This window comes from Ctenopharyngodon idella, chromosome 18 (genome assembly GCF_019924925.1).
Source record: "Ctenopharyngodon idella isolate HZGC_01 chromosome 18, HZGC01, whole genome shotgun sequence".
NCBI classification, from domain to species: Eukaryota; Metazoa; Chordata; class Actinopteri; order Cypriniformes; family Xenocyprididae; genus Ctenopharyngodon; species Ctenopharyngodon idella.
The window spans coordinates 16,932,092-17,052,276 of record NC_067237.1 but is presented as its reverse complement, the minus strand read 5'-3'; the positions used below and the strand labels follow the sequence as shown (position 1 = coordinate 17,052,276).

Here is a 120,185-nt window from a genome sequence, read left to right as displayed (position 1 = left end):
GTAACATATCAACAAAGTGTAAAGTGTGTTACACACTGGACGAGGAGCGCCACATCTTTAAAAATCTCACACACTGTTAAAACAATGGATTTCCCATGGCTGTTCAAAACACCCAACTGCCCACAGAATGTAAGTCACCCTTATGCTCAAAATACTTCATTGATTTGAGTAGGACAAACTAAAATTAAACAAATTAGTTACTGTTAAGAGTATTTAGAACTTTTTTTCTTTTTGAGTTCACAGCACTGACATATTTCAAGTAAGCTGAACTGTTTCATTGTTTTGAGTTGTATGAACTCATTTCTTTTAATTTAGACGAACTTAAGTTTAACTGAAACTGGGCTGGGATTTCTATTTCCCAGCATGCTTTGCCCATGGCACTCGAAAGGGAGAATAAATGCTAATATTAAGTGTTATATAATGTTTTTTGTGTGCAAGATTAATGGTAAGGGAGATTCAGTAGTGATTAATGTTTTGTTATGCTAATTTAGAAGAGTTCCAGTTGATGTAGATGTTTGGAGAGTTACCATCATGGTGACGAGCGGTGCATGAGAGCAGGTAAGTTACATGTTTTAAGTTGCTGTACTCATTCAGTAAGTGTTATACCATGATATTAACATGTTAGTACATTAGCAAGTTGGCATTTTCTGAATTAATTTGTGACATTTAAAAACATTTATGCTGAGATAACCTGATCATTTTAAGTTAAACGTATGAATTAGTGTACTCAAATATTTCAAGTTAAGAACAAAAGAAAAATGTGAGCACAAAATAAAAATCTTACTTAAACTTTGAGTTTCTTAACCTAAAAAAAAAAAAAAAAAAAAAAAACTCATTCACATTTTTTGAGTTGACAACTTATTAGGGTTTACAGTGAAGTAAATAATGATTTGCAAGAACTCAAAACAAAAATCTTTTTTTTGTTAATTGCTATCAAAATGTATGAGTTAGCTAACTCAGTACTTCAAATTGGGAGCAATTAACATGCATGAGTACTTTGTTTTCCCATTTATCGACTGACAGCTCTCCTGTCCCCATGTTGAGAGAAATCGTGAGTAAGTTCAGAGGCGTTGCGTGTGAACATGATGGTTATTGTAGTTCTCGACTAAATGCACAAAAACAGATTCAGTATTCCTCAAAATGAATAAAAACAGTGAAATGCAAACTCAGAATATTACACAAACATTCAATAATTAAATGTAAATAATACAAATATACTTTATGTATTTAATCTCACTTTATTAACCAATGTCTTTCCTGCTGATCTTCAATGATCCAATTCAACCATACTAAGCAAAAATGACTTTAAAAATGCAATAGCTAAAAGCGTGCAGCTGTAGTTACGGTCAGTGAGGCATCTGTATTTCACAGATCTACAGTGACATTTGGTGGTTGTCTGAGGTATTTCAACCTCCAAAGGCTTTAACATCACAGTTCCCCTCACATTCCCACAAGATAACCAACCACATGTCTGTCAGGGCATGAAACTTCAATAGTTTAAAATGTTCTGAAGTCTCATATTTACCACATAATGACATAATGGGTATAATGTCCAAAGATTTCTTTATGGAAAAGCAGAGAACCGTTATCAAGGTAGTCTTCTCATCAAAACACATGGAATGACGCACATAATGAAAGATGAAAGCCTGAAGGGTTTTGCTTATTGTGTTGTGTGGTTTCTAAAGGAGCTGTTGAGCTCTACAAAACTGGAAAAACAAGTTGATATTTTAAACTATAAAGGCATGTTCACACCGTGGATGATAACTGTAACAAAGATATAGTCTTAAAAATCATCATAACTAATGATAATTGCACAGAGGACCGGTATCGTTGGAATCACTTTCAAAGTATTTTTTCCAAAAGTTGAACGATAAAAACTTTGACAGCCAATCAGAATCCATCCAGCTCAAGCACTTAAAGCAGCAGACAACAAAACTGCACGTTTATAATAACCAGAATGATATCATGCTTTGGTGTTGACGCTAATATATGTTATAGTTATTCTTGGTGTGAACAGTCTTTAAGGTTTGATTTAATCTGTTTTATCTTAAATATTTCACAGTAAAGACTATGATCGTCACACTTCCGTAACACGCATTAAGAGTGCAAATAATAACAACAGACATGACAAGGACTTTTTTTATCATGTAAAAAATAGTCTGAAACAGTAACTGAATACTGTGACATGCAGAGATGCATCCATCATTATTTTTTCATAATGCAGATTTGAGTGCCACATGACGAATAATATGAAAGGCGTATCCATAATTTAGTACTTCAGTAAACAGGACCCATCTGGATATGAAGTTATCATCAATTTGAAACCGAACCTCAGGTGTTTGAATAAGCTCAAGTGTTGGAGAGAGACGTCACAGTGGTCTGCAGCGCTGCCGAGCTCAGAAGATGAGATGAGATGTTAGGCTGTAGGGGTCGCACTGTCAAACAAAACACACTTCATTTATTTCCTTCATAAAAATCAATCATTTTAATTATTATGGCTACAACCTGGGGTTTAAAAGAGGAGTAATATTACTGATTTAAAGGTGCACTATTTTATCAATATTTTTTTCCTGCAAAATCCATGCAGTTTTGTTCTGTGAACGCTAGAGGGCCACAGTTACATAGAGTACCTTTAACTGCACTGACACTGATGGATGAGAACATTTGAACTGACTTGAGCAGGATAATGACTGAATGAACTTTGCAACATTAAGTTATTGAACTGAATTATTGAAGCTGAATAACACTAATGTCTTCTGTAGAGATGCTTTACAAGCTTAAATTGATGAATTTTACAAGTTTTTCAGTTCCTTTTTATTAATGTGAAGCTGCTTTAAAATGATCTGTATTGTATAATGAGCTATATAAATAAATGTGTCTTGACTTGACAACCAGCAATAACATAATTATGCATAAATTATTCGTTGTGGTAGTTGTCTGACCTGTGCTGCTGTGTTCTGCCGTAAGGTTCTGATTGGTCAGGCTCTCCTCACAGCTTTGCACTCGCTGAAATGACTCAAAGTTCACGGATGCATCATCTTCTGAAAGGCCATGTGCCACCTGTCCATCACCGGGCCGACATACCTCAAAACGAATCCACTGATAACTGAGGAAGGGAGGCAAAAAGATAATTAATATTTTGCACAGTGGCCACTATTATGTCATTAATAAATTCATATTTTTAGTTACCTAAAATGTTTTATTGTGGCTTCTTAGACATTTCAAAGCTTGCAGTAAAACTAATCTGATCACATTATTTTGGTGTGTAGAATAAAAATGCATGTTACGCACTTGCTGCACTTGCGAGCACCAGGACAGCTCTGGATCAGGTTCTGAATGGTGGGGTGAGAGAAACCAAAAAAGTCTGCTCCAGACGGGACAATGTTGATCAAGGGTTTGACACTAGATAAAAGAAAAAAAAAAAAAAAAAGAGCCAGTTATAGGGTGAATCAAACACATGTCTGGGTCACAAGGGTGGAAAAACCTTTTTAAATTTTTTTAATGTTTTTATTAATTTTACTACATTTTCTACATGTATTACCATTCAAATTTGGGATCAGTACGAATTTTTTTTTTTAAATGTTTTTGAAAGAAGTCTCTTCTGCTCACCTGCTTTTTTATTTTTTATTTAATCAAAAATACAGTAAAAACAGTAATATTGTAAATTATTATTAAAATTTAAAATAACTGTTTTCTATTGTAATATATTTTAAAATGTAATTTATTCCTGTGATCAGAGCTGAATTTTCAGCATCATTACTCCAGCCTTCAGTGTCACATGATCCTTCAGAAATCATTCTAATATGATGATTTACTGCTCAGAAAAAAAATCTCATCACTAATGTTAAAAACAGTTGTGCTGCTTAATATTTTCATGGAAACCTTGATACATTGTTTTCGGGATTCGTTGATGAACAAAGTTTAAAAGAACAGCATTTATCAGAAATAGAAATGTCTTTCCTGTCACTTTTGATCAATTTAATGCACCCTTGCTGAATAATTGTTGGTACCCTTGATAAATATGATCAAAGATGACTGTAAAATGCAGATTTATTTTATCCTTTTGATCTTTAATTCATAAAATTAGCAAAAATCTAATCTTTCATTGAAGGAAAAGAATTGAAAGTGGGGGAAAAAAAAAAAAAACAAAACAAAAAAAACCACATTATGAAAAATGTTTTTCTCCAAAACACGTTGGCCACAATTATTGGCACCCCTAGAATTTTTTATGAGTAAAATATCTCTGAAGTATATTCCCATTCATATTTACATTTTTTTTTTTTTGGCACACCAGGGTGATCATGAACATGAAATTGTCCAGCCATGACTTTCTACTCCACAGGAGTATAAACATGAGGAAACACAAAAGCCAAATTCCCTTAATCATTCATCATAATGAGAAAAACCAAAGAATATAGTTCTGATGTGCAGCAAAAGATGGTTGAGATTCACAAAATAGAAAGTGACTGTAAGAAAATAGCTGAAGCATTGAAAATCTCCATTTCCACCATCAGGGCAATAAATAATAAGTTCCAATCAACTAAAGATGTTACAAATCTGTGTGGAAGAGGACGTGTGTCTAAATCATCATAATGTGCGGGGAAAGTTTGAGTGGCCAAACACTCTCCAAGGATCACAGCTGGAGAATTGGAAAATAAATCTAAAAGTTCTAAAAGCACCTACATCCCCAAATTTGTTCGGGAGGGTTTCAAGAAAAATCCTCTGCTCTCATCCAGAAACAATCTCCAGCATATTCAGTTGTCAGACGAGACTGGAACTTCAAATGGGACCGGCTTCTATGGTCAGATGAAACTAAAGAGCTTTTTGGCAGCAAACCCACCAGATGGATTTGGTGCACACATGGGTTAGAAATTTCCCATGTCCGCTGTTAATGGTGTGGGCCTATTTTTCTGCTGGAGGTCCTGGACATATTGTTCAGATACATGACATCATGGATTCTATCAAATACCAACAGATAAAAAAAAATAAAAAAAATAAAAACCTGACCGCTTCTGCTAGAAATCCAATAAAGGGCCATGGTTGGATCTTCCATCAGGACAATGATCCAAAACAAACATCAAAACCAACACAAAAATGTGTCACTGAGCACAAAAATGAAGCTTCTGCCATGGCCATCCCAGTCCCCTGACCTGATCCCTAAAGAAAATGAGTGGAGTGAACTGAAGAGAAGAAGCACCGACATGAGGCTGGAACCTGAAGGATCTGGAGAGATATTGCATGAAGGAATGGGTCTCTGATCTCTTGTCAGGTGTTCTCCAAACTCATCAGGCATTATAGGTGAAGACTCAGAGCTGTGATCTTGACAAAAATTATTGAATAAAAGGGTGCCAATAATTGTGGCCAACATGTTTTGGAGAAATTTCATAATGTGATTTTCCCCCCACTTTCAATTCTTTTTATGAACTAAAGATCAAAAGGATAAACAATGCAGATTTATTTTTACAGTCTTCTTCAGGGTACCAACAATTTTGTCCACGTCTGTATTTTACAATTTAATTATTTTTTTTGCATTACAGTAAAGAGGATGTTGGGAGACAAAGTGCTTTAACGTGATGAAAACATGGAAGATTTATACTAATAAATGCTGGTTTGCAATATGCAGACTAATTTAACTCCATTCAGTAATGAGCTATACATAAAATTGAAAACCACATCCTGAGAAATCCTTCAAGACCTCACCTGCGGGCAGCAATGGCTTTGAGCAGGTTTGCATGACAGGCGAGGGCAGATGTGGCCACTATCGCATTCTGTGGGTCATCCTCCGGTGCGATCTCAAACTAAATATTACAAGAATGTTCAGTTCATATGGTCAACTTCTGCAGTAAACGTTTACAGACAACTTCATAACCAGGGTTATTTCACCACCTTTACAGAAGTACAAGCACTGAAGCATTTAAAAGGAATATAGCATTTAAAAGCATATATTCCATTTAAAATCATCAGTGCTTGTATATACATCAACATCAGGTGCGCTTAAGTGAGCACCTGTGGTCCTTGGCCACCATCTTTGATTTGGCAGGTGTAGAGACACTTCTGATCAGGATTCTTCATGCTGGCGAAAACTCTGGTGCTGCAGAACCCCACAGGATAGATAGCAGTGTCGTCATGAAACAGAGCCCTGTCTGTGATGATCTACGATAAAAACACAAACATATGAGCTTCAGGAAGAAAATATTTCACTCCTACTTCTCACTGTCAAGAAAACAACTTTATGACCTTTTTAAATCACACATGTCAAACCGTCCTGCAGAATGTAGCTCCAAAACACCTGAAGAGAAGTTTTTAATAATCCTGAAGACCTTGATTAACTGTTAGTTCGTTCACGGAACGCCACGCCATTATTACCATAATTACAAGATTTCAACTTGTAAAGAGCGTTCATGTTCTTGTAGAGCTCGTAATTACAACTTGTAAGCTGGGAATTTTCTGAGAGCTCCTACTTGTACCACTTGACCACTGAAAATTCATTTAGGTGTTGAGAGTGTTGCCATAGAAAAGCATAATTCAGAGCCCAAGGACGTGAACAGCTTCGATTAGAACGTCACGTGTCGAAATTAAAACACTGCATGAATGTAGCTAGCATAATGATAAGGGAATGATACGAGGTTGATAAGGGAAGGAGTAGGCGGGAAACAGCAAACGTTCAACGTAACTTTAATAATAAAATAAACAAGCAACAAACCGCTCAGAGCGATCGGTGTATGACATCAAAGTACTGCAAGAGTGATTCGAAAGCATACAGAGCTTTATTTCTGGTAATTACGCCATGGCGTTGAACGCCGCACCAGGCCTGGTTCTCTCTCTTTTATCCTTCCAGAGCTCCTCCGTGGGACTCGAGACTGGTGTTAAAAAAAAAAAGATGTTGCTGCTTAAGCATAAAACATCTGCAAAGTTACGACTCTCAAAGTTCAATGCAAAGGGAGATATTTTCTTTTACAGAATTCTCTGTTTAAGGACTACAACAAACGGCTGGTAGCTGGAGCTTCTTCCTGGATTAGTGACATCGGCAACCCTAAAATTTAAATAAACCCTGCCCCCAAGAACACGTAACAAAGGGGGTGAGGCCATGTTGGGCTGCTTTAGAGAAGAGGAAGAGTTGTTGTAGTAGAGTGTTGTTGGCATGCCGTCATTTTACACCGGACTGCTTCACAAACGAGGGTCAATTCAACGCTGGATTTGCACAAAAGATTAACATGACTACATGACTCCACAGCAACTACATAAATTTATCAGCCATTCAGAAACATCCAGTTTCATTCTAAAAGTTGTAACTTCTTCCTGAGTCTCTCCATCAGTGTCGACTCCGGTTTGAACAATGTAAGCTGGAACACCGTTACTGACAATCCTCATTTTGGCTGCGTGAGATTCTCCAGCTTTGTTGTTGTTGAGCAACCGAAGCGTGAGCTGTTAAAGCTCCGCCCTCTTCTGGAAAGTGGGCCGGGAGCAGCAGCTCATTTGCATTTGTAACACGGCAACAATTGTCAGTATAACACTATGTTATATTACTCTGAATAGGTATAGGGCTAGGTTCGACTCTTGGGAGGATAAAAATGAAATTTGGGCCAAATGGTATGAAGCAGGTAACAGCCAGCACATTTATTGCACATATAAACAGAAAAAAAATAATAATAATAGAAGAAACAAGTTAATACTTTGCTGTATCGTCCCAACACAACACTGCTGGAATCGGAAAAATTCGATATTTAGTCCAGGTTGTGCATAACAGGTCCGAGAAAGAAGAAAATAAAGAAGTAAAGAAAAGAAAATGTCCAAAAGTCCTCCTGGTTCCTTTGCAAGTTGGTGAGTGGTATAAAACGAATGTATGTATAAGGCCTTCTTTTCCCTACTACCCGGGTAGTGTGTGTAAAGTGACAGCTTAGCTGTAATTGGAAAGAATCCCTCGATGAAGACAGGTTCGAGTTGAACGTCAACAGTAAGGCCTTCACAGAATCACAGGGTCTGGCTCGCCATAGCTCACATAAGCTCACAGTTGATCAGGTCACAGGATGGAATCAGGCAACAAAAAAAACAGTCAGAGTTCGCAGAAATAACTTCTCAATCAACATCAATGTGAATTCGATTTCCTTTTGAAACCCATGAACATACTCGTGCGTACCAGCTACGATCAGTCTCCTTCTCCTAATCTTTACATCTCTATTAACCAGATCATACAGTGGCCCCTACAGGAAAACTACAGTACTGCACTGAACTTGTATAACACTGCGTAAAACTCTAGGGGGTTATACATTTAAAGGGACACACACAAACAACAGTGTGTTTCTGCTCACACCCAAATAGGGACAAATTTGACGTAATAAATGATCTGTGGGGTATTTTGAGCTGAAACTTCACAGACATATTCTGGGGACACCAGAGACTTACATTACATCTTGTAAAAGGGGCGTTATAGGTCCCCTTTTATTAGAGTTGGAGCTAAATTCTGCAGAAATTGCCCTTCAAGAACTGAGTTTGACGCCTCTGTTATATCACATTAGAACTGGATGATCGTCTAACCTCTCCTAGGCTGTAAACGGTCAGTCCACCGAGCACGATGGGAAAGAGCGGCCTCCCGGAAGAGTCCAGCGAGATGGGCTGCACGAGCTTGCGCACTCCTCCCTCTGCTACCTTCCTCTTCTTACAAATCTTCTTCATGACTGAAAGTTAAGCAAACAAATGCTAACTATTAAATTTGCTCAAAATACAGACACCTATATAGTAGAAAACACTGTGGTGAGAAACACTCACGTTCTTCCCTGCCGTTCTCTCTTCCTCTCTCTTTTCGTTCTTTTTTGGGTTTCTTCAAAAGGCTGTCTTCAGATGCTGAGAGTCCAGCGGTCTGGCTGTGGCTGCCAGGTAGAGCAACGCCACCTGGTGTGCTGGAGCTCAAAGTGACGGGCGTGTGTGTGCTGCAGCTAGGAGTCGGGACGGCCTCTCCTTCAGCCAGAGACTGATATTGCAACAGAGACTTCAGCAGGAATCTGGAGAAACAGGATGAGATTACGTGGACTACATATACACACAGTCATGTGAAAAAGTTAGGACACCCTATTGAATTCCATGATTTTCCGTATCAGGACATAAAAAAAAATCATCTGGTCTTTAGCAGGTCTTAAAATTTGGAAAATAAAAACCTCAGATGAACAACAACACATGACATATTACACCGTATCATTATTTATTTAACTAAAATAAAGCCAATGGGTGACAATCTAAGACCACCTTATGATTCAACTGCTTACTTTTGACAGCAACAACATGAAGTAATCATTTTCTGTATGATTTCATCAGTCTCTTACATCATTCTGGACGAATTTTGGCCCATTGTTCGTCACAACGTTGCTCCAGTTTATTGAGGTTTGTAGGCATTTGTTTATGCACAGCTCTCGCCACAGCATTTCAGTTGGGATGTGGTCTGGACTTCAATTCCGGCCAAGCTTTAGCTTTCAGACAAATGGCCTCACATTTGACTCTAAAACACTTTGAGACTGCTCTGTATAACTATGACTGTGAGATGCCCAGCATCTGTGGTTACAAAAAATAAGCACAAAACCATCATATGAGGTTCTGATATGCTGTGTTTCGTTTTCACCAAACTTGGCACCGTGCATTATGGCCACATATCACTTTGGTCACATCTGTTTAAAGGACTTTGTTCCAGAAGTCTTGTGGTTAGTTCAGAAGCAACTTTGCAAACCTAAGCCGTGCTGTCACTTTCTTTTTAGAGACAAGAGGCTTTCTTCTGGCAAACCTTCAAAAAAAAGCCATACGTGACCTGTCTTTTTCTTATTGTACTGTCATGAACTTTATCATTTGACATGTTAACTGAGGCCTGTAGAGTCTGAGGTGTAGTTCTGCGGTTGTCTGCAATTTCTCTGAGCATTACATGGTAAGATCTTGTGGTGAATTTGCTGGGACGTCCACTCCCGGGAAGATTGGCAACTGTCTTAAATGTCTTCCACTCGTGAATAACCTTCCTCACTGTAGAATAATCGACTTCAAATTGTTTGGAAATGGCCGTATAACCCTTCCAAGACTGATGACAGCAAGATCATTGCTGATGTCTTTCCTCCTTGGCATTGTGTTAACACACACCTGAAGGCTCCAGACCAGCAAACTGCCAAAACTTCTGCTTTTATAGAGGTGCTCACACTTGCTGATGATCAATTAATCAAAGACATTTAATTAGCAGTGCCTGACTGCTACTTACCATCTTAATTCCTATGTTAACAATAAGGGTATCCTTAGTTTGTCACACATGGCTTTTGCATTTTAGCCTATTTTTTGTTAAAGAGTTTGGAAAAAAATATGTATCAGACAAAACTGGACTGTTATTATCAGTACACCTAATTTTTAAAATAATGAATAAGTAATCTGAATTTTCATTTTCAATCAAGAATATTGTAGGGATTGTGGACGAACCAGACAAATGAATCCTTCAGATGATTCTTTCAAACATAATTCCAGAGACCCAAATCTACATTGCAGGCCCCAAGCGACTCCAGTGAGTCCATCATCAGCCCCCTGCGAAGTACTTTTATGGCACCCATGCTTCTTGACTGAGGGAAAAGGGGCAAACTTTAAGCCATTTGTAGAAACCAAATGGTCAAAAAGACAACACAATTTAAGCCACCAGAAGATAAAGAGTCTTTGATCACCAGATCAAAAGAGACAGAGAGACAATGCAGGCCTATGAGTGACACGGTTTAAACTTCACAGAAAAACACACAAAGACACAAATAAACTGTATCAAATTGTTCCAAACAATTTGAAACAGACTTATCAAACATCTTTCAACTGCAATCTTTCACTTGGCTTGCTTAGTTGGGGACACTTGACATTTGATATTCAACAGTGCTTTGATGTGCCTGCATTGACACTATTCTTTAAGAGCTGCTGTGCAGCCAAATAATGTACCAGTTATCAATGTAAAGCTGCTTTGACACAATCTACATTGTAAAAAGCGCTATATAAATAAAGGTGACTTGACTTGAATACATTTTATATCATGTCTGCACATGCTAGAGGTCGACCGATATATCGGTTGGCCGATATTTGTCTTTTTTTAATATATCGGCAGATATCCGTGTTTAGTAGCGCCGATTTAAAGCCAGGCACGTCCACGGGCAGCCCTGTTATATTGGTGTGGTGGAATGTGCTGCTGCCGCATGTGAATTGAAACTTTTGGAAGATTCAACAACAGTACTGGGAGATAAAGGTAGCCTAAGGCTTAAATTCTGATATTTCAAAGTCCTATGGCCATATATTTACTATATATTACGAGTAAACTATGAAGTGTTGCTTCACTTAGTGAAAGAAACAACGGATAGCATAGAACCGTCGGGAACTGGCATAATGCTACAGCTGGTTGAAGGTTCGCTTACTTGTAGTTAACTTTAAGGACCGTAGTCCAAAACTACCAGCAGCTTGCTTGCTAACATATAAGCCCCAATGTTATAAGTTCTGTTTTATTTTTCCTGTATCGGAGTCGGAGAATTTCACTCTGTGCTTGGGGTGAAGAAGGCGGCAGCTCTCACAAACACTGCAGCGTGATTGAGGGCTACGTTACTCCAACAAATATTGTCAATATTAAGAGGATTTGGCATTTCCAATTAACGTAAGCCTGTTACATTCTTCTAGTCTATTATTATTACTATTAGGTAAGCTACTTTTATTATTAAATTAATATTATAATAAATTTGCCCCGCAATAATTTCACAGCGCATCACCGCAACTGACTTGCTGCGAGGATAATAAAAGATTAGGCTATCAGCTCCTCTTTGAAAATGTTTTAAACATTTTTTAGGTCTATTATACAATGAATTAGACCTATAATTAAAATTATTAACAGTCTATAATATTTCCTAACACTGCAGTCATAAATAAAAATTAAGAGCAGCTTTAGGCTACTTCAAGCACCAACTTAAAAAAAAAAACAAAAAAAAAAAAAACAAGCTGTTTAACACGAAATACTATTCTTCTCATTTGTTTCACTATATGTACGGGCAACAAGAGAAATAATGGAATAAATTAAGACAGTTATATACCGTTATCAGCATATTATGTTGAAATTCGTCTCTGAGAGAAAATGCTCCGTTAATGCAGCGTCAGACAGCTCCGTCACTTTTACTTTCACTTTGAATACCGACCGAGGTTAAGCTTTTACCGGCATAACTTTTCCGCAAAGTTTGCATGTTGCTTCTTGTGTGATATCCATTGGCTCCCCTTCTTGGTTGAACCCCCGCGGATTTGTGCTACGCCACTGCGCAGAAGTGTATGACATTTGTTTGGAAGCATGGTTTATCGCACAGTTATTATCCTCATTAAACCTGTCTAACGTTAACCGTCAAGAATGTCAGAAATCACTAAGAGTTTAGCACTGTCCTTGCATACAAGGCTGTGCAACATGACAAAGTTTTTAATTGATTTTTATTTATAAAGTTGTATTTATTTTATTTAAATGTATATTTAAGTTTACATTTATGTTCCAACTTGAAAAATTCAGCGTGATAAATGCTCTAAAACTTTTATGTAAATCAAGTCAGTGTTCAATAAATGATGTTAAGTTTAGAAATGTTGTGCATCCACTAATTATTAGTGTGACTTTTTAGCATGCAAATGAAGGGGAAAACTTCAAGATATCGGCCCTAAAAATCGGCAGCACATATCGGCCATCGGCTGACCCTGACCTCTAAACATCGGCATCGGTTATAAAAAAACCCCAATATCGGTCGATCTCTAGCACATGCTACATGTGAGCAGTTATGTTTTAGAACACCCACAACTCATGTAACTGTATAACTATTGAATGGTTGGATGAAAGTATTTCTTGTTTGATATGTATTTAAATCTCTATTTTCCATTCAAATCATTGCTTGAATGAAATCTGTAAAATATATTCCATTTAATAGAAATCGTGTGTAAACGGTACTCTCTGCCGAAGCCGGCAATTCAAGAGACCCGGGGTAACACTCAGTTTAGGATTGGTGAGGAGAAAAAGCCACCTTTGAAGCAAGATGATACCTGATTGGTCAGAACTCCTCAAAGAGGTGGGACAAACACCTAAGTTTAAATCACATCACTAAGACAATAGAAGACTAAGACCATAGTAACTAATCCTTGAACAAAGAAGAATATGGCTTAAGACAAAGGACAGACAAGCAGCTCATTCAAGCCATCCAACTTTTACTCACATTCCTTTTCTTTTACTTTAACTTCCCTTTCTTTTTATGTCGAGAGTCTCATGTTCGAAGTTAAGTTTCGCCACAAAGTTCAGCCAGCCAACGACTCTTTTGCTGACTCAACTTCAAACTTCAGCTGCGAGAGACTCCATTGGATGACCAACACAAAGGACCTGCAACAAACCAACTAATCCCGTATCTCAAGCCAAGGACGCCAAAAAGGGGATCCCCATTCAAAGACGACAAGCAAGTACCTCCAGATTCTAAAGCTGAACTGGTGCATTAAATTACTGTGATTCATGGTTCGTTCAGGTCAGGTCTTATGAAATGCTTATTTTGCTAGAAATGCTCATTTCATTATCTCTCTTAAAACTCTTTCTCTTTCCTTTCTTTCTGCAACGTGTATGAATGTTTGTGTGTGTGTGCATGTTTGTGTTAGATTAGTTTGTGCTAGAATAATCAATAAAGTCTCCTGTAGATTTTTAAAAGAAAGTGTCTTGTGTTATGTGCTCGTAAATTTAATTTCTTAAACTGCCGATCTTAAAGTTACCGTGCTACTAAATAGTGTTTTCACAATAGTTGGATATTCATATCCACTACAAGAGCTTATTACAGCCCGAGCAAATGAATGCTGGATGATTCAGGTGCTCGGTCGTAAACTAAGTGACTCTTTATAATTCCCTATAAACTAATTCATAATTTCATTTGAGCTGATTTGTTCCTACAATATTTTGTAATGACAAGAATTAAGTGTGGACGTACCTCCTTTCTTCTTTTGCCCGGACAAACTTCTCTTCCAGGTGTGCAATCTCATCATATAGCGCTGCGTTTTCCTGGGAGTCAAAGAGCACAGACTCAAGCATGGTTACCATAATAATGTGCAAACTATGCAATTACATATTAAAGCTGTGTTCCCACTGTCGCTATTGGGTGTTCCCACTACTGGTTGTCTGGTAAAGTTTATGAATGACATTCACGAATGTTACTCCATGTTGTAGACACCAAATCAGTTTTCTTGTTGCTAAAACTGTTTTTTAAGGAAAAAGACTAAATATAAATGGAATCAGTACATAAAAGATGATGGAAAAACAATGAGTGATCTTTGCCATTGGGGCCATTTATTCCGATTTATTTAAAGGGGGGGTCTAATGCTATTTCATGCATTCTGACTTATTTACACTGTTAAAGGAACACTCCACTTTTTTTGAAAATAGGCTCATTTTCCAACTCCCCTAGAGTTAAACAGTTGAGTTTTACCGTTTTCAAATCCATTCAGCCGATCTCCGGGTCTGGCGGTACCACTTTTAGCATAGCTTAGCATAGTTCATTGAATATGATTAGACCGTTAGCATCTCGCTCAAAAATGACCAAAGAGTTTCAATATTTTTCCTATTGAAAACTTGACTCTTCTGTAGTTACATCGTGTACTAAGACCGACGGAAAATGAAAAGTTGCGATTTTCTAGGCCGATATGGCTAGGAACTATACTCTCATTCCGGCGTAATAATCAAGGAACTTTGCTGCCGTACCATGGGTGTAGCAGGCTCAATGATATTACCACCGCAGGTGGTGAGTAAAACTGCTTCAAATGTATTATATATATATATATATATATATATATATATATATATATAGGGGGGGAAAAAAAAGATAGACAAGATAGAAAAACAAATGTAATTTATTAAATAAAGTAATAATAATAATAATAATAATAATCATCTTTTAAATAATCCAAAATAAACATTTAAGTAACTAGATAGAAGAGTGAGGAGAGTATCAAGATGTGTATAGATTGCAATATGTGATAATAATAATAATGGTAATAATAATGGTTAAAAATTAACAATGTATATTATGATCATATATTTATAAACTAATGTATTGACAATATCATTATATACATATATAGACATAATATATCACATATAATATATATATATATATATATATATATATATATATATATATATATATATATATATATATATATATATATATAGATTCATATTTCCGTTTCTTTCTTTCCATTCGTTCCAATATTTTATAATTCTGCCAGAAAAAAAAAAAAAAAAAAAAAACTAATTTTTTCTAATGTGATGTATTCTATAAGGGTATTGATCCAATGGTTAATATGTAAACAATTTTTAGATTTCCAATTTATTAGAATTATTTTCTTGGCGATAGAGAAATAAGAAGAGTATTTTTATATTTGGTTGGGAGGTTATCGATTTCTGTACTATTGCCAAGTAAACAGAGTGATGGAGATAGAGGGATTCTACAGCCCAAAATAGTAGAGAGTTTCTTAGTGACAGATATCCAAAATGAATGAACAGGTTGACAGGACCATGTGGCATGAAAGTAGTCATCTGTGCTTCCCGTTGTGCACTGTGAGCAAATATCATTGTCCCTCAGACCCATGTTAAACAGTTTTCTTTCAGTGATATGTGTCCTGTTAAGAATCTTGTATTGTATGAGTTGGAGTTCAAATGTCTGTTTTGTTGGCAATAGGCGCTTAAGTGCATATAATGTAAACAACACAATCGTACAGTTAATCAAAAGTTTTCCGGGGATAACGCGATGGTGTATTGTGAGTATTTAAATTCATGTTTAGCTGACCATCGATAGCTTCACTACACAAAAGCTGCGAGTGCTTGTCACTCTTTAGCTTTGCCCACGGCATGCCTCCAGGAGCTCGGCTGTTTTTAGAAAGACCAGGTACAGTGTATCTGTCTTTTATAAATCTGATAAAACAAAAGACTTTTCGGAGATATGATGGATGCTATACTACTCTATAGGTACTCAAGATTAACATGAGATTGGCCGAAACTGTGTTATGTACCCTTTAATGATTTATTCATTCCGATTGTTTGTCACTCCCATAAGTCGTTCTTCATTTGCATAACATTAAATATATCTAAACTTTGTTGTGTCACTGGACACGCCTATATCCTGTCGCTCATTTCGCCGGAAATCACTGCGTTTCCACTGAAATTACCAAGAACAATTTGTCCTAGGAACTTTTTTCCCAGGAAATTTTTTTCCCCCGGAACATTTTTCCCCCCATACCTATAGCTAGCTGTGTTTCCATAGCGGTCTAAAGCACCGTGATATTAGTCAGGTGACGTAGGACTGCGTGCGACTTTTCAGTTCTTGCTGGATTTTGTCGACCGCATACAAGCTTTGAAAAGCCTGAACCTCATCATCAGTCCATCGGTCGTGTTTTTTAAACTCCACTGTTGATTCAAACAGCAAACAACTCTTACTAAACACACCACAACAAACAGACTTTAAAAAAACGATGGTTGAAATAAAATGCTGCGTGGAGTCAACCAATCAAAATGCTGCATGAACTCAACCAATCAGCATGTTCAGCGCCCAAGTCCCACCCCCGAAAGTTCCGGAACTTTGAAAAAGTAGTACCTCTTGAGCAGGGACTTTCTGAGGGGGAATTTTTTACCCGGAACTTCATTTAGACTCTGGTTCCTGTGGTCCAAACACACAGAGTACCACTCTAAAGTCCCTAGTTCCTGGGGAAAGTTCTGTGGTGGAAACGCGGCCTGTGTTAATGGTATAAAAACTAAAAAACTTGTACTCACAAATATCATGGCACGGGCAGCCTTGCGCAGACGGATGTACTTCAGACGGTACTTCTCATTCTGGTTCTTGCGGGGACCTTTCCTGACCTTCGGCCTGGACTCACTATGGCTTGTGGGGGAAGGCAGATGCCCCAGAGACGAGCCAGATCCTGAACTTGAGAAGGTTGACTGAGCAGAAAATGCCTGCAATGCATGCTGTCTCTCTTCATCAGTCTGCATATGTGAGTTACAAAAAAAAACAAAAAAAAAAAAAAAAAAAAACACCACAATCAGAGTTTAACAGATAAAAATACAGCAGAAAAAAGTTTATTACAGCTTCACATGGATTATGCCATGAAATTAATGGTAACTATTTAAAGGTGAAGTGTGTCATCTCAGTATAATGAACATACAAGTAAGACGATTAGAGGTGGACTTCATAAAGAGCATAAACACAGTGACTCTGTTTGTTTTAGAGGTCCAATATGTCGGGCCAATAGACCTATTTTGTGCTTGCAAACAGCAATGATGTTTTTATGGGCGAAGCCTACAGGGCGGCAGAAAATGACAGTTCTGCAAATGCGAGTTTATATTTCACAGTTCTTAGAAAGAAAAACAGAATTGTGAGATATACTCGTTATTTTGTCTTTTTTAATCAGAATTGAATATGCAAATGATAAAGTCCGAACTGGGAGATATAAACATGCAAATGCAAGAAAAAAAAAAGTCAGAATTGTGAGATAAAAATGTTATAGGCTATGCTTAAAAGTTATCTATGTAAAATGTTACAGGTTTAAATATTCATGCTGTAACTGCTATGAACTGCATATGTGAATATAAGGTAGACTTAATGTTTACATCAAATTCCTGCTTTAATAGTAGACTAATCATTGCAGGTTTCATCAGTCCAGTCTGTGATTTGCAACATTAACTTCTCTGTTTAGCCTCAAAGGGCATCTTCAATGACGGTATTCTATAAAAATGAAGAATATAGCTGTGTCCGAAATCGTGTACTGTTGAGTTGGTACTACATTTGAATTTAAATTTGCTTCACGACCATTAGAAAAGTATGTTCTATATAGTACAAATGCATGTAGTATGAATGAATTCGGACGAACTACATCAGCCATGTTGTTACTGTCACATGACCTAGCAGCGTCAGTTACGTCCCTTTAACTCCATTCACAAATCGTCTCCCATGGCCTCATGGGATATTAAAGTGTCCATCGTATGCGCACTTCAGAATCTCGTCGGAAGTAGTAAGTCATCCGGGTACTTTTCACTTACTGTTTTTCGAATACGATGAATTCGGACACACTACTCTGTTCACATGCTGTTTTTTGCGTACTATATAGTAGAGAAGTATTCAATTTCAGGCGCAGCTTATATTTTTTACATTCCGATTCTGACATCTGATTTCTCTCTTATTCTGTGGATTTTGCCCATTTTCCTCCACTTGTTACCGCTATTTTTCTGCCACCACTATGCGCACGCAGCTGCAAGTGACGTAACTGTGATGTCTGCTCCAAATTGGCAAACCGGTAGGATTTCAAAAAACACACTTCACCTTTAAAGTTGACCACACAAAATATAATTTGAGATCATCAAATATGTGGTTGTTCGATGCGGACTCCAAACAACATATAAAAATAAGAAAACAATGACTGGACAGTTGCCTAAAAAGCAGCACAAAAAAATAACTAACAACAACAAAACAATGCGTCCTAAGCACAGGCATTTGTGTCCTAATGAAAACTATTTCTAATTTAAAATTAGTGTAAAACACTGACAGCTAACTGACATGTGCTCATCGACTTACCAACAGGGCAAAAACTCCATTTCTGCTCTCAATCCTCTTGAAGCGTCTGCTCCCTTTCTGTGTCTGTAACACAGCGTGAAACTAAAGCAAACGCTGCAGGCTGACTTTTCATGTAGACGCTCTGTGACAGACTGCTCTGACTTTACCCTTTTTTCCTAAATCAGTCATTCTAAAACTTAAATCAATGTAAAAACAAAACACACATACAAATGAAATCATGCACTAAATTAAACACATTGCTGGTACTGAATGGAAAACAAAGTAAATATGGTACACGACTGACAGTGTCATAAATAATGCTGTGCCACTCACCTCTCGATACATGACCGCCTCGAGGCTCGACTTTGCACTGTGAACAGGGTAAAAGAAACAGCGTTTATCATGACATTTGTGCATGACGTTACAAATATATAAACCTAAGGAGCATTTCTGTACTTTGACTGCACCAGTCCACGATCAATGATCCGCTGCTTGATCTCCTTGATGTGCATGGGCCGCCCAGCCTCTTCCAGAACAATCTTAAAAATCACAAAAGTCATTGATTTGATCACGACACTTATGTGAAATAGCACGGTTTAAGAGAGATCTTCACCTGAGCAGCATCAAGCCATGTGAGGTTCGGTTTGTCTGCAACCTCACTGGGGGTTTCACTGAAAAAGAGGAAAGGCAAGGCAAGTTTATTTATATAGCACATTTCATACACAATGGTAATTCAAAGTGCTTTACATGAAAAGGAAACAAACACATAAGAATAAAAATGGAATGCATAGGAAATAAAAGTAACAAAGCAGAGAATACCCCTATCTGAAGAGTTTTTAATTCAAATTCATTTTTGAATTTGTCTCTTCCCCATGATTGTTGTTGTCTGCGGTTATTTCGGCGCCTAAATAATCATCTCCATAGTTCTTGCAATGTGGTATTTGTAGGTCATAATAATGCAGTAATCTAATTAAATATTATTTATAGTACTGAACAAAATAATATCGCTTCATACTAGAGATACACCAATATTTATCGGCCATTTTTTGATCACTTTACAAACATTCGGCATATCGACTACTGCATGAAAAACCGATGGTTTATTAATTAACTGTGTGAAGGCACAATCTAATATATGCTGTGCTACTGTCTGTGTTTTAATGTTAATAATAAAATAATTAAAAAAAAGAAAAAAATATTATATGTATAGGGCTCTATGATTTCTGCGACACAGAAGATGTGGATGGAAAGTTTTGATGAATAAATAAAAAAATAAGTCAGTACATTTAAATCAACTCGCGATATAGACTAGTGTCTGTGAATGTTAAGCCACAAAAAGACTATTTAAATATGAATCTTGCATGTTCTGTGTCTCTGTGTGAATGAATGGCGCTGACGCGCGGTTTTATTTACCTCACATACACACACTGAAGTATGCGTGACACTCGTGGTGTTTTTCAGCCTCTGTCGCCTCACTATATGAGGACATGAATGCATGAACTTCATCTCCAGAGTCACTTCGTGAGCATTTTACCATTTCATTTGAGAAAATCTATCGATCATAAACAGAAACTCAAAGGTCCTCACGGCAACCCGTCAAAATAAAAGTTCAGTTTAACTTGAAGTAATTGTGACAGAAATATATTTCTGTTGTAAAGTAGAATTTAGCTACATCTCAATTCCATAATAATAATAATATATGGATTTAATTTATACGGTAAAGAATATGCGGTGTTATTTTACATTTTTTTTTACTTTATTTCTGTACCTGAAAACTGTTAAACCTACCTAAAAGCACTGTTTATTTAATATGTATCTTTGTTCTGTTGTATTTATGTTGGCCTGCTGAATGTTAAATGGATCCAATCCATGTTAGAAATTATTTGATGATGCAGCAGCAATAAACTAGCTAGTATAACTTAATGCATGTTTTTTTTTTTGCTGATTTAAAACATGATCAAAACACTATCTATTTTAATGACAAAAATAAGGGAGCAAGTGACCAGGGTTTCTACAGGTTTCATCAAATCTAATTTAATGCATTTTAATGCCAATTTTTAAAATTTTTAATGCCATATATATACGTCGCTAAATGTCAATAGATGACGTCATACGGCAATTAGAATATTTATTATGTCATTATGTTGCATTCGCATTGTGCCAAGTGTCAGCACTTTACATTTGTTTGCTTCTCTGCTGCTACCTCTTTGTGCTCACATAATGTATTTTAATACAGCCAAATTCCCAATAAAATTGTTTCATCTATATATTTTTCTGTTTTGTTGTCAAACAATATGAAATGGTGACTGAAATGCGGCCCATTAAGACTACATACAGGGCTCGACATTAAGATTTGTCATGTGCTTGAATTTATTTATTTTAAATTCTTAAATTTGTTCAATAAATTCAATTAGAATAAGACACTAAGGGCTGTTACCAATCAAATTAAATCATTTAAAATAAAAAAATTAAAAATTACAACTGCATTAAATAATGGGATAGTTTTAAATATTTTTTTAAAATTCAAATAAGAAATGTGGGGGGAAAACGATACTTTTAAAAATGAAACTAAACCACCAGTAGGTGGCGGCAAGTAACCATCTTAATAAGTGAGTCATTGAGTCATTCATTCAAACGATTCATTCCAATGGCTTCATTCAAGAATGAGGCAGTTGTTTATGAATGAGTCACTGCCTGCGTCTCAGTGTGCATTCTATCCATCCTAAATAGTATGTGACATTAGTAATACTCAATACTATTTAGGGAGGATAGGGTGGATAGTATGCATATTGGGATGCAGGGATTGAATCTTTGACTCAACTGATTCGTTCAAAACGCAAGCAACCTTGTAACCGTCAGTCCATTATACAGCCTATTATTATTCACTATCGATCGCCACCTACACTAATCAAATCTGTCATTCTTGCGTTTTGGTGATTCCCAAGTTTTTGGAGTTTTTTTTTTTTAAATTGACGATTTAATCAGGCTCCTTGTCCGACCGGCAAGTAAAATTCTCTTTCACTTGCCCCCTCAAAAAATCCACTTATCCCGGACTAATGAATAAGCGTTAGTGTCGAGCCCTGACATGTTATAATCCTGATTTGTAATCGAGACGTTGTCTGACAAAATCACCATACACATAAGATAAAGACATTTGCTGTGATTGTGGCTATATGTACATGTAAAATGATCACTCAGGTTAGAAGCAATAGTATCTATTTTATTTGTTCTCTGACAGAGCGCACATCCTCAACTGAATGCGCTGCTCCTCTCGCTATTGAACAGCAGACGCAGAGAGAGGTGCGCCTGCGGCAGGAAAGCAAGATCTCGAGCAGCATTACCGGGGGTCTCGGAAGCTAGATAAGGTTTCAACAAGTCGCTATATTTGTCCCAATGCACTTTCTTGGAAAAAAGTCGCTAAGTTGGCAACACTGATGCAGCCTTCCGTCTCCAGGGGCCTGTACCATGAAGCCGGATTAGCTGGCTAGCCAGTTAAGTTTCAGATTAGTTTGTGCCAATCCTGGGTTTTAGGTACCATGAAAGTGACTTGGCTTTTAGCGGTGTTCATCGCCATAGTAATTTACGCTCCACAGCAGGTTATGTTCTGGGTAAGAGATCTCAAACCAAAATTGGACCAATCAGATGTGAGCAAAGTGACACTGACACATCCAATGCAATAAAGTCCCTTCCCCAGTTTCTCTTCCTCCAAATTAAAGGTCACTAAATAGTAAAAACAAATATTTAACGATGAAATTGTCTTGCTTTAATGATTTATAGAATTATTTTATGATTTATATATGATTTAAATAATTATTATATGATCTATATTATTAATCCATTTCACACAAGCAATTTTAGTTTAACAGTTATTATTAAGCATTTATTTTAAATAAATATTAATATATACAGATCATATGTAAGCTGTAGAATCAACAGATAACTCTTTAAAAATGACTACATAACCTTACATGTTTGAGTCTCTATTGTTGTATATAATAAACTATATAAACACTTGACAATTTTCACTTGCTCTGATAGAGCAAGATAATTTCTTTTATTGGTCCTTTTTCATGGACAAGTTTCTTCTTTAGTGTAAATGCGTTTAAATTCTTCATTTTCTTCAGCAAAAGAGTTTTGAATCGCAATGACTCTCTCGCGAGAAGTAAATCAGTTTCTTTCTGTTGCAAGGCATGTGATTGGCTGTTTGCCACTGATTTCATGCATTCATGTGCACTTGAAACTAATCCTATAACCCTGAGTTTGTTCAACTACCATCATGGTACAGGCCCCAGGTCCAAGCCGGTAAACCGCTATCTGGTAGTACTATTTTTCTTCAAAAAAAATCTAAAAAATTTAATGCCTGTAGGAATAAAATGTAATGCTTTTTAATGCCATTTAAGGCCTTAATTTTCACAAAATCCATTTAATGACTTTTAATGCTTTTTAATGCCCCGCGGATATCCTGGTGACAAATATCGGTATCGGCCAATAATTGTTTGTTAAAATTGGTATCGGCCCCAAAAAAATCCTATCAGTGCATCCCTACTTCATACTAAAACCAGTGAAATGAACAGCCCTTATGATAAAAGTGTGCTTAATTGTATTCAGTGTGCACTTGTATGGCCTGTTGCATGAATCTAGCTGAACTCAGAGTAAGATTAGAGTTGACAAAACCATACAAATCAAACCTGGGGCCTGTACCATGATGGTAGTTGAACAAACTCAGGGTTATAGAATTAGTTTTGAGTTGACAAAACCAAACCACTCCAATCCGGCTTTGTTGGTACCATGATGCTGATCATCAGCTTTCTCTGTCAACTCAGGCTTTGATCCTGAGTTTGTGGAGCGCGTGCACATGAATGCGTGACATCAGTGGTGAACAGCCAATCACATGCTTTGCAACAGAGAGAAACTCTGATTCACTTCTCGCGAGAGAGCCAGCGTGATTTAAAACTCTTTTGCTGAAGGTTAAGAGATTGAAGAAAATGAAGAATTTAAATGCATTTACACTAAAGAAAATACTTGTCCATGAAAGAGGAAAAATAAAAGAAATGATCTTGCTCTATCAGTGCAAGTGAAACTTGTGAAGTTAGTTTATATAGTTGCTTGATAATATAGCAATAGAGACTCAAACATGTATTAAAGAGTTATCTATTTATTCTACAGCTTATTTATATTACATATGATCTGTATATATTAATATTCATTTAAACTAAATGCTTAATAATAACTGTTAAACTAAAATTGCTTCTGTGTAATGGATTAATAATAATATAGATCATATAATTATATAAATCATAAAATAATTCTAATTATCATTAAAACAATTTCATCTTTAAATATTTGTTTTTACTATATAGTGACCTTTAATTTGGAGGAAGTGAAACTGGGGGCGTGACTTTATTGCGTTGGATGTGTCAGTATCACTTTGCTCACATCTGATTGGTCCAATTTTGGTTTGAGATCTCTTATCCAGAACATAACCTGCCCCGGAGCAGGTTAGCTGTGGAGCGTAAGTTACTATGGTGATTAACACCGCTAAAAGCCAAGTCACTTTCATGGTACCTAAAACCCAGGATTGGCGCAAACTAATCTGAAACTTACCTGGCTAGCCAGTGAATCCGCCTTCATGGTACAGGCCCCTGGTTTAGATTTAGTTCAGCGGGATCACAACGTTCTCTGTCAACTGAAAATAGTGCCCAAAAATGCTGTCTAGGTGGGCATCTCTTTTTTGGTCATGGTAAATTTTCACCTTAAAAAAAGTACAGTGCTAATAGTATCATATGGTAATACAACTGAATGGTGGCACAAAATGTGCCATGGTATTTAGGTCTACTGATCTAAAAAAAATAAGAACATTTATCCACAGATATCATAGTACTACCATGTTTTTGGACATGTACTTCACTAGTGCCATATATATATATATTTTTTTTACAAAAATACTATGGTATACTACCATCACTGCACCATGGTACAGTACAGTACTCATGTGACTTCAAACCACATCATGGTACCTCGTCCTAAACATGACTGCAGCAAGGGCTTTTTGGTTATTTTTCTGCAATAATATAAAACAGTTGTGTGGCTCGCTTCATTGCGCAAATGGAGGGGAAGTTTGTTTAAATAAATCATTGGACCCTCCACCCAAACTTACGAGTCAAGACTCTCAGCGGCTCCAGTCAGGCTGCTCATGCTGTCCAGCGCTGGGAACAGAGAATAACTGCCCTGCCCATCCGCCTCCATCTCTGACTCAAAGTTCAGTGAATCCATTTCTGCCCGGTCAGAGATTTACAGCGATATCTGGAACAAAATAACACACATCATTACCTGTGCTAATAATGCTAGGCTAACGACAAAACACACAATCCAGCTGTGCAGAAATACAGGTCGATGTAAGTTCATCTGCGATCTCACTCACTCATGAGTGTGTACTCATGCTGTGCAGGGAAGGAAAATGCTTCTGGTCTTCAATTTGCTGAAATACTTGATTTAGCATTTGTTTTCAGAGCTCATGAGAACCACTGATGAATTAATCGTTCATGTTTCCGGGGGGCACATTTAAGGAGCACACATCACATCAGCTTCAGTGCCATCTACTGGATATTTTATGATTTAGCATGTATTGTAAGAAGTATGTGATTGATAAAACATTTGCTAATTTTATTAGGTTAACTCACAACATTTTTTTTACATGGATGGTACAATGACTGGTAGGCCTACAGTGTTTTCATAAGGTCTGGGTATTGACATAAATTTTACGATTCAATTCATTTGGATATATTATACAGTGCACAGCATAAATGACTACACCCCATCTGAAATTTAACAACTTCAGCAATTACTCTTAGAAGACGTGTTAGGTTTCTTTAAAGATATAATGTTCCACCAAGTCTGCTTGATTAATTACCAAGGAAGCATGTCAAAATTATTCAGGAAAATAGCATTTTCTTATTAAAGTAATAAAATGTTGTGTTGCAAAAATGAGTTCACCCTCCTGAAAAGGGATTGCCAAATTACTGTTTTAAGTGTGAAAATATAGCAAAAGTAACACAGGAATTCAAAAACAATGGAGGCACCTGAAATAATAAGGCCTTCATTTTAAGCTTTGATTTAGCGATAAGTGATTTTTATTGCTAGATAAAGAGATGAGAAATACCAAGAGCCAGCAAAAGCTATTAAAAGAGCGACTGTTTATGCAGCCTGCCTGGTTGTTGTCTACACTGGGACTACCTACTGTATCCAAAGCACAATAAAGTCAATTAGCCGTTGCCAAGGCCTGTATTTACAAAATGTAGACTTCTGGGAATCCATACTCTGGTCTCATGAGACCAATGGCCTGTTGCACAAAGCCGGTTTCAGTTTCTACCCAGGTAAGTTCAAGATTAGTTTGAGTAAACTCTGTTTTTTTGGGTTTATGAAGGTGGATTGGTTTTTAGCGAAGTTCATTGCTATGGTAACTTACACTACATGGCTAACCTGCTCCGGAGCAGGTTTTATTCTGGGTTAGAGATCGCAAACCCAAACTCGACCAATCAGCTGTGAGTAAAGTGACATATATCTGACGCAATAAAGCCACTCCCCCTGTATCTCTCGCTCCAAATTAAAGCAGTTTATAGTGAAAACATTTTAGGGACAAAATTGCTTATCTTTTGCTGCTAATTATTTATTATATTTATATTATATGAATTATGTATAATTCATATAATAGTATATTCATATAATTATTATATTACTTGACAATTAATATTTAACTTTGCTTTTAAATTGATATAAATATAATACATGAATCAAAAGTATGATATAAAAATAAAAAAGAAGTGAATCAAAAGGATGCTCAGCATGTTCCGTGTGATTGGCTGTTTGCCGCACGTGTCACACTTTCAGGCGCACGCGCTTCAGGGTTAATCGCAAACTCGGGATTAAACCTGAGTTGACAGAGAAAGTTTATACCGAGCGTTGTGCAACATCTGATCCTGATCTTAACCAGTTTGGATTTATCTGGATTTGTCAACTCTAAACCTACTCTGAAATTTAGAGTTTGTTTGCATCATGCAACAGGCCACAAGTGTCGCCCCTCTAGTTCGCACGCGAACCCGGGCCCGTCCGCATGGGAGTCGGACGCTCTAACAAGGAGGCTAAAGGCTGCAACCTCTCTTAGATGACTGCGGTCAAGCCAGCTGCCACGTCGAAATGCACGGTCAATCTAGGCGCCACTATATTTTGCGGTTCGCGCATACACTGGCTATTATGGTAAGACCGTCAGAGAACTGATCTGAAAAGAAATAATCTTCTGTCAAAGCGATTTCACATTCATTTATTCAGTCAGTCTATCTGAATAAATGAAAATAACTAAATAAATACATATTTTACAGCCCAATTTCACCTGAAAATGATAGTACTCCTCACAGCCTGTCACTGTATGATATGCTGAAATCCAAAATAAATGTCTGCCTGAATAATAATAATAATAGTAATAATAATAATAATAATAAAACAGGCCTAAATAAATAAATATAAATGAAATACACACACACACACACACACATATATGTATATATATATATATATATATATATATATATATATATATATGATAGTATATAAAATGATAGTACACCTCGGACCCTGTCACTGTATGATATGCTGAATTCCAAAACAAAAGTCTCCACGAGTAAATGGAAAAAAAAGGCCTAAATAAATAAATATAAATACAAATTTAACAGGCCAAAGTCACCTGAAAATGATAGTACTCCTCACAGCCTGTCACTGTATGATATGCTGAAATCCAAAATAAATGTCTGCCTGAATAATAATAATAATAGTAATAATAATAATAATAATAAAACAGGCCTAAATAAATAAATATAAATGAAATACACACACACACACACACACATATATATATATATATATATATATATATGATAGTATATAAAATGATAGTACACCTCGGACCCTGTCACTGTATGATATGCTGAATTCCAAAACAAAAGTCTCCACGAGTAAATGGAAAAAAAAGGCCTAAATAAATAAATATAAATACAAATTTAACAGGCCAAAGTCACCTGAAAATGATAGTACACCTCACAGTCTGACACTGTCTGCTGCTAAATTCCAAAATAAAAGCCCTCCAACACTCATATATACGATGTTTTGTCCATACATACCAAAACTAAGAAAAGTCCTAGTTTCGACAGACCACATTCACCTCAGATGGACAGTACACCTTCTCAGGGTGTCAGCTACACTGTTTCAGGACATTCTGATGTTGTATTCCAAAATAAGAGCCCCCCAAAACTCATGTTTCGGCTGTTTGATCTATACATTCAGAAAATCATAAAAAGTCCTAGTTTCCACAGACCAATTTCACCTCAGATGGAGAGTACACCTTCTCACGGTGTCAACTACACTGTTTCAGGACATTCTGATGTTGTATTCCAAAATAAAAGCCCACCAACCTTCATATCTATGCAGTGTTTTGTCTATATATTCAAAAAATCATAAAAATAAAAGTGCTAGTTTCCACAAAACAAATTCACCTCAGATGGAGAGTACACCTTCTCACGGTGTCAACTACACTGTTTCAGAACATTCTGATGTTGTATTCCAAAATAAGAGCCCCCCAAAACTCATGTTTCGGCTGTTTTATCTATACATTCAAAAAATCATAAAAAGAAAAGTTCTAGTTTCCACAGACCAATTTCACCTCAGATGGAGAGTACACCTTCTCATAGTGTCAACTACATCGATTCAGGACATTCTGATGTTGTGTTCCAAAATAAGAGCCCCCCAAAACTCATGTTTCGGCTGTTTTATCTATACATTCAAAAAATCATAAAAAGAAAAGTCCTAGTTTCCACAGACCAATTTCACCTCAGATGGAGAGTACACCTTCTCATAGTGTCAACTACATCGATTCAGGACATTCTGATGTTGTGTTCCAAAATAAGAGCCCCCCAAAACTCATGTTTTGGCTGTTTTGTCTACACATTCAGAAAATAATAAAAAGAAAAGTCCTAGTTTCCACAAAACAAATTCACCTCAGATGGACAGTACACCTTCTCACAGTGTCAACTACACAGTCTCAGGACAGTCTGATGTTGTATTCCAAAATAAAAGCCCACCAACCTTCATATCTATGCAGTGTTTTGTCTATACATTCAAAAAATCATAAAAATAAAAGTTCTAGTTTCCACAAACCAAATTCACCTCAGATGGACAGTACACCTTCTCATGGTTTCAACTACACTGTTTCAGAACATTCTGATGTTGTATTCCAAAATAAGAGCCCCCCAAAACTCATGTTTCGGCTGTTTTATCTATACATTCAAAAAATCATGAAAAGAAAAGTCCTAGTTTCCACAGACCAATTTCATCTCAGATGGAGAGTACACCTTCTCATAGTGTCAACTACACAGTCTCAGGACAGTCTGATGTTGTATTCCAAAATAAAAGCCCCCCAAACTTCATATCTATGCGCTGTTTTGTCTATACATTCAGAAAATCATAAAAATAAAAGTCCTAGTTTCCACAAATCAAATTCACCTCAGATGGACAGTACACCTGCTCATGGTGTCAACTACATCGTTTCAGGACATTCTGATGTAGTATTCCAAAATAAGAGCCCCCAAAACTTCATATATACACTGTTTTGTCTATACATTCAGAAAATCCTAAAAAAGAAAAGTCCTAGTTTCCACAGACCAATTTCACCTCAGATGGAGAGTACACCTTCTCATAGTGTCAACTACATCGTTTCAGTACATTCTGATGTTGTATTCCAAAATAAGAGCCCCCCAAACTTCAAATATATGCTGTTTTGTCTATACAGTCAGAAAATAAACTTCGGACCTGAACCATTTTTGTTTTTTTCTTTTTCTTACTTGTTTAAACTTTTTGAAAACATTCAGAAATAAACATTGAGAAATAATGGAAATCTTGCATATGAAGTGATATAAAAGTATGAATAACTTGTGTAATAAAAAGTATGCTTACACTAGTCTAAATCAATGATCAGATGTGCTGTCCCCCTCCTAAGCATTACATGAGACATGATACATTTCAATAAGTTGTACGTAAGCAATAAGGTACCTAACAACGCCTTCAGCCGTGACTTATTCATGATACAGCACTAGCCTCGAGTACCTTATTGCTTTTATAAAACTGTTACCACACAATACAAATATTAAAGCCAGAAATATGTATCAATGCAACTTTCATGAAGTAAACTTTTTCTAAATGTCTTCCTTCCGCCGGAAAAAAATAGTCCCTGACCGTGAACAGCAACAGAAGTTACATTTTCACGCCATTAGATGGCGACAAAGACTGTCTTTATGAGTGTGTCAGTCAGTAGCGAAGACTTTTATATTGAAAAGACTGAATTGCCGTGAACACGGAACAAGACGCAACTGACAAATGCTTTGACTAGCGCTGTCAGTCATGGGAAAACCCCTTAACTGTTAAAAGGACAAGATAATACATCGGACATTTAAACAGATTTTTTATTATGAACATAGGACTGACCTAAAGGAAATGCTAAATCTGAATGCAGGTAATAAACTTGCTCACTCAATCTTTTTCTCACAACACTCTTCTACATAATACAGTAAGCTTCAATGAGAACATACAGTTTACATTGCTAAGTGGTTGCTCATTCGTGCATATTAAGTCAGAGTTGTCAGCCCTGCTTAAAATAAGTCCCAGAAGTGAATATACTGACAAAACAGCCATCTCTCCAGAATTACACATGCAGTCAAAAGTTCAAACTGGTGGAGAAAGTTCCCAAGTGGAGAGACTAGGGTGAATTAAGGGTGATTGAGACATAGGGTCAAATGGGAGAGTATAACTACACAGACTTTATTTTCTCTTTAATTTTCTCAAAATTTTTGTTTTTTCTTTTCTTTTTCTTTGTTTAAACTCTTTGAAAACATTGAGAAATAAACCTTGAGAAAGTTGAACAGGAATAAACATGGACTCATGAACTGAAAAGGCATACAAGGTGGGAATTCCAAAACTATCCCAATGACCCTTAATTTACCCTATGCATTTTTCCATGAGTGCAGAGCCCTAATGTGTGTGAGTGTGAGTGTGTGGGTGTGTGTATGGGTGGGTGTGGGTGTGCGTGTGTTATACACACATGTTGGATATGCTTCTGGGACAAAACCCTGATGGATGGTGATTCATTCCTGCCTTGTTAGTGTCTTTTCTACTCTTCACAATCGATTTTCCAAACAGTTGGAAAGAGCCTTCTTCTGAGAAAATATTTTTGCACCAGTCGCCTGCTGCAGTCAGTCCAGTCTGTCCTTGATGTTTTTCTTGGAGAGAACTGGCTTATTTGCTGACCTTCTTGACACCGGGCTGATGTCTAATAGCCCAAACATCTTCTGAGTAAAACCCAGCCTGCTCACACCAGACATTTCAACTGGGAAAAACATGCCTTGAACAGCTAAAGCAAAATCTTCCTGTCTAGCCAGAAAAAGTCAGTCTTTTTCAGATAAATCTCATCCACGATCACTTCCATCTATAAACAACCAGCAGTGAATACCAATGAAAGGGTCACATACAATATATAGAATCACCTATTAAAATAACTTCGGTAACACTTTAGTATAGGGAACATGTATTCACTATTAACTACGACTTTTCCCTCAATAATCTCCTAATTTACTGCTTATTAATAGTTAGTAAGTTAGTTGTTAAGGTATTGGGTAGGATTAAGAATGTAGAATATGGTCATGTAGAATAAGGCATTAATATGTGCTTAATAATTACTAATAAACAGCCAAAATTCTAGTAATATGCATGCTAATAAGCAACTAGTTAAAAGACCCTAAAATAAAGTGTTACCATAACTTCCCTCAAATCTCTTGAGAGGATTTTTTTTTTTTTTTTTGTGGAAGGAAAAAACATTCTGGTTCTTAAAAAGCAATCATTCCATGGACATACACTTTCTTTAAGTGTTATGGCTACCAATATAAATAACACTGACTCTACAGACAAGTTTGGCTCAGGCAAACCTGATATATTTGTCATAGCTGCATGCTCTGCCACTGCAAAGAAATATTTATTAATTAATATGTATCTCCAACACAGTGGGTGACCAATACAGTACTTGTACATAATCCTTTTTAATGTCACATCTAATAAAAGTACACTCCAACAACAATATCAGTTATAACAGTGCAAAAATAAATAAAATCCTAGTCACCTCCTGCTGAAAAAAGTACACGTTTGGGATTATTAGTTTTGAATGAATTAATCAGCTTCATCTGCTCTGTCTCTCTCTGAAGACATTTTTTGTGAGGTGAACCACCTTCCCTCACTGGATGAACGCTAAAAGAACAAATGACAAGAGGAAGGTACATTGGTATGTACAGTGCAGAGCAATGTTTAATGTAGGAAGAGAACATACAAAGAGATACATTTGCAGAGCACACCGCCACCTCCTGATCAACTGGAAATGTAGGAAGCAAACATGGTGCGCTCTTATAGGCAACTTCACTCTGTAAATGTATGCAGCTGTTTGCATATTCTCTTCCTACATTAAAGGTGTCAGAATACACAGTGCATCGCTTCATTGTGTGAGGAACTGTGTAATATCTAATTGTTAAAAACATTGCAGCAAAAAATATTTTGCCATTATTCTTTTGTTTTATATTTACTAGGGATTGAAACTTTATAGAAATAAGAAAAGTAAAATCATATAGATCTATGAGACATGCGCCAACTAAAAGTTTAAAGTTTAAATGTGTGGTTTTTAAAACACAAAGAAACATATTTAACAGATATACTAGGTTTTAACAGCAAGGACATTTTCTACCGCAGGGTCTGATGCGGACATGCCTGGTATGGATTTGGCCTAATCTTTGGTTTTTAAGGGAAATTAAACAATCTCAGGGCACCGACTGACCCTGTGGAGTCGCATCTTCTGAAAGACCCTGGCATGTGTGGATCCACTCAGTTACAAAATGTTGTTTGTAGGGTCACTTTAAATCATTGGGGGGTCAAAGGGCATCCTTCCTGTTAGTGTCATCAGTGTGACACACAGACATTTTTAAAAATTGTACATATATTTTTGAGTAGATAAATCGATATTATATATTTTTGTATATTTTCAGTGAAGGGGTATGTTTCCACAGTGACAAATGCCAATTTGTGCCATTCTAGATCACAGATAGTACAGAATGTCAGATGCAGAGTTCAGGCACAGCAAAATAGTATGACAACGTATGATGACTTTTTTATTTGAAGTTTAAAGTAATATCATGCTTTGAAATAAGATGAGTAAAATTAAATATTCACTCAAGATAAATTTTTTTTTTCATGGGAGCAACACAGAGGAACATCTGATCTCTCTCTCTCTCTCTCTCTCTGAAAATGTGTGATTTTCTTAAAGATGCGCCTTAAACTAAACAAGAGCAATGTTGAACCCTCGTTCTGAGTTATGTGCGAGTTGTGAGGCTTCAAACACACAGACACCTTCACTTTTGGATTTAAAAAAAAAAAAAAAAAAAAAATTAAATATTTGCAGTTTATTTTAAAACATACAGATTTCTTAAAACATTGTGTGTCTCATGGGCAAAAATGTTGCTTGAATCTTTTTTGTATTATTGAGATCTAAGATGACTAAGTACAAGTTTTTGCTTTAAACTTTGAAACATGGAATACTTCTATACATGCATATAAATAATACTTTAGGTTAAATTCAGGCAAAATCATTTACACCGTAGGGCATCAGATATTATCCCGATACAGTAGACTTCCAAGAAGAATATTTGAATTTAATTAAAACTTTAAAGAATGGATTTAAACAACCTTGTAATTTTAAAAGATCATATTTAAGAGTGTGCTTTGAAATAAATTTAATACAGAAACATTCACTCTGGAAAGGAGTTAGTGGTCTTAACATATGCTGTGACAGAAGCTCAACTCCACCCTCCCATCTCTCACTCACACTAGAGTTTATTCCTCGGAGGATCTATTTACTTTTTATCAACAACTACTTCTTCAGCTCTCTGAAAATGTAAGGTATTTTCATATTTATAATTATTCATTTATTTAGCTAAAACTAAACTATGTTTAATTTGTTTAAATATTTTTTAGCATCATGTTTGATGTTACACCTTTATTTAGATTAATTTCATTTAAAATAGAGAGAAGTTCCTTTTACAGAACCAGCCTGAGACGTCACAGGTTCTCTTTCTGAAAATGCGTGGTGACTTTTCTTAAGGAATTATTGAAAATGTTACACAATGTGTGAGACCCCAACATTTCACACATACACTGATAAATAAAAATTATACTTTAGGTTTTAAGTCAGATAATCAGTCTTCTAGAAAGGTTTGACTTAAGACTTTTTAAAAGATGTGATTTAAACTTTTAAATGTATGCTTTGAAATAAAAGTTAGCACGGACAAAACAATGTTTCATCCAGCCCTGCTCTCTGGAATTTTTATTTCACGCGACACGCTGATTCATAACGCTCCGAATCTTCCTGAAGCAGTGTTTTGAAATCGGCCATCACTAAATAAGTCGTTATTTTGTTTTTTTTTGGCACACCAAAAATATTCTCGTCGCTTTATAATATTAATATTGAACCACTGTACTCACATGAACTGATTTAAATATGTTTTTAGTACATTAATGGATCTTGAGAGAGGAAATGTCATTGCTCCCTATGCAGGCCTCACGGAGCCATCGGATTTAAACAAAAATATCTTAATTTGTGTTCCGAAGATCAATGAATGTCTTACGGGTGTAAAACGGCATGAGGGTGAGTAATAAATGACAGAATTTTCATTTTTGGGTGAACTAACCCTTTAAGGATCTGCTGCTAACATCTTGGTGCCAGATATCACAGCACACAGTCCATGCCTCAACGGGTCAGGGATGTTTTTGCAGCAAAAGAGGGACCAACACAATATCATGATATCATATATATATATGATTACTATTGCTTCAAAATTCCTTTGGCAATCATAAAGACAAAAAATCGGAACGCATCAAAACAGTTGATCCCACAGACACAATGCATTCCTTTGGGTTCAATACATGTGCTACCTGAATATAAATTACAAAAATAAATAAATAAATAAAATAAGCATAAACTATGGTCAGGTTAGAAAATTTTGGGATGGCCTCTTAAAATAGTTTCCATTTTCTGTTTGATTCGACACGTAAGGTTTGCGGTCACACTTTAACATCTAAGCTCCTCACATGGTGGCTGGGCAGCAGCTATGAAAAATGTAAACAAAAGCAACATGATTTATCACTATATACATCTATATCAAACATGACTGAACTTCCCACCGCAACAGCACCTTCATACCTGCAAGCTGACTGCATACTATCAACAGTTTGTGAAGGTTCATAGTTGCACGTAACACGTTAGTGTGTGAAGAAACTATAGGGTACATGATAAGTCACATATACAGTGGCAAGAAAAAGTATGTGAACCACTTGCAGAATCTGTGAAAATTTTAACAAAATAAGAGAGATCATAAAAAATGCATGTTATTTTTTATTTAGTACTGTCCTGAGTAAGATATTTTACATAAAAGATGCTTACATATAATCCATAAGACAAAAATGTATTAAATTTATTAAAATGACCCAGTTAAAAAGTTTGTGAACCATTGATTCTTAATACTGTGTGTGGTTACCTGGATGATACACGACTGTTTTTTTGTTTTGTGATGGTTGTTCATGAGTCTCTTGTTTGTCCTGAGCAGTTAAACTGAGCTCTGTTCTTCAGAAAAAATCTCCAGGTCCCAAAAATTCTTCAGTTTTCCACCATCTTTTGCATACTTGAACCTTTTACAACAGTGACTGAATGATTTTGAGATCCATCTTTTCACACGGAGGACAACTGAGGGACTCAAACACAACTATTAAAAAAGGTTCAAACATTCACTGATGCTTCAGAAGGAAACACGATGCATTAAGAGCCGGGGGGTGAAAACTTTTGAACAGGATGAAGAGGTCCAAATTTTTCTTATTTCGCTTGAATATCATTTTTTTTCATTTAGTACTGCCCTTCGGAAACAACAGAAGATACTTGCATGTTTCCCGGAAGACAAATTAAACACAGTTTACCTTGATCTTCAAATTCCAAATGTTTTCACCCCCCATCTATTAATGCATCATGTTTTTTTTTCTGGAGCATCAGTGAATGTTTGAACCTTTTTTAATAGCTGTGTTTGAGTCCCTCAGTTGTCCTCAGTGTGAAAAGATGGATCTCAAAATCATACAGTCACTGCTGGAAAGGGTTCAAATATGCAAAAAAAAATGCTGGAAAACGGAAGAATCTGCAGGACCTGGAGGATTTTTCTGAAGAACAGAGCTCAGTTTAACTGCTCAGGACAAACAAGAGACTCATGAACAACCATCACAAAACAAAAAAACAGTCGTGTATCATCCAGGTAACCACACACAGTGTTAAGAATCAATGGTTCACATACTTATGAACGGGGTTATTTTAATAAATTCAGCTATTTTTTTGTCTTGTGGATTATATGTAAACATCTTTTATGTAAAATATCTTACTCAGGACAGTACTAAATAAAAAATAACATGCATTTTGTATGATCTCCCTTGTTTTGTTAAAATTATTAACATTTTCACAGATTCTGCAAGTGGTTCACATACTTTTTCTTGCCACTGTATCACTGTGTGCGTACACATATATAATAAGCTGATTGACCTTGCAGTGCCAAACCATGTGTCCCCCCAAATGTGTTTGAGAAATTGCAAGTTCTTTGGTGGAAGAATAGCATGCACTGTAATACTTAAAGCTGCTGCTGGCCACACCAGATACAGACTGCTATTTTTGATATTGGCCAATATGCTGCAAAATATTTCTAGCCAGGAAAACGTGGGATGAGGAATTCATGTTCAGGAAGTATTTTTTCATAATTTCCGAAAAAGAAGTTATAGCCTTGGCAGCACTTCAACATGTATCCACATGATCTACACCCCCACTTCACATACTCAGCCGCTAGTCAACATCATTGTAAAACAATCAAAACAGAAGAACATGGAAATGAAACAGTTCTTAAGCAGTCCAGCTCATTCATTCCATTTTTATATGCTGCCAGAAATGATCCCATGTTTTTTTAATTTCTCCCTTACTATACAGTCTCCCCTACATGCTTCCATTTGAAGCAATTTCAATCATCCCATCAATCCAATCTTTCAGGTCTGAGGTTTTAGGGCATTTCCAGTTGCATAAAATCATCCTAAATGCATTTTGGGTACCAACCAAAAATAAATAATAATAAAAAAAAAAAGTACAAAAAAACAAGTATTCCCAATCCATACTATTGTTCTAATGGAACACAAATAGCACAGGCATATTCAATTAATGTTCCCAGAGGTCCTGTCGTTATATTTCCTTCCCAGCGGAGGTCCGGACAATAATTGTCTGGAACGGGGCAGCCAGAGTACTTTGTAAAAGAAAACATCCTAAAACAATCAAAATAGTCATTAAAAATGCAGGGGTGTATACAAATCATAAACAATACAACCAAAATTGATGTCCGTTTTTCTTATCTCTGTCATTTGATCTCGCCAACAACACAAAGCGATAGTTGTTTAAATATGAGTCATGTTCATAGGTTCACCAGGAGCAAGTTTTAACAGCCCAGCCACCTAAAGACATTTCATTTAAAATACTCACTATGTCTTCCTTTATATAGCTTTATAACTTTTCATTTCTCCTACATTTGAGCACCCAATGATTATGTAACCAATAACTATCATATCAACAGCTAATTTGAAAAATGTCACCCTAATACATAACTGCTCAGTCTGACTTCCTGTATCAGATGCATCTCACCTCACACACACACAAAAAAAACCTTGTTGTAGGTGACTAAGATCCATAACCGTTGTGGTCTACTCCACATCCTTTACAAAGGGCCATTATTTCTTCAATCTATAAAAAAAAAAAAAAAAAAAGGCAACAGATTACACAACAAGACATCTCAAAATCAAAATAGTTTGATTGTGAAGCTTATTAGCAAGCCTTTCTTCTGTGAGGAGTCTTGTGAAACATGTTAAGCATACACTGTATTGAGAACAATGTAGTCAGGTTTGGGGTTGAAAGAAGAGTCGAGGACTCAAACGCACAGTGAACAATGGGCTTTATTAAAATCAAAAATGAACAAAAAGTACCCCGTATGGAGAAAACACCAAGAATAGGATAGGACAAGACAGGCACATTTGAAACGATCTGGCACAAGAACGGGCTGTGTTCAAAATCACCCACTATACCCTTACTATTTGAAGAAACAGCCATTTGTAGTGGTATCCAAATCCATAGAGAACGTTGAATTAATTCCATAGTGGAATTAAATCAATAACAGCAACTTAGATCTGAAAAATTAATAGAAACCGTGAACATGAGCATTTATCAGCATTTTCCTAAATAAGCACACCTTTGTACATAAAAGCCCTAATGACATTGTTTGATACAGTTCAGTGATCACAAATAAACAGAAGCAGGTGCGACTTAATAAGCATATATGTTTTCCTTTTATGTGAAATAATGATAAATACCAGGTTGATTCAGCATGATTGATGTGAATTCCTGATAGAAATTATTAAATGACTGTAACTGTCATAAATTATTGGTCAAATATTGATGCTGGAGTTTTAAAGGCCCATTCACACCAAGGACGATAACTTTAACGATAAAGATATAGTTCTAAAAATCGTTCTACATATAGAAGGATAGCAGAGTCCACATCATAACTATAATGATAACGGCAGAGAGGAACAATATCATTGGAATCACTTTCAGAATGATTTTTTCCAGGTGATGAATGATAAAATCATTGAATCCATCCTGTTTTAAAGAGCTTGAGCATTTAAAGCGTCAGGCGACATAAACTGCAGTGTGCGATCAAAATAAACAGAATGATATCATCTGCTGGTGTAAGGATAATATAGTTATCGTTCTTGGTGTGAATGGGCCTAAAGTTTTTAAGAAAAAAAAAAAAAAAAAAAGCAAACAAACAGCCACTTCTATCACTTCTTGATTTGTGATCTCGAAAGCTAGTTTCCAATCCAATCTTAAAGATTAAAGTTTCCCTTGCTTGTGAAACTGGTGAAGCTGTGTGATGTTTGTTCCAAGCAGGAGTGTTAAAAGTATATATATATATTTTTTAAAAACCTGTAGGCCTACTTGTAGTTAATATATCAGTGAAATAAAGGCCACTGACTTTCATGACTGTTTCTTAACAGATTTAATTACTAAAAAATGCACTTTGTACTTTCAAATTAAAGGTTGCATTTTAAATAATTTTGTTTTAATAATCATTTGTTTTAATGTTCTAACATAGCCTACTAAAGCACATGTAAAGTACTTGATTATAATTTTTAACTGTAGTGCGTTCTTTGATATTACATTTAAAGTTAATATATTTTAAAAGTACTCATTTGCAAATGTGTAATTACAGATACACTTAAATACATTCGGCTGTACACTTTAACCATATTTCAAAGACAAATATAAACAATTATAAAATTACACATAAAGATGTATTTAAGTGGGAAAAAAGAAGCACTCAATTTCAGCTAACTGTATTTAATATACATTTAAACTAATAGATTTTTTCATTTAATTGGAATTAACATGAAATTAACTGTTCAAAAATATTACAGTTTATACTAAAATATGTTCTTTTAGAGTGTATAAAAATAGGGTGATCATTTGTGCCATTTCCCCAGGACGCGTCCTGTCCAGGATTTCTAAGTTGCATAAAATGTCCCAGTTTTGTTTTTGTTTTCATATTTGCGGAAGGTAATGACTGAAAAATAATTTGACCAATAGCGTGCATTATACATAATCGACCAATCGTGGCTTGTGAGAAGGCTGGATCTACAGAGAACGGTCAAAGCATTGCAAATACGACAACATTTTAATGCATTGCATGAAGACTTTCAATAAGAACAGCGGCTTGCACAGACCTCCATGTAGAAATCCTGTTCCGGGGGCACATCGATATGACCACTTTCACGATTAAAGAGGCAAGGGCTCAAGCCATTTTAGGCAACTTAGAAATCCTGGACAGGACGCGTCCTGGGAAAATGGCACATATTGTCACCTTAATAAAAATGCAGTAAGAACTCAAAGAAAACTAGACTAACACATTTGGCATCAAGAAATTAAGTCCTACTGAGTGAGCAGCAGAAAGAGAAGAAACACACCACTCATTGCACATTTTGTGTATAAACAATTTCCTTCCCACTTGTGATGATGCAATCTTTTTAACAAATCGAAAAACACTGGCAGCAAAAATAAATGCTTTACACATGGTTTAATTCTAGCCTAATTCTAGATTACTTGACTGGCAAACCACAACTAGGTTTTTCTTCTTTCATTCACTCTCATTTCCCGCATTTCCGTTGCTCCTCTGGCTCAGTTTGTAAGAGTTGGAAGAGCTTGAACTTTACGCTCAACTTCTTTGCAGTACTTGTCGGAGAGTCCAGCTGCCCTGTGGTCAAAAGTGGAAACGTGTGATTATTTGGCTAAATCGTTGCAAGATTTATGTGATGATGATGATGATATGACCTCAACATATTTCTTAGAAGTAGGAAAATTTTCCGGGGATTATTCATGTAAAACTTCTGTTTCTCTTTTTCTTTCCCACAACATCTTTCTATCATACTGTGGCCCCTTTTTGCATTTGGACACTTAAAATTTACAGTGTGAACATCATTACATTACATAAAAAAATCCTAAATGACAGAAATATAGTGCAAACACACTTCTCAAGGAAAAACTTTTCACATAATAAGCTTGTTTTCTGTTGTTCCTTTATGCATTGACGTCAATTTTCAGACAAAATAAAGTGAAACCCGAATGTATTTTCTGCTAGATAACAAGATAAACACAATATATTTAGATCTAAATCTGGAAAACCACTTATATCATCATTTTATACTGTATATTATCATATCACCCAGGCCTAAAGCATTTTGACTTTATGTAAAGCTGCTATGTATTGTAAAGCGATAGACAAATAAATTTGACTTGACGCTTGCTCTATCTATCTAAACTTGTTTTGTGGAGTTCCAAACACTATCTAACCACCCTTTGTATAACGCATTGCTCATCTTAATGGGTGTTTTCTGATAAATAAAACATTTACACAGATTATAACACGCCAAATATTTAAAGGTTTAGTTCACCCAAAAATTCTGTCATTTATTACTCACCCTCGTGTCGTTCCACATCCATAAGACCTTCGTTCATCTTCGGAACACAAATTAAGATCTTTTTGATGAAATCTGAGAGATTTCTGTCTCTCCATAGAGATCCAACGCAACTACCTCTCCAAGGTCCAGAGAGGTAGGGAAAAGACATCATTAAAGTACTCCATGTGACTCCAGTGGCTTAAACTCAATTTTGTGAAGCAACGTAAGTGCTTTGTTGGTGCAAAAAAACCCATAATTTACCACTTTATTTATTATCCAAAGCGTGTTCACACAACGTCAGCTCTCGTGTGAACACAAAACGCACCGTTGTGATGTTCTCGCGAACACTCGCGCATGTGCGTTGAGTTGACGCTTAAGTCTGAACACAACACGCATTCATCGTGAAGCTCTCGTGAATGTCTGTTGCAGATAAATATTTTTGTAAGTAAAGTGGTAAATTATGTTTTTTTTTGGCACTCACGTTGCTTCATAAAATTGAGGTTAATCCACTGAAGTCACATGGAGTACTTTAATGATATCTTTTCTTTTTTTTTTACCTTTCTGGACCTTGGAGTGGTAGTTGCGTTGGATCTCTATAGAGAGACAGAAACATCTCAGATTTCATCAAAAAGATCTTAATTTGTGTTCCGAAGATTAACAAAGATCTTATGGATGTGGAATGACACAAGGGTGAGTAATAAATGGCAGAATTTTCATTTTTGGGTGAACTAACGCTTTAATTCATGAGTAGTCAATACAATATATAACTTAGGGTATGATTTTACCCATAAATTCATCATATATGATATAAAATGGCAATGTTTGGGTGCCTGGATTCCAGCTGTTTCTGCGAATTACAGTGATCCAATCTGTAGCTTTCAGCAATCTATATAAAGATAGCTCAGATTTCTTGCTTATTTGTACTGTCATGTCAGATTAGTTTGATTTTTTGAGTTTGTGATATTAATTAAATTACTTAAAGGTGCAGTGTGTAAATTTTGGCGGCATCTAGCTGTGAGGTTGCGAATTGCAATATAGGGAAGCTACGGTGGCCAACACAGGACAAATATGTCATCGTCTGAGACACAGAGAGTAGCCAGTCAAGCAAACGCACTCTGTAGAGCAGTTTGTCCGTTTAGGGTTACTGTAGAAACATGCGGGTACAAAATGGCAACTTAAAATGTAAGGGGACCCGTGGTGTATGTAGATAGAAATGGCTCATTCTAAGGTAATTATAAACATAATGGTTCATTATGTGAGGTCTTTAAACATAGTTATGTATATTATATTGCATTTCTGTCAATAGATCCTCCTAAAATCTACACATTGCACCTTTAAATTACTTTTATTAATTTATTGATAAACTAGTGTTTTCTGAGTCAATGTTGCTGGCAAAGATGAAGTTGGCAACGCTGACTCTCATCTCCACAGTATGCGTCTATAGAGAGAAATGAAAGTTAAGCATGTACTAATTGAACTTCCACACGAACACTTGGATATGTGCATAATGATAGCGCACATTTATCTACGTTAACATTAATGTTAGAGCGAGCGGCCATGTACAGTTACTTACATGTTTCAAATGATAAGCCACATTTGATGTAGATGAATGAAATGGCGAAAGTTTGGATTTGACATAATTACCACATGGGCCAGGCGTGTTAATGATCTGTCTGTTGGACTGCGTGACTTCGCCAATTTCTTTGGAGTTTTTTTTTGTGACTAACCAACAAATTAAAATTTGGTCGGCTTCTCGTCGACTAAAGCTTAGTCAACTATTAGGGTGCAGCCCTAGTAATTTTTATGTAATTTCTCTGTCTACTTTACTCTAAGGACATACTTGAGTTCCCGCAGCTTCTTTTCTTTAATCTCGTCCAGTCGGGCTCTGCGATTGCGCGCCTCCTCTTCCAACCGCTCCCCCTCTCGGAACAGCTCTCTGCGCTGGGTGACAGCCTGCATTTCTCTCTCCCTTACCTGCTGCCTCACAGCCTCAGCATGCCTTTGGATTTGTTGATGACGGTGCTCCTCTTTTTCTCGTTCTTTCTCAATGAGTTCCTGCTGTGCCCTGGAAAAGGAGTATACAGTGAAAGATCTAAAGGTTTTCAATAACAACCTGTTTTACTTTAAAAAAGCAACCATACATTGGTGTTTTATTTTCTTTATTATTATCACACCCTCACACCACATAAACTTTCAGTTTGTTTGTTTTCATCAGTCACATGTGGTCCTTTGTTCTGTTTTCCCGCCAGAATCAGTCACCATGGACACTGCACTAATCATCACAGCTGTCTGTAATTTGAGTTAATCGTCTGTGTATATAAGTTCCTGTCTTTCCTTAGTTCAGTGTCGGGTCTCATATACGTTGGCATCAGTTGGATGTCTCCATGTGTGTTGTGTTACTGCTGCTTTTGGATTACTCTTTGGATTATTAAAGACTGTTAAGCTTCATCTTCTTCGTCGTTTGTTAACTCCACACAACCACGTTACAATTATTTTGTTATTATTTTTTATATTTAATTTCATAATCATTTATAATCATTAGTCATTTATGTAGTTGTCATTTGATTTATCATTTGTTCATGTTATTATTATTATTTGATTTACATAATTTATTCATTTTTATCATTTAATGATTGTTATTATTATTCATTTATGTCATTATGTGTTTTTATATTTTACATTACTTATTATTTCTTTTCTATTGTTGTTTAAATCTTATGATTGTGTGGTGTAAAGAGATGCTTGTCTTCACGGGTAGGAGATGTCTCCATTTCAAGGTTTTTTTCGTCACCGGACGATGTTGCGAAGCAGTAATTTTCCTTTGTTTTTCCCTTGGTATAATAACACTTGTTGGAATTGTACTGGTGTAGAAGAAGTCAGAGCATTGAGCAGTGTAACATCTAGATGAAGTCTGATCTTTGAAACATACTAAGATTATTCAATAAACTCTGCTATTTTATCATCACTTCATCTCCTGCTTCTGCTATTCTCTGGCTTTCAGTTAAACTCTCAGGCTGACAGAAGGCTGTTAATTGAGCCTTGAGGTACCAGACAAGACTTTCTGTTGATAGATTTGCTGGGTTGCACACCAGACAAATGGATATCTTTTCAAAGATCCGGCATCCGGGGACGTGGAGATTTGATCCAATCTAACAACAGCATACAATCTTCAAAGTTATCTTTAGCTGTGTTTCCACTGCAGGAATGTACCACTTTGGAGTGGTACTCAGTGTGTTTCGACTGCAGGAACCAGGATCTAAATGAAGTTCCGGGTAAAAATTCCCCCTTCAGAAAGTCCCTGCTCGCGAGGTAGTACTTTTTCAAAGTTCTGAAACTTTTGGGGGTGGGACTTGGGTGCTGAACATGCTGATTGGTTGAGTTCACACAGCATTTTGATTGGTTGACTCCACGCAGCATTTTATTTCAACCACCATTTTTAAAAGTCTGTTGCGGTGCGTGCAGTAAGAGTTCACAGCAGTGGAATCAACAGTGGAGTTTAAAAAATACGACCGATGGACCGACGACGAGGTTCAGGCTTTATTAAGCTTGTATGCAGAGGACAAAATCCAGCGGGAACTGGACAGTCGCGCGCAGTCCCAGGTCACGGGACTAAGTGCCTAATCTTCACGGTACTTTAGACCGCGATGGAAACGCAGACAGCAACAGGTCTGAGGGAAAAAAGTTCCTGGGTCAAATTGCCATTCTAATAGTACATGACACATGTGATGCTGTTTGTACCTCAGGACCCTCTCAAACTCTGCTCTCTCTCGTCCAGCTTCAATTGACAGCAGGTGCTCCTTATGAGTGACTTGTTCCAAACGAGCAACCCTCAGCTTCTCTTCCACTTCCAGCTTTTTCATAGTCCGCTCTTTCTCCTTTCTTCTCCATTCCCTCGCTGCCGCTTCCTGGTTCCTCCGTGCCCTGATCTCATCCTCACAGTTCACAAAAAAACAAATTTATTTCAAATCCAGAATCTAGAATGCAAAATGTATTACGCTATCATGGGAATACTTCTCATACAAAGGGATTTAGTCATTTTTTGTAGGACATACTGTAACATTTTACCTGCTCAGCTTTATGGTCTCGGTCCCGTTCTTGAAGAGCTCTCAGTCGTGCTACTTCCTTTTCTTTTTCTTTCTTGATTCGTATCTGCTCAGCTTCATACTCTGCTTCTCGTTCCTAAAGTTCACCAGTTACATCTGGGATTAATGTGGCTATTTAACTTTGGTGGGAAAGCCAACTGCAGCTGTTGATGTTGCCAATTTTTTTCTTTGTTTTGCTTTTCTCAGCATTATCCTTGTTCTGTTCCCAGAAAAGGAACTAATAGGTCAAAGTAATAAACATATATTTTTTTCTTTGTGGTCCACTTGTGATTGTGCAAAATCATCAGTGTGGCCACATAATGGCCCACTAATATATGTGAATAAAAGCCTAAATTAAATCTCTTTATCATATAAAGCGATCGTGTCTCTTCTGAACTGTTCAAAATGTTTTCAATTATTTTTTTATAACTTCAAGGGATTCAAGAGTTAATAAAAAAAAGAATGCATGAAGCTAGAATAAAGCCTGTTTTTTTTTAAAAGCAGAGGCTCTGTTCTTTCTTTTGATTCTTTCTATTGCATGTTCAGATATTCATACAACAATATATTCTGGGGGCGATTAAATTTGTGTGAAAATTATCAGTGGCTGACAGCTTTTTTTTTTTTTTTTAAATGCTGGCGGGGAAAGAGTTAAAATATCTTCATTTGTGTTTTGAAGAGGAACAAAAAGTATTTTGAGTTTGGAATGACATGAGGGTGAGTAAATTATGACTAACCCTTTAAAGTAAGTCTGAAGTACTTTAAATTTTTAAAAAGAGATCAGGGAAAATGTTGGGATTTTTTCGGATCAGTGTGTTACCCTTGTCGGCATCTTTTGATGCAGACTCGTTTTTTGCTAATTTAACTTGCTGAATCAGCGTTTGTCAGGTTGTGGAATGTTTGAGAACTGACGTACTGTAATCTGGTGTTTGTCCGCATATTTGAATGCTTAAAGGGTTAGTTCACCCAAAAATTTAATTTCTGTCATTAATTACCCTCATATCATTCCAAACCCGCAAGACCTTTGTTCATCTTCGGAACACAAATTAAGAGGTTTTTTTTAAAAAATTTTTTATCTTTAATAGAAAATTGAAATTACCACATTCAAGGTCCAGAAAGGTAGTAAAGACATGGTTAAAATAGTCAACATGACTACAGTGGTTCAACCTTAATGTTATGAAGCGACGAGAATACTTTTTAGGCTATTTGATTTACAAGGTAAGAACTGCCAGAACAGTCTGCCCCTGATTTTAAAGTTCAAGATTACAGTGGTGGACGACAAGAGAAGCGAGATAGTGAGAAACATATTAAAAAGACTTTTCTTACCAACTTCTTGCATGTATACTCTACAGCACGCAGATCTGCTAATCTCTCTTCTTCCTTTTTCTGCTCTTTAGCAAGCAGATTCTCTTCATTTATCTTCTGAATCTCCTGAAGCAAATTCTTCTGCTCCTCCTTCTTTCTTTCAATGGCCTGTGACACAGAGTGTGTCTACACATGAGTCCAAAAACTACATATGATTCAAATTAAACTAGACATTAATTGCATGTACCTTGAGCTCCTCCATCTGCATTCTTTCCATGTTTTCCAGCAACTGCTGACCCTCCTGCTCCTTTACCTCCTCTTGTAGCATTTTCTCCTCCAGACGCATCTGGATCTGGTCGAGGATGCGCAGCTTCCCACTTTAATAACACCCACCCATCAACCATAGGGAGGAATACATTATATGTAGAGTATATAGAATATAGAGCGTAAACATCCTTACTGAATCATCTGCTGTTTGCGGAGCTGCTCGATTTGTTCCTGAGTTTCTAAAGCCCGACGACGCTCCACCTCCATCAATGCATCCAGTCTTTTCTCCTCCTCCAGCCACTTTGTGCGGTTCTTTTTCTTCTCCTCAAGCTGTGCGTCTCGGATAACATGGCACTGAACTTCCTGAATCAACTGCAATGGCAGTACAATGGCAACATTTGCATGTAGGAAACAACCAGTCGGTGATGGTTTGGCTTGTTAGTGTGGTCCTATCTACCTCATTGAGCTTCTTGACTTCGTCCTCTTGTTCCATTCTCAGGGTGTTGGCCCGCTCCAACAGGTACTGAGCCCGGTCCCTTGCCTCTGCCTCGAGCTCACTGAGAGTCTGGTTCTTCTGCCGAGACAGGTCCGCCTGACGCATCTGTGCTTTTCTCTCCTCTGCAGCATCCTGATTCGACAACAACTAGATTTTAATTTCCTGAAGCATACAGCAGTTCTTCGAAGACAGCTGGGATGGAATTTTTTAGTTAATCATAACTAACATTTCTTTTTCCTTGCAGGAATAACATTTATATGCTTTTCAAACCTAAATGTCCTCAAACCTTGCATGGGCCTAAGTCAGTGTGTGTCTGAAATGACACTTAGGGACAACTAGACAACTATCTAAATATAATAACCCCATGATATTGAGTAACCAACGAACTAATAAACACATAATTTGGGCAGATCTTGCTTTACCTAGTAACATGAGGGTTTGACATATGAAGAACCAATCATATTGTAGAATGCTTTACCATGCTTTACCATCCTATATAAACTGTTGTATTCTTATTGCTGGTGGGATTCTCTTTGATTGATACAAGGTCCTCCGGCTGTGATTAAAGCATATTCTAAGGCATAGTCTGGAGTCTGTTTGGTTTTTAGGCTGTGCAGCAGACTAGACACTAGAGATCTTACTTCTATACTCAAGTGATAGTGTGCAGTGGAGGAGCACTAAAGAGCTTATTACCAGGTGATAGTGCTCAAACAGGCCGTCGGCCGACTCGAACAGGTATTGAAGTACGCTTAGTAGAGTATAAATTCATAGGTGTCTGGGACACCCGGTTTAACTTAAGTCAGTTGCGTAGGGGAAAATCTACCACACAGCCAAAGTTCTGTTTGTACAGCCTGTTAAAGAGTACAAGGTAAGCTTTATTCTGTGTAAGTTAAATGATGCAGCAGAGCCTTTGATGTTATCATAATACTTTTGGAATAAGTGTTTCATCTATCCGCCTTATTCCTACGCCTCATGACACTTAGCGCAAATTATGGGTGTAACTTCCGTTAAGCTGTAAACAGTCAGTGAAAGGGTCGCTCTATGAACGCAATAATGTTTTTTTTTTAAACTGGGTACAATGAGATGACATTATTCTACTCACCCTTCAACCAACGAACATTAAAAGGACATTTGAAAGTGTAAAAGCATCAACAAGGTAGTTTCAACAGTCCATGAAAAAGCGCGATTCTTTCCACAGCAATAAAGGATAGGTTAAATATAACTATAGTGATATATATCTGTATTATGTAATATATGTTGCCTTAATAAAAAATGTTCATGAACTTCAGCATTGCGTGATACTATTTCAAAGTGATTTCCATCATTTTTACAGATAATAAATTGTATTTACCTGTGAAAACAAACCTGGAAAGAGACGTGAGGCTTAGAAGAGAAAAACGAGAGATTCTTTGTTCATTCCAGTGAATTATTAATGGGATATATCGTAAATTATATCGGGAGAACAGACCACAAATGTACAGTATATGTTGTCCTTTGTCTTACTATTACAGCGGTATGCAAAGGGACAAAAGAAAATAATCACGAGAATAGAAAGCAGCGACTGAAAAGAGCTCTTGCCATAGATATTCTTGTTAAAATACCAAGCGTTACGTTATTCTTATGATGTCTGAAAATAAAACATGAAAGAAAAATTGACAGCTCATTCAGTCAAACTGACGGATAAGCTTTATTTGTAGGGCAACCTTATGATTTGAAACGATTCATTTCAATCTTTTTTTAAATGGAAGTTCCCCAAACCGGAAGTGGAACCCATAATTCGAAACGCAGTAGGCTAGTCAGGAATAAGGTGGATAATAAATGTTTTATTCACAGTAACCATGTTCTGTGTTTCTGGCTTCCGGATTGGCAACCGCAGAAGAAATGTTTTTACATTGACAACAATGGCAGTGCCTAACAAGAACAAGTTCGGGAATCAAAGTCTTTTTACAAATTAACTATTATGAAAATGTTTGAGCTGCCAATGCTTACTCGACAATGCACAAACATTTCGCAACTATCATGAAGACCCAGCAATATATTCACTTTTTGAGTCAGTTTCGGGCTGTCATAAATGCTAAAAGTTCATTTATTTCTAAATGATGGCACTTGAATTAAGTTCATTCTGCATGTCTGTTTGGTGCTGGCTGTGCATTTCTCACTTCATGTGAAAACTTCAGCGCATTTCGTGAAATCATAGGCTGCCTGTCAGCTCCCGTCTCAGACCTGCTCCGCTGCTTCATTGAGAAGCAGGACCGTTCACACTCTGGATGCTTATATTTTTGTAAATATGCACTGTAATACTGATGTTATAATTAGGGCACATCATACACATTATTATTATTAAAGTAATGTTGCATTTTTTCTATTTGTTCTCCTTTGCACTCTTAATGTGATGGTGTAAATGTACACTGTATAATGTGCCCTGGGAAATAAAATATAATAAATATAGTTGTTGTCTTTTTACAATGTAGTGATTATTGTTTACATTCTGAGTGGCTTTTTTATGTCATCACATTGAAGCGCCGCTGGTAAAAGGCAATACAGGAAACATTTATATTTTATACTGGGATAATTCTGGGTAGCAGATATTATGGAGGCCCCCCTATGCAACCCCGGTAGATCCGCTCCTCTAATAAGTAATTTAAATTGCAGACTGAAATTATTATATGCTTGGCTCACCATGGCTTCCTCGCGGGCTTTGCGTTGGGCCTCTAGCACAGCTGCCTTCTCCTCTTCACTAGGAACATGAGACTCCACCATGATTCGCCTAAACTCAGCTGATGAAAGGATGACAGACTGCCCAGATGGGTCCTCACTTGGGATTCTGCTTCAACAAAACAAGAGCAAAGAGCAGACTTAATGTGGTCATGCATTTTTTTTAATTATTAGTTTATGTTTCCTGACCACTTATAAATGGCCGATGGTTTCTCTAGATAAGACCCTTATTCCTCGTCTGGGATTGTGTAGAGCCCTTTGAAGCTGCAACCCCAGTGAAGTCCACTATATGGAGAAAAATCCTGGAATGTTTTCCTCAAAAACCTTAATTTCTTTTCGACTGAAGAAAGAACGACATAAACATCTTGGATGACATGGGGATGATTAAATTATCAGGAAATTTTAATTCTGAAGTGTACTAATCCTTTAAAAACTTTCCTAGCATTAGGATCCTTTAGAAGCTGATGTTATTTTTAGTCTAGTGATCCTGTATCTCTCCTCATCTCACCAGTGGGCGGGGCCAAAGATGCGATGATGTAGAAGTAGGCGTTGATCTAATTCTGCAGAGAGAGAGTCTTTCGCCACGTCATAAATGGGACAAAATCCAAAACGAGTCATTTTCAGAGCTTGGTTTATGGACTAACGAGGCAGCTTTGAGTTCTGAAACTTACAGGATGTTTTTATAGTACAATGAATGACCGCTTACATGTCAATTTGATTTTTCAATTCATGACCCCTTTAAAAATAGTGATAACACAAATGGCCAAAATATGCAGTTCAGGGATAAAAACATGCACTTATATGGTAACAAATTTACTGGTTTTGTTCAAATCAGGTTACAGCAACATAAGTAATTCTGAACAGGTAAATATGTCAATAAGGACAACTACGCATCCACAGCGTGAAAACCTTCTGCTTCTACTTGCCTGAGGTCTCTGATGAGGTCTTTAGTGATGATACGGACCGTCTCTGACTTTGGCTCTTTGGTTGCAGGAGCAGAGCTTGACAGTGACCTTGACCTCACGCTTCTGCCCTCAGCATCATCTTTCATATCAGCAGCAGAATGCTGAGAAAGATTAAGTAGACTGTTGGATCTTCCTTTTCTTTTCATTTAATGTCTAAGACCATAGAGTAAGCTTTTGTCTACCTGTTTGGGGGTCCCAAAGAGGGTCTCGTCCACATGAGAGGTGAGGGCTCGTGTGCGATAGCGGCGAGTCAAAGCGCTGCTGCTTGACAGCTTCCCACTCGAAGACGCGGCGCTTTGAGGCTGGAAATCATGTCAAATGACCAGCTAATGAGTAGTTATATAATTTAAATCTCACGAGTCTTTAATACAACAACAAAACAGTTTGTTTTTGGTCCATTGATTCACTAATAAAAAAGAATCGACTCATAACATTCATATTATGGTGTGTCAGTTTAAAAAGTACTTACCATTTCTGTTGAGCTTACGTGAAACACCTCATAGGATAAACGCTATGACAACAGAGCCACAACAAAGTGAAAAGTAATTGCCACTCTTTCTAATTTATGTGTTTAAGAAATAAAAAATAACACCAGTGTCGACCACAGCCAGCCTATTAGCAATAAAACCGACTCTCTACAGCGGTAGTTTGTTGTTACGTTTCCATGGAGACGCGGTTACTGCGGTTACGACCGCTGAATGAAAGAGTTCCTGCAAGACCGGAGCTCCTGCAGTTTCAGGGCCGCATTTCTAGGACCCTCGTTTTTTTTTTTTTTTTTTTTTTTTTTTTTTTTTGTATGTACTAGCAGTTTATACTATTTTAGAGCACTTACTATTTTATTCTGTATTAATTTTCAGGAATTGTTTAATTATTTACATTTAAAGGTGCAGTAGGCGATCTGAGAAATGGTAACTTTAGCCTGCTAGCATTGAAAGCATACGATCTCTCACCCTCCCTGCAAAGCGTCGTCCAAAGCCACGCCTCCTCCAAAACACAGGGAAACGCACAGACCAGAAGAGAGAGACGACCAGAGACAACGTTATTGGTCCGTGTATCTTTTGGTCATTCGTTTTTTGATTTAATATTGAAATCGGAAAATGAAAAAACGGCATCTTTTTCGTTTTTCTTTTTTTTCCCAACAAAACGAAAAACAAGATTTCGGCTTGATTTTTCGTTTTTCGTTCAGGGGTAGAAAATGAATAAACAACTTGAATATTTGATCTCTACATGTGGGCGGGAATGAAACACCCCTTTTTCGCTGATTGGTCAACCAAACATTAAATGGTGCCGTCATCAGTTCTTCCGCAGTTCAGAGCAGCAGAATAATAGTCCTTCGCTCGACTCACGGGACAGACAGAGATATAGTGAAGCCCAGACCAGTATCAATTTAAGTCATCATACATAGACGGCATAACTTTTTTTTAAGGCAATACTCTGAGATTTGGACAATGGAGGAACTTGAAATAATATGACAGATATGAAAAGAAATGCCATCGTACCGTAGTTAATGTTCACAGCACATCTATTATAGTTCTATTATGATTTTTATTCATACAACAGATGGATATCATAATGCCGTTATCACACAGAATGTTTCAGTGATTGACTTTAGTGAAATATGAATTTGTCATAGGCTAATGATTTTAAGGTGAACTTGTTTGAGTTATATGAATAAAACCCTGAAATAAGACTTTGTACAATAAACCAAAGATGAAAGGTTTTCATATTTAATGCCATCTACCAGTGTCAGTAATTAACTTTCCCATATGGGACAAATGATTTTCAGGGTTTTTCTCTTTTTTTTGCCTTAATATATAATTTCTTTCTTAATCTTATTAAATATGTATGCTATCTATAATGTTAAATTCATAAATGTAGTCAAATAAATTAGAATAATATGACACTATAGGCTGTTATCAATTAAATCAGTAGGCCGATCAACCAACTGCATGATGCTTTCAGATGTAGCTATTTACAGTAAATACATTTACACATTAATTACAACTGTATAATATAATGACATTAATATTTTAAACAACATTTTTATTCAGAAATATGAAATGACAAAATGAAATGATACTTGGATTATGAAAGTAATATCGCCACTAGGTGGCGGTAAGTCATTGTGTTAAGGAAGGAGTCAATTATTCATTTGTCGATTCGTTTAAAACGCTGATTCATTCAGGAATAAAATCAAGTGGCTGTCTATATTAATTGGTCATTGAATCATCGTCTATATTAATGGGTTGTTCAAAGACTGTTATTCATTCAAGAATGAAACAACTCTGTGCGCCTACTGCGAGTCAGTCGCTCAACGGTTCTGTGACTTTATTTGCTTTGGAAGTTATTTGACAGAGAAAATAACCGTTCTGTCTGTATGCCATCAGTTAGCCGGCCAATACTTAATATTAATTAAATAATCTCAGCGTATTGCCTAAAACAAAAGTTATGACATCTGTGTATGATGACTTAAATTGATACTGGTCTGGGCTTCACTATCATATCTGCATATGTGCTGTCCCGTGAGTCGAGCAGCATTGCCACACAGATTTTGATAAAACAGGCAGTGTGCCAAAGGTGTTGGATATTAGGTGGTTGTGAGTGCAGGAGCTAAGTAAATTGTTATTTCTCAGATAAACTAGTATAATGATAATATTTCTGAGCTATAGACGCGTAAGTTGCCGAATTTATGGACACACAGAAGAAGTCAAGTCAAGTCACCTTTATTTATATAGCGCTTTTTAGAATGTAGATTGTGTCAAAGCAGCTTTACATTGATAACTGGTACATTATTTGGCTGCACAGCAGCTCTTAAAGAATAGTGTCAATGCAGGCAGATCAAAGCACTGTTGAATATCAAATGTCAAGTCAAATGTCAAGTGTCCCCAATTAAGCAAGCCAGAGGCGACAGCGGCAAGGAACCCAAACTCCAACAGGTGACATCAGGTGGCAGACAAGTGGCAAATTGGTGTTAAAATGGAGAAAAAAACCTTGGGAGAAACCAGGCTTAGTCGGGGGGCCAGTTCTCCTCTGGCCAACAGTGCTTTGTTACAATTCAGGTTGCTATCATAAGTCCGACAGGATCGCAACATTCAAAGTATTTATTCCAGTTCCATCCAACTGAGGATCGTATTGAGGATCACGCCGGTATGGACAGTTTTTGAGGAACTGTGTCGTGGCTGTCGTGTCGATGAGGCCCTCACAGTGGATGATCTAGTTGACTCAATCTCTGCTGATACGTCAGGGCTGCGTTGTGGTCGTGTCAAGGTGCAGGTCCTTGGTCTCACCTGAATACGGCCCGGAGAGAAAGCCAAGAAAGCCCCTAGGCTCTGCCTCGATATGGTAGCCTATGTGTCAAGTCATTCGTTAGTCTGGCTGTTTGATGAGAAAGAGATAAAGATTAAGATTAAATGTAAATTTAAAAGAGATTATATGTAGTTGCAATAAACGTTGCAATCCATCGCAGCGAAGGACTATTATTCTGCTGCGCTGAACTGCGGAAGAACTGATGACGGCACCGTTTAATGATTGGTTGACCAATCAGCAGAAAGGGTGTTTCATTCCCGCCCACATGTACAGATCAAATATTCAAGTTGTTTATTCATTTTCTACCCCTGAACGAAAAACAAAAAATCAAGCCGAATTCTTGTTTTTTGTTTTGTTTGAAAAAAATGAAAAACGAAAAAGGTGCCTCTTTTTCATTTTCAGATTTCAATATTAAATCAAAAAACGAATGACCAAAAGATACATGGACCGTTACTTATTTTGAATAAGTAATTACTTCACGACTGCTAAAAAAGTATGTTAAATATAGTATGAATGTGTGTAGTATGTTGTCTGTATGTTGTCATTATCATGTGACCTACCAGTGTCAGTTGCATCGCTTCACTGCCATTCACAAATCCTCTCCCGTGGTCTAATGGGATAGTTCCGGGCACTTTTTGTCTTTTATGAGTACTGTGAATTTGGACATACTTCTTTTGTCATATAGTAGTTTCTTTAGTTAGTTTTTTTTTTTTTTTTTTTGTCCACTATATAGTAGGGAAGTATGAGATTTTTTTTTGACTTGTGATGTTGTTTGTTGTCTGATGTTTGCTTGGTTTGTATACGTTTTTATAAGTCTTTTACATCATTGTACAGCACATTGGTCAACTGTAGTTGTTTTTAATTGTGCTTTATAAATAAATTGAGACTTCAGACTTCAGACTTGATTTTGGATGCAGCCCAACTGTGTAAAAAACAGTCAGCTTAAGCCTTACCCACCATGCTGGAAATATGTAGATATGTTATCTAAAAACTACTATTTTTAGTCAAAATTCTAGTGAATAGACCTAATCTGAAAACCACGCCCACCTGGGGGGAAAACAATCCAAAAGTCCCCATTGACGTTATATAGCGTGAGGCAGCCTCACGCAATACAAAGTCAATGGAGACGGTTGGATTGTTTCCCCCCCCCCCCCGGTGGGCGTGGTTTTCAGATTATACTAAATGCGCTCTGTCTCTATAACCACTTCCGCTGGAGTCCTCACTTTTTGTGTCTTCTTCAGGAACCTCTCTGCTTGCTTCACAGTATTGGCAATCAGAATCATAATTCCATATCCAATCTTTCTTATTTTATCAATGTAAATACTCACTGTGTCAATCATAACATTGTTGTTATGCTCAGTCTGCATCTCAGTTTTGACAATGTTGGGTTAATGCATGTTTTAGATGCTACTATATTTGCAAAAGTTTAGGATATTGATATTAATCCATCATCCACAAAGCTTCACATTTCCATGCACAAGTTATAAAGACATTATGTAAAGATGAATATTAGATTCATGAGCACTTTATATATATATACTGTATAAAAAAAACACTGCTCACAATGCTCACAAACATTTATTTTGAAATAAATGGTTTGCTTGGTACATTTACAAACGCCAATATACCTGCTGCAAAATTTCATGTCTAACTGTATCACAAATATACTGAAACTGTCAAAACAACAAATATGAAAGCTGCATGATACATTTGTTTTTGAAATTGTATATAGCTTAAATACAGTTTGTATATGGTATATAGTAGCTGCACGATTATAACAGATGAAGTGTATATTTGCATATGTATTCACACAAGATACAATATTAAACATAAATCGGTCAAGTAATGGTATAACAAATGTATAGTTGAGCTAATATGCTAAATAAAATTTAATGTAGTTGTCTTCTAAATGATGAATTAGGACAAAATCACTTTTAGCTTTTAAATGAACAATTATTTTCTTTATAAAAAACAAAAATGGATTAAACATCATCAAAGCATCTTTTCACTTGGACTGTGAAACATGTCTGTAAATTTGAATAGACCTGAGGTTGATTAAACATCAAATACAGTACATGATATTAAATAATATACATTGGGTACAGAAAGTATTCAGACCCCCTTAAATTTTCCACTCTTTGTTATATTGCAGCCATTTGCTAAAATCATTTAAGTTCATTTTTTTCCTCATTAATGTACACACAGCACCCCATATTGACAGAAAAACATAGAATTGTTGACATTTTTGCAGATTTATTAAAAAAGAAAAACTGAAATATCACATTTGCAAGATATATTATGTTGTTATAGTTTAATTCATAAAAACTTTCTTAATAAATCTTAATAAAGGAAATGCAGTGTTATCCGTATAACAGGTAAAAACATAAATGGCACCAAAGGGATGCTATTCAAAAGTTTCCCTGATATGAAAATCCACCCTGAATATGGAGCATGTGTGAACAGGTGTTGACACTTAAGGCTTGCATGAGATTTAGGTTACATGCTGTAAAGAACATGTGAATATCAGTGGTTACATCGACAGGGATGGAGAGAGGCTTGTACTCTCTGTTGTTGTTGTTGTTGTTGTTTGTCTCCCAAAGGTAGGTCATGCCATTCTCTAGCGCTGGAGAGCTGCAGTGATCCAGGGTCACGTAAAGTAAAGGTCTTTCTGATATCCCGCTGACCTTCACAATGACTCTCAACACAATGTGACGCCAATTATTCTGAAGTACCACACTCTCCACTTTGCCAAAGAGCACTAGCATCAAACACATACACAGATCATTCATTTGATTTGACTAAGTAAAAAATTTGTATTTAGCATTTCATGTTGCACAGGATCAAAACCTGAACAGGGCTCATCACCTGTTGTATGGCATATGTCAGGAATCAGATCCGTTAGTGGTTTAAGTCTGTATTCTGCATGAACGCTATTATGGCTTGGTGTTGGTTTGAGATGTTCTGCACAACAGCTCCACAGGGACACGTTGTAGTAGTAATGCCCACAGCAAAAGTGATTTGGTTTGGTGTCGTAAAGCATGGCATGGGTTGAGGAGGAACAGCAAATTTTGTTGCTATTATGTTCCAGCAACAGGTTTCCACAGCATTCTGCTTTACTTTCGTTGTAGAGACGACCCGAGCAGCATCTCTGTTTGTGGTGGTCATATATTTTTGAGCCACAGCTCATCTTGAGCTGTTTTTGAGTATATATTAGACCTCCGACACACTCTGACTGCTCAGGCACATTGAGATGAAGGATTCCATTACAGCACAGCACACTGACATCTGACAGACTGTAGAGATCTTTACCACAGCACTGAAACACATATATACAAAGTGTTTGCAAATGGACTATATTTTTTGGTTAAAGGTACACTATGTAAATTTCGTCCCTCTAGCTAACAAAACTGCATACATTTTTCGGAAGAACATTGTTTTTGTTATGCTTCGGCCCTGCGTGACGAATGAATATGGTTCTTTCTCATAACTGAAAAAAGTGAGAGAGATTATCCGACTGCTCATGAAACATTCACTAATAGGCTTAAAGTATTATTTCACTTCAGAATTAAAATTTCCTGATAATTTACTCACCCCCATGTCATCCAAGATGTTTATGTCTTTCTTTCTACAGTTGAAAAGAAATTAAGATTTTTGAGAAAAACATTCCAGGATTTTTCTCCATATAGTGGACGTCAATGGGGTTCAACGGGTTGAAGGTCCAAATTGTTTCAATGCAGCTTCAAAGAGCTCTACATGATCCCAGACGAGGAATAAGGGTCTTATCTAGCGAAACGATTGGTCATTTTCTAAAAAAAAGAAAATTAATAAATTTTTTTTAACCACAAATGCTCGTCTTGCACTTTTCTGCGATGCGCCACGCATTACGTAATCACGTTGGAAAGGTCACGTGTGACGTAGGTGAAAGTGCCGATCCAGTGTCTACAAAGCGAACATGCAAAGACTAAGTCAAATGCCCTTTACAAAAGTAAAACAACGAATGTAGGATGATTTTGAAGTTGATGGAGAAAATGAGATGTTTTTTTTGGCCTACTGCAGTACTTCTGCCTATGTCACGTGTGACCTTTCCAGATTACGTAATGCGTGGCGCATCACAGAGCAGTGCAAGATGAGCATTTGTGGTTAAAAAGTATAAACATTTTTTTTTTTTTTTTTTAGAAAATGACAGATCATTTCGCTAGATAAGACCCTTATTCCTTGTCTGGGATTGTGTGGAGCCCTTTGAAGCTGCACTGAAACTGACATTTGGACTTTCAACCCGTTGAACCCCAGTAAAGTCCACTATATGGAGAAAAATCCTGGAATGTTTTCCTCAAAAACCTTCTTTTCTTTTTGACTGAAGAAAGAAAGACATAAACATCTTGGATGACATGGGGGTGAGTAAATTATCAGGACATTTGAATTCTGAAGTGAACTAATCCTTTAAGAAATATAACCAGTTTAGATGGAAAGAATCTCAAGCTGAGTAAAGCTAACTCATTAATAGACATGATACTTCCATGAAAATAAATTCCAGCACAGCGCTACAACAATCAGAATGAAATAAGTCTTCACAATAGATAATGCTTTACAATCAACTCTGTTAGAGAGCTACATATGGCAATTTATCTGTTCAATGAATTACTGTATTCACCTGTTGAATAATAAAAACGCCATCAACTCCGCGTCGCTTTTACAACATTTCACAAGTTCGCCTGCCCATTCAGTCTGAATGGTTAATGGTAAAACAAACTTGGCTTGCTGTCCTTGAAGGAGGCTCGAACCCGAGGCTCGGCTTGAGCTCAGAGTTAAACCCCCCTATAACAGTACTGTGTAGAGGGAGAATAAGAGAAATAGAGGAGGAGGAGGGATGCTGGAAGAATCGTCACTGGGATGACGTAGTGACTGCTGCTTATATACGCTCGTAATGATGATTGACAGAACTGAATGTTTAGGCTCCTCCCGAACCCACGTTTGAAACTATATTTCAAATTTGAATCAATTCAAATTCAAATCAATTCAAATTCAAATCAGTTCAAATTCAAATCAATTCAAATCAATTCAAATTCCCCCCATCTCTGAAAAGTCAAGTCAATGTTGATTCTTGTTTTATTACGAGCTCTGTCTCGTTCTCTTTTTTGCCAGCAGACTCTCCTCTGTTCGGTGTGTGCTTAAAACGGGTGATTCTCCGGAGGTTGGAGATTTAGCTGCTCCATGTCAACCTTTCTCGCTCGTTGTGACAACTAACCTCTACCACTCTCACACCAGACACACGTCAAACTAGCCGGAGCAACTTTTCTCTATTTACGGATACGACGAGACACGCACGGGCGAGTGACGTATGTACGCAATTTCCCACAAAAAGTCTTAAATATAAACACTTATAATAGGATTACCATAGTGAATCAGGGCAAAACAAAAACGCAATGATGTATTGACTCCTTATTTAAATTTGGTTAATTTTGAACAAAAAATAACGTTCAAGTAACATTCAAAATATCAGCATTCTTCATTGTTTAATTCTAAATGACATCCAATCAGGTATTAGCCACAGGTAGACTATAATGAAACATGCAAACTGTTTTACAGCCTACTACAATTCACTGAGGTGTAATTAGTAGCCTATTTGTCACTTTGCAGCAAAAAAAATAGCCTAACATCTAACACTATTTACACAATGCAAATCCAGTATACTGCTATTTTCAGTAAATGCTATTGAACTTACTCTCTGCCATAATTAAAACTGTCTATGAGAAGAATTCTGACCTGAGTAAGACCCGATTCCCTCTTGTAATTTATTCCTGAGCAACTGATATACTCTGGGGATTTTTTTTCAGCTTCTAGAGAAAAGAGAAAAGGAGAATGGATGATAGAGATGAGACAAATACATCAAAATAGGAACTTAAAGGGATAGTTCACCTAAAAATGAAAATTCTGTCATCATTTACTCAGCCTAATGTAATTTCCAACCATATAAGACTTTTGTTCATCTTCGGAAAACAAATGTTTACGAGTTCACACTTACATATAATAAATAGAGTAAAGGTTATGCATATTTGGCGTGCTGTCCGAGGGGAGGGCTCCGAGCTCGGAATTTGGCCCGAACCCAGGGTACTTACCAATGCCATGTTGGGATGGAAATAGTTAGAAGTGAGGAGAAGGGGTGGTGGAGGAATGCTAGAAAACTGTAGTAACTGTAGAAAAGGAAGAGAAGTAAGTCTGCTGTGTATATATATATATATATATATATATGTATATATATATATATATATATATATATATATATAGCCTATATATATATATATATATACCCCTTATCTTGTTAATGGAGTTGATTACTGAATGTGCTCCTCTTGTGTTAATTAGGTTAATTATCTGCACATGCTCTTCCCAAACTTTGTTAATAAAACATCATAAGATATTTTAAATGAAACCTGAGAGATTTCTGTCCCACCATTAAAAGTCCATTCCACCAAAATGTTGAAGCTTCAAAAAAGTTCTTGAAGAGATTATAAAAGAGATCCACATGGAGCAAGCAGTCTTCGTCTGAAGAAACACATTTGCTTTATACAGTGGATATAAAAAGTCTACACACCCCGGTTAAAACAGCTGGTTTTTGTGATGTAAAAATGAAATAAAGATTATTCATAATCATTGATGTAAAAATTACAACCCAAGCAATGCCACTGAAAACAAAAGTGACGCATTTCAGAGAAAAAAAGAATAAAAACTTAAAGTTAACTGCATAAGTATGCACACAATTCTATAATTGAATATGTAGCTGTATTCAGAATTAACTAATTCAGGCTCATGTGAAATAATACACACCTGTTTTCATTAACTAAGAATAATTAATACTTTATAAGTATTTTTTATTGTCAGTTTGGTAATAATGAATTAACATGTTAAATGATGAAGCTGTATGTCTCAAATTTTACTGACAAATAATCAGAACATTTCTAATCATTAGGGCATGTTGTAGTCCAGATTAAAATATAAAAAAATTTAAGTTTGAAAATTAATAGCCTATTTAGTCTTTAAGTATTAAGTATTTGGTGCTGTGATGAACAACACTGAGATTACAAAAAAATGAATGGCTGTTTGAAGCATTTTAAAAACTTCACTAGCGCAGTTGCTTTGTTTACTGGGTTTCCGGGGTAACCGCTGCATTCTGCTGTTCCATCAGTGCCCTCTTCTGTCAGAGAGTGAACGTGCACTTTCATTCAGCTCTTTCACTCGTTCCACCATGTGCTTCTCATGCACGTTGGGTTTGTTTACATGCGCGTGTCTCTGACGCCGTATACAGCGGTGTTGTGCATTTTATACGGTTGATGGGGAAAGTATTCTTAAATGCATTATACAAATTTTAATAATTGGTAATAAATTATTATTTACGGTATTTTGAAGTGCCCACGATACCATTCTCAAGTCTCAATTTATTTATAAAGCACAGTTAAAAACAACTACAGTTGACCAATGTGCTGTACAATGATGCAAAAGACTTATAAAAACGTGTATACAAACCAAGCAAACATCAGACAACAAACAACATCACAAGTCATAGGCCTTAGTGAAAAAATACGTTTTTAACTTTGATTTGAAGATATGCAATGTTGGTGCAGTTCTAATATGGATCGGTAGCGTGTTCCAAAGTTTAGGTGCGGCTATGGCAAAAGCTAGATCACCCCTAGATTTTAATCTAGACTTTGGAACAGTTAACAGACTCTGGTTGGCGGACCTAAGAGTTCTTTCCGGACGATATTCACACAACAGATCTGAGAGATGAAGGGGAACGAGGCCATTTAAACATTATCGTGCATATTCATTATCGCGATATATCGCATTACCGAATATCGGCACATGTCTAGTCTTCATATGAAGTGACTCTCATTAACTACTCATAATGCTACAAGAGACACAAAGAGCTTACAAAGCATCAACGGGATTGCATTGTCGAAAGGTATCGATCAGGTGAGGGTTACTAAAATTTCCAAGGTATTAGAGCACAGTGAAGACCGTAAGTGGAGAAAGTATGACACAACAGTAACATTATCAAGAACTTTCTAATGTGTGCTAGAAAGCTGAAAATGAAGAGAACTTTCACTTTCCAGCTGGGCCGCATTAATGCACGGGCTTACCTGGGCTTAAGCCCAGGGCCCCGGGCTGAGCGAGGGCCCCGGTGATGCCGGGAAAAAAATATAAAAGCGTTTTATTATGTGTTGACTGTCCCTTTAACATCGCTTTGCTTTGAATACATGTGTGGGTGTTTCAAGTCTTGCGCGTGAAGTGCGCCAAGACGCGCCGCGTCTAGCAGCAAAAAACTCACTGTAGGCTATCGCACACCAGACGTGTCGCTTTCAGTTCAAAACAGCAGCCCAAAACCGTTAAATTTAAACCAAACATGCAAAAGTTCGCTTCAAAAATGAACAAAAAGAAAAAAAAAAGTGGCGTTGATGAGTTTGAAGATAGGTGTTTAAACAAACGGAAAGGGAAAGCACGATCTATATTACAATAGCTCTCTAAATGAAGCATAGGCTATAAGGTCAAGCCACAGAAAGACAAACTTTTTGCAAAAAAATGGACAATACACAATCTTCCTGTCTAGGGTGAAGTTAAGTACGTTAACAATGATTTGGGACAAATATAATGTAATTTAATGGAAAACTATGCGAGTGGAATTTTTAACTGGACAATGCGGACAGACGCCGAGTGGAACGCGTCTTTGCTTTGAAAAACGCGAGACGCGGGCAGTGCATGGAGGGAAAACATTGTTAATTTTATTCAGAATAAAATTAACAATTCTACTAATTCCCGCACACTTTTCAAAACTTTCTCATCTCTTCTTTGCCCTCCTCCCCTCCCTCCCACATCAGCTCTTACAGCTGATGACTTTGCCACATTCTTCACACATAAAATAACAACCATCAGCGGCCAATTCTCCACACCACATACTGACAATAACATCTTAACGGAAAACACACAAATTTATCTATGCTCTCTGAGGCAAACTCATCCTTTCCAATCACCCTACTACCTGTCCGCTTGACCCTATCCCCACTCATCTTCTTCAGACCATCGCCTCCTCAATTGTACATGATCAATTCTTCTCTTCACACTGGTACATTTCCCACAGCTTTTAAGCAGGCTAGGATTACACCACTGCTTAAAAAACCCACTCTGAATCCAGCACTTTTAGAAAACTATAGACCGGTATCCCTTCTTCCATTCATTGCGAAGACACTTGAGAGAGTTGTGTTCAACCAACTGTCTACTTATCTCACACAGAACAACCTCCTTGACAACCACCAGTCTGGCTTCAAGAGTGGCCACTCAACTGAGACTGCCCTGCTCTCAGTCACTGAAGCCCCGAGACTGGCACGAGCAACTTCAAAATCATCGGTACTCATCTTGCTGGATCTGTCTGCTGCTTTTGACACAGTTAACCACCAGATCCTCCTGTCAACCCTCAGGTCGAAGGGCATCTCAGGAACCGCACTCCAGTGGTTCGAGTCTTACCTCTCCTGTCCAAGTCACATCATCTTGCTACTGGGGTACCTCAGGGCTCTGTGCTTGGACCACTTCTCTTCTCCATCTACATGGTTCTGTCATTCAGGAACATGGTTTTTCCTATCACTGTTATGCTGATGACACACAACTGTACCTCTCATTCAAACCAGATGATCCGACGGTTGCTGGTCGCATCGCAGCCTGCCTAACAGCCATTTCTGCCTGGATGAAGGACCACCACCTTCAACTCAACCTTGCAAAAACGGAACTGCTTGTGGTCGGTGCCAACCCAACACTTCATCATAACCTTTCCATTCAACTTGGGTCGTCAACCATAACTCCTTCCAGGAGTTCCAGGAACCTCGGAGTGGTGATGGATGATTGTTTAAGTTTCACAGATCACATCGCTACAGCCCTGCAGATTTGCTCTGTACAACATTAGGAAGATTAGACCCTTCCTATCGGAGCTTTCCACACAAATTCTTGTCCAAGCTCTTGTTCTATCCAGACTGGACTATTGTAATGCTCTCTTGGCAGGCCTTGGCAGCATGCACTGTCAAGCCTCTACAACTGATCCAGAATGCTGCAGCAAGACTGGTCTTTAACGAACCGAAGAGAGCGCATGTCACACCTCTTTTCATCAGTTTGCATTGGCTGCCAATTGCTGCTCGCATCCAATTCAAGGCTACAATGTTTGCCTACAGATCATCCACTGGCTCTGCACCACTATACCTAAACCCACTACTTCAGACTTATGCTCCCTCCAGAAGCTTGCGTTCTGCAAGTGAACGGCGTCTTGTGGTGCCATCCCAAAGGGGCACAAAATCACTCTCATGGACCTTCTCCTGGTCTGTTCCTGGTTGGTGGAATGACCTACCACGCTCTATCCGAGCAGCCGAGTCTTTAGCCATTTTCAAAAAACTGCTAAAGACATATCTTTTTCGTCAACACTTGACCCAGTAATATAGCACTTTTTTTAATTTATATTTTACTTTTCTCTTCTCAATTTTCTATTCTTTCTACATCTATTTGCATATATATTAAAAAAAAAACAAAAAAAAAAAACAACCTTGCTACGAGCACTTTACTGATGAAACTGTGACATGACACAGCACTTACATACTGTTGTACTCATGTTGATTTGATTGCTTCTTCTATTCTCATTTGTAAGTCGCTTTGGAGAAAAGCGTCTGCTAAATGACTAAATGTCTAAACGTAAATGTAAAACGCAAGGTCTCGAGACGCCTTTTTAAAAAAAAAAAAGAAGTTTGAATTGATTTTACCTTAGTTGAACTGATATGGCTTTAGAAGGCCATGTCATGTGCGAGACGCTGCAAAAGACGGAGTGGAATGGAAAAACGCGTTCTGTGTGAACGGCCTCATAAAAAACAATGTGTTCGAATTTTAAAGACGTGGTGCGGCGCTGCACTTCTTGACCTATGTGCGACCCTTCACTCACTGAACCCTGCAAATCTTCAGTAGCCTAACGTTCTGTATGAAGTCCAAGGCTGCGTCCGAAAACTGGAAAATGCTGCCTTCGGAGGACACATTTCAAGGTAGGAAGGCATCAAGGCACGTCCGAATCCAATGTTAGCTTCGCTTCCTGTCTCCTGAGATCCCTTCTTCTGATCGACTTTTGAAGGCAGCATAGATGTATCCTTTGCTGCCTTTGATATCCCACAATCCGAACGAAATGGCGAAAATGGACGTAAATGGCGTCCGAAAGTTAAGTTTGCTGGTCAGTTTGTGTGTAAATGTACGTTTTTGACCAGCATTTTCCACTTTTGATGTCATTTCTAGCGAGAAATTACTAGTGTAGTTATTAAATATTTGTTTAGTTCTCAACAAAGCTCGCGCTATTTTTTGGTAGATCGTTAAACTGTTACGCTGCCTCAGAAGTCTGTCTGAAATCAGTTTCGTGAGGTGCCTTCATGTACAAACGCTGCCTTATAAGTCATTGCCTGATAGGGCAGCGAGGCAACAAGTCAGCTTCTTAGGTTTTCGGATGCAGCCCAAAAAAAAATACAAATCATTGCTTACAGTTTCTGAAAACGTTCAATGGGCATCTTTACACTGAAAAAGCAGCACAGAAACCAAATCTGAAGCAGCATAAAATAACGAAAATGTGTATTTTATTTTAGACTTTTCCGACCAGTGTCGAAAACAGTGCCATCTTGTGGCGGGTAAAATTTACAGCAGCCATAAACCTGAGTGCGCAGCTCTGTTGTTTTATCCATTATAAAAGCCTGACGACGCTAAATGTGTTTAGTTTTCTGACAAAATAAATAACATATTAAAGTGTAGCAATAAATTAAATGGATCAACAAAAACAATAATTATAGTAATACTAATATCCTCTGAGTTGTTTGAGGCAAGTAAATTGTGTTGTTATTTTGCTGTTTTTATACTGTTTATATGACAGAACATATGATAATGTAGCCTAATATAGCCTACAGGCTTATATATTTAAAATGTTGAACTTCCATATAGTGGTCTGGGTTCAAACATTCCGACACGCAAAGTAAAGCATTCACGTGACTGGAAAGAAAATGAGCTTCGTTTTTCGTTAATCATGTTTCTCTGAAAACAATACGCACATTTCGGGACAAAGCCGCTTAGAGATAACTTCACGAAGATAATCTACACAAAAATATTTTGTAAAACAAAATTCACGAAGCATCTACACAAGCACATCAGAGTGCAGTTATGTGCATCAGATTTTCTAAGTGCGTGAGCAAAAAACAGGCAGTCCATCAGTCAATTTGTACAGCATTAGATCGTTCCCACCAACTTCCCACCGAAGTTCTGTGCTAAAATCCTGCAGGCGCCCCTGGTTCTGGTGGATGAAGGGCCCTCTCAAGTGGTAAAGCACAGGGGCCCCTTATAGTCTTAATGCGGCCCTGCCTTCCAGCAAATCTAAAGCAACAAAAATGGCTTCAGCAAAGAAAGATTAATGTTTTGGAACGGCCCATCCATTCTGAATCCATATGTTTTACCGGATGTGTGGGACAATTATGCAATTGAGCAACCAAATCAGATGCCGAAAAGCTGTTTTCCATCTGAGCAGATTTCATCCGCTTTATATTTGGTGGTACCATTACAGATAAAAAATGTGGGTACATTTATTGTCATATTTTATTTTACTGCAATGTATTGTTTAAGTGGCTAATGAGGATGCCACACTACTTTACCTGTACTTAAACAGATTCATTCATTCATTCATTCAGTTTAGGCAAAATATACAGAAGCATTATTATAAGGCAAATAATCCCTCTAACAGCTAGAAGACAAACCTTTTGGAGGTGTTGGACAGCATTCTTCATCTTTGAGATTCACTTCAAGAGTGTCATTTTTAATACAGCAGCAGTGGGTCGTCCTGTTAAATGATTCACTGCCACAACAAGAGAGATCTTCCTTCAGTTCAAGGGTTTTGTTGCCACCACAACACGCCCGAGCTGTTGTTATGTACAAGTCTGTAAATTAAGAGAGAACAAAGTCATTATAGTCTATTCTTGATCCAACAATATGAAGCTCACCAAAATCTTTCAATCATCTTAAAATATGTAAAAAAAAAAGTCATAAAAAAATTAAACAATGAAACCACTTAAAACAGGCAACATGAAAAGATGAAACACTGACTCATTTTTAAAGCCAGATCGAGTGTATTGTCTACCTTGACCACAGCATGCTGTGTGAGCACTGCTTCGAGTCTGAATGATTTCATTACAGCAAATCTGATTTACAGGATTGTAGGGAAGAGAATTACAGTAGTCAGTCTCTAGTTGACTCAGTCCTTTAGATATACCACCTAGAAGACAAATAAATAATAGGAACAACAAATTAGTTTGAATAACTATAAAAAAAAGACAAAACTGATTCCTGTGAAAGAGTCTGTACACTTTAGCATTCTTTTAAATGAAGTTCATGATGCAAGTTTGAAAGGAGCTTGCTCATCTAAACACGAAGCAGCATCTTAACTTACCTTCTTTTCCAATGACATCACTCAAGCATCCCTCCTCCTCCCCTTCTCCACCTTTGGCCTAGCTACATTCATCGCTCTATGAATTCTCAAGGGCTATGATTGCCCTGTGATTATATGATCAAGCGAACTTGTAAAAAAGAGTACTTATCATGGGAATAATATACTTTAATAGGATATACTTAAGTGCTAACTGAATGCAATGTTTTTGTACATGTGGCCAAGTATGGTGTCCCATATTTGGACTTTGTGCTCTGCATTTCACCTATCCATGTACACACACACACCGTGAACACACATCCGGAGCAGTGCCATTTTTGTCGAAACAGGGATTTTGGGATCATTTCGTGTGTATGTTTCGTTCAGATTGACAGAGAGATCTGAGCAGAGATCTGGGGGTCTCAATGTTTACCTTTTTAAGGAAGATAAACCCATGAATAAACGAATACTAGTCCATGAACGATAATCCAGGTTAAGAGAATTTATTTTAACATAAACAAATCTAACATACTTCACTCTCATATTATTACAACTTAACTGTTAACAGAGGTGGGTAGAGTATCCAAAAACTGTACTCAAGTAAAAGTACAAGTTCTTATAGAAATATTTACTCAAAGTAAAAGTGAAGTAATAATCATAATAGTTACTTGAGTAAGAGTAAAAAAGTATCTAATGAAAAACTACTCAAGTAGTTTTTGATAAAATCCGATGGCTCAAGTTCATTGACAGCAAGATAATTAACACTTTCAATGATCAGAAAGCTACAAAAACATATTTAAAACAGTTCATGTGACTACAGTGGTTCAACCTTAATGTTATGAAGCGACGAGAATACTTTTTGTGCGCCAAAAATGACAAAATAGCAACTTTATTCCACAATATCTTGTGATGGGCGATTTCAAAACACTGCTTCATGAAGCTTTATGAATCATTTGTTTTGAATCAGTGGTTCAGAGCGCCAAAATCACATGATTTCAGTAAACGAGGCTTCGTTACGTCATAAGTGTTTTGAAACTTCAATAGTTCAAACTTTGGCAGTTTGATACACGCTCCGAATCACTGATTTGAAACAAAAGATTCATAAAGCTTCGAAGCTTCATGAAGCAGTGTTTTGAAATCGCCCATCACTAGATATTGTTAAATAATGTTGCTATTTTGCTATTTTTGGCACACAAAAAGCATTCTCGTCGCTATATGATATTAAGGTTGAACCACTGTAGTCACATGAACTGTTTTAAATATGTTTTTAGTAGCTTTCTGGGTATTGAAAAAGGGAGTGTTATTGCTGGCGATGCAGGCCTTACTGAGCCATTGGATTTTATCAGAAATATCTTAATTTGTGTTCTGAAGATGAACGAAGGTCTTACGGGTGTGGAACGAAATGAGGGTGATAATAAATGACATAATTTTCATTTTTGGGTGAACTAACCTTTTAAGATGTTCTCAGACCACACTATCATTCCAGCATTTTCCAAAAGTTTCTCTTTCACACTGAGATGTTGGAAGACTCTTAAATCATCTTCCTGTGCATGCTGTAAAATGTAATAAATGCTAATAGTGCATCGCATAACTAAAGGTGTCATCGTTTTCAAATACCTTAATTTTTCATAGTCCACACTACAATGCAAAAAAATCTCAGTGTAAGGAAGGCCAAAACAAAAAGAAAAATATGCAAAAGTATCTGGGTTAGTGTAAACGTAGACCCTCTGGCATACACACTACCACTCACTCATAACATCCTCTTGCATACACAGTCTCTCTTGCAAACTCCCTTTACAAACATGCTCTGTGCCATTTTCCACTATTCCGATACTTTTACTGTTAATATATTAAAAGAGTTATATAGTAGAGTCTGTTTCATTACTTAAGTTGTTTGTCGTTTGTTTGAGAGATGCCTTTTCAAGATAAACCCCAAGGGATCGAAAGCTGAGAAGAAACTTCAAGAAAGCAGATGACGGTCAGTCCACAGCATATGTGTCAAACTCCGCTCTTGGGGGGCCACTGTCCTACAGAGTGCTCCGACCAGCTCTAGAACACGTGCCTGGAAGTTTCTAACAATCCTGAAGACATTAATTGGCTGGTTCAGGTGTGTTTAATTAGTTCCTGGAGGGCCACTGTCCTGCAGAGTTTAGCTCCATTCCTGAGTTTGACACCCTTATTCAAAAGGTTCTTTCACTCTGAACTAAAATGGCAGACTATGAATGGAAGGCATACATGGGGAACATTCTTCAGAAGAGAGTCCAATCTCCCTCAATTCACTTACACATAAATGTTCCTCAGTGTCACGCGGACTGTCACGAGAAAACTCTTTCCTGCTTTGTTTAATTGTTTGTTTTTAATGACTCCTTGTAATTCATCTGTCGACCAGTTGTCAGGTTTTGAAGGCAGACTGTTGAATTATTACATTTGTTTCGTTTGTAACAAATTGTTGTATTGTTATTAAGTATGCTGCTGCAATTGTTTTAAAAGCATTACTAGTTTTAAAAATGTTTTTGGCTTTTTATAAAATAAAAACTAATAAACATTATTTTGCAATTAAGAGACTGGTTATTTGTACATATAGCAGCATTCAATCTTATTTATAGGTAATTTTATTGTTTTTACACAAATAAATGTCCTTCATTAAACATTAAAAAGCTAAAGAAAATACAGACGATTTTATGTAAAATTATGGTTATAAACTGTATTTTATTTAAAAAAAAAAAAAAAAAAATCCTGTAAAAAAACGGTTATTTTCTGGCAGCAGGGGCGCTAGAAATATAACGGAAAATAAATGTCTCGTAAAAAATATTTTCTGTTATTTTATGGTATATTTCTGGCGCCCCTGCTGCCAGAAAATTACCGTTTTTTTAAGGGACTCCGTTTTTTTTTTTTTTTTTTACAGTGTAGGCTATTGGCTGTATGAACTGAAATCAAATGAAATCGATACCTGTGGAATTGTTCACAGACTGCATACGCAGTTTAAATAATAAGATCTTCATCGCTGGCAAATAATAGGATGCATTTGCAGATTTGCTTTTAATTGACTGTAGGTCCACTGCCTGCTTCATCCAATGCTCCGAGTGAGAAAGCGCTTCAGACAATTCAGTATGTGCAGGGAACGTCTCGGTTACAAAGGTAACTCTCGTTCCCTGAAGGAGGGAACGGAGACGTACGTCGGACAGACCGACGAATAGGAATCTCGCTAGAGAGGCCAATCTGCTTCGAGTGTAACTAAAACGAGTCAATGCACATTGGCATGCAATCATATGCAGCAGCTGCTCGCCTCGCAGCGCGGGTATATAATGAGCAGCAGGTGTGTTGCATCTTTAGGTTTTCGCTTCGGAGCCGAACCGGATAGGCGGCAGCATCAGCGGGGTACAGCGACTGTGGCGATGGGACATACATCTCCGTTCCCTCCTTCAGGGAATGAGGGTTACCTTTGTAACCGAGACGTTCCCATTCAGTCGGTCACGTTTGACGTACGTCGGACAGACCGACGAATAGGAATCCCTACCAAAGCGCCACAGGGGCTGCCCCCTTCCAGCGCTCTGTGCAAGCCTCCTGTACCCCCTTGCCTATGGACGGTGGGACAGGGCTAACACAGAGAGTGTCAATCACTGCTGTTCTCCAAAAAACCCATTCAGTGAGACTATTAGATATAACTGGGAAAGCGTACCCTTTCACTGGAAAGGAACGCTGCGGAAGCCACATCCTTCCCCGAAGGAGTTATGTGGAGAAGAACGTATGGACTAACCCCGTAGGGCTGTACTACATATGGAAGTACAGGGCTGACTCCAACCTGATGAGAGGTGGGTTCTTCCAGAGGGAAAGACACGGGCTTCGTTTAGGAGCAACCGTGGAACTACACATATGGGATCCCTGTAGGGTCACACATATGGTACCCAGCCTAAATCTGGTTCTCAAGGATACAACGGAGTATAGGCCTGGCGCCAGACGCTCCGCCACGTCGGCTGCCAAAGGGAGATCGGAGGACTCAACAGGGTCTGCCTCGTAGGGACTCTCTGGAGTAATAAGCGCATGTAAGCGCAGCAAGCCGACACTAAGCCGGGGCCTCTCCATGCCTCTGACCTGAGGTGAGAACACGGGAGGAGACCGGCTCAACACGAAGGCAATAGAATCTAGCGAACGTGTGTGTGAGTGAGCATGCAACCTGAGCGGGCAGGGCACGCCTTGAGCTTGGTAAGCCAAGGCGATGGCGTCCACTATCCAGTGGGCCATCTTCTGCTTGGAGACAGCCTTTCCCTTCTGCTGGCCTCCGTAACAGACAAAGAGCTGGTCTGAGGTCCTGAAGCTTTGAGTTCTGTCTATGTACAGTCACAAGGCGCGAACTGGACAGAGGAAAGCTAGGGCTGGGTCTGCCTCCTCCGGGGGCAGCGCTTGCAGGCTCACTACCTGGTCCCTGAAGGGAGTGGTAGGAACCTTGGGCACATAGCCAGGCCGGGGTCTCAGTACCACGTGGCTGTCACCCGGCCCGAACTCTAGGCACGATTCGTCGACCGAAAATGCCTGCATGTCCCCTACCCTCTTGATGGAGGCCAATGCAACCAGCAGCAAAGTCTTCATAGGCAGAATCTTTAAGTCTGCTGACTGCAAGGGCTCAAAGGGAGCATTCTGGAGAGCTCGAAGCACCAGAGCAAGGTCCCAAGAGGGTAAGGAGGGGGGTCGAGGAGGATTTAATCGTCTCGCCCCCCTAAGGAACCTGATGACCATGTCGTGCTTACCAACAGACTTGCCATCGATGTGGTCATGGTATGTGGAAATTGCAGCAGCAATTGATGTGCCAATGCAGTTGGGGGCCCGTCCAAACCCCTGATACTGCATGCCCGTTGTACGTGGCACCCCAGCCGGCGGCAGAGGCATCTGTGAACACCACAGCATGCCGGAACACCTGCTCTAGGGGCACTCCTGCCCGAAGAAACAAGGGGTCTGACCACGGGCTGAAGGTTTGGCGGCATTCCGGAGTGATTGCCAGTCGGAACGTACCGCGTTGCCACGCCCATCTCAGGACTCGACCGTGAAGCCAGTGCTGAAGCGGTCTCATATGAAGCAAACCGAGCGGGGTTACTGCCGCTGCGGCTGCCATATGCCCCAGGAGCCTCTGAAAGAATTTCAGTGGGACTACTGTCCTGCCTTTGAACGTATTCAGGCAGTTCAACACCGACTGAGCACGTTCCTCTGTGAGGCGTGCTGTCTGTTCGACCGAATCCAACTCCATACCGAGAAAAGAGATCCTCTGCACAGGGGAGAGTTTGCTCTTTTCCCAGTTGACCTAAAGGCCCAACTGGCTGAGGTGACTGAGCACCAGGTCCCTGTGTTCGTACAACTGAACCCGAGACTGCGCTAAAATAAGCCAGTCATTGAGATAGTTGAGGATGCGAACACCCTGTTCTCTCATGGGAACAAGGGCTCCCTCCACGACCTTCGTGAAGATGCGGGGAGACAGGGCCAGCCCGAAGGGTAGGACCTTATACTGATATGCTCGACCCTCAAACACAAAGCGCAGGAACGGCCTGTGTCGAGCTAGAATCGAGACATAAAGTACGCATCTTTCAGGTCGATCGCTGCAAACCAATCTTGGGGACGGATGCACTCGAAAATGCGTTTTCGCGTGAGCATTTTGAACGGTAGCTTGTGGAGGCTCCGATTCAAAACTTGCAGGTCCAAGATCGGTCGTAACCTACCGCTTTTCTTGGGTAGAATGAAGTAGGGACTGTAGAACCTTGACCTCATATCGGCAGGAGGGACCGGCTCTATCGCGTCCTTCGCCAGTAGGACCGCGATCTCCGCACGCAAGACATGGGCATCGACAGCTTTCACTGAAGTGAAGTGGACGCCCCTGAACTTGGGGGGACGCCGGGCGAACTGAATCGCATAGCCGAGCCTGATGGTCCGAATGAGCCAGCGAGACGGACTGGGGAGCACTAACCAGGCTCGCAGAGACCGTACAAGCGGGATCAAAGGAACCGTAGGCGTACCCGCAGTGGGGCAGCGAGGTGGAACACAGGGACACGGCTCGGGAGGCTCTCTTAGCGAGGCGGCCCGTAGCGGGGTCTGAGTGTGCTGAGCAACACTTACCTGGTTCCAAGGTCGGGAAGGGGGTGCAGGAGAGGCTTTGGCCGCCTTCTCGAACTGCACGCTGCTGCCCTCTGGCGAAGGAAGAGGGGGATGAGAGTGGAGAGGTTCTTGCCCTCCCACTGCTCTCCGAGCCCTCTTCGGACCTGGAGATGGAGGAAACTGCTCTTTTTTTGAAAATGTGGGTACCGCTGGCTGTTTACCACCCGGCCCTCCTCCAGGGGAAGGAGTGGTGCAGTCACCATCTCCCGAAGAGCAGTCCCAGCCATCTCTGGGTCGCCCGTCCTAGGGCCTCTTGCTCTTGGCTTTACCACCCTTCTTGGCGGGGGCCTGGACGGGCTGGGCACCCCGCTTGCGACTGGCTCCACGGCGCCGCTTGGATGGAAGCTGCTGCTGCGGAGCGGGAGCGGGGGCAGCCGCAGGGGGGCGCCCTCGGTGACGAGCAGGCTGAGGTGCTGCCGGCGGCGGATGGGTGGACGCAGCAGCTGACCTCCGTGGCAGGATGTGACTGATGGCCTCAGTCTGCTTCTGTACAGCCGAGAACTGCTGGCCGAAGTTCTCGGCCGCGTCGCCGAAGAGGCCGGTCTGGGACACGGGGGAAGTAAGGAACCTGACTTTGTCGGTATCCCTCATGTCGGCCAGACACAGCCAGAGATGGCGTTCCTGGACCACCAAAGTGGACATCGCACGACCCACTGACCGCGCTGTAACCTTCGTCACACGAAGCGCAAGGTCCGTCGCAGCACGAAGTTCCTGGAGAACTTGTGGATCATGACCACCCTCGTGCAGGTCCTTCAGTGCCTTGGCCTGATGGACCTGCAACAACGCCATAGCGTGTAAGGCGGAAGCGGCTTCCCCGCAGGCCTGGTAAGCCCTGCCGGTAAGATCCGACGAGTGCTTACAGGCCCGGGAAGGGAGAGACGGCTCCCCCCGCCAGGTGGAGTTAGGGCACAGTTGCATAGCAATGGCCCGCTCCACAGGGGGGATGCGCATATAACCCTTCGCCGCACTGCCATCAAGGGTGGTGAGGGAGGAGGACCCACCGGAACGGTTTCGGGCAGTAAAAGGTGCCGTCCATGTACCAGTGAGTTCTTCATGCACCTCCGGGAAGAAAGGAACCAGGGTGGGTGGCTGAGAACCAGCACGTGCCACCCCGAGATACCAATCGCCCAACCTCAAGGGCTCAGGACACGGTGGAGGGTTCCACACAAGCCCGACCCTGTTGGTGGCCTGGGAAAGCATAGCCATCATCTCTGGATCCGAATGGGGCACAGTTACCATTCCCGAAGGAGGCAACCGCGCCGACTCGTCATCTCCAGAAAAATCTGGCTCACCCTCCGATGCAGTTATCAACATCCGGTCATCGGGGGGAGCTCTGAAGGATACAGATGGTGCACACCTTTGAGATGGCCCACCGCGCTCCCCCGGCAGCTCTACTGGCTGCGGAGTGCAGGAGGTGTGAGGGTTCCTAGGGGGTTGATTCCTCGAAGGAAGTGCACTCACCGTAATCCTCAGATCAATGCTGCTACCCGAAGCAACCCTCTGAGGAGGATTGGAACGAGGCAGCGGCACTGGGACTCCGCCCCTTTGCAGGAACTGGAGTCTCGATCGCAACTCCGAGATGGTCATCTTCCCACAATGGGTACATGACTCATCCACAAACGCTGCCTCAGCGTGCTTTAAGCCCAGACATGTGATGCAGCGATCGTGACCATCCCTCGGTGCCAGGTAACGACCGCATCCAGAAACACACAAGTAGAATGTCATCTTTAAAAAGACGCAAGCTCTACTTGTGTAAGCTCTTTCAGGGACTTGCTCTTTAAAAGTGCTGCAGCACGCAGAGGAACGGCCGCGGCAACACAGACAGGGATTGTGTGCAGCCTGTCGTGTGCTCTCCTCTCTTAGAAGGCGGTCCTCTTACCGGCCGTAAAAACAGCTTTTTAGCGCTCAAAAACGCACCGTTACCAGCCGTAAGAACAGCCTTTTTAAGCTGAAAAAACAGCTATTTGCTCAAAAGGCAAAAACAAAGAAAGAGAGAGAAGACAAAAAAAGAGAGGACTTCAACCCTGCTGCCGTGCTATATGCCCGCACTGAAAAGAACTGACTCGTTTTCCAACACTTGCTTGCAGAGAGACAGGAACATCTGTTCGGCTCCGAAGCGAAAAGCTGAAGATGCAACGCACCTGCTGCTCATTATATACCCGCGCTGTGAGGCGAGCAGCTGCTGCATATGATTGCATGCCAATGTGCATTGGCTCATTTTAGTTACACTCGAAGCAGATTGGCCTCTCTAGCAAGATTCCTATTCGTCGGTCTGTCCGACGTACGTCGAACGTGACCGACTGAATGGGAACTGCACAAATCATTCAAACTGATTCAGACAGTTTTGCCAACTTGTTTGATCAAGTCTTTGAACAGAATCGACTCAAAAGAGCGATTCATTTGTGAATGGGGCATCGTTCATGAAAAAAAGAGACAGCGCACTTGGAATAAACTACGCATTTCTTAACATGTAGAGTATTGCATTAAAAATAAAGTAACGAGAGGGACGTCGCCCAATGTAGCGAAGTAAAAGTTCAGATTTTTCATTAGAAATATATTCAAGTTAAAGTTAAAGTACCCACATTTAAATCTACTCTAAAAAGTACAAATTTTCCAAAAAAATACTCAAGTAAATGTAACAAAGTAAATGTACCCACCTCTGACTGTTAAAAAACTATATTGTCATGAAAGTGTACTCTCTTTAGGTACACTTAAGTGGGCCTTTATTTTAGTTTTAGTTATTTGTGCATTAAATGATAGCTGTCACAGGATATGTATACATTTGAGTAATTTATGGTGAGCTTACAAAACCATGCATAATATATTTGTTGATTGCAGCATGCATTTGTGGGAATATTTGAAGCTTTTAACTCAATGAGTGAAAGTAAAATTAAACTGTCTGAATTAGAAGCTGCTGTTGTTCCTAACCAAAATAAATTCTAAATTCCTAATTTCTTCCCATTCCTTCTGTTTCAGCAAAACTAAATGTTAGATTCTCTTAATATTAAATTTAGAGAAAACTCTAAAGTAAAAATGATAAAGTAATAATAATAATAGTAATAATAATTACAAGGGCAGTCACATTGCTAATTACTGTGCATCTTTTTTCAATCAATGGTAATTCTCATGTGCTAAATGTTTTTTCACTCCTTTGATCAACAAAACTACTGATATTATCTCATTCATTCAATCATTTATTGTGATGTCTTATACAACAATATTTGTTAATTCAATAAAACCTATAGATGCCTCTAAAACATGCCTATATATCTAAAGTATAATCATGATTCCATTCTTACCTTGTCCAGAGGGTGTGGCAAACACAAACAAGATTGTCAGTAAAACTGCAAATTAAGCAGAAAAAGTTATGCAATTTATTTTGTAGATATAAAATAAAATAACCCAGATTCCACTGACAACCAACTTTAAAAGGTGGACTGCCATACAGTATGCATTTGATGTGTAGATTTCCATTGTGTATCCCTGGTCAGTGAATCAAGAAACTGACATTCAGATGCAAAGGGATGAGAATTTGTGTTATTAAAACCCCGCCTCTCCAGTGAAACACGAAAGAGAAAATGCAGAAAAAAGAGTAGTGGATGAAAGACCATCATGGTTATGTTCAGTCTGGATTTTATTTTCATTGTTTCACCAGTTCCTGTTTATTCTATTTAGTCATCTAGATTACCATTTTTCTTAGTTTCCCAACACTCTTTTGGCCATGGGACTTTTCCATGTTTTCCCAATATTATATTATATATACAGTATGAAAAAAGCAAATGTATTTCACAAAAATGGTTGACACACACAAGTACCGTCCCAATTAAATTACCATACACATGAATTGTAAGAATATGACTAATACTGGTCAATAAATTGTAAAAGGTAAGGCTATTAAATAGCAGTCCCAAACTAGTTTGTGTTAATACAAGTTGGTAAGTTAGTATGAGTCACCACAGTCATTTAAAAAAATGAAAATAACACAAAGTGAAAATAAATTGGTATTTTGGGGTTATGGAAACAACAGTTACCTTGGTAAATACTTAACTATTTTACTTAAAGGGGACCTATAATGCCCCTTTTTTACAGGATGTAATGTTAGTCACTGGTGTCCCCAGAATGTGTCTGTAAAGGTTCAGCTCAAAATACCCCACAGATCATTTATTACAGCTTGTCAAATTTGTCCCTATTTGGATGCGAGCAAAAACATGCCACTTTTGTGAGCCAAAATGAGGATTGTCAATAACGGTGTTCAGCCTTACATTGTTCAAACCGGAGTCGGACACTGGAAGAAGTTACAACTTTTAGAATGCAACTGGACGTTTCTGAATGGTTAATGGATAAATTAATGTAGTTGCTGTGGAGTTGATTCAACTCATTGACTAGCATGTGCCGTCATGTTAGGCCCTGTCCCAAATGGCACCTTAAACACTCGTGGTCTTCCTACAAGTCTGCACTTTCGTGACGTAACGCAGCTTTGACTGTTGAGAAGATGTCTGCTGTGGAGCTCGCAAAAGTGCGCATATCGGCCGCAAAGGGGGCACTCGTGAGCACCCTACTGAAGCCTAAAATTGACAAATGGGACACCCATACGGTCTCGTGAACTTAATGAACATGCGCACAGCAGCAGCCATTGTAAGTCCATAAGACCGAAAGTGCATAGAAGTGTGCCATTTGGGACAGGGACTTTAATCTTTTGTGCAAATCCAGTTAAATGGATCCTCGTTTGTAAAGCAGTTTGGCGTAAAATGACAGCATGGTAACAACATTCTACTACAACAACTCCTCCTCTTCTGTAAAGCAGCCCAACATGGCCTCACCCCCTTTGTTGCGTGTTCTCAGGGGCGGGGTTTATTTAAATTTTAGGGTTAGTGATGTCACTAACCCAGGAAGAAGCTCATTATAGTCTGTACCAGCTGTTTGTTGTAGTCATTAAACAGAGAATTATTCAAAAGAAAATATCTCCCTTTGCACTGAAATTTGAGTGTTGTAACTTTGCAGACATAGTTTATGCTCTAACAGCAACATTACACACTAACTAAAGTTAAAAAAGTAAAATCATAATCGATCACCCCTTTAAACTGAGTCTGACAGAAATGTCAACAGCTTTCATGCACGACTTTCAAAATAAAAATCTAGAATCAGAAAAAAACAAGATTATGTTTGTTGTTTCTTTGACTGCACACTCCGCGACCCACTTGCGGGTCACAACCCACCAGGTGAGAAACACTAAATTAGATCACACCTGTTTGTATTCACTTTCATTATCTTGTGTTTATAAGCCCTTCAGTTCATTCAATTTTTTGTCTGGTATTGTCTGTGTTTGTGCACACTGTTCCTTTGACTCATCTGTTGTTTTATTAAAATACTTATCTATTTTGAACTACTGTTACTCTCTTCGTCTTCTTCTTGAACTACCTGTGACAGAACACTAGACCTCCAAAAATGGAAGTAGCAGCGATAAACGTTGCAAACTGCAAGGAACATAAGGGAGGAAAGATTGTTTTTATATTCCCGGGTGGCCGTAGTTTAAAGGACTATGTGGAGGAGTATCTAAACATCTGCCACCAAGCGACATGCAATGGCGTCACCCTTATGGATGGTTTTTGGTGTGGGCTGGACAAAGACATCTGCTTCCTGATGCCCAAGGGGGATACCTGCTAGAGTTTTTAGGATTACATCAACTTCACTCTGTGGGTGGACTAATCCTCCTTCACCATAGGCAAAGCAGAAGAATAGAACATCACCATTGTCCAGCCCCATCCAACATCCATCGTCACATCACTAAATCCAGAACCCAATCAGCCATCACCCCCTTGAAAGTGGAAAAAAAGTGAAAGTGACATGTAAAGGTCAGGTATGGTAACCCATACTCGGAATTTGTCATATGCATTTTGCCCATCCAAGTTAGTGCACATTAGGAGTAGTGAACACAGTGGACACATACACCCAGAGCAGTGGGCAGCTATTTTGCTGTGGCGCCCGGGGAGGGATTGGGGGTTAGGTGCCTTGTTCAGGGGCACCTCAGTCATTTCCTGCTGGTATTTAGAATCAAGCCCACAACCTTCTGGTTACCGGTCTGACTCTCTAACCATTAAGCCGCGACTGCCCCGGGATTGCACAGACTGCATGGAGATTAAGCCAGAGCTTAAATGAGCCAGAGCCTACTACGAGGATAGAGCCAACCATCGCCCCAGAGCCCGAGCCCCATTGTGAGTCTGACCAGGTGTGTAAGCCTGCTACAATGTGTGACATCATGGGTTACCGGTTGTGTTAGGGGGTTTGGAAGAAAACCTTGTCCTCAACCCCACCGCTGAGGGTGCGACTCTGTGGAATATAATTATGTTGAGGAATTATATATGGATAGCATAAAGCCTGTTCCGTCGCCCTGCATCAAGTCTATGTCATCGTCGCTGACCTCCTAATTCTGCCTGTCCGTCAGCCCCACCTCTGCTAGTTCCCTACAGCCCCTTGACTTCTCCTCTAACACCATTCTGTTGTGTGGATAAACCTCAGGTTTTCCAGTCTCCAGCGTCGCCCAGGCAAGTGGATTCCCCCAGCACTGGTGCCGTGACCCGGATGGGAGTGAGGTTTAGGGGGGGTGAGTGTAATGGAGGCCAGCTAGTGAGAGCTGTGCAGGTAAACCTCACTCCCCTGATCCCAAGAGGTGCACTAGCGACTGATACTAGAGACTGTGGTCTTTAGCGTGCTTGTTGGCGCGTCTGCCTCCCATGCTGGAGACACCGGTTCGAGTAGGACTGGAGGGGTTACATATGGCTTGGGCAGTAATTATTTAAATGACGACTATTGTGACGTCCTCGTTTCCTGAAGAAAACTCAAGACTACAATCGAGGAGTTTCAAGGAGTTCAGAAACAGTGTGCACTGATATAGAGAACAACTCCTATTGGAGTGACTTTGTGCTTTGTAACTTTGCAGACCTTTTTCATGCTCGGACAGGATTATTATACACTAAAGAAAATAAAAAAAAGTAAAAAAACAAAACAAAAAATAATCAATCCTCTTTTAATATTTAAGTATTTTATTGTGGTTACTGGTGCTTATCGAGTACGTCTACACAAATAATCTCAAAATTTCAAACATACTCGACAACGTCAATGAATATTGGCCTGTCGTTAAAGTGCGAGAGAATACCTTTGATTGCTCCTGTGGATTGGCTAAGAGCTAAGAGAGCACAGCCAGATAAAAGATGCTTGAGAAGGAGAGGATGAAGGAACATGGAAACTGACCTCTTTTGCCAGCAACAACTTACTTGAAAAAAAAAAAAAAAAAAAAAAAACCCAAATAAATTTTGTATTAAAGCACAGTTCTGTTCTGAATATAGAGACGTAGGCCTTTTGGTGTTTACAGAGATCTGGTTAAATACAGTCACTGCCAGTTTGCATTTGATTTTAAAACATTTTGAGGTTTCTGAAGCCTACACTTGGCTGCTTCGGGACAGGGGTGTTCATTGTCAGTTAGAAGATCGTTATGCATAGAAATCTCTTCAGAGAGATACAAGACCCCACTGAACGCACGACTTTCAAAATAAAAATCTAGAATCAGAAAAAAACAAGATTATGTTTGTTGTTTCTTTGACTGCACACTCCGCGACCCACTTGCGGGTCACAACCCACCAGGTGAGAAACACTAAATTAGATCACACCTGTTTGTATTCACTTTCATTATCTTGTGTTTATAAGCCCTTCAGTTCATTCAATTTTTTGTCTGGTATTGTCTGTGTTTGTGCACACTGTTCCTTTGACTCATCTGTTGTTTTATTAAAATACTTATCTATTTTGAACTACTGTTACTCTCTTCGTCCTCTTCTTGAACTACCTGTGAAAACTGCAAAATTATCATACTCCAATCGTTCACGACGGCAAATAGATTTGCAATGTTCTCTTTGTCGTGTCTGGCGTAGACAGCTTCAAGACAAGAAAATATGCCCTCTTATTCACCAGTACAATGGTGGGTAATAAAGAGAGACCACAGTGTGTTTTGTGTGCCTCTAAATATTATCTTCTCACTGTGTTATGAACCCAGTAGTGGGTCATATTTGTGGGTTGCTTGTTTGTTTTTTCTTTAATACTTACTTTAACGAGTTTGTTTGCCCATATAATCTTTAGGGTATTAGGTTAGCTAATTTGGCTTGCTGTCCACTGATGAGGGGCTCGATGAAGCAGCTTCAACTCGAGCTCTGATATACCCCCCACAGTGAATAATGTGCCCTATGATTGCATAGGGCAAGGTACCTGAGATGAAGGTGGAGTTTAGGGAGGTGGAGGGATGCTGGAACAGCTGAGACTGAAGAGAGGTAAGCAGCTGCGTATATACTCTGGCTGTTGACTGGAAGATTAGATGGGCTTGCTCCTCGTTAAATTACATTTAGGAACTTCACTTAATAAATGTTATTCCTTTTTGACCATGATCCAGCGTGTTGTCTCCTTCTTTGTCATGGCTTGCGAGCCGGCCGTGACAAATGGGACCTTGTCCTTTAACTTTTGAAGATTCCTGTTGTTTTTCGACATGATTTGGAAGCACTTTGTTTTTGTTTGCGTTTGGTTACTTTGTAAGGAAATTCGGCATGTTGTTTAACCGAATGTAAAACCGGAAGTGCGATTGTTTGGTGTAGCGCTATTGTTTGGGATATTTTATACATCATTTTGAAAGAAATACGCATCAAATTTGTTTGTTTCAAGGACGGAATGTGATGGATTGCTGTATCCGTGGTTTGGCCGTCTTTCGATGCGAATTTTAGAAGGTAAGTGATTTTGCAAATCCTATCGTGGGGGGATTTTTTTTAATAGTATTGGTGTTCCCTTTTTAGGTGTAGCCGCTCGTTCCCTTTTGGAACGAGTGGTGTAATGTAATATTTTCTGAAAAAGTGCCACTTCCAGGTGCCATGTGATTAATTTCTGGACACAATTCTCTGAAACCAAAACTACATTTACTTAAAACCCTTATGTTGATGTAAGCAAAGGCTGTTTGAGATCGTTAAAGGCTTAGTTCACCCAAAAATGTAAATTCTGTCATCAGTTTTCACTCTCATGTTGTTTGACTTTGGTTAGTCTTTCAAACACAAACTTAGATAGTTTTAAAGAAAACAGGCTGGAAAACTTTTTGGATCTTTTAAGTTTTGGTTACCTGGACTTTCAGTTGGAGGGACAGAACCCTCTCTTCATTTTTTTTTTTTTTGCGAACTATCGCTTTAATCTTGCTGTTGCACTAAAGTCAACATTCTTTTTAATTAAAGTGTTAAATTGTCACAAAAAGTTTAAACTGTCAAAATTAAGCTAACATTGATTTTTGTTTCATGATCAGCTATTCAGTTTCTTGTCAAAAGACTGTTGGTATTATTGGTTTATTCCATCAGTCAGGATTTGTAATGCATATTGTTACTTTAATGAAAAATGTTTAGAATTTAGGGGTGCCAGAATGGCATTGTTTGGTACATTGTAGTGTCTGAAGAAAATTGATGAGCAATAAATAATGTTTTGTCTGAGATCTGTTGTTGCTTTTTGTCTTAACTTATATTTTTTTAGTTCAGCTTACTTGAAAATTTTAAGGCAATCGGTTTCCTAAGATTTTCCTAGTAATGTGAACACTAGTAATAAGTTAACCCAACTAATGATTTTGAGTTAACAGAACTTGACCAACAAGTTCTCTTTACTTAACTGAATTAAGTTATGACAACTAAAAATTAATACACTACTTTACTTGGAAATTTTAAGGCAATCGGTTTCCTTACTTTTTCTAAGTAAAGTCAACTTATTACATTTTACAGTGAAGTCACTTTATGAACTAAGAAACAACAATTTATGCCCGGCGATCAAGTGTTGGCTCTGTTACCTGTGGAGGGTCACTGTTCCAAGCTCAGTATACTGGTCCTTTTGTGGTGGTAAAGCAAGTTACTGATTTAAACTATCTGATTGCCACCCCAGATAGAAGGAAGTCAACACAGTTGTGTCATATTAATTTGTTGAATACCTATTATTGCCGTTCTCACCAAGTGTTAGATGCCAAGACTGAGGTGAAACCTGTATTGGTTGTTGAGAGTACTTCATCTGTTCCCTTGGAACAGGGAATTGATGAAGGAGTTTCTTTTCCAGAGGATATAGTGCTTAAAAATTGGGACGTCTTAAAAATTCAGAGACTCTTAAAAATTTGCATAAAACGTTGGCCCATTTACCAGAATGTAAACGTGCTGACTTGATTGCTCTTATTAACCGTCATGTCTCTTTTTTTTGGTGATGTTCCGTCACGTACGCACTGGTTGGAGCACGATATTGATGTTGGGGATGCTGAGCACATTCACCAAAACATTTATCGGGTGTCCCCAAATAAACTCCTGCATCTTAAGGTTGAAATTCAGTATATGCTAGATCACGACATTGCACGGCCATCATTTTCTAGCTGGGCATCCACCTGTTTGCTTGTAAATAAATCTGATGGAACTTATTGGTTTTGGACTATCGGAAAATAAATAAAGTGACTAAACCAGACTCATTTCCACTCCCTCGTATTGAGGATTGTGTTGATCAAGTTGGGTCAGCGAAATTTGTTAATAAATTCGATCTGCTTAAGGGCTATTGGCAGGTTCCGTTGACCCAAAAAGCTCAAGAGATCTCTGCCTTTATTACATCTGAGAGGTTATTTTCTTATAACTGTATGAGTTTGGCCTCTGAAATGTGCCCACAACCTTTCAGCGAATTATGAATAGGGTTGTTTCTGGGTTGGAGGGAGTCACAGTTTATTTAGATGATGTGGTGGTTTTTAGTGATTCATGGGAGCAGGTTGAGGCTAGGGGTGTCGCAATATACCGGTATTGACAATAATCGTGATATTCAAAGCATGAAATATCAACACTGTGTTAATTTAGGGTGTGACAATATACCGGTATTGGCGATAACCACAATATTTAAAATGAATAGGACTCTTGTGATATCATGACACATAAATATCCAGCGCCAGTACTTGGTTGACCTCTCAGGTGGCAGTATTGCACCTTAACGCTGACACCTGTCAAACAAGAAGAAGACACCACCAACCTTTTCACCCACCTCCATGTCCATCACCCTACAGATTACGCCATTTTACAGAGAGTAAGTTGCGATTATTTTACTAGTCATGGAATGGGAAATGTTATATTAACCTGTTATTATTGTAACCGGGTGACGTATGGGTTTGGCACTACAATTCCCATAAGTCTTTGGGGCAATTATAAGAATTGCGTCATTACGCGGTTGGCGTGCTATAAAAAGACGCACGGAAGTATAGCGCGTCCTCGTTTCATTCATTTATTGACTCTGGAAATAAGCGTGAGCTTGCATCAGGTAATTTGGTCTTAATAGTTACTTTAATGTTTTAATTGAGGGCTGTGTCTGTTTTGAGCAATGAGACACTTATATTTCATGCTGCTCATGCTTACAATGGTTTGGGTCTCTAGGTCACCTTTATGTGATTTGAATGCAGGGTATAAGGTAGTCGTATGTATTTGTTTTATCGAGGTAATGGGTTTATGTAAAGATAATAGTAGGTTAATTTGGGTGGGCAGAAAGTCGTTTTATCTTGTTGTTGCATTTCAGAAGCCCTTGTGTGTTGATGGTGATTGGCCTGGTGATGCAGTCTTCAGAGTGTTGAATGAGTTTAATCGAATTAGGTAACAAGTATTATTTAGTTTTTATTTATTATTGTCACAGACACGCCAGGCTCTACACTCACCCAATCACATCGCACTCCCTCTCCTGAGTACTAACAAGCCACACCTGACGCTCATTCACCACAGCCACATATAAGTCACGTCAGTTCACTCAGTCACTGTCCGGTCTCGTTTACATATGCTAAGTGTTTACTTACCTCCAGGACTCCCTACTCGACTACTTACCTATCTCCAGCGTCTTCAGTGATTCCCAGTGTCTCCTCGTCTCCTGTGCCTCTCCTGTGTGTTCGTCTGCTCCTCGTCTCCCGGTCTCCACGCTCCCTAGAGAACACAGACAAGTATCAGTTTCCAGTTCATCGGCTCATCGACCCATTCATCTGCCATCACTCACCTGCACTCTTCGCACGCTCTGCTTACCTGAAATAAACCTGTTAATCCTTACCTGTGTCTCCGCTCCCTTCTGTCCTGTAACAGAAGACCGGACCGACACCGTTCAGGTACAGCATGAGCACCCCGGATCCCATTCAAGAGCTGGTCGATGCACTTCGTCGCACTTTCACCAGCACCTCCATGACAACGCCGCCAGCGAACACTTCCGCATCCACCGCCACAGCTCCTTCACCTCCCGTGGTCGCCAGTCCCATGGCCAAACCGGCGCCCTTCTCTGGTCTGGCGGAGGATTGCAACGGTTTTCTCCTGCAATGTTCGCTGGTCCTGGAGATGCAACCGCACTTATACCCAGACGATCGTTCAAAAGTGGCTTTCATAATCTCTCAGCTTCACGGGAAAGCACTGCGATGGGCTGAACCTCTCTGGAGCCTAAACAACCCCGTTGTTTCATCCTTGTCAAATTTTACAACCCACTTCAAGGAAGTTTTTGGAAAACCCGCCTGGGACTCGTCGATTGGTGAGAGATTATGCAATTTAAAGCAAGGTGCACTAACTGTGTCTGATTATGCCCTCCAGTTTCGTACCCTCGCTGCTGCTAGTGGTTGGAATGAGCAGGCCTTAATAACCACTTATCGTCAAGGCCTCGATCCCCGTGTGCGGTTGCATCTCGCTGCATACGAGGATTCCATCGGGCTCGAGAAATTCATCCAGCTGTCTATCAGATTCGCCACTCGTATGCAGCTGTGCTTAGAAGAGCACCAGGGCCAGCCGCTATTCCCCTCCATTTCCCGCCAGCCAGAGTCCGTCAGCTCCCCAGAACCAGCTAACGATAACATGCAAATTGAGCACTCGCGTCTTTCCGCAGCTGAGCGACAGAGGAGGCTGACCCAGAATCTCTGTTTGTATTGTGGTGGTACCGGGCATTATATCGCTGAATGCCCTTTACGTCCTGCCCGATTTTTGGTGAGTGCTGTCCTGCCCACTCTAAATAAAATGAAACCACTCACAATTGTAGTAACACTTACTGCTGCTAAACTTTGTCTTCCAGCCAGTGCGCTCCTCGATTCTGGGTCAGCTGGAAACTTCATCTCCGGAGCCCTCTGTCGCCAGTTGCGTCTCAAGACCACCCCAACGCCGAAGATCTACCAGATCCACGCGATAACAGGAAAACCTTTACGGAAGGTTCGTTACAGCGTGGGACCTCTCCGTCTCCAAGTGGGAGTGCTTCACACCGAGGAGATACAGCTGCTGGTTCTGGAGGAGTCTACATCTGACGTGATCCTAGGGCGCCCATGGCTTGAGCAGCACAACCCCACCATCTCCTGGAGGACAGGAGAGATCCTGAAGTGGGGTAACCAATGTTTCCAGGACTGCTTTCCCGAACTCCCAGCTTCCAGGTCTCCAGGTTCCCATGAAATCCAAGTCGGGGCTACCACAGTGGAAAGCCCTCTCGAGAAACGTTCCACGGACATCCCAGCCTGTTACTCCCACTTCAGAGATGTCTTCTGTCCGAAGCAAGCCTCCAAGCTGCCCCCTCACCGGCCATGGGACTGTGCCATAGACCTCATCCCAGGTGAGCCAGTGCCCAGAGGGAAGATATACTCCCTATCCGTCCCGGAGGAGAAAGCCATGGAGGAGTACATCGACGAGGCTCTCAAGCAAGGTTACATCCGACCGTCCACTTCCCCTGCTGCTTCTAGTTTTTTCTTCGTGGCCAAGAAGGACGGAGGCTTGCGGCCTTGCATTGACTATCGAGCACTCAACCAAATCACCATAAAATTCCGTTACCCCCTTCCTCTCGTCCCAGCAGCCCTGGAACATCTACGCGGCGCCACTGTGTTCACCAAGCTGGACCTCCGCAGCGCGTACAACCTCATCAGAATACGTGAGGGGGACGAGTGGAAGACCGCCTTCGTGACACCTACCGGCCACTATGAATATCTTGTTATGCCGTATGGCCTGGTCAACGCCCCCTCCGTATTCCAAGACTTCATGCATGAGGTGCTCCGGGAGTTCCTGCACCGGTCTGTCCTGGTCTACATCGACGACATTTTGATCTACTCCCGGAGCCTGGCCGAACATCGCCGACACGTTGCGGAGGTCCTCCAACGCCTGAGAGATTACCACCTCTTCCTGAAAGCCGAGAAGTGCACCTTCCATCAGCCTTCCGTGCAATTCCTCGGCTACAATATCGACCGCAGTGGCGTCCGCATGGACGAGAGGAAGGTCACAGCTGTAAAAGAATGGCCCATTCCCTCCACTATTAAAGAGTTACAAAGATTCCTAGGATTTGCTAATTTCTACCGCCGTTTCATCCAGCATTACAGTTCCATCACCGGTCCACTCACCAACCTCCTCCGTGGTAAGCCCAAGTCTCTGTCCTGGACCCCAGCAGCCACCCAAGCCTTTGAGGCCCTCAAAACCGCCTTCACGACCGCTCCCCTCCTGGTTCACCCAGACCCTGAGCTCCCCTTCGTCGTCGAAGTCGACGCCTCAACCACCGGAGTGGGAGCGGTCTTATCCCAGCAGCAGGGGAATCCCAGCAGACTCCATCCATGCGCTTTCTTCTCCAGGAAGCTCAACCCGGCGGAAGTCAATTATGACATCGGCAATCGCGAACTCCTCGCCATCAAGCTTGCCCTAGAGGAATGGAGGCATTGGCTTGAGGGAGCCAAACATCCTTTTGTTGTTTTAACGGATCACAAGAACCTGGGATACTTACGTGAAGCCAAGAGACTAAACCCCCGCCAGGCCAGATGGGCTCTGTTCTTCACGAGGTTCAATTTCACCATCTCCTACCGTCCCGGATCAAAGAATGTGAAAGCCGACGCCCTATCTCGTATCCACTGCCTCGACGAAAGCAACGAGGATCCAGAGCCCATCATCCCCGAAAGACTCATAGTAAGTCCCATATCCTGGTCGGAAGAAACGCTCCCCGAGTCCAATGCCTCCACTAGCATTCCGCCGGGTTGTCCCCCCGGATTGAAGTATGTACCCCGGTCACGACGCACACCCCTCATCCATTCAACCCATACTTCACTGGGCACTGGCCACCCCGGGGTCAACGAAACCCTCTCGCTGTTGAAACAGCGCTTCTGGTGGCCCAACATGACATCCAACGTCAGAAGGTACGTGCAAGGGTGTAGGGAATGTGCCGTCTCCAAGAGTCCACGCCATCTTCCCTCCGGAAAACTCCAGCCTCTGCCCGTTCCCACTCGTCCCTGGTCACACCTAGGAGTGGATTTCATCACCGACCTTCCTGTCTCCGAAGGATGCACATGTGTGCTAGTAATCGTCGACCGCTTTTCCAAGTCCTGCCGTTTAATTCCCCTGCCTGGACTCCCCACTGCCATGGAAACGGCAGAACTATTATTCAATCATGTATTTCGCTACTTTGGTTTACCTGAAGACATTGTATCAGACCGTGGATCCCAATTCACCTCCCGAGTCTGGAAGGCCTTCTTCAAACTCCTAGGTGTGACCATAAGTCTCTCCTCCGGATACCATCCACAGACGAACGGGCAGACGGAGAGGAAGATACAGGAGATCGGCCGTTTCCTGCGTACCTTCTGTCACGGCCACCAGGACTCCTGGAACCAGTTCCTGGGCTGGGCCGAGTACGCCCAGAATTCTCTTCGTCAACCCACTACAGGCCTAACACCCTTCCAATGCGTGCTCGGCTATCAGCCCCCGCTGTTCCCTTGGGATGGGGAACCATCAGACGTCCCGGCGGTGGATTACTGGTTCCGGGAGAGCGAGAGGGTCTGGGACTCAGCACATCTGCAACTCCAGCGAGCCCTACGCAGGCGCAGGTTGACAGCCGACCTTCGACGCTCCCACGCACCCAACTTCCAACCAGGGCAGAAGGTTTGGCTGTCAACCCGGGACATCAAGCTGCGCCTACCCTGTAAAAAGCTGAGTCCTAGATTCGTTGGCCCCTTCACCATCATCCGGCAAGTCAACCCCGTCACCTATCACCTGCAACTCCCTCCTGAGTATCGTATTCACCCAGTCTTCCATGTGTCACTCCTGAAGCCTCACCATCCCTCTGTTCTTCCCTCCACAGAGCCTGGCGACCCCGAAGATCCCCCTCCTCCACTCATCGCTGAAGACGGAGTGGCCTACCAGGTGAAAGATATCCTGGACTCCCGACGTCGTGGTGGTTCCCTTGAATACCTGGTCGACTGGGAAGGCTATGGCCCCGAAGAACGCTCATGGGTCCCGAGGAATGATATCCTAGATCCCAGCCTCCTTGACGACTTCCACGCCAGACACCCCAGCAAGCCAGGCCCCCGAGGCAGAGGTCGACCACCACGACGTCGAGGTCCGCGGTCCTCAGGAGCGGACCGTGGAGGGGGGGGTAATGTCACAGACACGCCAGGCTCTACACTCACCCAATCACATCGCACTCCCTCTCCTGAGTACTAACAAGCCACACCTGACGCTCATTCACCACAGCCACATATAAGTCACGTCAGTTCACTCAGTCACTGTCCGGTCTCGTTTACACATGCTAAGTGTTTACTTACCTCCAGGACTCCCTACTCGACTACTTACCTATCTCCAGCGTCTTCAGTGATTCCCAGTGTCTCCTCGTCTCCTGTGCCTCTCCTGTGTGTTCGTCTGCTCCTCGTCTCCCGGTCTCCACGCTCCCTAGAGAACACAGACAAGTATCAGTTTCCAGTTCATCGGCTCATCGACCCATTCATCTGCCATCACTCACCTGCACTCTTCGCACGCTCTGCTTACCTGAAATAAACCTGTTAATCCTTACCTGTGTCTCCGCTCCCTTCTGTCCTGTAACAATTATATGTTTGAAGGTGGTTGTTTTCATGAAAGTTTGTTTTGTAGGTTTCTTTTAAAGAAGAACCGTCTGGTTGATTTATTCTTCCCTTTTCTTAAATCCAGTTAATTTAAAGGTATTTGATTAGATTAAATAATTTGATTTATGCAAATGTGTATTTCAGTTATTAATAAAAGGTTTTTATTTTGCAGGATTAGCACGACTATTGTTACTATTTGTTTTCTTTTCTTTTTTTTTCTGTTTTTCATTATTTCCGTGGCAGCTGCAGGGTCTCCTCCAAGGGTGTGACTGGCACTGGTGAGGTGGTGGGCATTCCTTTGTGATTCCTGGTGATTTATTTATCCTCTTGAGTGCCGTGGATTTTGTGCTGCATTTGGAGTGTGCATTGCAAGTAGTGGCTCTATTTTTCTACACACGTATGGTTGTACCCTGTTGGAGCCCTGTGGTTTGTCATAAATTTGTTTTGTTTTTGTTTCTCCTTGCTGAATGATGTGTCCCAGTGTTTTAAACATTTAATGGTTTTTATACAAAATTTGGTATTTACTAATGTGAATAAAAGCTTGTACAAGCAATACATTTTCACTACAGTCTGTGGCCAGTTATTCACCCATTTGTGGTGGGTTTCATTATATTAAAGGATTAGTTCACTTTCCAATTAAAATTTCATGATAATTTACTCACCCCCATGTCATCCAAGATATTTATGTATTTCTTTCTTCAGTCGAAAAGAAATGAAGGTTTTTGAGGAAAACATTCCAGGATTTTTCTCCATATAGTGGACTTCACTGGTCTCCAAACGGGTGAAGGTAAAAATTACAGTTTCAGTGCAGCTTCAAAGGGCTTTAAACGATACCAGACGAGGAATAAGGGTCTTATCTAGCGAAACGATCGGTCATTTTCTAAAAATTTTTTAAATGTTTGAGCTTTATATAAACAAATGATTGCCTTCGAGTGGTTCCGTGCAGTGTAATGCAATGTAAGCCTTTTGAAGAATACAGAAGTGCGGTTTTGGCACATTCTGACAATTTGTGCTACCCTGTCAGATTTTGCTACCTCCCATTGAAACAGTGGGCAGCAAAATATGACAGCGAAAAATGCTACCTATCAGATTGTGCTTCCAGCGTGATATTAACATGGTTTATGGCTTTATTAACATCTACACCTACCCCAACCCTAAACCTACCCTTATAATAATGCAAGTACAGTAGTGGTAGCACAATATGATATAGCATTAATCGTTAGAACAAGTATAAATCGATAGCGAAAAATGCTACTTATCAGATTGTGCTTTATTAATGTCTACACCTACCCCAACACTAAACCTACCCTTACAATAATGCAAATAAATACAGAAATTTTGTGTTATTTATCATGACAAAAATGATGTAATATTGATGTGCACACGTGCAGTAAGCCCGGGTAGGACAATCTGACGGGTAGGATGAAATGTCAGGACACCGGAACCACTTGAAGGCAATCATTTGTTTATATAAAGCGCATACATTTAAAATTTTTTTAGAAAATGACCGATTGTTTCGCTAGATAAGACCCTTATTCCTCATCTGGTATCGTTTAAAGCCCTTTATGAAGCTGCACTGAAACTGTAATTTTTACCTTTAACCGTTTGGAGACCATTGAAGTCCACTATAAGGAGAATAATCCTGGAATGTTTTCCTCAAAAACCTTCATTTTTTTTTGACTGAAGAAAGAAGGACATGGACATCTTAGATGACATGGGGGTGAGTAAATTATCAGGAAATTTTCATTTAAAAGTGGACTAATCCTTTAACTAAGACAGTGATTTTCTGTGTTCATATATTTAAATAAAGGGTGATTCTTTTAATAAGTACCGCGTTTTCTTTACTCGTCTTACTCAGGAGGATGTAGCTATGCATGCAGTTATATGCCCTCAAATTTCAAGATACACAGGCATTTTTGCCTCAAAGAGTTTTTGTCATTATATCATATGATATTATGTAATTGTATTACAATATCACACGAGCAAGAGTGCCGTTTTCCCCAAATCAGCACAAATGCAATGTTCATTTAACTTATTGTTAAATGAACAATGTGAGTTACATTTTAGACACAGTATTGTTAATATTGTTTGTTGTTTTCTTTATTTCGCCAACAAAAATTTCAAAATTATGAACAGCAGAACACTGAATCAGTCATTTGAACAAATCGGTTGAATGAATGACTCACTCACTCTTTAAGACAGTGACTTGCTGCCACCTACTGGCAGTTTAGTTTTATATTTAAAGTACATTTTAATTAAAAAGTTAAAATTAGAAATAATTCCATATTTAAATATTGAATTAAATTTATTTAGACAAATTGTAAATGCTGTGTAAATATATTAACGCCACTTCTCATTCTGTGTCACCTCTGTATTGCAAAGATGGATTTTGTTGATAGTGATTTCATTTGATTGTTAACACCCCTAATGTATAGGCTACTAGGCTAGTATTAATTTTTATTTCTTCAGGTCTTAAAAAGCCTTAAATTTGACTTTAAAAAAATGCGCAGCAACCCTTAAAAAAGAAAAATAAACAAAGTAATAATAAATTTGACTGATACATTTTTTCCCCCAAGGATTCTATAGATATCGCGATATATCGATATTGTGAATTCTTTTGGCCACAATAACCGTGGTGTGAAAAATCTAATATCGTAACAGCCCTAGTTGAGGCCATATCGATTCCCTTTCTCCTACTACCAAGAAGGATTTGATGCGTTTTCTGGGATTAGTGGGTTACTATCGGGTATTTTGCAGGAATTTTTCTACCGTAGTAGCCCCACTCACTGATTTGCTGAAAGCAAAAGCTGCTTTTGTCTGGATTTCTGTCTGTCAGGAAGCCTTTGAGGCTAAATCACTGCTCACTTCCGCTGCTGTGTTAGCTGCTCCCCGATTTTTTAGGTTGTGTGTAGATGCTAGCAACGTGGGTGCGGGAGCTGTACTGTTACAGGCCGATGATGTTGGCATTAGGGCTGGGCGATAAAACGATAACGATATGTATCGCGATAGACACGTGATCGATATCAATAAAAAATGTGTTCGATAAAACGTTCTATATTTTTTATTCTTCGTCGGAAGAAAACAGAGGTTTCGAAGCAAGTTTGGTTGCATTAACAAAGGCACTCGCTCTCTGGTAACCTAGCAACGTAGGGAGTGACAGGCTAACAGCCAATCATGTAACAGTATCAGTTTGGTTGCGCCATATCGTTGTCTCGTGCTGGTCTGCTGGATTCCTCTTCAGTAACCGGCGACTGATAAGCAGAAAATGAGTGCCGCAGCGAGCGAGGAAATTGTAAATAAAAGAGGAAAAGTCAGCTCGCCAGTATGGCAGTTTTTTGGATATTATAAGTCTGACCGTAGTCAGATCAATGTCGTCTGCAAATTATGCAAGACCGTCATCCCCGCCACGACTGGTAATACCACGAACTTGATGTACCACCTTAGCCGCACTCACCCTTTGGAGCACAGCCGCATTCAACCAACAACATCTGTAGCTGCAACACCGCACAACATTTTAATTATTTGAGTTTTCCATGGTTGTTGACATTTCTGTCTTAATAACTGAGGGGATTATGATCAGAGGAAGGTTAAGTTTAAAATAAAAATGTTTAAATGTAATATATATTTCTCCTGGTCCTTATTTTAATAGGGTCATAAAAAATATCAATAATTATCTATATCGACCGATATGAAACACTGATATCGTGATACAGTTTTCAGCCATATCGCCCAGCCCTAGTTGGCATTCACAGTCCAGTTAGCTATTTTTCTAAAATGTTTTCTTCTTACCAGCTAAACTATTCTATGGTTTTTTATTTTTATTTGAGGTGTATGTGGGATCTGTGTCGGACCCATAGGTCGTGTATACCGACCACAATCCGCTCATTTATTTACATTCTTTGTGGGGCCCAAACCAGCGATTGAGTCATTGGTGGCTCTTTCTACAATCATATGCCCTTGATATCAGACACATCAAAGGCACTGACAATGAGGTGGCTGATGCATTGTCTAGAGCTCCTTTCTCCTCTTAGCTGTTGACTATCCATGTTTTTTTTTCCCCTCTTTTTGACTCTCTTAAATTGCTTATACGGGGCCCGTAGTTGCTGAGGACATTGGGAGTATGACAGAGTGGTGGGTGTTCTCTAGTATGTGGGAGTAATCAGGGGAAAGGTTAAGGTTGGGTTATATAAATGGACACCCTTTTCTATGGGGGAAGGTGTTATGAACCCAGTAGGCTAGTGGGTCATATTTGTGGGTTGGTTGTTTGTTTTTTCTTTGGTTGTTTTGCAGGATGGAGCTAGGGTGAGTCATTATTATTGAGGACTTATACCTGAGTTGGAGCTGATGTCAGTAAATTTAAGCAGTTCCCTTCAGTTGTGATGGCGCTCGCTCTTCCCTCCTTGTGTCGCTCTCGTTCTCTTTTTAGTTGTTTGTTTTGTTTTCCTTTAGTCTTTTTTCTTATTTTATTCTTACTTTAATAAATGTTATTCCTTTTTGACCATGATCCAACGTGTTGTTCCTTTCTTTGTCGTGGCTTGCCGTGACAGAAGCCAAACAAGTAAAGGTGCCACTTATAGTCTTAAAGGGATAGTTCACCCAAAAATGAAAATTATCCCATGATTTACTTACACTTAAGCCATCCTAGGTGTATATCTTCTTTCAGACTAACACAACTGGAGATATATTTAAAAATATCCTGGCTCTTCCAAGCTTTATAATGGTATAATGGTAATGAATGGGGTGAGATTTTGAAGCTGAAAAAAAATGCATCCATCTATCATAAAAATAATCCATTTGGCTCCAGGGGGTTAATAAAGGCCTTCTGAAGCGAAGTGATAGGTTTTTGTGAGAAAAAAATATCCATATTTAAAACTTTATCAACTATAATAACTAGCTTCCGGCAGATGGTTGTAATTTTCAGTCGAAGGGCAACAAGAGAAGCGATGCAAGACTTCACAGCTTTCCTAGCGAGAAAAAGAGGAGAAAAGAATGGGAAGTTGTGACGAAGAATGGGAATGTGGACGAATAAAACTTCCTAAAGAACCGTGTCTTTGTTCTCTCCAATTTTGCCCTGATGCCTTTGAAACTTTTTCATCTTTGGGGCAATGGTAATCAACGCATAACAGTTACAAGTCTTAATTTCCACGGGGCTCCTTTTAAAACCCAATCAGCCTTTTCAATATGAGCCAGAGCGCAAAATTAGTGAGGATGAAAACATCGAAGCCGTGCAATGTCTCTGTGGCTATTTGAACTAACGTTACTGTTGTATGACTGACGTGTAAAATGATGTGTTATGGGCTGCCCTTATCTGTCTCCACAACAGGTACGACATTTGGTTAAAGCATATGCTTATATCCATCGCCAACTGTAAGCTCTTTCAGCTGTGGTCTACTAAAAGCCTCAAAGGCACCAGGGCTAAAGTGAAGAGAACAAAGACGCGGGTCTTTAGGAAGTTTTACTCGTCCACATTCTTCACAACGTCCCATTCTTTTCTCCTCTTATCGCTGGTAAAGCAGTGAAGACTTGCATCGCTTCTCTTGTTGCCCTTCGACTGAAAATTACAACCAAAAGCTGCACAATGTGGCATCGTATATTATATTCCGAGTTGTGTTGCGGTAAAAACAGAATAGCGTCAGTAGCTCACCGAGTGCAACCATTTGACATCATCGACGTAGAATGCACTGTGCACAAACAAAATGGCGCCCCCCATTGTCCAAAATATGTCATGGATTTTTTAAATAACGCAAATCTTTCACGGGTTTTCTACATATTTCAGTAAGAGACATAATTTACCTTATATTAAGCCATACAAATCTTAATACCCGAGGTTCCCTTTAAACCGTGAGAGGCGTCTAAGCTGACGATTCTTCTTCATCCTGCGTCGCGTCAGGGGTTACTCTTGTGGCGCAAGTCGACTCTCAGAGTATGCATACAGTATTTTTAAATGTATCTCTGATTGTGTTCGTCTGAAAGAAGATAGTCATATACACCTAGGATGGCTTGAGGGTGAGTAAATCATGGGTGAACTATCCCTTTAACATCACGAACCCAAAGAGAAGCCCATTGAAGTTGAGAAGCTGTAGCACTGTATTAAATACAATATTTCAAATAAATCCTATAGGCATGGTGTGTTTATGGTGCATGCAGGTGGGGGCTTCAAAATACTTTTCTCTAACATAATAGGGGCCTGGAGGAAAAAGTTTGGGAACCACTGTATTAAAGTGTAAGAATTAAACTCGATTGGGTTATATGATGGCAGGAAGATAAATGACGTCTTTGTAGTGTCTAGAGCAAAACATAGGGTTTACAGAATGTAAATTTAGTTTTCATATCTCATGGCAAGATGCTGTTTTCCTATTTAGAAAGTTGGCATTGTTGTAGTGTTTGATTTACAGGAACCCAAGTCTGGAAGCAGACAGACTGGCTGGAAGCATGTCTTGAGTCTTAAGGCATGACAAAATAGGTCAAGTAAAGTACTTCACATTTTAACACATGAAGAACTGGTGTCAGCTATCAAAAACAAAACATCTGTGAAGATATAGCCCTTGTAAATTTCCTGTGTGACATCTAGCACCAATCTCCACTATAGATTTTATAAAAATTGGATTTAAAACTCTCAGTCATAAAACTATAGACATGGTCTTCTTTACACAGTCACTGGCTCTGTGACCAAGCCAAGTTTCAGCTGTAATATGTGCGAGCTGGGCTGTTCAGTTGTGGGTGGTGTTGGAGTCATTCAGGAACCAGACATTTCATCAACAGTGAATCTTTCACAGACATGTTGATTATGCAGGTATAGTCAAATTAGTTTGGCCAGTTTAAGAGGTAAATATAAAGTTAATGAAAGAAGCAAAGAAATCAGGTCCAAGCATAACAGAGAAAAGGCAGGAAATTTTAGAAGCACCTTTGCCCCTATATTACTGAATTATGACACCCTTTAGCAAATTGTCAAATGAAATACTAATAAAATATTAAATATATCACATTAGACATGCTCTGCCTTTTGTATAGTAACAATATGTAAATTAGATAAAAACTTTTGTTTTACGACTAAGTTTACTTAGTGGACCCTCATCTTCCTCATCAACGTAACAATCTGCAAGACATTCTGGTTTTGTGAACAAAACTGTATGAGGCCTCAAGGCCTCAATAAACCATCATTGAATATCATAGAATGTGAGTGATTCTGAGAAAGTAAAGTTGAGCTACTGAGCTTAAATGAAAAGAAAAAAAAGCTCTAAACATCCATATAAAAAATTATTCAATTTTATATATAATCCTATTTATAACCTATAGATGTTGTCTGTGAATGCTTACAAGCTTCTGACACTCTCTACTGGAAACTTTCCTTGAGTGCAAAAGCTTCCAGCTCACTGATATTCTTTGGTTTCTGTGCTCAGTGTTTTGCCACTGCTTTGTTCAAATTTCACCAAAGATTTTCAAGGGGATTTAAATCTGGAGTCTGAGCAGGCCACTAAAGAACATTCAAGGACCGATCCCTGAACAAAGCTTTGGTAGATTTGGATGTATACCTGCAGGAAAGTCCAATGTTCCAGTGAAGCTTTAGTTTACACACTGAAGGCCTCATAATCTTTGCCAAAAATGGCCTGATACTTCAAATAATCGTTGATGTTGGTCACATGGTCAAAATTCAGTCCAATGTTCTCACTTTATATTAAGTGTCTTTAACTACTGTAACGAGTCATCACTCGAGTTGGGATCCATAAGCAGGCTTTTATTAGAGAAATGCGTAGTACAACAGGCAGGGTCCAACAGGGGCAAACAGGAATGATGAGGGACAGGCAGAATCGTAGTCGGGGTACAGGCAAGGAATCAGGGCAGGCAGATAACAAGTCGACTTGCGCAGTATGCTCTGGTCATCTGCCGGAAGCTGGTTAATTTACTTTATAAAGTTTTAAATATGGATATTTTTCTTTAAAAAACCCATCGCTTAGCTTCAGAAGGCCTTTATTATAGGTTTAGTTCACGCAAAAATCAAAGTTCTGTCATTAATTACTCACCCTCATGTTGTTCCACACCCGTAAGACACAAATTATGATATTTTTGATGAAATCTGAGAGGTATATGACTAAAAAATAGACAGCGATATAATCAACACTTTCAAGGTCCAGAAAGGTACTAAAGACATCGTTAAAACAGTCACGTGACTGCAGTGGTTCATTCTTAATTGTTATGAAGAGACGAGAATACTTTCTGTGCACAAAAACAAAAACAATCTCTTCTCTTCCCTGTCATTATCCTTACGCAGGTGACGCAGTAAGCACAGTGAAGGCTTCCGTGTTTACGTCAGAACGCCGGCTCAGTATTGGCCAAAGCTGATCATGTGAGCAGCACGAAGCATGTGTGTGATGCTGATGCAGGAGCTGGCCAATAATCCAGAAGTCGGCATTCTGACGTAGAACCTGGAAGCGCTGGACGTAAACAACATAAAAAGTATTCTCGTCGCTTTATAACATTAAGGTTGATCCACTGCAGTCATGTTGACTGTTTTAACAATGTCTTTAGTACCTTTCTGGACCTTGAAATTGGCGATTATATTGCTATATCTCTCAGATTTCATCAAAAATATCTTCATTTGTGTTCCAAAGGACTTACGAGTGTGGAACAACATGAGGGTGAGTAATTAATGTTAGAATTTTCATTTTTGGGTGAACTAACCCTTTAACAACCTGAAGTCATATGGATTATTTTTATTTTCTTTTGGGCTTCAAAACAGGCCCACTGTTCACTACCATTATAAAGCTTGGAAGAGTCAGGATATTTGTAAATCAATCTCCAATTGTGTTCTTCTGAAACAAGATAGTCATATGCACCTAGGATGGCTTGAGGGTGAATAAATCATGGGATAATTTTCATTTTTGGGTGAACAATCCCTTTAATTTTTCCACAGGTGCAATTGGAGTTTATGGTTCATTGAACAAGCATGAAAAAAACATTGTTTCCTATAATGATCTATAAAGCTTATATGGATTTTACTAAATTGAATTTAAAATACAGTATGAAAAACCTACTGGTCAGAACATATGAAAAATGGCTATTTTTAACTTCTGAATGGTTTGCCCAGAAAGCATGCAACTGGTCTTGAAAGATTGCTGATAGATTGATAGTTTCCTGGAGTCATACTGAGAACAATGATATCAATTATGCCATAGTTGCTCAAAACTGCTGTCTAACATTTTGAATTTTCTTGAAAACCAAATTTTTCAAACTCTGATTGGTCTGATTTTCACTAAATCTTCAGACCATGCTTGTTGGTCAATACAGAGTTATTGGTTCTGTGTCAATGGACAAAGCCGTTATCATTTAGCGCATCAACTAAATTGGTGGCATGATGCTCTATCTCTGCAACGCTTTAGCTTATCGACACCAAACTTAACACCTACACATGAAGGTGTGCTGAAGAAGCAGGTTGGAAATAAACACTGCAGGACAGTGGGTTCCCCAGAAGCAGGGTTAAAGACCTCTGTTTTAAAGTCCTGATAAAATATGCAGTCTTTGTGCTTCTCAATATATTTTTATTTAGAAATAACAGATTTGATATACAATCCCAAATGGCAATATATTATATAATTTTCACAATGTTCCATGTCTGCATTTCTATAATAAACTGAATGAGTGAACTTTCATCACACAACATCACAAATGAAAGCTGTGTGATTAGCTTGTATTCACAGTTATATATAGTTAATACATGGAAATTAAACAGTATAGAACAGGAGAACATTAAAAAATCCCAAGTCTCTACATGGTTCATACTGTATGCAAATGTGTTAATGAATATATGAGATGTATAACCCAGGTGTTTAGATTTCAGTGTGAAAATTCACGTGTGTCCGCACGGTTAGTGAAGGACAACCACTGTTTGGCAAATAGTGACCTATAGATTTGTCATTCAATGAAAGGAAATAATAAAATAAAAATATAAAAAGAAATGCATAGCTACAACAATTTACTATCGAGTTGTCATCAATACAAATTTTAAAATATCCAAAAATACAAGAAAAAAAATAACTGCTGTCTTCTTGTGAATTAGGATAAAAGCCATTAATTAACACAAATTTTAAAAGCACCTTTGGGCTATAGTACATCAAGGCCCTTCAAATTATTAAAACATGGAACAGAAATTGGAACAGACCTGAGACTGATAAAATATCAAAATACAGTACAATTAAAAATGCTGTCGCAGTGCAACTTGTAATACATAAAATGAACACTGCATAGCAATTTAAATTTCAAAAGAGAGAACTCTTTTGATTAAAATTATCTGACTGAATAGCTTAATCCACACAGGATCAGTCCAATGGGGAAAAAAAGCACAAGATGACAATATGTAATGCTGAGACATTGTTAACTTGCTTATAGGAATAAATGTTTTAGCTTTGAAATATAATGGCTTTCACATACTGAGGTCATTATTTCTCTTCAGAACAGACACCTAATGAAAAACAGCATGGATTTGCTTTGAACTGACTGGAAATAGACCTCAATCCATATTTCTATCCTTCTTTCTGACACTTATGTTGGTGACATACGGTATAGAACATATGAATGTCAGAGATTTTCTCAACAGGGATGGAGACAGGCTTGTACCCATTGTTGGTGTTCTCCCAAAGGTAGGTCATGCCGTTCTCCAGGGCAGGAGTTCTGCAGTGATCCAGGGATTCGTTATGCCAAGAGTCCTTGAAGACATTGACAACTTTCAACACAACAAGACGGTGTTGTTTGTCAAGTGCCACACTCTCCACTTTGCCAAAGAGCACTAGAAACACACACACAAACAGATGAGACCATTTAGTCAAATTCCAAAAAAAAAAAAAAAAAAGTATTTAGTTTTTCAGGTTGCACCACAATAAATTGTTCAAGAACATCACCTGTTTTCTTGCATATGTCAGGAATCAGATCTGTTAGTGGTTTAAGTCTGTATTCTGCATGAACGCTATTATGGCTTGGTGTTGGTTTGAGATGTTCTGCACAGCAGCTCCACAGGGACGCGTTGTAGTAGTAATGCCCACAGCAAAAGTGATTTGGTTTGGTGTCGTAAAGCATGGCATGGGTTGAGGAGGAACAGCAAATTTTGTTGCTATTATGTTCCAGCAAGAGGTTTCCACAGCATTCCTTTTCACTTTTGTTGTAGAGATGACCCGAGCAGCATCCCATAGACTCGTTGTGGGGGTTATAGACATCTGAACCACAACAGAAATTACCATATTTCTTGTTGTGGCTGAATGAAAAAGAAGTTGAAAAGACAAGTCATTCAATAGGCAGCACAGATAAAAAATGCACATGGCGGGAATTTACCAAGTCAATTTCACTGCTGTGCCCTCACAATACTTATTATTGTATTCTGATATGAGAAACATTTTCCTTCACAGCATTTCTGTGGTGGTGTGGCGTGTCTGTATTCATTGTTGCAGTTATCTGCAGTAAACTCCAATACTTGTTTCTTACAAATTTTGGGGTGTTGATTCCAAAATATTTGCTCTACCATGCCACTTTCGAGACCTTCTCTGACTTCCTAGGTTGTCTATGAAAGCCTGTAGACTGATTTGTATTTAAAGGACAGTTTTTGCCTGGAAAATCAAAAGCATGTGACATTTATGTGCGCTCCCGAGAGCCTCTTTTCCGTTCAATGACACATGAAACAAATGCTTATACAATGTTCAGGATGATGCCGAAAGAGCCATTCTGTGCTGTAATGTCAATGTGTCATGCAAAGAAAAGGGATTCATTCAAACTATAGTCTCACATTAGGGCTGGGACATTACATCAAATCTCGATTCGCGATACGAGGAATCTGGAGCGATTCTGATATTTTCCGATGTATCTGAGCTTAGTTTTTAAACAGCAGATGGCACTACGTGCTTTAGAAACACTTGTACACTGCCTGCTTTCCAGTTCCTTTACACACACCATTTAAACCTAAAATAATCATTCATAAAGTTCGAAAAGGTTGAAGCAAATTATCATCATAATAGAGCGCCATCTGCTGTTAAAACTAAGCTCAGAATCGATCAGAGAGAGAAAATATCAGGATCGATCCAGATTCATTGTATCGTCCCAGCCCTATCTCACATAGTCAGATCTATATAGTCTGTAGTCTCAAATGTACTTTATAGAATCAAACTATCATAACTATCATAATTTTAATGAGCTCATCTGTCAACATGATGCCGGTGAATTGCAGAGCTTGTGCAAACATATCCGCTTTGCTATGATCAGATGCTTTCTTAACTGCGGTTTTCTCACCGCTGTCATTTTTGTTGTGTGGCAGCATTGGGATGTTTGCTAACAGTATACAACTGCAAATGTATTTTAAACTTTTTTATCTCTAAGGGAAGAAACAGAACTTCACTGTGAGTATATTGGGGCCTTTATCCGTTTATCAGTCTGAACTCTTTTGCACTTCCGGTGGGCACGAGAGAGCAGAAAGTTTTTACGTGTTTTTGTTGTTAAAGTGTTACGTGTTCATTTATGTGTTAAGTCTATGTGTGTCTTGAAGTGTAACGAAAATAAATAATGATAGAGAAGAAGATCGTTGGAGTACTGCTGTTGTTGGTGCTGACTACATCGAGTGTTTGTATGCAGTGCCATATCGCCAACATCGTTGTAACAAGGGGATACGATCAAGTGTTGCAGGCTTGCAGCAGGGAATGGTTATTATCACTACGGAAAACAGCAGCAATAGAGCAGGAATATCATGAGTCATGCCTCCTGATTTAGACAGACAGCTGGCTTCAAGGCCATTTCCCGGTTTCTCTAACATCTGCAGGGTTTCTCAGGATTTTTTTTTGCTTTGAATGGAGTGTAACTGAATAGTTGATTGTTATATGCTTGACCTGCCCTTTTGATTGCACAAGGCAAATTTCTCCTGAGGGAGATAATAAAGAGAATAAACAAGCATAATCACCAGAAAAACTATTATGGCCAGTGACAGAAGAAAATGCAAAAATGACCAGACATTTCCTTCTACATATCTGGGTGTTTACATCCAAAGAAAATTACATATTTTGTGGGGTGAAAAAGCTTATTTATAAACTTCTTTGACATTAAATAGAGCATTTGATCATACACCCCCCATGATACATTTTGAATACTTATTTTTGACAGCTTTTGTTATTTAGATAAGTGCATTAAAGCTGATACATAAAATATTTAAAAATATTCTTCTTTTGTGAAAAAAACGTTTGTGATGATGGAAATTTTTTCATTCATTTTTGACAGATTTTTGAACTCAGCATCATCAAATTAGGTAACATTACATCTTTGTTTTCTAAATCAGCAGATTTTCTTTTAAGGTTCAATTATTCGGGTCATTTTTAATTATTGATTAAATAATAAGTAAATAATTTAATTGTATTTATTCAACTGATTTGTAGTAAGAACATTACTTATTCTCTCTTGTTTTTAGGTGGCTAAATAAATGTAAAAGTACAAATACACAGATAAGGAAAAATGGTATCCTATCCTAGCATTTATTTTCATAATTATTGATTTAAATTATGCTTTTTTTTTTTTTTTTTTTAGGTTGTTAGTGGTTTTAAAATGTGTTGCTGGTTTATGGGGTGGCCTAAATGACTGAGAGACTTGCGATCTCGAGCAGTGCCATGTGAATAAGTCTTTGCATTTGCCTCTACACGCATTAGTTAGACTTGAATTTCCAGTTAGAGACAAAGACTGATTTCTCAAGAAGACAGCGTAGCTACATTCTGCTATTTGTTAATGGTTTTCCCTAAAGCTACTAGATTTTCAGAGAATCACACAAGTACTGCTATTTGTTCTTTGACTAATTTGAGCAGGATTATATATAAAAAAGACCAGAGAGTAACGTTTTACATTGTATAAAGTGATTTACCCCTAAATAGTTCACATCAGTATTTTTGACAAATATGTCATTATACATAAAGTTGGCTCCTAATGGTGGCTGTGTAGTTGAAATCAAGGTTCAAGGTTTGGCTTTTTTGCATCTTATCCCATCCTGATAACTGTACAATCTAAATTTATGGCATTTTGCCCATTTAAGGTCAGTTAAAAGTAGTTGTGTATTGTGATGAAATACAAAGTATTGCAGATGGGCCTTGAGAATGTAAATTGCACGACCAGCTGAATGCTACTGTTATTTGCTTTCAAAATTAAATGATTTAAAACATGAGCAAAAAATACAAAGTGCACTTTTAAATCAAATCAAACTTTTGTAATCCTACCTGTGTCCATTACAGCAAATATGAGTGTGAGGTTCGAAGGCTTGTCCTCCACAACAGTGTTCGCCAAGACGGGGACGGGCAGACAGGTGGCAGGTACTGTTAGTATATACAACATCTCCGACACATTCAGACTGCTTTGGCACATTGAGATGAAGGGTTCCGTTACAGCACAGCACATTTTCATCGAACGGAGTGTAAATAGATTCACCACAGCACTGAAGGACACAGGTAAACATAGTAAGTATATTAATGCCTGCAGGGTTTTTGAATACTGTATACAATTTCTCCAAATACTTAATAAGCACATTTTACTGAAAATCACGGTGTTCACATGGTAAATCCCCAATTTATTTGTATGGGATGTCCTATAAAGCCTAAGCTAAGCGTCAGGTCAAAAGGCAATACTACCATAGTAAGTGCTGATGCCTTATAACTATTCCCTGAGCAACAAATTTCTTCCTGGGGATTGTAGGTTTCTGATCCACACTTGAATTCTAGAAGAGAAGAGAATGAATGACAGTGTGGAATTATTGTTACAATAACCATAAAAATCACAATAATTTCCAATTATGGCGATAAAGAGTTATAGAAGTTGAAACAACTGAAAAATATAGGATGCCAAGAGCTTTACCTGGGACTTTGGGGAGAGGGCTTGTAGAGATTTCCAGTAACACATACAAACACAGACACACACAAACACACAGTGGTGTAAACTATTTGAGTAAATGTAATTAGTTACTGTACTTAAGTATCTTTTTAGCAACTTTGTAGTTTGACTGAGTTTCAGAGATATCAGCAACTTTTACTCTCTACTTGACTACATTTTTGAATAAGTATATATACTCTTTACTCATTTTGCATGGGACCTAACTTATTCTGAAGCAGTTTATTTCTGCTACAATAGAAGTGATATTACTGTTGAAGGTACTATATCTTTTGCGTTTTGCCCTTGCTCACTCAAACAAGACTACTTAAAGTGATAGTTCACCCAAAAATGAAAATTCTGTCATCATTTACTCACCCTCATGTCATTCCAAACCCGTAAGACTTTCGTTCGTCTTCAAAACACAAATAAAGATCTTTCTAATGAAATCTGAGAGAACTACACAGTCTACACAACTACCACTTTGACGCTTCAAAAAGTTCACAAAGAGATCGTAAAACTAATCCATATGGATCGAGCGGTTTAGTCCAGCGGTTTAGACTCGGTTGCTTTATATGATGAACAGACTGAATTTAGGTTTTATTTACACATAAACATTGATCAACCGTGATGCATAACACGAGAATGAACCTCATTGGTTCTTACGTCAAGCGAACATGCTTGAGCTTCCGTTTACCACAACTGATGTGTGCGTTGATCAATGTTTATATGTGAGTAAAAGCCTAAATTCAATCTGTTCATCATATAAAATGATCATGTCTCTTCAGAAAATTTTGACTAAATTGCTCAATTCATATGGATTAGTTTTATGAACTTTTTTAAGTGTCAAAGGGAGCTGTCAATGGAGGGACAGAAAGCTCTCAAATTTCATCAAAAATATCTTTATTTGTGTTCTGAAGATGAACGAAAGTCTTATGAGTGTGGAACGACATGAGGGTGAGTAAATTAATGATAGAATTTTCAACATTTTTGGGTGAATTATCCCTTCAAGAGTCGAGGACTAGTGCATCTTTGAGTCGACATTCAGTACGAGTACGAGTAAAATACTTAAGTACTGTTAAAATGAGATACTCTGACACCCGGTTTCACAGACAAGGCTTAAACTAGTCCCAGACTAAAATGCATGTCTGAGCTGTTTTAACTGAAAACAACTTGTAATGACAGATCTTAAATATGTCAGAGCCATTGTTTTGTCTCAAGAAGAACACCAGTAATGCTTTTTTCTTAAGCCATGTTACAAACGCTACTTTAATGTCCTAATTTAAGTAAGGTCTAGTCCTAGTCTGTGAAACCAAACCTAAATTTAAACTTTGGGTTGCTTTAATCATTCATTTAATTACAGAAGAAGGGACACTGTTCATAATGAAAAGTGCTGAAGTCTTCTGATATTTCTGTATTCGAGAGGAGCCGTGACTAGAAATAGCTTTTACTTTGTTGTCTCTTGTGTGGCACAGAAGTGCTTCTGAAGTGGCAAGTAGGTGTTTTTACACTGATTGTTTAATGCTGCTCAGAGGTGACAAATGTATTTACACAGCAATTTTAATAATGTACTTTTATACTAGGGGCTAAGGTGGGTCAGAGCAGGCATAATTTAATCCTGCTTTTATATAGCATTATGTCTTTACACAGAATTTTGAGCAGACACAGAGCAGCCTTAAAGGCACAATATGTAATTTTTCGCTGCTAGAGGTCTCCTATTCAAAAAGGCGTAGCTTGATGACGCCGAGATTGAGCGCAGAATGATGGGAGATGTCGCTTGTTAAATGGCATGTAATTAATTTTAAAACATACTGTATGACAGAGAGAATGCTGTATTACTGTTAAGACTAAACGTGTTGAGCTATATAACAATGACAATTAGTTTTCTGTCTATGAATGTATCCAAGCAGTTGTTCCCTTGTCTAATAAAACATAAAGGGCCAGATTTACTAACAGCTTGCACCAGCGCAAACCCTCTTGTGGCGTTTACTCGCAGTGCAAAATTAGCGCTGATAAGGCATGAACTGAGTTGTTTTTTTGCAGCTGACCTTATTGCATCTGTATTTGTAGGAGTTTCCCTTTCAGACGCAAAATTTATGGGAGGAGAGTATTTAAATGAATCACACAACGTGATTTACTAATCTTTGCGCTCGTCAATTTACTGGTATGTGCGCCATTATTTAATACCCGAAAAAAGCATGTCTTAACCCATTTTGCGACATGGCTGCGTGGCACAGAGACCGCATGGTATAAGGGAGAAAATATTTTCCCCTTATATTAATAATATTTTCCCCTTATATTAAAATACGAAAACATGTTTTATTACATAAACGGTTTATACATAGAAAAAACTTAAATTTTCGATTCATCAAAATATCCACCATTAGCAGATATCTGACCTAAACTGGGTTCTAATTGGTTCATTGTATTATAAACTTAATTGGCAATCAATTGTTGAAGCTATTAAGGTGTGCTGACCCAAAAACCTGGGCCAAGTTTAAACCAGTAACCAGGCATCACAGCTGGCAAAGGGGCATGTCTGACTTTGGCATGTATATATTGCCATTATTATGTAATCAAAATGAAAATTATTATTGCTGGTCTTCAATGATAATGTCAAGTTACTTTAATGTATTTGCGCCAAAAAATGATAAGGATTTATGCTGATACCGTCCTAAACCACACTTTGCCAGGGGTGTTTCCAAACTTTTAGAGGGCAGTGTATACAGTATATATATATATGCTAACATGGCTTGGCAAACAATATTAGACCTATATATGTGTACGTGTTTGTCAGATTACATGGAACAAGTTGCACCTGTGTCGACCCGCACCTGATGAGAGCATCAGCTCTGCTTATTTGCGTCCCAACGCTAATTTGCGCTGCTCTTGTTAGACTGCGTTGGTCATTATGTAAATGATTGCGACTGCGTCTGTGTTCTAATTTGCACATCAACAGTAGATGACGCGCAAAAATTGCCACTCCCATCGTCGCATTTGTGGAATTGCGCTCTCACGCTAATTTGCCCCGTTTAGTAAATCTGGCCCATAATATATTAAAGCGTCTTTACTGTTTCCATGGTTTCTACAAAATAGAAAAGGAAATGAAGGTAACGCGGGTATGATGCCATTGATAGAAGACGCATGGACAAGGTCCATGTCCTGGTTAAAATTGCTTATTTCTCTGGATTTAAAGATTCTTGGAAACATCTGGGATAATGTAGGCTAAGTACACAAGTCGACAAAATGTATAACATTGTTCTAGTTGTTTTTGGATATTTTAATCCAAAAATCATACATATTGTGCCTTTAAATCAGCTGTGTAAAGATGCCATGTAAAAAGATCATTTTTGATCAGGACTCACCGGGTCCCCGGAGAGCTTCCCATGTATGTTCTAGGAGAATCTGTGAGAATAAGATTCAGATTATAACCTACTAAAAAACAAACGAATAAACAAACATAAAACTGTAAGACCTGTATACACACACCTGAGCTAGACTCATTTTTGAGCTTTACTGTAAGAGTGTTGCTACAGCAGATGTGGGTTGTCATGTCAAATGATTCCTTGCCACAACAACCATGATTTTCCTTCCGTTCAGTTACATTGTTCTCAACACAACACAAATGAGTCATCGGTAGGTACATGACTGTAAAGGAGTGTAAGAGAGAACTCATTATAAAAGAAGTGATTACAGAACATCCTTGATCTAATAATATGAAGATCAAATAATCTCAGTAAACTCTTAACCATGCCAAAATGTGTCAAAACTGAACAATGCAAGGTGTTCATGTTGCATCAAGTGGATAGTCTACCTTTGCCACAGCACTGCACTTGAGCACTGCTTCGAGTGAAGAGGCTGCCATCACAGCAAATCTCATTTAGGCTATTGTAAGCTTTAGAACCACAGCAGTCAGCCACCAGTTGGCTTAATCCATTAGTTACATGACCTGCGACACAATAAAATATAAACAAAAACATCCTACAGTGTTCAGTCTTTGCATTTCCACTGTAAATCATTACATGTGTCATATACAGGGGTTGGACACTGAATCGGAAACACTGGCCAAGTGTTAGAGGTTTCATGCCTATATACTGTATGTGCAGCCTGGTGGCCAATCGTCACTGATTTTTCTTTAAGAACAGTATTTTTCAGTAAGAACAGCATGTGAAGGTTGAATTAGCAGAGCAACAGCACAGCATAAAATATCGCAATCCAACATAATGGGAGACATATCAGAGTTCAAAAGATTACAAATTGTTGGTGCGTGACTGCGTCTCGCTGGCTCATCTGTGAGGACAGAAAGTCTTGTATAGTGGTGTATTGAGAGCTACACTCTAAAAATGCTGGGTTAAAAATAACCCAAGTTGGGTTAAATATGGACAAACCGAGCAACTGGGTTGTTTTAACCCAGTGGTTTGGTTAAATGTTTGACCAACCTGCTGGGTAGTTTCATTTAAATCAATTACTCTTTAAAAATTACTATATTGCCCCAAAATAGGTTGGAAATTAACATTTATTAATATGTTAATTAAATAATACACTCTAAAAATGCTGGGTTAAAAACAACCCAAGTTGGGTTGAAAATGGACAAACCCAGTGGTTTGGTTAAATGTTTGCCTGACATGCTGGGTAGTTTCATTTAAATCAATTACTCTTTAAAAATTACTATATTGCCCCAAAATAGGTTGGAAATTAACATTTATTAATATGTTAATTAAATAATACACTCTAAAAATGCTGGGTTAAAAACAACCCAAGTTGGGTTGAAAATGGACAAACCCAGCGGTTGGGTTAAATGTTTGCCTGACATGCTGGGCAGTTTTATTTAACCCAACTATTGTTTAAAAATTACTAATGGCTTAAAATGAACCCAAAAATATGTTGGAAATTAAAAATCAGACTCATAATTACTAGAGGCAACAATAATAATCAAAAGCTGAACATTTATTAGTAAGCAATTTAATAAATGTTTGTTTAATTATTATTCATTAAACTTATTAATAAATGTTCATTTATTAAACATATTAATAAATGTTAATTTCCAACACATTTTAGGTTCATTTCAAGCAAGCAATACAGTAATTTTTAAACATTAGTTGAGTTAAATAAAACTACCCAGCAGGTTGGTCAAACATTTAACCCAGCTGCTGGGTTTGTCCATTTTCAACCCAACTTGGGTTCTTTTTAACCCAGCATTTTTTAGTGTGTAAACATTTATTAAATTGTTTATTAATAAATGTTCAGATTTTGATTATTATTGTTGCCTCCGGTAATTATGTGTCTGATTTTTAATTTCCAACCTATTATGGGTTCAGCCGTATAGCCAGACCAACTCGTGCCAGTGCCAAATGTTTGTTTCATTGGTTCCAGCAGTGCAAATCTTGGGCTGTGGACAATATGAAACATGTATTGTTCTCTGACTCCCACATCTGTGGGAGTTATGGTGTGGTAAATCCACAAAGAAGCTTAACACCCCAACTGTTGCTGCCCAGAGTGAAGCGCGGGGTGGATCAGTGATGGTTTAGGCGGCAATATCATAGCATTCCTTACTGTGCTTGATGGTGCACGATAATGCACCAATACACACAGCAAGACTAGTGAGAGAGTGGTTTGATGAACATGAAAGTGGCCATGGCCAGCACAGTCACCAGATATGAGTATTACTGAGCCACTTGTTGGAAATTAACATTTCAGAACACGCTTTCCTCCACCAGCATCATGTGGTGACCTGGTCACTGTTCTGGAAGAGAAATGGCTCAAAATCCCTCTGAACACTGTGAAGGACTTGTATCTGTCATTCCTAAGACGAATGGAAAAGGAGGATTTATAGTGGTCTAAAACCAGGTGTTTCAGATTTGTTGTCCAACCCCTGTATTACCAAAACTCGCTGTGAATCATCTTCCTGGTGACTCAGCAGTCACAAACTGAGAGGTGAAAGGGTCTTTCCTACCATTACAGCAAGAACTTCTTGAGCTGACGTATGACTCATTTCCACATTGCAGATGATGGCTCTTTGCCATATGTCCATTGAAATCCGTGTTGCTGCTGACATTACAAACATGACAAATCATTGATTTTATCTGTACCAAAACATTCTGTTAATTGATTTATGGTAAAAAAAAAACTCTCTTATGAAACAGTGTTGAGAGGCTCTGTGTAAGGACACTTACTGGCTTCTTTTGTCATGAACGCAAATTCCTGAGGAATAAAAAGATTATTCATTATAAAAAGTGGTGTCCTTTGGGTAAGATGCCCAGAAATGTTATTAAATATTAAAGTCATTTTGAATATGAAATTGACTTTGTTCCTGGTCTTATTGTGTACAATTCATCAGTGCAAAGTATTTGTAATCTTGAATCAAAATGCAAACTTGATATGTCTCTGCTCTGATTATTATTATTATTTTTTTGCTGATGACAAAAAGGGAATAAGAAGGGACATCCCAATTTTCAAAATTCCCGACAGAAAGGAATAAAAACAAACCTCCCCCACATTTCTAGTAAGAAAGAATTGTGAACAGCATTTTATCATTTCATTTAACAAAAATTTACTCAGGCTCATGTTCCAAACCGGACATTCTTTCTTCTTTAAAACACAAAAGAGTTCAGATGTTTTCTCTTTTTTTTCCATCCATACAATGAAAGTCAGAGAGGTCTAAAACATCTGACTTTCACTGAATGGACAAAAACAGCTCTTCAAAACATCTTCTTTTGTTTTCCACAGAAGGAAGACAAACATGTTTATGATGACATGACGTGAGTAAATGATACATTTTAAAAAATGAAATACTTGAACTATCCCTTTAACCAAAATTTTCTTGCAAAAGTTCTTACTTTATCAATGGGAATCATGTTGTGGGGTTGATTTTTTGGTTTGATTTTCATCTTTTTATTTGTTTGTTATCTGAAGCAGCAGTTTCCACATATTAATGATTTGAATTTGTGTACTCTCCCCTTATGCCCTGTTGATACTAAAGGCCAATTCACACTGCACCAGCAGATGCCAGCCAACAGCAACAGACAAGTTTGTTGGGTTTGGTTGGATCAGTGTGTTACTCTTGTTGTAGCCTGTTGCTGTTAGTGCATGCTTAATGTTTCTGTAAACTGAGCACGCTGAATCAGCATTTCTCTGGTCTTGGAATATCCTGTGCAATCTGTTGACTCTCAGCATAGGTCAGTGCAGTGTAAATTGCCCGTAAGAAACAATCTCTTCTTTTATAAGTGTTTTAGGGTTAAGGTTCTGCTTCTGACCCATGTAGTCCTTAATGTTTTTGGAAATTTGAGTTCTACTTAAAAACACTCAAACAATGACTTGCAGCTAAAACGCCCACTACTACAAAAACTGCTCAACTTAACACTTTATTGCCTAATAAAAAACGCATGCAAAATGATCTCGCCACATGCATTGAATACAATTACAATTTATTAGAAATGATGAGCATCACATTCCAACAAGCATTAATTAAAAATTGCATATAGCCTATTTCTTTCTGAAAACAGAGAATGAGACTAGCTATGCGCAGCATCATATTTCAACAACGCAGAAAAAAGAACAGAAAGCCAAACAACGGCATTCATCGCAAAATCTAATCCAAACGTTTGTAAACTGCAGTGCAGTGCAGTAAACATTTTTTCGCGTTATTAAAAACGCGAGACGCAGGTCACAAACAAAACCTCCCGCAGAGTCTTTTTTTTTAAAGTTTAACTTCTTTAGAACGCCGTGTCACGCTGCAAAAGACGCTGGACACGTCTCGCGCGTGTTTACAAAGGAAAAACAACAACAAAGTAGCGCAATGGAATAGCCAAGAAAAACGCGTTCTCAAATCATGCCAAGACTAATTATCTGCTACACAACCACGGCCAAAAATGCTGTCCATCGACGGCAAGTCAACCCGTATCCAGTCTTGGTGGGTTTGTAACAGTTACTCGTTCACTGGCTGCCAGTATTTGCTAAAGTTCCAAAACGAAAGCAGTCATCTCTGTAATACGTTGAGCGCGCTCCGCCAGCAGCAACTTAGTCACTCGACTAACAGAAAAAAAGTGCACGGCTCGTGACCGCGTTCAAGCTCGAGCTCGCTGTATACAGCGCGTCAAAACGTCCCCGCCTCCATTCAAAAAAAAAAAAAAGGAAAACACTGACACACTAAATTGTAGCTAATTTATCAACACTTAAGTGGTTACACCACAAATCCTTTAACAAGGCACTGCTTTAGCCTATATAAAAAACTAATATTACACTTACTCAATTATCAATTTTAACGGTTTATTCTTATAAATGACAGTATTAGCTGACACTAAAAAATCCTAGTAGCATCCTAAATACAAGCATGTCAAGCACAAAAAAAAAAAAAAAAAACCCTAATAGCACCCTAAATACAAGCATGTCTAAAGTTTAATTTTAGTGTTTACTTACCTTGTGCAAAGAATGTGGCAAAAAAGCACAAGATTGTCAGACCTGCAATAAAAATAAATAAAAAATCATTTTAAAATAAATATTTATACAAACAAAAATCTAAGGCAACTGAAAACTTTAAAAATGTGCTGTCATACATGCAGTTGATGCGTAGACCTCCATTGTGTATCCCTGTTCAATAAAGCTTGAATATCCAAAGGTGCTGCGATGAGAATTTATTATAGTCTAAATAAATCTTTGCCCCGCCCTTTAAGCTGCATCACTGGTGTAAGGAAGGACCATAGACTGTGATACCCTACAGCACACAACGGAAATAGCAAGTATGGGCATGATGCAGTAGACTAATTCATATTTCACGTGGCTGACATTTGGCACCGATTGCATCACGAGGTTGATTACTTAACTGAACAGTTACTGATATACTTTAGTAATGCTAGTGTACTGCAAGTTGCTTTGGACCAGTTTGTTGTACTGGCATGCATCCATTGAGCACTGTTTAATAACATTACATTATAAGACAGTGGTTAAGCCCTGTTCTTGGATCCGTGGTTATCACGTTTCACTTAAGAAGCATTGAAAATTGCGTTCAGCAGGTGTAAACTGTGGCTGGATTTCTTTACTGTAAAAATATATGTTGTTGTTGTTGTTGTTTTTTTTAACAAAATAGAATGGTGGGAAAAGTTGTTAGAACGAGTAATACTCGAAACTTTTCACGTGCGCACGCGTTACAGTGTCCGGATTATGTATGCTATAACATATTTCCTTTGTGCACCACTGCCATTTTATTATAAAGAAAATGAGAGTATAGATGCGCATGGATTAGTAAAGGCTATTTGCTCAAATTTCGGCTTTCTTTAGGACAGTATACCTCTAATACGACCGGTTAATGTCGGCTTTATCGCATCCTTTGTGAACTGACGGCCGAGAAACCGCGTTGTGACATGACCTGATGGCGCAATATGGCTGTGTGAGCAATATGCCATGTTAAATGGTCCATAAAAACAGATAAACACGTTTTTTGGCTTTCGTTAGAGGAGTACGTCATATTTATGTGTGTCACTGCATTTTATACTCTAAAAATGCTGGGCTGAAAATGGACAAACCCAGCGGTTGGGTTAAATGTTTGCCCAACGTGCTGGGCAGTTTTATTTAACCCAACTATTGTTTAAAAATTACTATATGGCTGGTTTAAAATCAACCCAATATATGTTGGAACTTAAAAATCAGACACATAATTACTAGAGGCAACAATAATAATCAAAAGGTGAACATTTATTAATAAGCAATTTAATAAATGCTTATTATGTAAATGATCATTTATTAAACATAATAATGAATGTTAATTTCCAACATACTTTGGGTTCATTTTAAGCAAGCAATACAATAATTTTTAAACAATAACTGAGTTAAATAAAACTACCCAAACATTTAACCCAACCACTGAGTATGGTTGCACAAGAATTTGCAACAACCCCCAGGACAATAAGGGTAATTCACAGGTTCTCTACCAGACCAAAGAATTTATGTGGGCGCAATAACCAAGAAAACACTCAAGTACTAAAATATTAGTCAAATAGGAATGAAACCATTTTATTTTTGTACAATCATAATATTAAAACCCAGGGTGACGTCAGGTTAATGCAATCATGACAGATACCATTCAACAAACTGACAGTGTATTTTCAGGACATACCATCAATACCACTCAAGCTAAATACATAGCCATCGTCAATTTACAGTATAGGAGACATATGGGAGATGACAATAACCTGTCCTCAAACCCCCTTACTCACATATTATACCGTTCTCTAATTGGGGCTGCATCACCTGTTGGTATCACATGTAACACCCTATCAGTGTACCCATAAAACCTTCTGGTGCTTGGATAACAATTTGCCAATCATCTCTTATTGTTCAGTAGTAAATTGCAGTGGGTTTAATGGGACAGTCACTGGCCCAAACACATGTTATTGTTCTGCACTCTACTTTGTCTCACCCTCCACCTCCACTGTTTTGTTATCTGATAGTCTCATCTCTACATCTCTTTGCCAACTTGGACACAACTCAACATCAAAAATCTGTCCTATTTGACATCACTGGAACTGGGACAAGACCGCTAAACCCACATAGTCCTTCCTATCAGGTCATATACCTGCACATGCCTCTATCACCACCTCTGACTGTGCTGGTATTTCAGTTCAGGTCATTTTATTTATAAAGCACAATAAAACAACAATGGTTGATCATTGTGCTGAACAATATCATTTAAAAGAAATCAAAGTACATAAAACAATATGACAAGACACAAACAAATAAACGTTTGAATAAGCCCTTTTGGCTCACATACTATAAGCCTTCTCTAAGAGATAGGCCTTTAGTTTTGTTTTAAAAAGTGATTGTGTTGCAATTGTTCTAATAGAGAGTGGAAGGATGTTCCACAGTTTAGGGCCGGCTATGGCAAAAGCCCGGTCACCCTTTTTCTTCAGCCTAGATCTAGGGACCAATAAGAGTTTCTGATTCGATGACCTTAGACATATCGTCTTTCGTCTTCTCTGCGGCCAGAATATTGAGCTTATCTGTCCTGACTCACCAGGAAACTTTAAAAGTTATTGTCACACACCAAAAACACACCAAAAACCTGATGCCACACCTTAACCTGCACCTCACCTTCTAATCCTATGCAACTATCCCCAGTCTGTGTTATCAGGAAATCTCTGCACTCCTCAATCACAATCATGTCAATCAGTCCTGGGGACGATGATCCATTTGAGTCTTTAACAATCAACACTCCCCTTTTTGGTATGACTTTCCCCACATATATTCAAATCCACCTCAATATATCCAATATAAGGAATAACTAACCTATTAGCAGCTACCAAATTAAACAATGTTGGTCCTCTAGACACAAAATATTTTTTAAAATAGCTTTCGATCAATGTGTTCACTTGTGAATCAATCAAACAAGGTGTTTCAACACTTCCACAACTGGACATTGTCCTATTAAATTATCTTTCTTTTCTGATTGGCCACTACACAATGTACCCACTGTTTGGGCCTGCACAGTGGGTTCTGCAACTTTAAAGGCCCCTGTGCTCCCTCTAAAACCCACAATGTCTTTCAATATGTCCAACTTGAGCCCAACTTGACCCCAACTTGACCCATGACCCGACAAACGCTGGTTCAACATGTTCATTCAGCAAAACAAAAGGTGGAAATGAAATTGGAGATATACATTTTGTAGGGTTTAACTCAAGTATTCTGGGGCGTCTACCGCAGTGTTGTTGCACAGCAACAAATGTTTTGCACGTTGCTGCACTTGAACCCTGTAGAAGCATCACATTAATTTGGTAAAAGACAGGTAACTGACACAGCTCTATCAAACACATACTCTTTGTATAGCGAGAAGATCTTTTTTCATTGTCAGTCAGCTTTTTTCATTCTGTCAACAGCTGTATTCAGATGCTGGCACATGTAATTTCTGTCAGCATATTCTATATCCAAATTCACACCGCTAAATTTTCAAAACTTGAGTCATAACATAATATTTCATATTGAGTCATAATATTTCCATGCATTTTTCAGGCCTTGACAATGGCCCGGGGCCAGCATGAATGATATTTGGGACAGTTGACATAAATGTCACTTTCACCACAAAAGTTTATCATTTGCACATGCTTTTAGTCTTGCCAAATCAAAGAAGGCTCTGTGGTATTGAGTGTTCTAAATTATTATTACTAATTGAATTTGTCCTTTTGGCAGTGTTGCCAGACTGAGTGGACTATTTCCAGCCCAAAAGCTCACCAAAACCCGCCCAATCCAACAACAACAAAAAAAACTCCCAAAACTTTACCCGTCAAAATAATGTGATAGAATTTTATTGCCATGTCAATCAAGGTTAATAAGGACCATTATTAACTCCTTAAAACAAAATAATGATGACAAAATAATAAACAAATAGATACATTTCCCAGGAAAAGGATCAAATCAGGGCAAATGCATTTAAGAGAATTACCAAATATGACTAAAATGTCCAGGCAGACAGTGTCAAAACAGCAATCAAGAAATTAACAGATACCCTCAGAAAAAAGTCAACAGTACTGATCTAGGCCTATAAAAATAACATAATCTCTATATAGATCAGTGGTCAACAGTCAGAATAAGCCAATTTAAATGCAAAAAGTGCCCAACACAAGTGATCGAAATAAGCAACGTAATTAGCATGTATTTCACACTTGTTCATGCACACACCATGACAGTCAAAACTGTGTCATTCATTGATACAGTACATACTGTATAATAACTGGACAACAAAAAAATAACAACAATGCACTTACCTTTGTGTTGCACTTAAACTTAAGACAAAACTACAGCACGTCTTTCCTGAAGTTCATATTGCAGAAAGTAATACAAAACTTTGCACAGTCAAAATTAATCAAGTTCAGCAGGTTTCAAGGATATTAGTCTGAACAGTTTAAAATATATCCTGATGCAGGACAGGATCGTGCCATATTCAGTTTCGATTTTGATTAAATTACTCAACTGTGCTTTGATTTCAGAGTTACACTGATAGTAACTAGGAGCCTTGCATCATCTCCCTTCACAGGTGTAATTCACGTTTTGAGAATTGAGTCACTCTTTATCGTGTAAGTTATATTTAGGCCACTCTGGCATTGTGATTGCTTGAGTATTAGCTATACGTTCAAAATTGGATCCCTTGGGTTTTGTTTTTTAACCAACTAGCCTATACAATTTAGATGTTTGAAAACCACTCAACTGACCCCAAACTAGCCCTAATTTTGTCCACCCGTCCAGACCATTTTTTACCCGCACAAATTCAAAAAAGCCCAATGGGGTGGGGACCCGCCCAGTCTTGCAACACTGCTTTGGCTGATTCAGAATGTTGAATCAGCTGCATGCCTGTCTGTGAGAAAAACACTCTGATTGGTTGCTCAGCTGTGCTAACCAGTGCATGAGAAAAAGAAACGGAAGTGATGAAAACAAGCAAATGATGAAGTCAAGAGAGCCTCTAGAAATCCCTGAGGCTAGGGGACTGTGTAGACCTTAATCTGACCCTTCCTGCTGGTATGCAGTTATTCCCTGCAGAACGTACGTGATAGTTCTCCACGGAGTGAAATGCAAAGCACAAATACCGAGTATGGAACACCATACTTGGCCATGTTACATCACTTTCTGCTGGTTGTTGTCTTTGCAGTGTGTTCAAACGCATCTCTTACAGTTGACGTGAGGAGACTCAACAGTAAGCTTTTGTTGTTGCTAGTTTGTTTTTATGTCAGTTTGGTACATATCTGATTATCTCAGTGTTAAGGCGCTATGGCTCTACTGCTGTGACCTCCCAGAAATATCATGTACATAAACTGGACACAAATGTTTGTAAACTGTTCAGATGATATAAATTAGATTATTTAAATGCTGTAAATCAAATTCATATTTCTTTTTTTAGGCTTGAGGCCACGGCAAAGTCAGGCTAATGTTGAGCCTAGTCAGCCTATAGATTTTTTGTGGTGTGTTCTGCACTAATTGAACTGTCAACTGTGACTTTTTGGCTGATTGAGCATGTTGAGCATTTATCAAATATGTGTGTAGTGAGTGGGATTTAGTGTGTAAAGGGTAAGCAATCACTACTTCCAATTATGATTTGTATCACTAGTATGCAGTTAATCCCTTTCACACAGGTGCAGAACATACAGTGGGTACGGAAAGTATTCAGACCCCCTTAAATTTTTCACTCTTTGTTATATTGCAGCCATTTGCTAAAATCATTTAAGTTCATTTTTTTTTCCCTCATTAAAGTACACACAGCACCCCATATTGACAGAAAAACACAGAATTGTTGACATTTTTGCAGATTTATTAAAAAAGAAAAACTGAAATATCACATGGTCCTAAGTATTCAGACCCTTTGCTCAGTATTTAGTAGAAGCACCCTTTTGATCTAATACAGCCATGAGTCTTTTTGGGAAAGATGCAACAAGTTTTTCACACCTGGATTTGGGGATCCTCTGCCATTCCTCCTTGCAGATCCTCTCCAGTTCTGTCAGGTTGGATGGTAAACGTTGGTGGACAGCCATTTTTAGGTCTCTCCAGAGATGCTCAATTGGGTTTAAGTCAGGGCTCTGGCTGGGCCATTCAAGAACAGTCACAGAGTTGTTGTGAAGCCACTTCTTCGTTATTTTAGCTGTGTGCTTAGGGTCATTGTCTTGTTGAAAGGTAAACCTTCGGCCCAGTCTGAGGTCCTGAGCACTCTGGAGAAGGTTTTCGTCCAGGATATCCCTGTGCTTGGCCGCATTTATCTTTCCCTCGATTGCAACCAGTCGTCCTGTCCCTGCAGCTGAAAAACACCCCCACAGCATGATGCTGCCACCACCATGCTTCACTGTTGGGACTGTATTGGACAGGTGATGAGCAGTGCCTGGTTTTCTCCACACATACCGCTTAGAATTAAGGCCAAAAAGTTCTATCTTGGTCTCATCAGACCAGAGAATCTTATTTCTCACCATCTTGGC

The 120,185-nt window shown here is 38.8% G+C and overlaps 4 protein-coding genes across 12 annotated transcripts; all 4 read right to left on the bottom strand.

Moving 5' to 3' along the window:
* Positions 1 to 1,218: 1,218 nt before the first annotated feature.
* tbrg1 (transforming growth factor beta regulator 1) lies at positions 1,219 to 25,156 on the bottom strand. Of its 2 annotated transcripts, XM_051870619.1 has the most exons (15): positions 24,994 to 25,156; positions 24,730 to 24,875; positions 19,186 to 19,243; positions 19,029 to 19,111; positions 18,906 to 18,942; positions 18,594 to 18,656; positions 16,796 to 17,008; positions 13,962 to 14,032; positions 8,767 to 8,999; positions 8,536 to 8,675; positions 6,007 to 6,153; positions 5,701 to 5,798; positions 3,292 to 3,402; positions 2,943 to 3,106; positions 1,219 to 2,435 (listed from the first exon to the last, which is right to left on the bottom strand). In XM_051870619.1, exons 2-15 carry the CDS (start codon positions 24,843 to 24,845, stop codon positions 2,350 to 2,352), a joined length of 1,620 nt encoding a protein of 539 aa, XP_051726579.1. In that variant the 5' UTR covers positions 24,846 to 24,875; positions 24,994 to 25,156; the 3' UTR covers positions 1,219 to 2,349. The 2 variants fall into 2 exon arrangements, with proteins under 2 accessions (XP_051726579.1, XP_051726580.1); XM_051870620.1 differs by lacking the exon at positions 18,594 to 18,656 and having other exon boundaries at positions 24,994 to 25,111.
* A 12,544-nt stretch (positions 25,157 to 37,700) lies between these two features.
* cfap45 (cilia and flagella associated protein 45) lies at positions 37,701 to 51,629 on the bottom strand. Its single transcript, XM_051871186.1, has 12 exons — positions 51,072 to 51,629; positions 50,785 to 50,904; positions 50,564 to 50,703; positions 49,602 to 49,746; positions 46,884 to 47,054; positions 46,620 to 46,798; positions 46,407 to 46,536; positions 46,181 to 46,327; positions 44,841 to 44,954; positions 44,514 to 44,707; positions 42,616 to 42,840; positions 37,701 to 40,072 (listed from the first exon to the last, which is right to left on the bottom strand). Exons 1-12 carry the CDS (start codon positions 51,072 to 51,074, stop codon positions 39,997 to 39,999), a joined length of 1,644 nt encoding a protein of 547 aa, XP_051727146.1. The 5' UTR covers positions 51,075 to 51,629; the 3' UTR covers positions 37,701 to 39,996.
* A 3,842-nt stretch (positions 51,630 to 55,471) lies between these two features.
* On the bottom strand, positions 55,472 to 77,055 carry LOC127500253 (galaxin-like). Of its 2 annotated transcripts, XM_051871313.1 has the most exons (7): positions 76,955 to 77,055; positions 76,808 to 76,852; positions 67,086 to 67,220; positions 66,706 to 66,885; positions 59,672 to 59,745; positions 56,774 to 57,224; positions 55,472 to 56,666 (listed from the first exon to the last, which is right to left on the bottom strand). In XM_051871313.1, the coding sequence occupies exons 1-7, from the start codon at positions 76,980 to 76,982 to the stop codon at positions 56,317 to 56,319; spliced, it is 1,263 nt and encodes a 420-aa protein (XP_051727273.1). In that variant the 5' UTR covers positions 76,983 to 77,055; the 3' UTR covers positions 55,472 to 56,316. The 2 variants fall into 2 exon arrangements, with proteins under 2 accessions (XP_051727273.1, XP_051727274.1); XM_051871314.1 differs by having other exon boundaries at positions 55,472 to 57,224.
* A 22,841-nt stretch (positions 77,056 to 99,896) lies between these two features.
* On the bottom strand, positions 99,897 to 118,013 carry LOC127500086 (galaxin-like). Of its 7 annotated transcripts, none has more exons than XM_051870982.1 (12): positions 117,996 to 118,013; positions 113,662 to 113,703; positions 111,420 to 111,447; positions 111,200 to 111,294; positions 109,061 to 109,195; positions 108,736 to 108,894; positions 108,612 to 108,651; positions 105,235 to 105,254; positions 105,012 to 105,097; positions 104,604 to 104,818; positions 101,274 to 101,623; positions 99,897 to 101,161 (listed from the first exon to the last, which is right to left on the bottom strand). In XM_051870982.1, the coding sequence occupies exons 4-12, from the start codon at positions 111,267 to 111,269 to the stop codon at positions 100,899 to 100,901; spliced, it is 1,338 nt and encodes a 445-aa protein (XP_051726942.1). In that variant the 5' UTR covers positions 111,270 to 111,294; positions 111,420 to 111,447; positions 113,662 to 113,703; positions 117,996 to 118,013; the 3' UTR covers positions 99,897 to 100,898. The 7 variants fall into 7 exon arrangements, with proteins under 7 accessions (XP_051726942.1, XP_051726939.1, XP_051726940.1 ...); XM_051870979.1 differs by lacking the exon at positions 117,996 to 118,013 and adding an exon at positions 113,799 to 114,014; XM_051870980.1 differs by lacking the exon at positions 117,996 to 118,013 and adding an exon at positions 113,799 to 113,958 and having other exon boundaries at positions 111,200 to 111,291.
* Positions 118,014 to 120,185: the final 2,172 nt, after the last annotated feature.

Coding starts and splice junctions, on each gene's coding strand:
- tbrg1 (XM_051870619.1), bottom strand. CDS start 24,845: ATGGATTCACTGAACTTTGAGTCAGAGATGGAGGCGGATGGGCAGGGC. Junction 19,112..19,185: donor CATGGCTTGATGCTGCTCAG/GTGAAGATCTCT, acceptor GTGATTTTTAAG/ATTGTTCTGGAAGAGGCTGG. Junction 17,009..18,593: donor ATGGAGTTTTTGCCCTGTTG/GTAAGTCGATGA, acceptor TCACATATGCAG/ACTGATGAAGAGAGACAGCA.
- LOC127500086 (XM_051870979.1), bottom strand. CDS start 113,823: ATGGAGGTCTACGCATCAACTGCAT. Junction 113,704..113,798: donor GGTCTACGCATCAACTGCAT/GTATGACAGCAC, acceptor TTTTTATTGCAG/GTCTGACAATCTTGTGCTTT. Junction 104,819..105,011: donor AGGCATCAGCACTTACTATG/GTAGTATTGCCT, acceptor TGTGTCCTTCAG/TGCTGTGGTGAATCTATTTA.
- LOC127500253 (XM_051871313.1), bottom strand. CDS start 76,982: ATGGAAATCTACACATCAAATGCATACT. Junction 67,221..76,807: donor TGCCACACCCTCTGGACAAG/GTAAGAATGGAA, acceptor TTTGTCTTCTAG/GTGGTATATCTAAAGGACTG. Junction 57,225..59,671: donor GGGAATCGGGTCTTACTCAG/GTCAGAATTCTT, acceptor TATGTGTTTCAG/TGCTGTGGTAAAGATCTCTA.
- cfap45 (XM_051871186.1), bottom strand. Junction 46,537..46,619: donor CGCAAACAGCAGATGATTCA/GTAAGGATGTTT, acceptor GTGTTATTAAAG/TGGGAAGCTGCGCATCCTCG. Junction 44,708..44,840: donor GAGACCATAAAGCTGAGCAG/GTAAAATGTTAC, acceptor GTGAACTGTGAG/GATGAGATCAGGGCACGGAG.